The sequence below is a fragment of the Sciurus vulgaris genome (genome assembly GCF_902686455.1).
Source record: "Sciurus vulgaris genome assembly, chromosome: 19".
Taxonomy (NCBI): Eukaryota; Metazoa; Chordata; class Mammalia; order Rodentia; family Sciuridae; genus Sciurus; species Sciurus vulgaris.
Window position 1 is genome coordinate 22983186 of NC_136480.1, and position 140498 is coordinate 23123683.

Genomic DNA, 140498 nt, shown 5'->3' on the forward strand with positions numbered 1-140498 from the left:
CTGGGCAGCCCCATGGGAACCTACCAGACACTGCATACCCAGGACCTCTGCCCTGGGTGTCCTCAGCAGCCAGAAAGTGAGAAGGGTCAAGTCTCAACGTTGGACTGTGGGCTCAGCTCAGCCCAGGTCTACAGTACCCTGAGAGTGCTGGGCTCGCTGTCCGTGGTGCTGAAGTCTGGGCTGCGAGTTAAAGAGAAATGCGCAATGGCAGCCTGTCAGAGCGAGAGGCTCCCAGCTCACTGCCCCCAGAGGCTCCTCCAGCTGATGGGAAGGCAGAAGCCCAGAGAAGGCAAGGGTTTCGCTCAAGCCACACAGTGATCTTAGGAAGCGCCTGAAATCAGCCTCTGGACGCTTGCTCAGACACAGCTCATGCCCTGGAAATCCTGGGATGTGGGATCCCACAGAGCTGCAGGATGGCTCCCAGGCTGAACAGGCGACCCCCTCTCTGTGGCCCAGCCCCAGCTGCTCTCCTGCCCCCCAACCCCCTCAACAGTAGCCTTTCCAATCTTCTGCAGATGGCTGCACACGCTCCAGCCTGTGGAAGCCTGGCAGCTGGCAGGGGAGAGCCTGGGCACCCTCCCCTGAGTTTACCCCAGATGCACCATGTCCCTCCAAGACCTTGATCACACCGTGGGAGTGGCCTGACCCATCCCCTCGCCTCCCAGTATCCTGCTTGGCTTTGGGTGTACACAGCTGGGGGTGAACACCTCAACCCACCAGTCAGGCTAGCAGGGTGTGAGCAGCAGCGGCTTTGGGTGTCAACTTGGCTAAAGAGCCACTGGGGGCAGGGCTAACCACAACTGACATGCTCCTAGCCACCTTCCCAAGCTCAGCCTCCTGCTCTGACAAAGCTGACCGCGAACCAGAGCTGAGACACAAAAGAGGGCCTCCCTCTGTGCGGGCCTCCCGTCTGTGCAGACCTGGAGAAACAACGGAGGCAACTGCGGGAACTCAGTCCACCACGCCCTCCGCAGGACACCTCGGCTGGGGACCTGGGGTGCAGCTCGGATGCCCGCCCTGCCCAGCCCCCGGCGGCCTCGCAGTGGGGAGGGGGTCACGCAGCACCAGGCACCCTTCATCACCTCGCGGGTGCCAGCAGCGATGGCCCCAGGGCAGCAGAGCCTGCATTGGCCACGAGGTCCCTCCGCACCCAGTGCCCATGCAGTTCCTGCCCGGTGGCGCTGCAACCTCACCCACGTGTTGCTCTTCGCTGATCCACCAGAGCTCTGGGCGCAGGCAGGAGGCCACGGCCTCCTCGGGCAGCTCCTAGGGGTGCCCCCGGGCACGGCAGCCCAGGCTGGGAGGTCAGCAGGTCAGGAACAGAGGCGGCAGGGGCCGACCAGGGCTCCGGGCCGCGAGATCCTGGCCTTCTCAACTTCCACGCCGGTCCAGGCCTCTGCCACACCCGGAGCCGCTGCGTGGCGGGGGCGGGGCCGGCGAGAGGGGCGGGGCCAGGGTTTCTCACGTGCTGGGCCCCGAGGGCGCCGGCACAGGTGCACCTGAGACTGGGCGCCCGCCTCTCTGCACACGGCTCAGGTCCTCCGGCGGTCCCTGTAGGGACCAGGACATCAGGGTGAAGTTTCCGAACTGGATCCTGCAGTTTCCGCCGGCATTCCTCAGGTGGAGGAGAGCAGCTCCCTATTCCACATGGAGTTCTGCATGCAGAATGGACCTGGTGCGATGCAGGGGGTTGGACCGCAGAGGCTGGGGCACCCTGCTGTGCTACTAGGGAAGGGCCTGTGGCGCCATGTAGCTCAGTGCCTCAGTGCCCTGATACTGGAGGCGTGGGTTGTAGCGGGGGCACGACCCCATTGGCCCAAGAGGAAAGTTTTGGAGGTGGGGTGCTGGAATGGAGAGCCTTGCCTGGGGCCACCCAAGTACAGAGGTCCCACCACGGGACTGTGAGAAGCTGGTGGTCAAGCCTGAGCAGACCCAGGTTCCACAGCACCTGCAGGACAGGGACATATTCCACCTGCTCAGGGTGGAGGCTGGCAATTCTGATCCCAGGAGGACCCAACCTGACCTGCCATTTGGGCCAGCAAGAAAATGCTTTCCTGTCCGAGTCCCCTGACCCCCATGACAGGTGGCTTCTGTGTCCGCCCACACAAGGCAGGGGGCTCTTGTCCCATAGCAGGCAAGCCCAAGGTGAGGATGCACTGCAACCGAGAGCACCTGCAAGCATCCACCACCCACTAACCTCAACCTCCTGGGAAGCAGATTTTAGCAAGCAGTGAGAAAATGGAAGAACTGAAGGTCAGACTCAAGGGTTAACCACTAAAGTTAGTCCTTTTCCAAAACCTAGTCAGCATCAATTTTATCCCATAGTGTAGTACTTTCCCAAACGCTGATTACCATGAATTTTAACCAACAGCTTAATACTTTTCCAAATCCTGATTAGCATAAATTTGGACCAACAGCATTCATCCAAGTGCTACATAAACACACAAGTGGTAACTCTTGTGGGGTCCCCTCTTCCGCAGGGTTTCTGTTTCTGTTTGCACTGGAATAAATCCTACTCATACATTCACTCATTACGTTCCTCTGTGCATTTCCTTCTTCACGTTCATGAGACAAGAAGGGAAGAAGTCGGCGGTGGGCTGCTGGGGTCTGCTGAGGGCATGGCCTGTCATTAAGAGCCGCAGCACGTTCCTCAGATCGGAGACCTGCCCCACACCAGCAGCAGATGCGTATGATCCTGTAATCTCAGCTACTGGAGGGGATGAGTCAGGAAGATCTCAAGTTCAAGGCCAGCCCAGGTAACTTAGCAAGACCCTGCCTCAAAAGGGCTGGGGTGTAGCTCAGTGGTAAAGTGCCCTGGGTTCAATTCCAGTCCAAAAAACATGCAGACCCAGGCGCTCCCGGCTGCAGGAGGCTAGGAAGGGCCAGCACACTCCCACTGCAAACACTGAATCCCTCGCACTGCTGGCCAGAGGCCTCCTTTGAAGGGCACTAAGCCCCTGGGGCTGTGAATGCTGCCCGCTAATGGACCCAGTGGAGTTCCGTGCTCAGATGAAGGGAGGTGCCCTGCCTGAGGTCCCGGGGCTCTCTGAGAGGGCCTGGTCTGGGGCCTCTTGATGTGGGCCTCTTGGGGCCTTGGACAGATGCAGAGCCTCAGAATGCCCGGCAGGGGCTCACCTGGGCCTGCTCCACAGCTCATTCATTGCCCTGCCCAAGCCCAGCCTCTTACCTGCCCACAGGTGTTGATCATGAGCACCTCCCAGCACACCACCAGCAACACTTCCTGTTCCCGAGAAATCCGACCACTCCCTATGTCCATCCCACCAGGAGCTGTTGTCTTTTTTCTAGGTAAGCTGGGTCTTCACCCTTCGTCCAGATCCCTCCAAGGGGCCATCAGAACCGACCGAAGGGAGCCTCGGCCTCTGCACCCGATCCAGAGCTTGACCTCCCGCCTCAGCTGGCTGGGCAGATGCTGCTGGAGCACACTGCGCCTGCGCCTGCCCCTGCCCAGGGCCAAGGCACCTGCACGCTTCCTGAACACGCCTTGCCTGGTTTCTGCACTGCTCCCTTCCGCGCTTCCTCCCAGCCCTGCCGCATGGCATGTCTTCATCAGGACCTTGCCGACCCTGTTCTGTGGAGCACAGGGCCACACCTCAACCCAACCCCACAGTCCGACCCCACAGTCCGTATCAGGGCCGGGCAGCCTGTGTCTTTTACTTACTGCTGTTCAAGCCTGTGTCTCCCCCAGAACGTCAGCTCCGTGAGGGTGCTCGGCCATTCCTTTCATCGCTGTGTCCCAGAACCTCCAACAGGAGCTAGGACACAGCAGTGGCTCAATCGGTATTTACTGAAAGCATCAGATAAAAAACTACCGATGAACGTGAAGTATGATTTTCAATTAAACTGAATTCTTTGTCAGTGAGCACCTTAATTTTCATACTCTACAAACTACCAGGTTGAGGACGAAAGCAAGCAGATCACATTCAGACACAGGAAAACCCTGGAAATGAAAACAGTTCAGCTATTTAATTGAAATATAAGAAAATTTATTCCAAAGCCATACCCCAAATGTACAATGAAATGCACCCCCTTCAAATTCATAACAAAGAAAAAAAGTCAGGCTTGACATTTTAAATACTACAACAAATTGAAGACCTGCTTTTGTCCCACCTAAAAGTCTCGTGGAAGTTAATTTCATAATAAAAGTGTCAGAAGTACATTCTCGCTTATATAAAATGGATTCTAAATGCCAAATATCCAAAGAGTTTTATTGTGGAATTGTGCGGGGTTTCTGAAATGCTCGGTAGTCTGAGTCCTGTGTCCACCTGTTCTTAAAAGGCGGTAACAAGATAAATGCTGAAGCTTGGGTTCAGACTCGGGCACAGCAGGGCCTGGACAATCCCTCGCCTGGGGACTCGGTGCCCTCTGCAAGGAAGAGTGGCGATCCCTGTCACTTAAGAAGGCACAATGTTCTCCTTCCTTTTATACAATTTCAGAACCAAACAGGAGCTTTTGCACAGAGAGTCAGAATTTTCTCCACAGATATTTTAGTAACAATGACTACTCTAGAAGGCTGTCACAGTCCTTTAAAGGAAGCTTCAGCCAACTTCTGGGAAGGTTCAGATACAGATATTTTGTTTTGGGTATCACTCTTGTGTTGCATTTTTTTTTTTTAACAACTCTAAATTAAAAAACAATTTTTTTTCTTTAGTTTTGTTGCAATTTGCTAACCCCCACTTTAAAAAACAAAAGTAGCCGGGTACACCTGTAATCCCAGCAGCTTGGGAGGCTGAGGCAGGAGGATCACCAGTTGAAAGCCAGCCTCAGCAAGAGCAAGCAACTCAGTGAGACTCTGTCTCTAAATAAAAAATGCAAAATAGGGCTGGGGATGTGGCTCAGTGGTTGAGTGCCCCTGAGTTCAATCCCCAGCACCAACAAAAAAAAAAAAAAAAAAGAGAGAGAGAAGTAACTATTCTCCAATTAGATGACTCAAGTGTTAATAAATGTGAACCTCACATTCTATGGTACAAAAAAATCCATGGCTTCCGACAGCTAAACGCATAGTTCATGAACAGGAAGTCATTAGTCAATTCAAGGGGTAGAAATGCATTTTGGCATTCTTTTTAATTGATGGCACTTTTTATGGATTTCACTTGATTGGAAAATTCACATTTACCTTTTTCTTGTCTTACTTTGTTAGGGGAACATCTCTCTCTGGCCACTGAGATTTGTACAAAGACTGGAGCCCTTGCTGCTGATCCCGGTAGATGTGCACACTTACGCAGCCACAGACACCTGCACGGCAGAGACCACGCCCTGCAAATTCAACATGAGGCTCCACAGGAGTCAGTGCAAACCAGCCCCGAGGGACTGACTGGGTTTGTCACATGGAGTTGTCACACTTGGGGAAAACATGATCGGAATATGCAATGTCTGAGTCCGTGTTAACACAGAGGCACACTCGGGCTCTCGATGCCCACAGCCTGCAGCAGGCTAGACACTCATCTGCAAGACGGTCCTGTAGACTGGACTGGAAATCGCGACGTGTGTGTGTGTGTGTGTGTGTGTGTGTGTGTGTGTGTGTGTCCTTTCCTGACAGCGTTATTAAGAGATCACGGCCAGTAAAAGAGCCGTTCTTAATTTAATCAAATACCAACAGGTCGGAATAGTCTGCAGTTACAATCACAAGCCATTTTACAAAAACGTTTATAAATCTGTAAAGCTGAGAAAATTGAAAACTTTGGTATCCCTAAGAAGAAAGCTCAATTACCCAGTTTTAAACCATAAGAAGTTCATCTTTCAGTGCAAAAGTATTGCTACTGTAGCAATGACACAACCAACACATGAAACGAAGACTACAAAACACAACGTCCTGAAAGTACGTTTGGTCTGGAAGAGGTCGCGTGGCGCTGGGAAGAGACTGGCTGTTTTGCCAGCTGGCGCGTCGGGGGAGGGCCGTGTGTCCCTCTTCTCGCCGGCAGGCTCGCCACAATCACAGCTCATCGTGAGTCTTCTGAAACGGCCACTTGGGGTGGTGCAGTACGTGGTCTGCAGCCTGAAGGACAAGACGCAAGAATTCTTCTGCGTCGAAAGAGTAATTGTTAAACTTCTCGTGATCTGCCAGAGTCGGGTGGTCGCTCTGTGAAGACAACCAGAACACAGGCACAAACCACTGGGGCGTGCTTTCCTCGCACCAGGGTGGTCCTTTAACCTCAGCCACGGCAGCCGTTTCCACTGATGCTGCACGTCAGACGTCAGCAAGCTCTTTCTAGGAAGGGCCAGTGGCCACTCCCCACCTGCCGACCCTGCGAGCACATGCTCTCAGTCTGTCACCCGGCTCTCCTCCGAGCGCAGAAGCAGATGGAGGTGACACAGACACACAAGTGTGACCACTCCCCGTAAAACTTCATTTTCACAGACAAGCAGCGGGCCTGCTGTTGACTCCTGCTGTATTAATCCAATCTTTCTATGCCCAGGTTTCACAAAGCTGTCTAATGACATTGAAATTTTGTCCAATGTGCCAATATCCTCTATGCTAACTCACTATGTAGAGAGGAGCAGTTTCTCGTTGAAGTTCAGTGATCACAGTGTTTTAATAATTAGTGTTTAAAGTGACTCAACTTTACCTTCTCGGGACGAAAGATTTTGTCCATCTTTTGCCAAGTGATGTAGTGGATGCCCCTCAGCCGGGCCAGGTCTAAGTAACAGCGTTCATCTTCACAGTTGTATCTGGGGACACAAGGGTGTCAACACCGAGGGCTTCCCCAGTCCACGATTCTATGTGGCCAAGACACGCACCACCCAAGTATGTTCTTGCAACAGGGTTTGTAAACAGTTAGCAAGACTGAGAAAGATAATATTTAAAATATTCTGGGGCTGTAGCTCAGTGGTAGAGCATGCGTCTGGCATGCACAAGGCCTTGGGCTTGGTCTCCAGCACAGCAAGAATCTAAACAATAACTAACTGAATAAATTCTCAGAACCTTCCTTAACACCTTACAGAGAGTAAGATCAAGGAATGGAGGGGACTGACCTTATTCAGTGGGCCCTACTGCCTGTGAATCCGATACTATCTTGAAAGATGTTATTCTTTGCACAGACGGAGGCAGACGGGAGGGAGCAGCCCAGGGCATGCAGCTCCCTGGCTGACACAGGAAGCGGAGCCTGATGCCAGCTTAGGACTCAATGTCCACGTCTCCTCCATTACGTTCTGCTCCTTCCTCTGTCTTCCATCCATCCCTCCCTCTCTCTCCCGCTAGGAGAAGTGCAGGACACAGGCCCCACCATCATCTGGGGACATCGCCAACGCTCGCTGCTTTACAACGTTTACCAGAGCACTGGAGGGTTATGACGACGCTGTTCTTAAATAGTAGCCTCCTGTTTAAACACTGAGTCACTTGGTTTTTAAAATGGAACCATACAACCAAGATTTTCAGATATGAAGGGCAGAAATAAAATAACAGGGATTTCTGTTAGGCTGCTAAGAAGCAAAGACGGGGCCTGGTCCTGACCACAGTGCGGGAGGGAAGACCACATCCCAGAGCTGACCACAGAGGTACAGGGACGCCCTGACAAGCGTTTCCTCCACGGCCCGGACTTCCTGAGCACGGAGCCAGTGAGCACCGGACGAGGTGGCAGGCAGGGCTCTGGAGGTGTGCTGTGCTGTGCACGACGAGACACAGTGATTCTTTTTTTTAATTTTAAACATACTTGCAGGGCTGTGGGTCAAACCCAGGCCCTGCACGTGCTGAGTCAGTCCTCGACCACCTGCGGAGTGACATCCTCGGCCCCCAGGTCCTCTTGCGACACAGTCACTGCACGGACTGCCTGGAAGGCTCGTGGGGGTAGAGGCAGGCAGGACGGAACTCAGCAGGGAAACCCGGGGGCACCGCGGGGATCGTGGGGCGCCCTGCCAGGCTGCCTCCAGACCTCCCAGACTCCCCCAAGGCAGGACCCGCCTGGGAAGACCAAATGTGACGCCTCTGCCCTCAGAGTGACAGTCGGCCACCCCCAAGCCCCACACTCACAGTTCAAACACGACAGCCCAGTCTGGGAGGAAGAGCAGGTGGGTGAGGCCAGCGCCGTGCATCCCGATGAAGATGTCCGTGTTGTGCGTGAACCTCAGCTGGTCTAAAAACCTGAATTTTCTGTAACATGCAGAACACCAGAGGGTGAGGAGGAGGGAAAAGTCGGCTCGTGATTCCGGGGGCCTTCGCTGAGGTCACTGTCCACACCTATACTTCTTTTGCCCATTTCAAGCGTACTCTAGTGATTAGCAACTTAGTTTCTTTATGACTCAACAGTTTCTTCAGACGTGCATTTCTAAAGAGAACCTAAGAGCTCCCTTACGCAGAAAACCAGTGAGGCATGCCATCCACAAAGTCGTGAAAATAGATACGATCAAACCAAAGGGCACCCTTCACACCCGGAGAGCCCACCACAGGACAGCCCTGAACCCGACCCCGCTCCCTCTACCACAAAAAAGGATCAGCAAGGGCGAGCGATGTCACCACACGCCAGCGCCAAACTGAAGCTACTTCAGGATAAGGAAAGGGCTTCTTCAAAATGGAAATGAATGTCCCCACATGTGACGTGAGTTGCTCGATGCCATCTGAGCCCGTGGAATTGACCTGATTCCGCCAGCACCACTTCCTGCCTTTGCCGCAGACTGACCCACCACGCCACGCCCAGCAGGGAGCACCGTGTTCTTTAAACACAGACAGAGGTGCAAACTCTGAGCCCAACATCAGCCCAAAGCGGTTCACTCGAGGCTGGGCATGCTGGAGGGCAGTGACGTGAGTCGACAAGGTCCCAACCAACAGGTCCGGTCCCACTGTGCCCAGGGGAAGAAGAGCACCAGCAGACCACTCAGATGGAAGCGGCAAAGGCAAATTCCTCCTGAGCAACAGCAAAAAGGCCCCCAGAGCGAAAGGCAGGCAGCGGCTCCATGCGTGCCTCACACCAGGAGTGCGTGCCTCTGTGTCCCCAGGAGCGCGCGCTGCCAGCTGAGGGGTCCGCCCTCAGGCACCCCCATGCTGATGTGTGAGTGAGGTCCCTCACTCCCGGGCCGGCAGTGGAGAACTGACTGTCCTGTCCCTTCCTCTGAGAGGCCCTGTCTGTCCCCAGCGGCCGGGCAGCGGCGTGGCCCGAGTGCCCTCTCCAGTTCTCCAGCAGATGCCAGGGCTCTGTCCGTCGCAGCTCAGCCACTTCCTCCCCTGGCAACCAGAGAAGCCACCAGGTTGGAAGAAGCTGTAAAGGGGAGTCACCGTGCGACCTCCGAGGACCAAGGAAAGTGCCAGCTGAGAGGCCGCGGGGCCTCCGGCGCCTCTGGGCACGCTGAGCTGCTCCGCGCGGCCGCTGGTCTGCACTTGGGGCGCGGGGCTCTGGGGACCAGCGCCACTCCACGCCCGGCCCGGGTTCCCACGCCAGCCCGGTGGCCACCCTGGCCAAGCCAACGGCGCTGTGCTGCGACTCACGTGTGGCCCTGGGTGACCCCCGTGGCACCGCAGCCCCCGTCTACGCTGGGCACTTGTGCGGGACACGTAGACTTTTTTTGAACAGAAAAGACATCATAGTCATAAATTTGGAGAATGAGACTGTGACCGGGTGGCTGAGGGTGGAGACAAGAAATCTCACTTTTCCCTCCTTTCTCTTGAGCTGCTCTATCCTGGTTGGTCTTTCCGACCAGGAACGCCTGCTGCTTTACAGCTGGACAACTCCAAAGCCAGCAGGAATCACCTGGACCACAAACAACTCCGTACACCTCAGTCTCTTAGAGGTTTCAGAATGTTAAAAAAAGTGAAAATATTTTGGAAGATTCTTTAAACTTTCATATTATTCTCTGGCCCTCAAATTGTTCTCAGAGAAATAATTGTACGTCCGAAGTTGAAACCTGGTAGCTAGCAGGGTAAATCAGGCCCATGACATCATTTTAAAATTCAGAACTAGTTTTCAAGTCTTAAAAAAACATCAGAAATTTCACCCGTCAGTAGGTGGATGGATTAGGAAACTGTGGTATGTCTATGCAATGGAGTTCTACTCAGCCATAAAGAAGAATGAAATGATGATGTTGGCCACTAAATGGGTGGAAATGCAGACTATCATGGTAAGTGAAATAAGCCAGACTCAGAAAGTCAATGTTTTCTCTCATATGCAGAAGCTAGAGCAAAATAAAGGAACAGGGGAGGGAAGGATAGGATAGAATAGGATAAAGGACCAATCAAGTTAATACAAATTAATAGATGAGCAAAGGAAGTCTGATGGGGTAGAGGAAGGAGAAGGGGGCAGGGAGGACCAGAGGGCAAAGGGAGGTCAGGAAAGAATTTGATCTCCATGCATTTATGGGTGTGTCGGGATGAACCCGTCCTCTGTGTATGACCATTAACTCTAATAAGTAAGAGAGTAAGTAAGTAAGTAAACAAGGAAATAAAACCTGGACTCGTCCTCCTGATTAGCAACATGGTGTCCCAGGGCCAGTCCAGGAGGCTGCACAGATGTGCCGTGCCCGGGCCCTTGCCCACGCCACACCTTCATGGCTGGGGTCTATGGGCCTGTCCAGGCCTCCGGGAGTCAAGAGCTCCCCTGGAAGCTTCCCAGCACTGCAGCTCCGCGGGCCAAGGGACAGTGTGTGCGGGTGCAACCGTCACTCACCCGTACTTGTAATCCACGAGCCGGACTTCAAACATAGGCACTGTCCTCAGTTTACTCGCAAGCTGGAAAAAGGGGAGACATTTGGAATTTGTTCCCTCCTTCCCTTCGGATTTACTTTCCACCAATGGTCTTAAAATTCCTTGGCTTTGCACGTAGTATCGTTCAGGTGTTAAGCGACTCTCGGGCCACTGTTGTGAACTCACCTGAATTCACCCCGAACACGCTCGCCCCCCCCCCCTGCCCCGGCACAGAGCCTGTTTGAAGCTGAAAGAAGCCCACCCTGGGCGCAGGTGCCCAGCACAGGAGCTCGGGCACGGCCACACCCACCCAGTGGCATCAGCCGCCACCTGCAGCGTTCCAGACCGCCTGCAGCTTTCTTCCCACCACAGCCTGGCTGCGGACTCATGGAGGTGCTCTGCGGCCTGTGCCCTGGAATACTGATATCCCATGTCTCTGCACAGAACGACGCCCTCCCAGCAACAGGAAGCACGCAGCTCTACCGACTCATCATCCAACTCCCGGCCGGGGCTCTCTCCGTCCCTCACCAGCAGCCCAAGCAACCCAACGCTGTGGACCTTGCCGTCCAGCGGTTTCTGCACCTGGAACACATGGCCGCGGGGCAGCTCGACACTCCCGCAGCAGAGTCAGCTCCACGGGGTGCTGGCCGGCTGGCTGGCTCTGAGGGAGAGAGCTTGCCAGCGGGCAGGAGCCCCGGGTGCACCGCCCAGCCCACCATACTATAAAATGAGCTTTAAAAGTGCACTGATGTGCAGGCATTTGCTTTCGGTCTGTTTTGTGGTGCTGGACTTGAACCTAGGGGTGCTCTGCCACTCTGTTACATCCCCAGCCTCGTTTCAAAATTTTAAAACAGGGTCTCCCCAAGTCACTGAGGCTGGCCTTGACCTCACCATCCTCCTGCCTCAGCCTCCTGAGTCATTGGAACCATAGGCGTGGCCACCACACCCAGCTGTGCAGGCGTTTGTGCTTTAGGTTTATTTTACTTAATTCTCATAAAAATCACCTCCAAGCCCAGCACAGCGGCACACACTTGGAATCCCAGGGGTGTGAGAGGCTGAGGCAAAAGGATCTTGAGTTCAAGTTCAGTCTGAGTACTTAGTGAGGGCCTGTCTCAAATAAAAAGGGCTGGAGGTATAGCTCAGCGTAAAGAATCCCTGGCTTTCATCCTCAGCACCGAAAAAAAAAAAATCATATTCAGTAAATACTATGCCCATTTTTTAAAAAATAGTTTTTAGTTGTAGATGGACACAATATCTTTATTTACCTATTGATTTTTATATGGTGCTAAGGATCGAACCCAGTGCCTCCCCCGTGCAGGGCAAAGGCTCTACCACTGAGCTGCAGCCCCAGGACTGTGATACCCATTTAAATGAGAAGGCGCTCTCTCGGGACCTCCGAGCTGGCGAACAGGCCAACTGAAGTCCAGGCCTCTGCCCGGAACCTGTGTCTGGCCAAACCCCAACCAGCCCATCACACCCAGGGCCTCTCCCAACGGCCCCCAACTCCCAGGAATGTACTTCTGCATCAGAGTGGAAGGGCTGAGGACAGGTGGAAGACCATCCTCCCAAGGGGGCCTGGGCCAGTGGGCCTCATCTTTGGCCTTTTAGGGTGGTGCCCCCAGCAGAAATCATGTGCCTCTGAGAGCCCCCAGCAAGCGCTCGCTAGTTCAGGATTTCTAGCCACACCAGAGAAGTGTCTGTCCCTTCTGATGCGACTGCCCAAACCTGGCGGAAGTGGATGCCCCACCCTTTAGTCCAGCCGCAGGGTTCGACGCTCTGTTCACAAACCGAGTGTAGCCAAAGGCACTCTCTCCCTGGCCAGTTGGTGCCCATTCAAGCAACATCAGTCCCAGGGACAGAGCACCTGTTGGATGGCCTTGGCTTGGCACTGGGAGCCGATTCGCAGGGCTCCTCTCTGACAACACCAAGCCTGCTCTGAGGTGCTCCGGCCCCACCACAGCACTTCCTCCAGGGCTGACGCTGCTCCCCATGGGCCCCTTCCTGAAGGCCAGGGTCATGTCAGTTAGGACTCCCCTAAGATCCAGAGGCCTTTAGGCAGTAGAATAAGCAATCTCACAGCTGGTCCCTGTGGTCGGAGCCCAGGGTTCTCCTCAGCAGAGGGCAATCTCAGATGTGATCTAGCCCTGAGATTCACTGCCCTTGGCCCACAGCAGAGGACAGCAGGAGACACTGGCCACACATGTCTTCTGGGGCCCAGGAGGATAGAATGCACAAGAGCACAAGGTTTAGGCTGGACGTGCGAGCAGCACCCGGCATCTGTCATCCACAACCTGTTGCTGTTGAGCTTCCATCTGTCCAACCAACAAAGGCTCACTGACCTGCACTTGGCCCTCCAAACCCAGGATTCCCTGTCCCTAGACTCGACCAACCACAGACTGAAAATATTCAGGGGCTGGCAGGTGGCTCAGTAGCAGAGCACACACTTAGCATGTGAGGCCTGGGTTAAACCTCAGCTCCAATTTCCTTAAAAACTGCATCTGCAGGGGCCTGGGGGTGTGGTCAGAGGTAATGCTTGCCTAGCATGCACAGGCCCTGGTTTCAACCCCCAGCACCACACGCAGGCACACACACATGCTCACACACACACATTGAGTCTGTAATGGACAGGTTTTTTCTTGACATTATTCTCTAACGAATGTGGTACGATGACTTGCATATCATTTACGTTGTCTCAGGCATTATAATTAATCTAGAGGTGATTTTAAAGACACAGGGGCATGTATATGGGTTCAATGCAAATACCATGCTGTTTTGCACAGGGGCTTGAGCGTCCACAGATGTTGGTATCTGCGAGGGTCCTGGACCCAATGCCCCACAGAACTCGGGGGTGGACTTTATTTTCCTTCTGGGTCTTTAACATAGTCATGCACACACACACACACACACACACACACACACACACACACACACACAAATACACACACACTCAGTTCTCCCAACCACTGAGCTTCTGTAGTCTGCCACCTGCCCACGTCCTTCCCATAGGCATCCAAAGTGACCCATGCAGATATCTTATCCATCAAAGCCTGACCACACACCCCTTCCTAAATCCTTCCTGCTTCAAGTCCACTAGCAGCTCAGGCTAAGAGCCCGCGAGTCACGCTCGACTCTCAAGACCTTCCAGGCCCCCTCACTGCAATACGGCGCCTTCCGAGTCGGCACGCCGGGTCCAGCTCAAGAATCGCCCCGCAGCCCCCCGATGCTCATCTCCGCTGCCGCCACCATCGCCGCTCGCTCCCTCCCTGGGCCGCCCACCTCCCTGTGCGGCCAGTGATTTAAGGGTAAATAAGCCAGTCCCTGCCTCTCCTGGTGTTGACTTCCACTGTGGTGTGACAAGGTACCGCAAGTCCTGCGGCTTAGAGCAACACACCGCATCCTCCGGCTGCTCTGTAGGGTCCACGTCCCACAGGGGCTGGGTCCCGTGGGATCCCCTCCCCAGCTCCTGGAAGCTTCCACACCTGAGGCTCCGCCCTGCCTCCAGCTTCACAGCCAGCACTCGGCCTCCCTGTCCTCCCCACCTGGCCCGCCCTCCCCTCCCACTGACAAGGAAAGACAAGCTGAGGTCTGATCTATGAGAAGAATCCAGCCAAGAGACGAGCTCCCCAGGCGGGCAGAGGTTCTGGGCAGACGGTGGACAGAGCTCGGGGCCAGCCAGGATCCAGGCCAGCCTCCCTGTTCCAAGGCAGCTTAGGGACGCCCATTCCACCTGCTGCACAGCTTCCCTCGCCATGCAGCACCCCGGTCACAGATCCCAGGGCTGAGAACCAGGCAGAGGGACAAGGGACGCTGTTCTGCCACCACACCTGCTCAAGGCTTTCTGACTCACGCTGGAACAAAGCCCAGGTCCTGACCTTGGTCCACCACGAGGTCATGCCACACCCAGATCCTCTGAGCTCCTCTGACGTCCCCAGCTCTCTGGAGATGCCGCAGCCACCTTAGTGTTCTCCCCATTTCCAGGACAAGAGAAGCCTGTTCCACGGAGCACCTGCCTCCGCCCAGGAACCTCTCCCTGGCCAGACTCCACTCTGATGAAGGCTCCGCATGGGCGGCCCCTCTCCAGGCCCCCATCTCCCCCAGCACCTGGTGAACGCCCTGCACACACTTCTGCTCCTGAAGTCACCCCACTGGCCGACCTGCCTGTTTCTGTATGCCTCCGCCAGCTCCGCAGGCAGCAATGCTCCCTATCTTGCCTCTGCTCCAAAGCCTGGCTCCCGGCAGGTGCTCACCAGATTCCTGCGTGTGCTGGGACAGAATCCCGGGCCTGCGCTGAGCCACCTCCCGGCCCTCAAGGGGTTTTCGTGCCCACACTGCTGGCTGGAGGCCACCCTCGCGCCGGGCGTTGCAGCTCCACAGGCCCGACACGGCCTGAGGTGCAAAAGTTTTAGGAACTGGTGCTGTGGAAATGGGCTGGTGTGCCAAGAGGCGAGCGATACCCAAGACCGTCCCCGACGTGGACGGAGACTCTGCAACTTTACCTGCTGCCAGGGCCAGGGTCTCACCCCACGCCACCAACCATCTCTAAGAGACGCCTGCACAGTGCCGCTGGCTCACCTGGAGGCGAGCACACAGCGCACTGCTGCTGTGGGGAGGCAGCAGGATGCCAGCTGGGCCCCTTCCTGGCTCAACAGGGGCACCTGGACACTCCAGCAGAAGGTGGTGTGCGACTTCCACACGCCAGTCAAGTCTGGTAACTCAGCCGGCCACAGGCCGTCAAGCCTTGCAAACCCTGACCGCAGAGCTCCAAGCTGACGTTTCCCAAGCGACGCGAAAAAGCGAGGGGCGTGAGTCACGGGGTGAATTCAGCATGTGATGTCAGGAGAGCACGTGGAAGACTAACCTCCTCTTGGTTCAGTATCTTACGATAGCCCGTGCTCCGGGAAAGAATGGTGACTCGAAGCTTCCCATCCTGCAATCGAAATGGGAACGGAAAATAAGGCCACACGTGCCTAGACCCACGAGTAGACTTCTGAACCCAAAGTGTGGGTCTCACAGGGAGAAATGTGACCTGGACACCCCTGGGGAGCGGGGAGCATTTAGCTGGATCCCCACCTGCTCTCAGGAACACAGCATGCCCCCTTAGGAGTCCACACAGTGGACTGCAAAGAAGGACTCAACCCTGCATGGTGGCCCCTGGGTGAAAATGGAGAACAGCACATATAGGGAGCCAGCCAGGCACACACAGGTGCCCCGCGTGCCAAGGTACTCATCTCCCAGAAACAGGGGTGGAACGGGGACACCGAGGCAGGGAAGCGGGCGGGGCAGGAGGAACGAAGGGCTGGTCAGCAGTACGCAGCCGAGCTCAGGAGGACCACGATCCAGCACTCTGCGGCGATCCAGGAAACGCCTGCCCAGACTGTGCGCCCTGCGGGTCACTCTTTCTCTGCCAGGGTCCCGCTGCTTCCAACCGGGACGCTCACTCACCTGGGGGCCCTCTTGCCTGATGTGCAGCCGGTGCAGCAGGTGCTGGGAGAAGGCCCTGAAGAGCCCAGTGTGCTGGCAGCCTGAGATCTAGGGTGGGCACAGGTGGCCATGCGTGAGCGCCCTGCAGGCTGCCAGGCGCCCTTGCGTCCCCGCACGGGCGCACTTACCAGGGGTGTGTTGTAGAACAGCCCGTACTGCATGCGGGGTGGCAGCGAGAAGACCGCGTCTCTGAAGCAGACCTGAGGAGGAAGGGGAGGGAGTGGATGAGGGGCTGCGCTCTGCACCCTCCCCGAGGCAGCCCTGTCCTGTGGAAGACGCAGCTCCACTTTGCATGGAAACGCCATCTATGGCGCACTATTCCTTTTTCATATATATGTTTCTAGTTGTGGATGGACACAATGCCTTTACTCTATTTATTCACTTTTATGGGGTCCTGAGGATCAAGCCCAGTGCCTCACACCTGCTAGGCAAGCGCTCTGCCACTGAGCCACGTTTCAGAGGGAATAAAATGCACAGTCTTTGGAAAAGTGACAGAAGAAAGGCTTGAAAAAGTACACGGTCGACGGAAGCAAGCCTTCCAGTTATAACAGGACACCCAGACATGCAGAGCCAGTGGGGACAGCAACAAACGCGTGGACCTCCCCAGGCCGCAGCCATCCACAGCGAGCCTTCCAGTACCCTTCTGGAATCGTAGGTCTTCAAGTGTATGATGTCGTAGTCTGTGAAGGCCTTCCAGGTCTCGGAGAACAGGTCCCGGTACCCGGAGGAGCTCTGAAAGAGGGACAGGATGGGAGCCGAGGGTCAGGGAAGGGCACCGCCCGGCCGCTCAAGGCGGCTGCAAAACCCGACTTCGCCCGTTGGCACCGAGTCGCACGTGATCCCCGACAAGCCACCACCACAGGACAGGCAGAGCTGCGTGGGCCCCAGTCAGACCACACAGACGTCCTCACAGCCGCGCGGCAGCCACCAAGGGCTCTGCTGGACCCCCGCCCACATCTTACGTCTCTGAAACTATAGCTGCTATGGGTTTCTGTGCACCATCGTGTCACAGATGCTCTCACACAGACGGGCCGCCATCTGCATACATGCTCACATGCTCCTGAGCAAAGGCCGTCAGAGAGAGCGCTTCATGCTGGGACAGATAGAAGAGAGGAGGGCTCCAAAGCCCTACAGCTAAAAACACAGCGCATGTCACCACTAACTCCTCTCCACTGCAGAACAAGGCAGAATCCTGCAAGGGACTCACACACAGGCCAACGGTGGCCACCCTGGGGGTCCATGGAAGGGAGAAGGAAACTTTTCTGACACTCCGCACACCTCTGCGTTGCTGGAACTCGCTACAATCAGGTACGACTTTCACGATCACAGAGAAATAACAGGGCTCCAGATTCAGCACGGTACGCTGCGAGAAGCCAGCTCCCTCCCATCCATTCTAGCCCACCTGAGCGCCCACCTGCGCGCCCGGTGTGCCCACAGGTGTCTGGAGAACAGTGCCTCTAGGGGGCCGGGAGGGAGCAGCCAAAGCGCCGGGCTGGAGGAGCAGGAGAGAGAAGGCCCCACGGGCACCTGGGGGGCAGCGTGTAAAGCGTCACCAAGGTCTGATGGACAGCCACAGCCACCTCCCTGTCCAAGCACAGTGCCCCCGAGGCCCTCAGCACTGACTCTGGTGGTATTGTCCACCCTGGAGGATGCACATCACAGCCTGTGGGTAACGCAGCTGCCTGCCTAAGGCTTGGCCAGCACAGAGGAGCTCAGCACCCACGAGACCTATAGTGCTTACTGCCCCCCCAACCCCGGCCCTGAAGCTTCCATAGCCCAGACTCTGGAGTAACCCAAGCCACGAGCAAGTGCCCTTGACCAACAACACAGGGTCACAATGGATGCCAGGGGCAGTGGAGGAGAAAGGTGACAGCATGGCAGCCACCCAGCCCGGTGGCTTCATCTGCTCCGCCCATCCATGCCAGTCAAGGCCAGACTGCCCGACCTCACAGGTCCAGAAGACCAGGTGGCCTGTGATCTTCACATGGCCAGGTGCCCTGTCCCACCCCGGCAGGCACACAGAAGGCCAGGGTGCAGAGGCTGGCTCAGTCTCCCCTAGGCCACCCCGGAAGCCTGAGACATGCAAGGAGTCCCGTGGAAGCCTCTGGAAAGCATGTGGGAAGCCTGCTCTCAACCGCCCACATCCTCACAGACCACACAGGGAGGCGACGGGCACCCAGGTTTCCACACCAAGGTGGAATCCCACAGCGCTCCCTGCCAGCCAGGCCTCACTTCCTCTCTGAAGTCGCAGTGAAAACTCTCGCCCCAAACACAACCCACGGCAGAGTCCCTCATCCGCAGGGCACAAGGGCAGGCAGGGAGGCGAGGGCAGGTGGGTCCTGAAGGGCAAAGCAGCCTGCCGAGCCAGGAGGGCCTCGAGGGCCGGTACGACTGTGAGCATGGCCTGCAAGCTCCTGCCCTGGAAGAGGCGAGGAGGGCACCGTCTTCCCCTGTGCTCAGAGACCTTCCCAGGGCACCCGAACCCAGCGAAGGCCTGCGGGCAACGGCCACAACCTCCCTAGCCGCAGAGCAGCCCCACAAACAGCGCCCCTCCGTGTCCAGCGCCCTCTGGAAATGGCGATGGTCCATGTCAGCTATGCTTCTAGACAACGGTGCTCCTGATTCAAAGACGCTTGGTGGGTGAGCTGCACCAGGGCTGGGAAGCCGGGCGTGGGCTTCCCTGGCACCGTGACTCTTGGCACTGGGAGCATCTCTGGCAGGGGCCTGGGGGCCGTGCCAATGGAGCCGCTCCGGGAGGCATTGGCCCCAGCAGCTGCACCTGCCCCTGGTGGACCTGGCCTCCGTGCACCTGGGCCATGCTGTGCAGGCTGCTGCGACTCCCCTGGAAGAGATGCCAGGCGCTACCCTGCCAGCCAGCAGGCCGTCACCTCCCTGCAATGTCATCTGGGGGCATGACCCCGGGGGTCAGAATCAGGATGTCTGGCTGGACCACAGAGGACCCGCGCAGGTTCCGACTCCCGTGTGGGCAGCCTCCCTTGCAGGCGCCACCATCACTGTTAGTGTGCACACAGCTGCGCCTGTGTGCTGCACATGTACATCGGGACAGTTACGTGTGCAGGGAAGTTCTGCCCCGGTGACACACTGACCAGGCAGAAGGGCACGCACAGCTACTTACAGTGTCCCACATCACAATGTACACGTCGGTGCTGAAGGAGTTGTTCACATGCTGAGTGATGTAGAGATTGATAAAGTCGCAGAAGTGGTGATACATGTTGATACCTGGTGTCAGGAAAGACATCTGAGTCAACCAGCCCCCAGCACAAGCACGAAGCAACCTTCACCCCGTCACCCGCACTGGGCGGACTTTTAGTTGAAATAACTGGGGAAAACAAACAGGACATGCACTGGAACTAAGGAACATGAAGGCTAATCATTGTCCTTTGTGCTCGTGTCTTAAGAAATCAATTCAGCAAGACCCATTCACGATGTATTGGTGACAAGTGACATCGAGGTAGGTCCATTCTTGTATTCTTTCCTTGGAAGTGCATGTCGGAGATGTCCCTCCTTGGGACGTCGCCCCAGGTGGATCTGCACATTTCCGGTTGGGTGCTGGGTGCTGCAGCCCCACATCAGGAGCACCCGTGTCCCACTGGCTTTCAGTGACTGGCACTTTCAGCACTTCCAAGGAAGGAATACGTCGGCGGAGAGAAAAACAGGGAATCTCAAAAGCAGAAGCTGCACAACATCCTGAGTTCACGTCGCCGTGAACAACGTCTGCCAGAAAGAGAGAGCAAGAAGTACTCGGTTCTGGGCAACCTCGCGTCTTAGATGAGGCTTGGAAAGGCTGATTTTTTTTCACTCAGAAACATCTTGGTAAAGAACATATTTTCAAATTAACAAGAAAAATAAAGTTCTACAAGACGCCTGCCCCTCCCCCAGGTCATCCACATGGCCCCGTAGCTCCTGGACAGCACTCAGCGAGTTCTGGACATTTGTGGAGGAATGGGGCACGCACGGGCAGTGCCCAGTGCTACAAGGATTTATGGCCCAGGGCAGTCTCAGGCCACACCCTGGGGAAATGTGCCCAGTGTGGGCCTCTCCTGCTGCAGATCACTCCTCTGTCCTCCCTGTCGGCAGGGACAGAAGGGGCGCAGGCACGGCCTGCTCGGTGGTCACCCCGCCTCACACCCCTGCAGAGCTGCAAAGATCCCGGAGCTCACGCATCCCTCTCCTACAGCAGGCGCGGTGCATGGTTCTCAAAGTGAGCCAGACCTTCGAACGTGGCGTATTTACTTGCTCTTAGTTCAGAGACCTGAACTTGCCTGGGGGCAGAATCTAACACTTTGTGATGCACCGATCACCAGGAGGCTGGCAGACACGAAAGCGGATGGACAGGGTACGGTGCTTCTCAGCTCCTCTGATGGGCTCTTCACACCCCGCCTCTCCCGAGAGTCCACGTGATACAGACATGGACAGAGACAAGACTGTGGCCCGTGTCTCCCCTCTCCAGGGCAACCAGTCACCAAGCCAAAGTTACTCTTGGCAGCAAGACGCAAGCCCATGGGCATAAATGGGAAAAGAATTCTAGTGGTTCTTGTCGTTTTTCTTTTCCTCCCCAAGAATATACTGCAGCGGTTAACTTCCAAAAGAATTTTAAGGTCATTTTAGTCATGGAAATGGTATTAGGAAGTTTGACAGGGGTGGATTTATGGACATTTCTCTTTCACCCACAGTATACCATGGCCTCTACATTTAAAAAAGGTAGTAAAGCACAGTCCAGCTGGGCATGGTGGCACACGCCTGTAATCCCAGCAACTCAGGAGGCTGAGGCAGGAGGACCTCAAGTTCAAGGCCAGCCTCAGCAATGTAGGGAGTTCCTACACAACTTAGCAAAAACTTGTCTCAAAATAAGATGGGCTGGGAATGTGGCTCAGTGATTAAGCACCCCTGGGTTCAATCCCCAGTCCCCAAAATAAAAAGAACAAAACATCAGCAATGACAAAAATTTTAAAAATAAAAAAAAAACACAATCCAAGTCAGGATATTATGAGACCAGATGGGGTAAATTTAGTTACAGAGGTGAAAGCAGGCCTACTTCTTGTGATTTTTGAATGAGTCACTTGGTATAAATGTGAGGGTGTCTTCCAGAATACCAAAAGTGTAAAGTAACAGGAAGTTCAAACTAGTTCACTGACTTCAGAGTAGGAAACAAAAAGCAAATCCACCATTAGTCATATTGCTTTTTAAAAAATTCATAGAAAATGACTATATACAAATATCAAAAAAGATTAAAGCTGCATTAGCCAATATTTAAGCAACAGACAAATTTTCTTACCTGCATCTAGTTTCATGAAATAAGTTGGTTTTTCAATAACAATGTCACATTTACCATCCTCTATGGGTCTGAAGTTGAGCTGAGTATAGGTCTGTAGCTCTGCAAACCTGGAATTACGAATTGGGAGATAATTTCTAAGAGATTCTTCCAAATTTCCTATTGCAACATTGTGACTCAGGATCTAGTGTGTAGAAGCACTCTTACAGCACCAAGCTGCTTCTCAGACTTACTAACATTCATATAATTGACATCGACTTTAACACTGAGTCGGGAACAAAATGATTTTAAGATTCAGTCTAATGTACAAGAAAGTTAAACTGGGAATCTACCACACAAAGCACAGACCTACACGTCAGGCTGGCTACATTATCTACCAGTGAAGAGGGAAGGTTCAGCAGGATCTGCTGAACAATGGGCAGAGAATCCCTCAGGGCAGGCTTCTTGAATTCTGACAAAAATCAAATTCCAAAAGTCATCTAGTGCCCAGGAAGTTAGCAGACCCAGCTGAGCTTCCCTGAATGATGGAAAGTCTGTTTCTCAGAAGACATCTTGGCAGTGCAAACAAAAGACAGTCGCAAGCAGGAGGCAGATTCAGAGTGAGCAAAAAGAGCCTCCGAGCGTCCTGTCCTTAAGATCACCCCTCATGCAAAATAAACAGCAAACAGGTTCCTTAAAACACAATGCGGACAGAAACACCTCGAGGTTCCAAAAGTTAGGGCTGCACCCAGGCCCTCCCTGAAGGGGTGGAGTTCACTGTCCACCTAGAGAGTGGCATGGCTCAGAAGTCCGCCCACCAGCAGCAGGGCAGAGCAGAAATGAGGACACCTCCCTCCTGAGATCCGGTTAGACAAACACTGTGGCTTCCGTCCTAGGGGCACGAAGCCCCTTGGAGACACGGGAAGCTGCTGTTGCGCAGTGAGCAGCACTGGGGACAGGCCCACAGAGTAAGAACAATCTTCTGGCCAACAGCCAGAGAGCAGCTGAGGCTTGCAACAAGCGGAGAGCTCAGGAGCGGACCGTGCAGCCAGAGATGGCTACAGCCCTGCTGGAGCTGGACCACAGCCTCGTGGGACACCGCAAGCGGCTCCTAAATCCTGCCTCAGACACAGCCCTGTCTCGGGAGGAAGTGCTCATGGGGTCGAGTGGCTAGACTGGGGGGTCATTTGTTATAAAGCGTTAGATAATCTATAGAAACATGCCCTGGGGGCATTTTGGACTGATGTGCTGCACAGCAAGAGGTCACTAACACAGCGATACCCGAGGGAACCACAGTGTGGACTCAGGCACCAAAAGGTACCAGGAACGACGTGCTCAGCGGACACAGGAACCACCTACTGTGAAAACCCGCTAAGGCACAGGAGAAACTTCACCGCAGACTGCAGAGCGCGGGACAGGCCCACTGTTACGCTCAGGGGTGTGCCAGTGTGAATGTTGGACCTCGGAAGTTGACACTCCGTAAGAGCAGGCCCCCGGCCATGAGGTGGAGTCCGGGGTTCTAGGAAGGAGGAACACTGCATGTCCTGGCTGTGGTGGCCATGTGTACCTAGACATGGGACACACATTTTACAGTGCACACGTTTGCATAGCCTAGGGAATCCACATGTGTGCTCAGGGAGTGCACCGTAGCAATGCCCGGTTCCTGGCTCTGACCCTGGTGCTGTGCCACTTGAGATGTTATCACTATAGGAAGCTGGGGCAATAACACAATGGGGTCTCCCTGTTTAATTTTTAAATTTCCATGAGTCTAAAAGTGTTTCAAAATAAGGAACATTGGCCAGGTGCAGTGGCACATGCCTATAATCCCAGCGGCTCAGGAGGCTGAGGCAGGAGGATCGTGAGTTCAAAGCCAGCCTCAGTAACTTCTCGAGGCCCTAAGCAACTCAGTGAGACCCTGTCTCTAAATAAAAGATAAAAAGGGCTGGGGATGTGGCTCAGTGGTTAAGCGCCCCTAGGTTCCATCCTCAGTACCAAAATAAATAAATAAATAAAAATGAGAGTAGAGCTCAGGGCAGCTGTTACGCTTGCAGGGCGGGGTGGGGCGGGGCCTGGAGGAAAGGTTCTGAGGTGAGTCCCCTGTTTCAAACCACACTGTACCCCTCTTGCATGCTGTGATATATTTCAAGGTATGTGTATTTTTAAGAAAAAGTGTTCCCCAAAATACGTGCAGCAATTATGAGTGAATAAAATTCACTTCTGAGTGATTTTTCCTTTGGTTTGTGAACAGCAAGTACCATATACCACACTTGCTAATATTCTGTAAGCAGATATGCTCGATGCAGAAGCCACTGACGATTCGTCCGCAACTATCACCCCTCAGCCGCTCAGGCCTATGCAAATTAAGTAACACTACTTGAAACCATCTACAAACTAAACAACATTTTTAAAATCTGCAAGTTCCAAAAGTAAAGACAAATATCTTAGAGACGTGTTAAAAAAAAAAAAAATCACGTTACCAAGACTGCAGAGGGCTTTTGCGTTGACCTTCAGACATCAACAAGTGAATGTCAAGTTCACAGTGTCCTCCGATTTCACCTCTCCGGAAAAAATCCTCCCTGAATCTAGTACATAATAAAAAACTGAGTTTAGAAAACTTTTTCATGACTCAAGCCCATGAGTTGTGAGTAAGAGTGATGCTGATTTCCAAAATTGATTTCCCACGGGAATCCAACGATGCCACGCTGCTTATATGACATGCCCATCAGGAGCAACCACAGCCACGATGGGGCTCTTGGCGGCCCCTGGCTGTCATGTGGACACGCCACCGTGTCTGCACAGCTATAAAACTGTCTAGCAATATGTTTCTCAGAATGCATCCCCACCACTTGGTGAGATATGGCTGAACTTATGAAAGGAAATTTAAGACATCTGCAGAAGCAGGGCTGAGGGTGTCGCTCAGGGGCAGACACTCGCTTGGCTGCTCCAGCTCTGCAGAAAAGGGAGAAATACACCTTATGCAAAAGTAGCATGGCCACATGAGGCTCTCCAGGTGACCTAAGTTCACACTGTGACCAAATCGTGACCCGTCCGGGCATCCCTGCCTCGCCAGCTACCCAGTCCCTCAACCCTTTCCCAGCAAGCCCAAGACGGTCCCCACCCAGACCTGAGAACTCTCGTACCTTTCGTCATCCCTCTTGATGCTTCTGAAGTCAAGGTAGAGGTTGGTCGCTCTACAATACTGAAGGTAACGGGAACACATCAGACTCGAGTCGCTCTGAAACAAGGTTGTGAAAAAGAGAAAACAACTTTGACTTTTTTTTTTTTTTTTTTTTGCACTGGGGTGCTGACTCTACCACTGAGTTACGTTAACGCCCTTTTTATTTTTTCATTTTGCTAACCTTGGTATGACCCTCCTGCCTCAGCCTCCCCAGTAGCTGGATAACAGGTGTGGCCACTGTGTCTGGCCCTTAGCATGACCATTTTAAGGACTTGGGAAACTGGACGGTCGTGTTGATGGCAGGCGTACCCACAGGACACAGGGAGGAAGGCCGCGGTGCAGCATGTCCAAGGATCCCTCCGCCCAGCCTGGCCACAGGGAGCTCTGCCACCTTGGTGAGGTTGCTGTGGAGAACTCGCAGAGGCTCTCTTTGCATCGCCTCAGATTCCACAGCTGAGTTGTACATGTGGTTCGCTTTAGTGGTCCAAAAAGAAGCACTCAGAACCAGTGCTGCCCACGGCTATGAAGAAAAGCGTTTTCCCAGCCAGCCAAACCGAACGAGAAGGTCCACAACCAGGAGAAACCCAGCGCAGGAGATTTTAATAAGAGGCGCCTCCTGCAGAGTCTCCCACAGACCGCGGAGTCCACCTCAACAGCAGCAGGACTGGCCACGAGTCCCTCAAGCTGCCAATCTGGTCACGGGAACTTCAGGTTCCTCGTGCGAGTTTTTGTATATGTCTCACATTTGCCACTGTAAGTAGAAACCAGAGATTGTTTTCCCAACAGTGGAATGAAGGAGCTGAGCAGAAGCTGTCATAGCCCGTGTCTGCTCCAGCCACCTGGTCAGTGCTGAAAAGGAAGCACGTTGCAAGGGTTCTGCTCTGGGTTTTATGTGCAGATTTAAATGCTGATGTTATTGTTATTTCTCCTAAAACTTCTGATGAAAGTGGGGCCTTAATCATGACCTGCAGGGTGTTCTGGAATCTGCAGTGAGTAAAAGATCACAGTGGACTGATGTCAGGTTTGCATCTGCAAAACGCCATCTCCTGACATGCAGCGTGATGGAGCTAGGAGGTGGGGCCCCCGGGAGCATGGTTAGTGCCCTTCTGAAAAGGACCCTCGCCCTCTTCGCAGCAGGTGAGGCTACGAAGACAGGCAGCTTCCGCGAGCTGAAAGAGGACCCTCACAGGAGCCCGACTGTGCCAGGACCCTTGTCTTTGACTTCCTGCCTCTGAAACATGAGGAGGAAGTTCTGCTGCGATGGGCCACCAGGCTATGGCATTCCAGCACCTGAAACTCGGACAGGGATCAGACTCCAGCAGTACATGCACACGCAGGAAGAGTTGGCCAGGAAAGTGTTCCTCGGCGGCCCCAAAAGCTGTGCGAGGTGCGCTGGGCCCTGCTGGCCCTCTCCGCCTGGACAGCCAGCCCACCCACTGTGTGCAAGCCAGACGCTTGCCCGCACCAGCAGCAGTGCGGGTGAAGACCAGGCCTCCCCACTCGGCTGTGCTCTTTGCCTGCTTGCTAACAGCTCTATTAAATGACACCCGACAGCACTAGAGAGCATATGTTCAGTTTGTTAATTAATTTTCCTGTCTCCAGACTTCCTGGAGATGACAGAGGCCCCGAGCTGGGGTTCAGGACCGCTGGATTCTAGGGCATAGTGGACCTTAGGTGGTAAGCGCTTGTCATTGCACTGACTTTTAAAAATAACACCAAGCTCCTTGTGGGAGCCAGGCCCTGCACTGAGCAATTTTATAAGCAGAACCTCATTTCATCCTCCCTACATGCTACAAAACCGGCACGGCTTTAAGGCCGAGGAAACGGAAACTCAAAAGGCTGAGCACCTTGCCGGAGTCAGGATCTGAACTCTGGAGTCAGGAGCCGACTGTGCTTACCACTTAAGACCACCTCTGACCACATGTTTGTCTTCCCCAGGGGGGTGTGAAGTGGAACATGGAAAATACACTGAAAAACAACCTGCCTTTTAGTTATATAACCTGCAAAGCAGCTTGTGAGCTTAGAGAACTTGCTTAGCTTCTTTGAAGAGCCTGTTTTCTGCTCTAGAGTGGCTCAGTAGACCTGCTGTCTGCTGTAACACTTGTAAGACAAACAAGACAACATACAGGAAAACTTGCTGTGAACTGTGAAGTGCTCAGAGACAGAAGCATGGACGGGTCTGTCTGCTGCCCCAAGTGACCTGAGGAGGGGTTTTTGTGTTTTTTTGTATGTGTGTGTGCTGGGGATCTAATCCAGGAGCACTTTACCACTGATCCACATCCCCAGCCCTTTTTATTTATTTATTTTTATTTTGAGGCAGGGTCTTGCTAAGTTGCTGAGGTTGGCCTTGAACTTGCCATCTCCCTGCCACAGCCTCCTGAGTCACTGGGATTACAGGCGTGTAAGGGATTTGGAAAGACACCACGATGAGTTTCTCTCCTTTAGCATATTTGGTAGGGGGAGAGTCTAACCCTAAAAGTATTTTAACTGCCTCAAAAGATAACTCTCCGACATATGTGTGAAAGGAGAACCCGGCTTCTGAAGGACACAGAATCACCCACGTGGGGATGCTAAATAAAATTCTAAGCAATAAAGAGAGGAGGAGGCCTCTGGCAGTGGCACCTGTCCTCTGTGTACACGTTACAATCTACTCAATGATATTAACAACCAAGAGTAAAACTAGCGCGCTGGCGCTTGAGGACGCTGATGCCTACCGTGCTCTCCGGCCGGCACAGCACGCGCACCTCCTCCAGCCGCTCCCGGGCAAACCCGAAGTCAGCCTGCTTCCAGAACATGTCCTGGGCCGCCTCCAGCGAGTCCATCCTGTTGGCAGAGGAAAAGCCTGCTTTCCCTTGGCTTTTTCTGGGCCTGGAGCCTTCTTCCTATGCGTTAAGCTGTGGAAGACTGCCTTGCTTTGATTTTTGCATATGCTCTCTTTGTGTCCCCATAACTATCCCCCTGCAGGAGAAGCTCCCAGAAGAAGCTGTGCAGACACACAGGCTCAGGATGAGACAGCAGGCGCGTGAGAAGTCAGGGCCCAGGATCCGAAGACAACCAATGACTCATGGCTGCGTCTTCTTCACCCCATTGGCCCTGCCCCGACGGGAAGCTTCTGGGATCCTGAGGAAGCTCTCCATTGTCTCCTGAGCACACCATGGGAGACGCTGTCTACAGCCACACAGCCCCCCTCTGGCCGAGGAAATGATAGATATTCCCACCCAGTGTGAACACAGTCAAATGGAGTCCTTGCCTGGACAGGCAAAATAATGCTAGAGAATTACTATCTAGCCAACAAGTCCAGCTGGCAGGTAGGGTACTGCCAGGCCCTACCGAAAAAGCAGAGGTCTTAAAGGGAGCAGGGGATTCCCTGGGGAAACTTACCATCCCAGGCTGCAAACAGGGTAACCAAACCTGAACTCTGGCTGGCAGGTCTTCTCGTAACCCCAGCAGTAGTTCAGATTCTCCAAGTGTTCCTGCAACATAAGACCCGCACATGTAGTCAGGTCTCCATTCCGACGTTTGGAGTGAACGCTCAGATTTCTCCATTAAGAAAACAAACCTTTATACAACTGTCATATTTTACTTATGATTCACGTTCCCAGAGTAAATTCCAAGAATAGCAGTCTCAAGGTTCTCAGGGACTGTCTTAGTCACCCCTGTGTCTGTCCCCTAACCAAGAGTCCAAGCTTTACCTGGACCACCAAAGACGGCCTGATTTTGGAATTTCTTTAAATTCTGGCTTGGAAAACTGCCTTTCTCAGAGGGCAAACTGATTCTAAAATTAGTCCCTCAGAAGATAAGTAAATTGGAATTTCTGTTACTAAACAAGCACAGCTAAATGTCACGGATCAGGAACTTGGCTCATCAATCAAGATCAGCAGAAATGCCCACGGTCCCAAGGTCACACCCCTGAAGCCCTGGAGGACACGGAAGGCGCTGCAGGCCAGGTTCCTCTGCAAGGCGCCAGGAGCACGCTGGTTGGATTCCAAGATCTGCTTTTCCATGATTTCCTGCACCAGCGTGTGGGAAAGGAAGTGTCTCCTGGTGCCCAGCTTTGATCTCCGAGGCTGTCTCAGACGTCTTAATGGGCCCCTATTTGAGGCCTTTCCAACCTCACAGTCTTGCTTGGAGAAAGGCTGAGGTGTTATTACTGAAATTAACTGCCAAGAGACCTCTCACACGCCACGGAAAAAGGAAGAGGTGTGAATTCTTTACTCAGAACAAATGTTCTTTTCTGCCTAAAACCTGATTTGCTTCATTTACAGAGTGTGCAGATAGGACCGGCTGCCATTTTAGCAGTGGCTTAGACCCTACAGGTCACTCCTGTGCATGGACACGGTTGTCAGACAAGTTCAGTCACTCGTAAGTGTGGTGGGATGAACTAAAGCAGTGATTGACTCAGACACATCCAAGAATCGGAATTCTACCTTCAGTTTCACACGGTACGGCAGAACTAGGAAGCCAACCCAAACCTCATCCTTCAGAACGGGTGGGACAAAATGCCTACCTTATATGGACAGTGTGCGTCCTTCTCACAGATGGTGGCGATACGCCTGTTGTTGTGCAAGAAGCGGGGAATGTGCTCCTGGTGCAGGCGCAAACTGGCATAGTCAAACAGGGGTCCACCCGGAGCCCCGTGGGTCTCAGGGGCAGCCTCATCTGGACCACTCAGAGAGACTTCGTGCAGTAACGCTCCAAAGGCAAGCAGCGTTAACATAGCAGCCTCCAAACCTAGGCAGAAAATAAACACATTGTCATGAGAAAATTTCCTTTAAGAGCCGAAGAAAGGGTCCAGAGCTGAGTGAGCGTAACGACAGTGCCCTTTGCGACATCGCTGAGTGATGCTCCTTTATTCGTCAAATGCTCACTGAGCACCTGCCCCGCGCCCAGCTCCAGTTAGGAGCTCACTCTGCACATAAGGGAGGGGAGAAATCACACCTGAACACATTTCTTTGGCATATGTCAGGTTGGATATGCAGAGGAACCGCAGACCTCTGCAGACTGAAGAACGGTCCTTTCGTAAAGAGAAGTATGCACAGCCTCCTCAGCAGACTCAGAGGCAGGCCCGGGCTTTTCCACCCGCCACTCCCCCACTTTTGGTCCAAGAAAGCTCTTTCCACAGGAAGAAAGGGGGCGTTCCTGATGCCTGACCCCTGCAGGGATCCCCACAGGTGGCTGTGACCTGGGAGGGCCATCTGCACAGCAAGGCAACCCTTGCTAGCTGCTGCTGAGCTCCCTCCCAGCCCTATGGGCCCACATCCCCCATGGAAGCCCAGCCCCACATCGGCACCCTTAGCTCCACACAGGGTTCAGCCTTTCACTTTTCCTTGAGCTCAGATGCAGAGCTGATTAGCACCTAAGAAGATCTGTGTGTTCTTTTCCCTGTTGTCTATTGCCAGTTTATTTTAAGGACTGAAATTACCAAACCTTCAGTGGGAAAAGAGCACATTTAAAACTTCCTCAGACAGAGCTGACTGGACAAGAAAGAGCAGTGCCCTCGCAGCGCGTGACCTACTGCAAAAGACATAAACCACTGAATAAAGAAACATTCAGAGGACAGGCCTGCAGATCAGGCCAGAGGCCTCAGACTTCCTCTTAGAGGAAGAGAGCACACATTTCCGGCTCTGCTGTGTGCAGGATCTTCGAAGCAGCCTCAACAGTGCCTTTGTTGAGAAGGCAGCCACAGTATCATAAAGGACTGTGGCTGTGTTCCAATAAAACTTTATTGACAAAAATGACCAAGTTTACTGCTGAAATAAAGGAATACAGCAGCCAGCATGGTGCAAGAACTTGCACACTGACCTCGGTCATCTGGGTCTGGACCCCAGTCTGCAGCTTTTTGGTGAGCAAGTGGCTTAACCTCTCTGTGCCTCAACTTTCCCACCTGTAAGATGGAAATAACAGTGGGCATTCTTCACAAGGCTAGTGTGTGATGAGTGAATTATGGTAAAGTGTTCAGACATGCACCTGGAACAAACCAAGAGCTTTGTAAGCACTCAAGAGAACAGGGAGCGTTATGGAGCATTACAAAAGTGTGTCTGGGGACAAGAGCATGTGGCGGAGGCCAGGCCCACTTTGAGTCCTGTGGGAACAGCAAGAGCGGAGACATCCTGAGCACACCTTCCAACAGGGACATAGGTCACCTGTGGGAGTGGTTGTGCCCCAGGAACCGCAGTAGTGAAACCAAGGACCGACACTGGCCTTAGAAAGCCGTAACACTGGAACATGACGTGGTCACATGCCTTCCTGAATCACCCACCCAGGGAGGGACAAGTCTCAAACACCTCCTGCACAACCCAGGCATGATCACGTGACTCTCAGCTTGCTTCAGAGGCATCTTTGTCCCCTTGTTCTGGTTTCTGGGTTTTTTAAGGGGCCCTTCCACCAGACGATGGAGCCATAATACACACTGGCTGCTCCTCAGTAGTAGCATCCGCTGCTTGCGGGGTGTACAGGGCCACCCGGCTTCCAAATCAGCCTCCGCTGACACCAGGCCTTTAACAGACACTGCTGAGTTGAACACACCTGGAGTTTCAGTGGGACACCAGAAGACATCCCTCCTCCCCAAGGACAGTAAACCCAGGGGTCTTCATCTAGGCAGCCCTGAAAAACAGGTCCTTGCCTGTTGTAAACCTGATCTGAACTAACATTCGTTTTGGGGATTTTATGAAATTTAAGAAGATGTGGTGAAAGAAACAATGACTTTACTTATATTGGAGCTATTTACCTCTTTAATCCTCAGAACCACCCAGAAGCTATTGCCATTTCAGGTATCTAAAACCTGTTGGAAAAGAAACACATCACCTCAAAAGCACGCTAACGTAGACTTTGATATCTAGGAGATGATTTGATTTAAAGAAAATATTATGAGAGAAAATAATGAATGAAAAACGCTTTACCAGGAAGCCCAGTTCAGACACTCTGTCTTTTCCTCACTAAATACCACACCTCTCAAAGCAAATCTGAGGTCCAGCCTCAACACAGCAACCTGGCAGGCAGAGTGGACTGGTGAGCAGGAAGGCGGGGCTCACTCTGCACAGCCATGGATGGTAGAGGCCAAGAGAAAACATCGCCTGGCAGGGCAAACAAGACCCTGCTGTCTGCAGGGCTGTCAGTGAGCCTGGAGGGGCACCGGCAGGCCATGCTGGCCTTTGACTCCTCAGGGCTCTTGGGGTGATAAAGTCATCGTTGTGACCAAGTCCTGAACTTGGGTTTTGGAAAGTCCATTGTCTTGGAGGGAGCTCTGGCCTGACTTAACACCCATCCCGGGAGTGACACAGGAGGCATTTCGATTCTAGGGAAAATGCAAAGACGCTGATGGACTCCTGGCTTCAGCTGGGGCACCTACCCGCTTGCATAAACCGGATGGAGGAGGCTGCTGGTGCATCAAAGCACGACCTCCCAGCCTGGCAGAAAGTCTTTCTGATGTCGGTCCTCTTGCAAGGGCCTCGCAGCAGCCCAGGTCCAGCTGGGTCCAGCAGTTGGCAGCGTTGGCGGCTGTGCTGCTTTTCTCCAGCCAGAACAGCTGGCGCTCTCCACGCTCCAATCCCTTGATGGGATTTCCACAGGCCTAGCAACAGAGGAGGAAGACGGCAAACTCTGACAAATGACGAGATGAAACCTGGGGTCCACAGGGCCACAGCGGTGACATGCGCAACGCTGTGACAGAGCTCCGAGCCAAATGCATCTGAGACGCAAGGACTCCTCATCCGCCAGTCCCCACTGTGTCGCCCAGTTCCGCGGTGGATACAAGCAGGGCTGGGAAAGGGCTTGGCAGCCTGAGTCGCCAGGGCGGGGGTCCCCCAGCTGTCCGCCACAACATCAGTCCCCTCCCTACTCTGGCGGGGTCAGCGGCCAGCGCCCTGCCGCCGCGCAGACACTGCGCCCTGTTTGAGACCCCGGCCAGGCTCTCCCTGGGACGGCCTGGGCGCTGCGGCCCCGGCGTGCGCACCACCGTCCGGGGTGCACCTGGGAGAGGCCTGGGAAACACGGCGGATTGGGCGCAAGCCGGCGGCCCGCGTGATCCGGCGCCGTGCGCGCCACAGCAGGCGCCGGGGAGGCCAAGCGCGCGCGCCCGGGAGGGCCAGGACGGTGCCCGCCGCGGTCCCCGCTGCAGGGGATGCGGAGGAGGGCGGAGGCTGCAAGCCTCCGGGAGGCCGCGGCAGAGCAGCGCAGAGCGCGGGCGCAGCTCGGGGTCGCGGCGAGGCCCACCTGGAGCCGCGGAGACGGCGGACGGGGCCGCAGGGGAGGAGGGAGTCGCCACAGCCCGCCGCGCTCGCCGGAAACCTCCGTGCCGCAGCGCAGCGGGGCCAGGGGGCGCCCGGGAGCAGGCGGCGCCGGGCGGGGCGCGGGGAGGGGCGCGGCCACCTCGGGGCGGTGCGGCCGGTACTCCCCCGGGCGGAGCCGCTGCCGCGCCGCCTCCGCGGCTGCCCTCCCCGGCCCTCGGGCCGGGTGGCCCGTACCTGGGCTTTGCGGTCTTCGAGGTGCAGGCCGCTGAATCCTGCCCTTCTCAGGGAAGACGAGCTGCCCCGGCCACTTTCTGGTGGCCAGGATGCCTCGGGTCCTCGCGCGGTTTAGACGCGGTGCGCTTTCACCTGCCCGCGAACAGCAGGTCCGAAAGCTGCTCTGCGAAGTGGGGCTTCAGGTGTTGCCCTGACCTCCATCGCCGGCGCTTACTTCCATTACCTGGGGTGAAGGCCCGCCCTCGTCCTCTGCTCTGGGAAACGCGGACCATGAAGGACCGACTCGACTTGTCCTGACTGAATGAAGTCGAGGCCGTAAAAATAAACAAGCCCAGGCGTATAAAGTCCCTAGTGTTAAGTAACATGGTCATAAGGAAACCCGTTCTTCCCAAAGGCTTAAAACTTCCGTTAGTACTGGGCTAAGTTAGAAATTAAGTGTCCGAAGCACTTTCCTTTGTCTCTTCAAATAATAGCAAAAGCATATGCAGCATTTAACACACGCCAGGCATTATCCCAAAACGCTTTTCAGGTGGTGACCCGTGTCACGGAAGGAGAGTCTCTAAGAGATCTCCTGCTTCATTATTTTATACTCTGCCTCCCCGCATCGACAAGAACAGGGCTTTCCTTTCGTTTTGGTGCCACGGCCAGGTTTTTTGGTTTCCTTTTTGAGGCACACCCCCAGACCAGGACTGGAATTCTTTTAAAAAATGCTTCCTCAGCCAATTGGCTACCACCCTATTTTTGTCATTACAGGAAATGTAGTTTTCCTGTTAGCTCATTCTAAATAAATCATTGTAAACACACTCCTTTTACACTAGTGATGTACAATTAAAACATACAGATACCTGAGAAAGATTTCTAAAAATAGATCAGTCTAATTGCAAAGATATACAAACCAACTTGCTCTCACATCTACATGGTGCTGTTTTAAACAGCTGCATATTGAATGGTCATTCAGACTTAGAAGAAACATGAGGAGACTTTAAAAACATGAGATTGAACTCTGTGTTACTGTAACAGGCATTCTCAACTTTGCATTTTATTCCCAAAATCAATGCTAACATTTGATTTTTAACTTTCTGCAAATTCACATTTAACATAAATTCAAATGTCTACCAACAGACTTGCTGAAACTGTGGTGTCAGCTTTCTGTTACTCCAACATAACTAAGATAACCAACTTATAAAGACAAAAGGCTTCTTTGGGCTCAGTTTTGAAGGTGTCAGTTCATGGCCTACCTGCTTTTGGGCCTGTGGTGAGGCAGCATATCATGGTGGGGAGCACACGGAAGAGCAAAGTCACTCAGCTCGGGCTGGGGAGTGAGAAGAGGAGGGGAAGGACTGGGGTCCAACATCCCCTCCAAGGACATAGCCCCAGTGACTGAAGGCCTCCCACTGGGCCCCCCCTCTTAGTTTCCACTGCCTCTGAAAACACCATGCTGGCACCAAGCCTCTGGCACCTGGGCCTCTGGGGACACTCCAGATCCAAAGGACAGCCACTGGTCTTCATCAGCACAAGGCAGAGCTATGCAGGTCTGCAAAGGAATGGAGAGACGTCGCCGTGCACTACGGGATGTCACTGGGTGGACAAGGGATGTGTAACCTACAACTTATCCAGGAGGGAGGGGAATATGCACACGTATGTGCTCACACACACACACATCTGTACTTGATATCCCTTTAGAGATGGAAGAGTAATATTTAACGTGATCACCAGTAGGGACAGGAAGGGATATAGGACAGGGGGCATACAGACGACAACTTCACTGAACACCCCTTAGTTGCACGTGGCTTTGGGATCATGTGAATATGTGACATCATAAATCAATTTTAAATTTTAAAAAGCAATCTTGAAAACTGAGAAATGAATCAGCTGTATGTAAATGCTCTCAAGTTGTGACCTATCACACAGAGAACTACCCCAAGCAACTCTGAAACATAATTTCTACATCCTTAGTAGAGACTGGAGGAATTACAAAAAAAACCTATAGACACTTTTTAGTTATCAAACTGTTGGTGGCAATACTGGTATTGTGGAATAAACCAAGTAAGTGCATCAAGGTGGTTATCTTTGAAGCTGAAATTTTGGACCTGCAATACACAGGAAAGCCTGATGAAGTCATATAATCATCCTATATTTCTGAATTTCCCTTGGAAGTCTCTTACTCTTTCTACGAAAGTTTTTTATGAAAACAAGTATCTCACATAACTGTATTACAAAGGCCTAGGTATAACCTGCCCAGTAGCAAGAAGCACCTGTTATTCCCAGGCTGTGATCTCTACAAACCATTTCCCACTAAAAGAAATGCAAACTCCAAAGAAAAATGGATGATCTTGGGTCTGGGAAGGAAATACGGAGAACAGCTGGAAGCATCCCAATTCAGGGCACAGGGAAGTAACAAAAGCTGGTAGGCAAGACAGGAGCCATCTGCAAAGTCCAAAGACAGGACGCTATAAAGCATCTACAGAGGTAACTGTTGTGGACTGAAGCGCAAATATGTTTAAATAATTATATTTAAAAAGCCCAATCAACCAATCACATAGGCCAAAGACTTCACTGTCCATCTTTGATGGTATAAGGAAACCAATTCTTATTTTGAAACTGGTAAAGGAGAAGAATCTATCCTAATTATCCTACCCTTCCTATGAGAACTATAATGACAGTAATGACATGGTTGATGAGGTGAAGTGTCTTTTCACAGGGACATGCCAGCTACAAAGATGGAAAGGGAATGGCACAAGAGACCAGCACCCTACAAACTCTTAGGTAACTGATTTAGGGAATGATCATTCCCTAACATTCCCTTGGACATGCATCTGCTGTGGAATACCACACCTCTGCCTAATGAAGTACTTTAGTCAAGAAACAACTGCCTGTAGAACCAGGTAGAGGAGACCGAACACACCAAACACAGGCAACACGATCCAGATGCAGGGGAATTCCATGGACCAACAGTTCAGGTGCATCTACAAAGAGCTAGAATCACAGGGAGAGGGAGAGACAGTGGGTCAAGGGATCCAAGACACAGAGCAACAACCACAACAAGGAAGGCTTCTTTGCATCTTGATTAAAAAATGAACTTTAAAAAATAATTCAAGACAACTAGGGAAATATTAACATTGGGTATTCAATATACAGTTTTTCAAGTGTGATAATGGTATTGTGATATTTTTAAGTCCTTGGATTTTAGGGGACATATGTAAATAAATCCAATTACATGTTTGAAACTTGCTTCCAAGTAATGTGTAAAAGCCGGGTGCAGTGGGCGCACGCCCGTAATCCCAGCCGCTCGGGAGGCAGAGGCAGGAGAATCACAGGTTCAAAGGCAGCCTCAGCAAGGGCAAGGCACTTAGCAACTCAGTGAGACCCTGTCTCTACAGAAAATACAAACTAGGGCTGGGGGTGTGGCTCAGTGGTCGAGCGCCCTGAGTTCATTCCCAGTACCCTCCCCGCAAACACGTCAGGCTGTAACGGATGCCCACCAAGGTGTGAGTGAAACAGGATGGGCCACAGCTACTGGACACTTGGACATCACAACAGTGTTCTGCTTTTGCATGTTTGAAACTTTGTGTAATCAGAATTCTTACAACTGCACCAGAAGCCTGCTAAGAGGGCTAGGGTTCACTAACACCCGGACACATGGACAGGTCCAGCAGAACTAGCTTACTGGTTCCCTCGACAGCTAACTGCTTAAGTCACAATTTAAATCCATTGAAGATTGAAGTGAATAAAATTTGGCTGAAGCTGACCTTGTGCTATTGTTGATCAGAGAAGCAGCACACATGGTTACAGGACCATCAAAGCCCAACTTGGGATGGAGGCAAAGCACAAATTTGAATCCCATCTTTGTGACTTACTTGCCATATGACCTTGAGCAAGTTACCTGACCTTTTTCCACTGAAAACATGGGTGATAAAGGTACCAACTTTAAAATGTTGATTTAAAGATGAACAGCAGGCACATAGATCCTTTCCAAACATTCTTGGGACCATATGTATTCTTCACTTTTCTATGAATATGTCTGTATGCCATTTACTACACGCACACCCAATGAGCCCTGGGTCACAACCCCATGGCCTCACATGGCACTTCTGTAGCACATGCTACATACACACACTGACAGCATAAGAACTCAGTCCCAATCCCTGCAGGTCAGACCTTAATCACCAAAGTCAATCTGATGGCCGACAGAAAAAAATGGTTTTGTGGCTAAGGGGTCATGATCCTACCCAAGTGCATTTCTTACAGTGCTTGGGGAAACTCAAGACTGTTTCACCCACCCGAGCACAGATGTCTGAATGCTATGTGCTTTTTAAAATTAAGCTTATGATTTGGAAAGAGACAAACTGGGCATGGTGTTGTCTAAAACTGAAAGGAACACCTCATCCATGCTTGGCTCACCATAAACTATCAAAGCAAGAAGAGTCTTTAATATTACAGAAACGGAAAAACCTCTCAGTGCCTCTTGCTTAGTATTATTTGAGGTTAAAACATTAAAAATTTAGCTTACTTGGGAGGGGGAATATGTGGGGAATTCCAGAAAGCTCTAAGAGTAAATTCTTTGTATCACAACTACAGATTACTGAAGCATTTTGAGTTTTTTGAGGAAAATTATTTAAGTCCTAAGAAGAGAGAATTTAATTTCCACTCTGTCTTGTAAGACAATCTGGCTTTGCTAGAAGGTGCAATGCACACGTAGGGCAACAGCTATTAAAAGTGGTACAGCTAATCATGGAAGAGGATGGAGCATAGTAAAATATTTTTAAAAAATAGAGCTAGTGTATCATCAGCCATTACACTTCTCAGTACTTATCCAAAATAACAGAAAACAGGACCTGGAATAGAACAGAGATTAGCAATCTCACCAACTCTGCAGCACTAGTGATGATACCAAGAGAGGTCGACAATCAAATGTCCGTCGACTGTTGGTAGATAAAAGAAAGTGATATAGCACGCAACAATATATATTTCAAAAACTACTTTGAAGTCACAAAGCTTCATGATACAAGCAACATGAACTAAGGAATAGAGGACACATTTTATCTGCTATTCCTGAATACAGACACAGCAGAAAACCTTTAGGCATGTCTGAACACTGTTGTAACAGTTGGGCACAGTGGCACCCACATGCGAGTCCAGCTTACTGGGAGGCTGAGGCAGGAAGATCTTGAAATCAAGGACCGCCTGGGCAACATAGCCAGACTCTCTCAAAAAAAAAAAAAAAAAAAAAAAATTTAAAAAGAACAAATGGGGGGCTGGGGAGATAGTTCAATTGGTAGAGTGCCTGCCTCGCATGCACAAGGCCCTGGGTTCAATCCCTAGTACCGCCAAAAAAAAAAAAAAAAAAAAAAAAAAAAGAACAAATGACCCATCTAACAATCACCAACAGTCCAATAGTTAATGTAAATAAGTACTTAGAATTATGTTTTCTAAGAATCTACCTTCCTTAGAGAAAAGAGGCCTAACACTAATAATACTCTTAGTGTAACTCAAAAGAAAATTTGGCCTTATCCTTATTTTCTTAAAATATGAATTCCAAAGTAATATGATTTTTTAAAAACAATATCATCTTCACTCACTGGTATTCAGTACTGTTAACTATGCTAAAAATGAAATACATCATTACTATTTAAAATCTTAATCAAATCAGATCCATACACATTTACATTATCGCTCCTGAGATTTAAAATAACCTGTAGTTTAAATCATACTTTTAGGGGGGCTGGGATTGTGGCTCAGTGGAAGAGTGCTTGCCTGGCACATGTGAGGCACTGGGTTTGATCCTCAGCACTACATAAAAATAAATAGATAGATAAATATATAAATAAGTAAAGGTATTGTGTCCATCTACAACTAAAATAAATAAAATAAATCATACTTTTAATCCTCTACAAAACATGTGCCTGAAGTTCTTAGAGTTGAAAACTGACCTAGAATCCCTAGTAGTTCAACTTTTGTTTCTATGGAAATGAACTAGACCACAGATAAAACATCTGAAGTCAGCGGTCATTTTCTCTTCTCTTCTGCTGTTTTCTAAGTACCATAATCATGGGACTTTTAGTAAGCGTTCAAATACAACTTTTAGTTAATAAATCAAATGACAATTGAGACAAAACGAGGAAAAAACATTTCCTGACTATTCTTTGCATTTACTGAACTGCAAAAGTTCATGGCTCTCTAGGTCAGCAACTGTCCACACTTAGGAACAGCTGACTCGCAATGCAGACCTCTTGGTACATTCTACCTGCTGGCCACGTGCAACTGAAGTTGTCAGGAAGAGGCCTCCCAAGCTGGAAGGAGGCGACAGTCCACTTTCCTGTCCACACACCCGCAGTGACCCCGGCCCAGGCCTCTTTTACTCTGCTGTCGTACCTGCTTGCTTTCAAGAACAGAAACCTCTATTTGCAAACTGTTTGTATCAATTTAGATATGAATATCATTTTACTAGTACACAGATAGAGAAGTGTTCATGACAAATAAAATATGGCAACCAACATGTAATACACGTTCCACTGCCTCCTGGAGTTCTTAAGAAACAGATTCAGTACCCTTCTCAACTTAGAAATGTATCAAAGTGATCATCAAAATAAGATTCAGCATGAATATCAGCTATTAATTTGTAGATAAAATAACAGTAATATACAGCCAGAGACTTAAGTAGCTACTTGTCATTTTAAAGTTGAGTGAGTTGAGCTGGAAGGCACATGCCTGTAATCCCAGTAGCTCAGGAGGCTGAGGCAGAAGGATTGCAAATTCAAGACCAGCCTCAGCAACTTAGCAAGACCCTGTCTCAAATAAAAAGGGCTCAGGATGTGGCTCAGTGCTTAAGTCCTCTGGGTTCAATCCCGGGTACCAAAAATAAATAAATAAATAAATAAAAGTTGAAAAAGTTGACAACACTTCAAAACTTTAAGTGACCTGATTTTATTAATAAGGATTTAAAAATGTTAAATGCTATTATGTTAAAAGCAGAGGAGTTCTATTTTAATCTTTTCTCTGCAACAGGTTTATTTTTTAACTAATGAATATTCTTAAAGACCCTTTTGATGATTCCTGAACTCCTGGTTTCAAACACTCCACCAGAACTTTGTGACTTTTTTCCCTGTACTTTCTAATTCTGCACACCCCCTCTTGTTAGCAATCATGTCATTTTACCCCAGAATTTTAAAAATAGGCTCACAAAAAGCTATTAGACTGCTTTTTATCACCAAAATACAGAAAACTAGCCTTATGAATGTGGCTTTCACTGAAAGGATATTTATTAATGGTATAAATCACAGATTCAGTGACAGATATAAAAAACAAAACGGAGGTACCGAATTGCCCTGGAAAGCACTCCAAATTCTTCGCAATGGCTTACCTGTAGCTGTATTCTGAAGTGCTGATGTTTAAAATGTAGTTAAAAATGAGCGTTCATTTGCAGGTACAGCGACCCCACCTTGCGTGGGGAGGTGCTGAGGCCGGGTGGATCCTAACGCCAGACAGTCACAGAACCCACACATCCCCCGAGGGCCTCCTGCTCCCAGGGAGCACTCCCCGGCTTCTCCTGGACACACCCAAACTGTCAGTACCACTCCAGGACGTTGGGGCCTCTAAATACAGCAAGCCTCCCCGAACACAGGCACTACACGCCATGACAGCCAATCTGATAGCTGCGATGGTCACAGAGTGGCCACTAAGTGACCACTGGCAGATGTGGACACAGTGCACAAGGGATGAGTCACGTCCTGGCAGGAGGAGGACAAACAGCGAAGTCCATCACGCCACTCAGAAAAGCTCATCCTTTAAAACCAGTGAGCTGCTCCTCTCTGCAGTTTTCCATTTGCGACTTCTGGACTGTGGCTGACTGGGGGAACTGAACCCCCAGATAAGGAGGGACGACTGTCGAGGCAGCTCAGTGACCTTCAGTGGTAAAAGGCACTGAGTATTTTACAGGTCTGCAACACGACCTGCTGAACTTCTGAACAAAATGCCGTCTGAGACGGCACAGCCAGTTTCTAAAGCAAATCTGCACTATTTTTGTTTAAAGCTTTAAGCAAAAAAATAAAATGAAAAATTATATAAAATTATAAATGCCTTACTTAAGTCTTACAATTTTTCTATTTTGTTACAGGTATTTTATAATATCATTCATTTTCAATGTGCCAAAACTATAGCTTTACAAAATGTGGACCAGCAATTTTTGACGAGTAAGTTGTTAATTTTATTACTTTTGGTTCTTTTTATAGAGTAGTAAAATGACACCTCTCCAAAATCACTTAAGTGTTAGATGATGCCACCACAGACTGTTGTAAGTAAAATTTTCCACTATCCAATTATGCCTAGATAAATTTGAACATACACAGTTTTCTACGGCAAGATACCAAAAGGTGCCAAAATCTGTTCACACTTAATTGTGTAAGAGCTGGGTGAAGTAAATTTCCAATTAAAAAAACAAATTTTAAGCTGGGTATGGTGGCACATGCCTATAATCCCAGCTACTCAGGAGGCTGAGGCAGGAGGATCAAAAGTTAGAGGTCAGCTGGGGCAATCTAGAAAGATAGTATCTCAAAATAAAATACTAAAGGGGCTTGAGATATGGCTCAGTGGTAGAATGCCCCTGGGTTCAATACCCAATATCAAAAAAAAAAAGTTTTAAAATTTAAATCATTCACTATAAATTTCAGACAGTGTCAGTGTGACTTATACTTTCAAAGAAAAAAAATAGTTTAAAATTTAATAACCACAGGTTTAATAACTTTTTTCCTTGAACACTTAATTAAAATATTTTCACAAATAGTAATTAGATGTTGAATATTTAAGTGTGAAAGATTTCAAAGTTTCATTTTGTTAATATTACTCTTTAAATGTTCGCAATATATACAAACATATAAATTATAGATACAATTAGTTATATATCTACAGTAGTATATGAACACCACTCTCCTTCCCTGGCCATAGTGACATATAAATAAAATAGTAAATCCAGGCAAAAAAAGAAAAAGAAAAAGAAAAAGTCAGATGCCTTTTAAAAATAAATCTTTAAAGTATAGTTTCAAAAATAAAGTTCAAATATTGCATAAAATAATTTAACCGCAAATATTACTACATACTGTAAAACAGTTTTTAAAAAAGTTTTTGCACTCTACGTAAGTTCCATTTCCTAATTCTATAAAAGAATTTATTGGAAGCCTACATTTAGATAGTAAACGTCTACATTCAGTTTGATGGGAATTCAATTTTCAGAAGTTAACTGAGCCTTTGTCTTAAAAGTTCATCTATTTGAGTTTTGTACATATTTTTCACATCTTCAAGATCTAATCGAAGTTCTTCTGCTTCTTCTGCTTTTTCTCCATACATCTGCAGGATAGTGTTGTACCTTTGATCCAAATCCTGAAAAATATGTTTGTAATTTTAAAAATAGCTATACAGAACATCTTCAGTTATCACAGATAAATCAACCGTTGAATATGAATCTTAATCACCTCCCTCCGCCAAATCTAGAATTTCCCCCACACGTGACTTAGTCTCTCTTCTTCCCGTTAACTGCAGGGTGATCACTGTGGGTTAAGCATTACTTGGCATCTGGCTCACAGGACAGGCCCAAAGAAAACATGCTCTCGCTCATGGCTTGGCAGGGTCTCCTGACATGCAACGCCACAGCATGATGAAGGCGCACTGTGGAGGCGCAGGCACCCAGAGCACACCCAGCACATGCCTACTATAAGTGAGCCTTGGCCAGGCCAACCCGTCCATCCTGCACTGGGGGCTGGCCATTGTGAAAGCCACCCTGAATGATGTCGTGAGCAGGACAGCATCCTCTTGCAAGTTCTTTACTCGAACATTGAGACTCTTTTCATTTTCAAAAGACATGACACAGCACACACGCCCATTTTATGTGAAGTGACAGCAGGAGGTTCAACACACGGGTTAGAACGTCTCTGATCATCCTCAGGAGAGGACACTTACTCTGAGCTGAGCGCGAAGTCTGGGAATTTCCTTCACTTTCTCTTCCAGTTCGTCGTTCTGACTTGTCAATTTAACAAGCTCTTCAGCCATTACTGAGCGAGTCTTTTCTAGACTGCCGATTTCTAGCTAAGGAACATGACCAGAAAAAGTAAATCAAAACTTATCTTGTTTGATACGCTTACTAATATAGAAACATGCAATGAACTAGAGAGTCGATGCACAGCCCTGAGCGCGCTCCCTCTTCAGCAAAAGCAGCAGCAGCAGAACGAGAATACCCACCTTCCCCGAGGGTCAGATCTATGGGACTGACTAGGAGAGAGAGATGAAGAGCTCAAGAAAATCCAAACACTTGTTTGAAAAGTGCAGCCATGTATTTTTTCCTAATCTCAGAAGACAAACCCTTCAGTTATTCAGTTGCTGCAAGAAGAGGAATGGAAACACTGTCACGTAGCCCCTCCAACCACACAGGCCGTGGTGAAGGGAGCTCCAGTCACCGCCAAAGAATGAACGGGGTTCCCAGCACATGGCTACACCAACACACAGTGTGAGGATCATTCCAATCCAGTTTTTGCCGACTCAAGTTCTTCTTTAGTGAGTGGTACCACCATAGGACAACAGGCATAGGACGAGAATAGAAGAGTCCTACACACTCTGGGTATCACGTTGGACACTGAAAGCACACAGAAGGGCTCCACATTTCTTACTGCACAAAGTTCTCAGGAAGCACGAAGGGCGACGGAAGCTGCTTGCTGCTCATGCGTGCAGCCTCCTTCCCTGTGCAGGTGTGGGATTTCGCCCGCAATCCCTGCCTAATAGGGGGACACAGGTGGAAAGCCTGGGAGGACCGTCGGGGCATGCTCAGCTCAGCACCTCCCCGTCTGTGTGGAAAGGGCTGCTGAAGGAGCAGGCCCCTCGGCTCCTCCAGGTCCCAGGGCAGGGGAAGGCCTGCTGCAGCCGGCTCATCCTGTGACAGACAGAAGTCTGCCTGACGCTGGCAGTCAGTGGCCGGCTCATTTGTCCCTAGCATTTGTCATTATTGTATCTGATACCCTTCACTTGGGCTTCGCGTGGGCCATTTCATCTTGCCCGTCAGTTCACTTGGCCCTGTGCGTCCCTTCCTGCGACAGCACACCCAGCTTCTCCACACCTGCAAGTGCGCGATCTCCCCTTCCCGCAGCTTTAGCTGAGACTGCAGACTCTCCACGATGCTGGAGCCCGCCCCCATTCGCACGGCGTCGTAGAGCGTGCCTCCACCTGCCGATGCAGACATGGGTCCAAACGCATGATCGTGAGCCTCGTCCTGTTTCAGTGAAAGAAAGCACATGCTGTTCCCCTGTCACCACGGTGCCCCAGGTTCAAACAGAACGATCCTGCTGATTACTGCTTAAGAAGGTTTTTAGGACTAAAAACAAAAGAAGAAAACCCCAATTATCCAAATTTTTAAAAAGACAGAACCGTCTAGGACTTTCAGGGCCCTCATGACCTGCCTGCCCCTCCCCGCCCAGAAGCAAGGCCTGCGGAACACAGGCTGCGCACACAGGCAGACTGCCCTGCGAGCCTGAGAGCCCGGCGAGCGCAGGAAGTAAACACTACCTGAGACAGGAGAGAGGTCTGCAGCCCTGCCATGTCAACACCACTGATGGAACTGGATCGCGACACGGTGGGAGTGCTGGAAACGGAGAAGGGCTTCCGCTCCTTGGGGAGGAAGGAACACTGTCATGTGGAGGCCAGGAAGGCCCCTCTCCATCCATCTAACGAGAAGACAGCCTGAGACTAACGAGGCAGTCACACCCAAAGGTTCAGCTATCGGAGCACGGTATTCAGTCCTCACAGCGTGGACAGACTTGGCCAAGTCGTCACAGGACCTGCTTCTATTACAATAGGATATTTTAACAATGGAATGAGGATGTCTGTGTTGAAACAACGGGAGGAACTGTTCACATTAAGTAACATACCAACAATTAAACCTATTTCTTTAAAATAAAATTACCAGTGAGTTTTACAAACCATGAAGTCTGAGTTATGTATTTTATTTTACTGTATTTCTTTAAGAATTCCAAATACACTCAAAAGGTAATTCCACTTACATTTACTTATTATTAATATGTCACGCTAACTTCAAGTATACTATAACCCTTTAAACATAGGAGGCTTACTCTATGAATGACCTCACTAACCATGAAGAAAGAGAACAAGTCAGTTCTACTGCTAAGCTGCCTATAGATCAATTAGGTTCATTAGTTCCAGTGAGACACTACAAAATTCATTCTAAAACGAGCAAGAGATTCTGCAATTCAAAACCTAGAAATCACAAATGTCTTTGGATATACTCAAATTAGTTTTGATCCACTCTACTAAGACACTGATACCACTACTAAAATTCATGACTACATTGATTTTAGACATTAAAAAGGCACTACACATAGGCCAAATTACAAAACCGATTAATCACAACAGCTCCTAAATGGTAATAACACAACAAAATAAAACAAAACAAAAAAAATCAACAAAATTCAATACCTTCTCTCTTCCTGCTTCTGGAGTAAAAATGGCTTTCTTCCTTTCTTGTTCAAGTCTCATTTTTTCCATTTCTAACTGACTGTTCAACAGCGTCTAGAGGAGAGAGATGGTCAGAGCCTCTCTGTGGCTCTCACTGCTGGGCTCCAAGACGCCCACGGCAAGCTGGGGCCAAACAGAACCACCTGCTGGCCGTCCCAAACCTGCCCAGCCCCGTCAGCCCTGCTGTCACCAAGAGCACACCTTTTCTCTCCTGGTCTCTTCCAGCATTCTTGCGTATTCCTCCTTTAGATTTTCTAATTCCACCTGGTACCTGGGAAGGAAATGGAATTAAGCAAGACAGCAAAGGTGACAGATGGACCACAGGACTCACCACTGCTCGACTCCAGCTGTGCTCAGGCGTGACTTTACTGGCTTTCTGACAGTGGGCACCGCAGCCCGCCCGATGCTTCCCACCTCAGGCTCCTCTCTTGATCAGAAGGAGGAAGAGGCTTCTTCCTGTGCCCTTTATTCACTGCTGCCCACTTAAGATTTCCTTTAGAGGGAGAGTCTTTGAGTACCACCGTTCTGGAGTGCACTCAAATCTGTAGGAACGGGGTTCTATACAATGTTCAGCCAGGTGCCCTGGCCACACTTGTCATCCCAACCACTTGGGAGGCTGAGGCAGGAGTCCCAGTCTCTCTTTTTTTTTTAGTGTATTTTTTTGGTTGTAGATGGGCACAATACCTTATTATTATTTATTTATTTATCTATTTATTTATCTATTTATTTATTTCTGTGGTGCTGAGGATGGAACCCAGTGCCTCCCACATATGAGGCAAGCACTCCACCACTGAGTACAACCCCAGCCCGTCTCCCATGTCTGAGGCCAGCGTGAGCAGCCTGGTAAGACCTTGTCTCAAAAAAGTAAAAAGGAAGCCAGGCACTGAGGTGTGTGCCTGTAAACCCAGCAACTCAGGAGGCTGAGACAGGAGGATGGTAAGTTCAAGGTCAGCCTGGGTGACCTACCAAGACCCTGCCTCAAAGTAAAAAATAAAAAGGGCTGGGGATGTGGGTCACTGACAAAGAGCCCCTAGGCTCAATCCCCAGTACAATGAATGAATGAATAAGTAAACAGGGCTGGGGATATAGCTCAGTGGTAAAGTGACCCTGAGTTCAATCCCCAGTGCTGAATGAAAAAAAGATGATATTTATGGAAGTTAGGATATTTTACTTTCTAAATCATTTTTATTTGACTATATTTTTAAAGGCAGAACTTCCAAGAAGAGTTCAGGGGGAACACACTGATCACGACCTTAGCACGGCCTCAGGTGGACTGGCAGCTGTGGCTTCCCACACACAGGGAGACTGCAGTGCAACTAGAACCTCTGCAGTGTCCAGGTCACTCCAAGGAGTGGTCTCCACACTGCCTATAGTTTCACAGACACTTCAAAACACTGATGAACGGTATGAGTGCTTTCCCTGGAAAAATGCAAACAAACAACGGAGCACATTCTGAAAAGCTGGTGAAGTCCAGGCATCCCAGCACCGTCTTGCATGTTCTTACCAGTGACCCCAACTTCACACTGGGAATAGTTACTCTCAGTTCTGAATGTTATGACACTTCGGACACTTCTAACCACAGCTTCAAAATGCCAGGAAGCTCCCAACAATACCACCTATCACCACCACACAAGCTCACCGATTAGTTTCATCCTCCAGTTTTCGTAGCTTGCTCCTCTCCGACTCCAGCTGGGCCTGAAATCGACTGTTCTCCTGCCTCAGGAGAGAGTTCTGGGACTCCATGGCAGACATCTGGGTTTTGCTGGCCAGGAGCTCCTCTGTCGCTGCCCGCTCTCTTTCAACTGCTGCTGCCAACAAGGTCTGCGACTCAGCTGGTCATAGGAGAGGAAGAAAGGCCATGTGTGCATGTACCCGAGACCACCACAGCGAGCTGATTCCAACTTCAAACTCCTAATGAGGCCTGTGGCCAACACAACTGACAGTTATCTCCTATCTACGCCTGGGCTGCCCGCTGAGACAAACGAGCCAATCTGAATTTACACCTGCTTTACCACTCATTTCCCAAAGTGTTTTACTTTGAAAATGAACCTATGCATTAAGAGAACAGTAGGCTGGGATACAGCTTAATGACAGAGCACCTGACTAGCATGTGCAAAGTCCTGGCATCCATCCCCAGCACAGCAATGACAACAAAAGAGAAGTGATAACAAAGGGTCCTTAAGCAACTGGACATCCACAGGCAAGGTTTAAAAAACAAGTCTCAATGAAAACATCACATATGCAAGTTGACTCAAAGGCATTACTAACGTAAATGGACGACATGGAACCATAAAACTTAGGGAAACACTGGAGAAGATCTTCAGGATCGAGGGCCAAGCAAAGACCACTGAGACCTGACAGCGAAAATCTAAGTCTCAAGGAAAGAGACTTCTTCACAACATCACACTTCCATGAAAAGACGCTGCAGACCAGGAGGAAATGACTGCGAGCCACCCACACAGGGCCAGGGTCTAGAAGGTAGAAGACTCCCAAAACTCAAAACTGAACACACGAGCCATCCAGGTAGAACACAAAAGACACACAAAGCCGTGCTGGTGCAGAGGACGCACAAGTGGGAGACATGACGCCAGCAGCCTCAACATGGACCGCGGGGAAAGGCCAGCTGGAATCCTAACGAGCTGTGGCCACGTGCCTTCTGGAACACGGAGCAACAAGAGTGGCTTGGCAAAGGCTAGCAAGGACAGGCAGTACGGAGTCAGAGGACGCAACCCTGCGCTTCCTGTAGACACTCGACACACCGCTCACAGGGCCTGCTAGCCGCACGCAGGCGCAGTCATCCAGACGTGAAACTCAGAAGCACGCTAAGAACTAACAGCCACGGCTGAGCTGGCGCAGCCCAGTGTCCTCTCCCAGGGAGCAGCTGATCCCACTGCGGTACAGGCACTCCATGGACGAGCACTCAGCAACAGGAAGGCTGAACCAGGGACACAAACAGCTTCTAGGAACCACCAGACAATTACGCTGAATGAACAGGGCCAATTTCAACTGTCACATATCATACAATTTTATTAATACGATATTTTGAAATGACAAAATTTTAGAAATGAGGGACATATTAGCGCTTACCAGGTTCGTGGGACAAGGCAGGGAGGGCTCAGGGGTGGTGGTTATTTTTGTAACCAGGCAACCTGAGGGAGCCTGGCAGCGCAGGGCTGCTCAGCCCGGTGCCTGGAGGCTATGTGGACCCACGCAGGTGGTGGAGCTGAACAGAACCAGTACACCCAGTCCCAGCAGAACTGGGGACCTCTGAACAAAGCTGACTGTACCCATCAACACGTGGCTAGACTGCACAATGGTTTTCCAAACCGTGAGGAACCGGGGAAATGGCCAAGTTGTAAAGGACCTGTCCGTATTGTTCCTTGTAATTGTGACTGTTTTGTTGTCATTTTGCTTTTGGGATGTGAGTTCGAACCCAGAGGTGTTATGCCATTGAGCTACATCTCCAGGCCTTTTGATTTTGAGACAGGCCTTGTTAAGTTGCTGAGGCTGACCTTGAACTTACAGTCCCCTGCCTCAGCCTTCTGAGTCTCTGGGATTATAGGTGTGTGCTACCACATTATGGCTTATAATCATTTCCCAATCTATAATTATCTTGAAAAAAATTTCAATAACAAACAGAAGAGCAATGAAGAAGGTTCTGAGCCCTAACTAAGCAACAAGTCTCAGGTCCCCACCAACGCGGCTAACGGCACCTTTATTCTGCAGGCCACCTTCTGCTCCACTCGGTTCCTTTTAAAAGCATCTTACTGTATGTTTGTCTCGCAGTCTTGTCTCTGTTCCAACACAGAACCACACATTCCCAAGGACAGACTCCAGTCAAAAATCAGAAGTACCAGTTTCTAGCTTCTGTTGGTTGCTAGATACGTATCTACTCAGAAGGTGTCACTTTCAGACACACATTTCATACCACACCGTCTCAAAGACACTGTACGAACTTCAGACAGAAAGTTTCATGTACAAAATGCAGAAACACATGAAGGTTCGTCTAGTTCTGCTTGTGTTTTTAACAGATGAATCTTCTTCCAGATCAAACCTTACTAGGCTTTCCAATAAACAGCCCACAGAGGAGGCCCTGTTTTGGTGCAGCGCTACTTTCTGAGCTCCTCCTATGACGCCAGCGGCGCCCAGGCACCACGACAGAGAGCCAGGAACCTCGCTCACCCTCCCGACCACCAGGAGGAGAGTGGCGAGTCCGGAGCGAGGTGAGGGGCTGCCCAGCTGGCTGGATGGGACAAAGCAGGGTGTGCCCATTCTCCTAGCCCCACTCAGCTCAGGGTTTGTCACCAATCTCTCGAAGTATGGGCAGCTTAGGGTACAGAGGCACACGTGCGTTTCTCATGAACTTGCTGGCCTCTGGATATGCAGCACACACGTTTACCACCTGTCAGTGCTTGAAGAGAAACTTCCTGGAACAAGGCTTTTCTTTTTACTAACAGCACAAAAAGGCCACCTGGGCCATGTCTATAAAGAGCACAGAACCCTCAGACCCCGAGTATCGCTGGGCTGGGGCTCAACCTCCACTCTCCTCAGACCCGTCTCTGCCCTCCAAGCTGGCCACTGACTGGAATCATCTGACCCTGCCTCCTCCACTTCCAACAAGACAGAAAGGGACAAGGGGCAGCCAAGGACGCCCAACAGAAGAATCAACAGAACAGCAGCAGGTGCCACTGCAGCCAGCATCTGACACAGTGTGTAGAAGGGAGAATGGTTTCCAGGAGTCACAATGGAGGCATCACAAAGGAACAGGAAGAGGGACGAGGCCAAAACCCACACTCAGACACACAACAGAACCACCGATGAAAAGGGGTTCACAGCCCGCCCTACTCCCGACAGGATGCAAGGGCTACTGCAAGGGACAGAGACCAGGCAGTTACCAAGCCGGTCAGAAAGGCTCTTCTCCAGCTTCTCCCACGACGATGTCTGGGACCCTAGGGTTGCCTGCAAATTCTCTATTTGTCGAAGCAATGGCCTTGTTGTCGAGGAAACACTTTGACTCAGTTCTTGGTTTCGATTCTCTGCTTCCTGGAGTCTCTGAATCAAGAGAACAAGGCATTATAACTGGCAATAATAAAAAAAACAAAAACACTAGAAAACCTACACTTTACCAGGGGTGACTGGAAAAAAACCTATTTTTCCAAAAGAAAATTATTTATTTTATTAAACTATATTTTCTACTCAATCCTTCAGAGGGAAAAGCTGCACAGAGTATCCAAGTAGGTGCTTCCTTACAAAGCCCTGGGAAAGCAGCCTTCGGGTGACTCTGAAGGTAAAGATGCCCCAGACTCCTCAGGAGCTGCCTCTTCCCTCGGTGTTTCTAAGTGTCTAGAAAAACAGAACGTCAGTGTGAATTTTACTTCCTCTCCCTTCTCCTAAGTGTGTTCACTGATGAAAAGGTGAGCAGCAGCAGCCAGGCAATGCAATCAAAGACTGCTCATCACTAGGAGGACAGCCATTACGGATCAAAGGCAACTCCGGGGGTGGCACGCAGCTCAAAGTGAGGGCATGTGCCTGCACAGCCAGGCCTGGGGTTCGATCCCCGCACCGCAAGAGTAAAAATGAAAATCAAATCAAGTAAGAACAGGTTGAGTATCAACAGGTCTCTCATGATAAAATCATTTTCTTCAGAACAAAGGTGGGAGTTTTCCTGGATATGTTTTTGGGTGCCCACTCTCATCCACAGGAGCCACAACACAGCCATCGATGAGCACAGGAGGATGCATCTGACTCCACACCAGGCCAGAGGCCATGTTCACGGCCAGGAGGACACTTTCTGACTTGTGCCTGCGAGAGCTGCCACAGTACCTGCTGAAGTTCACTGATCTCGTGGCGTAAATAGTCCTCTTTCCTGGCAGCAGCCTGCTCTGCTCGTTGCAGCGCCAGCCTGAGGTCCCCAACCTGGGGAGGAAACACAAGTCACATCACAGTGTCACACATCACCGAGACTTCCTGCTGACTACTAAGTACACCATGGTAACTGCCTGACCACGCATGCTGCTAAGTGCTTCAGGCTGTCCAGCAAGCTCTCACGCGGGCCTGCCACACATCCAGCTTACCAAGCGGTTCCAGAGCTAGGAATATGCACACTCTAGGAGAATGGGTGTGCGCAAGGCTCAGTCCTGCCACAGTACTGGAGAGACAGTGCCTCTGCTGAGTCTGCCCCACAAAGCAGAGGCCCTAGGAACTCCATGAGCTATAAAAGCAGGTGCTCAGCGGGCGGGGTGGGTGGGGAGCTAGCTGGAAGCAGGAGCTGCCAGAATATATCTAATACAGCTCTCACTTTGGAATCACGTAAATGTAAAATTAAAGCAAAAGTATATGGGGCCAATGAGGAGAGAACAGTTTTTTTTAAATAAATGGTGCTGGGAAAAACTGACACTCTAAGCAAAAGACCTCCTGTGAGAGCCAGCAGTGAAACTCCTAGGAGTGGCTGCTGAAAGCCTGCGAGACCCGGGAGTGAGGACTGGCTTCTTAAACACGATGCTAAGAACCCAAGGAACAGCGGAGAAAACAGTCAAGCTGGACGTCATCAAAGTAAAACCCTGCGCATCGAAGGACGCACGCGATCAAGAAAATTGAGAAAACATTCACAAATCCTGTATCTATCAAGGGAACAGTATATAAATACGCCAAGCACTCTAGTAACTCAATAAAAAGCGGGCAGTCCAATTTAAGAAAGGAAAGGGGGCAAAGGATTAGAAGACAGCAATACACCTCTCCAAAGAAGATTCAGAAATGGCCAATCAGCACAGGAGAAGCAGCTGCACGTCACTAAGGGAATCCGAGTCAACACCACACAGAGAACCAACCCCACACCAGCTTCGAGTGCCACGAGAATAAACAGAGGCAATAACCAACGTGGGCCAGAGCAGATGACATGGAGCTCTGATTCACTGCTGGAGGAACGGCACAGTGCTGTGGAGAAGCTGACTGTGGCCTTACCACGCAACCTCGTAAGGCATGCATCCCTACAGATGGATATAGAAAATGCGGTAGACAGACACAATGGAATGTTACTCAGCCTTGAAGAATGAAATGGTGGCATTTGCAGGCAAATGGATGGAGCTAGAGAACATCCCAAAGAACCAAAGGCCAAATGTTTTCTCTGACGTGAAGATGCTAATTCACAACAGAGGGGGTGAGCTAGGGAAGAACAGAGTTACTTCGGATTAGGTAGAGGGGAGGGAAGGGAGGGGAGGAGGCATAGGGGTAGCAAGGATAGTAGGGTGAATCAGTCATTACTGCCTATGTGCACACATGACTACGTGACTGATATAATTCTACATCACGTGCAACTGGGAGAATGAGAAGTTACACTCCATTTACGTAGGCTGTGTCAAAGTGCATTGTACCATCATGTATCACTAAATAGAACAAATTTTTTAAAAAGAAAACATAATCATACAAAAGCTTGTACATGAATACATACAGCAGCATTCATAATAGCCAAAAGGCACACATAACTCAAAGTGTCCACCAACTGACAAGCTCACAAGTCTGGTTTCCCTCCTTCACCTAAGGTCCCTGGACTATCACAGCTGTTATGAATGAGCTGAAGAGTTACACATATTCTCTTGAAATTGTATATAAAAATTATGTGCGTATACCTTCTCTGGAAACAAGGTACTTAGATCCATAATGCTTTTTTTGATTTTTTGCAAAGCTGGGGTTTGAACCCAGGCCTCAGGCATGGTAAAAAAGTGCTCTACAATGAGCTACATTCCCAGCACCATAATGTTCTTAAACAGGTCTGAAACACACAGAGATTAAGCAACATGCACAACATGTACATATCTCGACAGCCTTAAACACACACACAGCCACATTTTGCCCAAGATCCCTGTAGTACCACATAAGGTCTGACTCAAGCCAGCGAGGAACTGTTTAGCTTGCAAAGCATAAACAGAAACACAGACAACCACACAAGATGTCAACCCTCCACTGCTCACCTGGATCGCCAGTGCTTCCTGCTGCTGACGGGCTTCCTCCTGGGCCTTCTCCAATGCTGCAGAAAGCTCTTCCTTGGCTTTCACTTCACGACTCAGAGCTGCTTCCTGGGCCTCACTGTCCTTTGCAGCATTGGCTTTGTGAAGATCAGTAAGTTCTCTTAAAAAATTAGATTAACAACTTTTATTTAAAATAATATTCAGTTAACTAGGTGCCCGCTGGTGAGATTTCTGTGTAGCACAGCAGGCTGCAGAGTGAGGGAGAGCCTCCCACAGCAAACCCAGCTCCCAGGAGATCTCTGGAGCCTGTGGACCCGTGACAGCTCCTCCCCAGAGTCAGCCCTCCAGGGCTGGGGCAGCAGGAGACGTGTGTTCTCAGCAGCCTCTCAGAGCTGGTCGCGCTGCCCGGGCTCCCCTCCTTACTTGTATGCACTGTCCAAGGCAGCCTGAATACTCCGGTTCTTTTCCTCAAGTTCACCCACTTCCACTTGACTTCGGCCAAGGTCCTTCTCTTGGCGCTCTACCACAGAGTTGAGCTTCTTGATACTTTCTCTATGCTGTTTCTCAACCTCTTCCTTGCCATCGAGGACCTATGTTATGAAAACACACAAAAGTATTTTTCTATAAATAACAACATGGTAAATAACTGTATCCCATGAATCTCAAGTGTTAAAATAATGGAGAAAAATCTTAACAACATCTACTAAATTCCTTGAAAAGTTCTTCTCCCATGACACAGATGATGGAATCACGCCCAGCACTCCAAAAACCACGGCCAACAGACCCTCCAGGAAGTAATGACAAAAGATATGTAGAGAATGGGGATCACTCACCTGTTTTAAATGCTGCAACTCCTCTTCCAGATCTTTAACTTTTTTGTTCAGCTTTGCAATAATATTTTCATTGTCTTTATCTTTAGATCTTAATTTCTTAATGATGTTAGAATTATGTAGTTGCTGCTTCGAAAGTTTTTCTCCTGGCAACAATAAAAAATTAGAAATCAAACTGGTGATTTTTTGAGGCTCTGGATAGCTTGTTGATCTCACTAGTGATGTAAAATATAAATTTTTTTTTTAAATCAAGAATTTGTAAACACAATGTTAAAACTGATTTGGACAGGAATAAAGACTAAATTTATTAGACGAAAAGATGTTGCAGGACAGGATTCTGACAGTTTTAAAGAATCACTCCCAAATATTATGAATTATAAGGAAAAGCACATGCTCTTCAGTGAGAACCCTGGTACCACCAACTGCTTGAGCAGAGTCTGAAGCTCCTTGGAGGCCAGTGCCTGTCATGGCTGCCTGGCATGGGAGTGGGAGGAGGAGGAGGACAAGGGGGAGGGGGAGGGGGAGGAGGGAGAGGAGAGGAGGCAGAGGAAGGGGGGCAGGAGGAGGAGGAGGAGCAGGAGGAGGAGGAGAAGCAGTGCTGACCAGGACACCCCACCTGGTGGGAGCTAAGGCTCTTGGGATGTGGGAGGAGGAGGAGGTGGGGTGCTGACCAGGGCATTTCTCACTGACATTCTCATTGGAAGCTTCTCTTAAAGAAAGGTAGCAAATTGGGAACATGGACATGCTATGGAAAACCATCCTGGACCCTGTGGTCTTCAAGTCAAAAAGAAGAGTAAACTTCCCCTATTTTGAGGACCAAAAGGATTTCACAGCCAGATGCAGCAACCTCACCTGGGTCCTGGGGCAGGACAATGCCCACGTATGAGGCCACCCTAATGATAGCTGTGAAAAGTGATGGCCTCTCTGGTGGACCTTCTTCAGAACCCAGACTGATCTTAGGATTAGACAGAGCACTTGTGAAGAAAAATGTATGTGTCCTTGGGAGCCGCAGGCCCCAGAACTGAAATGCAATGCAAGGCATGTACAGTGGCTCTTGAGTGGTCTGAAGAGCGCAGGGCCAGTGTGTGCAGGACAGGGAAGAAGCCACCACTGGACTCCTTCAGGTGACGAAGGAAGGGATACTCCCCGAGGTCGGCCTTGAGCGTCCAGGTCTGTCTTACGGGTACCTCTGGGGATGCAGCAGTATGTGAACACTCCCATGTGGAACCATTCTGATTGCTTTGTAAAGGAACTTAGCCAAAGAAAGCATCAGCCCCCAGACTAAATTACTAAATTCCCAAGTTGAGATGTTCATTAATAATATTTAAAGAATTTCTTTAAATTATAGAAACATGCATTTAGTCTTTGCTCTGGTCTCTAGTATTATAACACACACAGGACCTCACAATGCCGTGAGCGAGCATGCTGACGTGTTTTGGAACTCTCCTCGCTGAGGACATAGAATTCTGTTCTACAGCTATCTGCACGCCATACTTCCCCCCAACTACAGCAAGCCCTGATGGACAGGAAGAGTCATAACCAGTGTTGCATCAGAGAACACTGACATGCCAGCTGCACAAGAAATGTCAGCTCAATACATCAAAAGCTGAGTAAAGCTACATTATTCAAGGAAGTGACCACTTCCAATTGTTCTCCAACAATGTTTCTTCTAGAAATTCATTTAAATTCAATGATGTAAACCCAGATATGTTCAACCTATGACATATGGTACATTAACATTTTAAAAATAAAATGTCCAACATTGGACTGGGGATATAGCTCAGTTGGTAAAGTGCTTGCCTTGCAAGCATCAAAGCCTTTGCTTCAATTCTCAGCACCGCCGGGAAAAAAAAAAAAAAAAAAAAGTCTAACGTTAGGAAAACAGTGAAACAAATTACAGTATACCCAGGTAAAGGAGTTTAATGTAGCCACTAACAGTGAACAACAGGACGTTTAATGGACTGCGACAGACACAGGAGGAAGACTGCAGAATAAATTGTGATTGGACTGTCTAATGTGACCACAAGAAATTAATGCTTCCTTTTATAACCTCTATTTTCTTTCTACATATACTTTCCTATAATTTCAAACATTTTTGCAACTATTATTTCCTACATCTAGAAAAGCTTTAATTAAGAAAATAAAGAAAAACACAAATGGACTACTGGACCACTTCATCCAAAACCTCCCCTCTCCTAGGATATAGTACAAAGAAATCCTTTCAATGTCCCTTAAAAATGATCTATCTCATGATGGATCTTTCCTTTCTACGACACCATCAAATGTAATAATTTAAGGTTTCAAACATGAAAGCAATGAGAATGTCACGGTCACTATCAAATGGAACCACGACACTCTGTACCCAGCCAGGGATTCAGAAGCTAATGAACCCTGAGGTCAAACCTTGAAACAACTATCTTTCAGCAATGGGCCCTCAGACTTGTCACAGCTTTTAAGAAGGCAGTCTGAGTTTTGCCTATTTTTGAAAGTTTTGTTAACCTCCCCAGAAACAGAACCTACATACTCATACCTGTCCTGATGCCTCTTACTCTCCTTCATTCATAAACGTGCCTCTCCTGTCACTGAAGTCCAAACCCTCCTTGCTTTTATTTACTTCTTTTGTCTTTAGTATTTTGAGACAGGGTCTCGCTGTGTGGCCCAGGCTGGCCTCCATCTCCTGGGCACAAGTGAACCTCCCACCTCAGCCTCCTGAATGGCTGGACCAGCTCAGCAAATTTTACTAGGAAGCATCTTCCTGTCTAATGACAAGGACTTTTCCTGTTCTTACAGTATTTTTCATAATCAAAAGTTTATTTACGTACCTTCTTCCATTAACCCTTGAATCTGCTCATCTTTCTCTTTCAAAAGGTCTGCAGTTTCACTACTGTTCAATCTAGTTGCAAGTTCTTCTTTTATATTTTTGACTTCCTAATTCAAAAGAAAAATCTGTAAATACTATAAACAGTTACTTTTATTTAGGCATATTGTTCCATTTTCCCCATATCTAAAGACAGCATCGATAATCACATCTCTGTAATAAATTTCTAAGTTTTCTATTACCTTGGTTAACCAAGACTATGAGAACAACTTAGAACGTGACATACAGAATCTAAATTCAGATACACAAGTAGATTTTAATATGGAAACATAAATATAAATAAGTAAACCTTCCCTCTTTTGGTAGTGTTGCAGACCAACCCAGGGCCCAGGCATGCTAGGCAAGCGACCCACCACTGACCCCAGTTCTGAGTTAACCTGCAGTAGTACCCTTCCCCTCTCTACACACACACTACAGGCTGAACACTACATTTGAACAACACTATTAGGAGGCACAGAGGAGAGGGTGGTCAGGCAGCCTCAAGCTGTTGTCAGAACTTGGAATGAGCGAAGTAATCAAAGCAACCAAGTACACGAAGGCATCCTCCTACTTATAGGCGTACCTACAGAAAGACTGTGAATTCATACTACCATTGGTCAATGAGAGAGGGGAAAGCAACCGAACTGGGAAAGGCCAAATGCAGAGATGATGTCATGAGCAATGGTTGGATTCAAGCAGTAACTACTACCTCAGTTGTTACCAATCTCTGAAACAGGCAACTGTTCCAAATCAGAAGCATTACAATATGGTTCCAAACCAGAGTGACTACGCCCAAGAAGACATCTGGCACACCATCAGCAACAGGCAGGGGGCAGGGAAGCAGGAGGGCATGAGCACACTGGAATGTCCTGTGTGACCAGGGGTGCTGCTCAGCAGCCTATGGTGCTCAGAACTGTTTCCACAGCATGCAGCATCAAGAGCATGGAGGGTGAGAAATTCTGCTTTAGAATACATCAACATCATTCCCAAAAGGGAATCCCCAACCATTAGAAATTTATATTTTACATATGTATGACATGTCTGAAGTAGCCAGAAATAATGAGAGTAATGATAATTTTTTAAGACTGACAGTACCTTTTAGATTTAAGTATTATTTATTCTGATGGAATTTTCATTCATAAAAACTATTCTGATCTTCTTTGCAAATATTCACACATGAATTACAGAAAGTAACGTGTTTAGATCTTATACTATATTTAAAATTACAAATTTAAACATATAAAAACTTACAATCTACTTGTTGATATACTATACACATCCTAATCTTCTCTTTCTAGTACCAGAGTATAGTGCGTGTGCCTGCGGCTTCGGGGTCAGGACGGGGCCTCTCCTACCTTCTTGGCAGCGTCTCTCTCCTTGCAGGCCAGCTGAGCTCTCCTTTCTGCTTCTGCGATCCTCTGAGTGAACTCGCCCTTCAAGGAGGACACGCTGCTGCTCTCCTCCCTCACCCTGATCATCTCGCTGCATTCGAAACACAAGAATGGATACCCTGACTGCGCATTCAGACGCGACGAGACCAGCTGTTCTCTATCACACACCTGACTAAGATGGATCAGGTCCAGAATGACTGGGGGTGGGCCGTGGTGTGAGCCCCGGTGCTTCACGCTGAGCTGCCTCCCGACTCCTCCTTTCTTTCTCTTTTGAGACAGATCGCCCCGAGGTGCTGAGGCTGCCACCTGCCCCCCCACCCGTGTCTCCTGAGCTGCTGGGCAACAGGCATACACCACCATACCTGCTTAGTAAGGTTGGGCAACTTTTACAAAAAAAAATTTGCTTAATTTAGTTTAAAGCAGTTCAAATATAAGGTCTCAATTCTGAATCTTCTGTCACATTTCCCCAATCTCCTTAAAGCAAATCAACACTCAGTATTTTAACTACGCTATTACGATTTTCTTTAAATGTGTGTTTTACTAAAAGGTTAGTAATAAGGGGAAAAGAGGTAGGATTGGGTTTTGTTTGTTTTTGACGTACAATTGAACCGAGCCTCACAGAAGCGAGGGAAGGGTTCACAGGTGTAGACCCTGAATTATACTCCCAGCGCAAGAATTTTAATTTTTGTTTTGTTTTTGCAAAATCTCTCTCTTCTATATCAAAGGTAATATGGTAAAGAAAATCTGTAAAGAAATCCTTAAGGAAGGTTTTAACTAAAATACTATTCAATTTTCAGTAATTGTAAACAGGTTAAATGACAAGACATTTTGATTTCAAAAGCACTCCTAAGTAATAGCACTGCCCGTGTGGCCCTGTGGAACGCACAGCGCATTCACGTTTGCTGAGTACTTACTCCTTCAGGTTATCGTAAGCTTCTTCCAGAAGGGCTTTTTCTTTACTAAGAAATAATAACTGAGCCTCCCTTTTTTCCAATTTTTCATTCAGAAATTCAACTGTCTGAAAAAAGATAACACATAAAAGTCAAAACCCTGAATCTTTAAGAGTATCTGTACACATGCAGTCGATGAACCGTAAAGGCTAACCCGGTCAGCACGATTCACAGAACGTTGTCCCATAAAAACCACCACAGACAACTGGGCACTCATGGCAGCAGGAGCACAAGAACCCTGGCCGCCGCAGGCCGGCGGAGTGCGGACCCAGGTGCCGTGGGGGAGAGCAGGCAGACGGGCCCCCTCACGGGAGAACGCTCTCGTGACACGTGATGATATTCACAGCAGGCTGTATGCAACAGCAAAAATGTGCAGCAGACTGTATATCCACCAAAGAGGAAGACATGTAGATGCAGTGGAAGAGGCAGGGAGCATCTGTTTTCCTCACTGTTCTATAATCCAAATGCCATTTTTTTTAGTATGACACACTGCATTTAACAAACAGAAGTAATTTTACAAACTCATACGCATGTAATTTTAAGGTTTCCAGAATACACAGCATAAAGCAAAACAAGAAGTAGCTCTGAGGACATCTCACTCCATAGGTTGTGCTGAAGCACTGGTGAGCCTGCATATAAGGGAGAAAGAGTACCTTTTGGACCAAAGAATAGTCTTACCCAAGTGAGGGTTGGATTAACTGCCTTCTTAAATACACCATAAATGCCCAAAAAGTATCTTATTGATAGTAAGAGTGTTGGTTTCTAGGAATTCAAAGTACTATTATGAATTTTATAGTATATTGTTATTATTGAGTAATATATCCCATGCCATTCTATTTGTGAATAATGTTAAACCTGGTAACAAAATTTGGCACTTTTTAAACTATTAAATAACTCAATACATGGCAATTACAGGGCATTTCAAGACATCCTGTATCTCAGGAGTCTATCAAAGATTCCAGATTTAACTCAATTTCTATATCATCTAAAAATTGTAAGAAAAAAATGAAAAAATTATGACAATATTCCTTGGACCTTTCGTTTTCTCATTCACATAAAGTACCTACCAACTGGAGATTTCAAAAATAATTATAAGGAGGGGCTGGGAATATAGCTCAGTGTGGAATAGCTGCCTAGCAAGCATGAGCCCTGGGTTCCAGTAGTATCATGAAACCAAATAAATAAAATAAATATATACAGTCATACTACAAAGAGAAAATAGACTAAAGCATTATGAGGACTGTACTCTTATGCTTCAATGAAAATATTAATATTAGAATCATCTAAAAATTAAAGATTGATCTCAAAATTGGCTATAAATAATGTGAACATGCAAAAAACATTCTAAGAAAAACATATTTAGGTTCACTTTAGCATGTCTACCTGCAAAGGCACTGAAGACACGTGCCACAAGAAAATAGTTCTTTGCAAATTGGCACATGGAGAAGCACAGCATAAGAGGACTTCACAGTGATACAGGCTAAACCACAAAGATAAAAGATGGAACTTTTTATGCTTAGTTCTATTGAAATATCAACTTAGTCTACCATAGTTCTTTTGGAGCAATTTCAAATAATTCAATGTCTATCACTAATTTCTCGGTGTTTCGGGTCCTTAACTATACACCAAACGGCAGAGCGTCAGTAAGTCCTCAGCCCAGAGAAGACCTCTTTGGGAAGTACCGGGGATAGAGCACTTGGTGCTCCAGCACTCAAATGCACACCCGTCCTTTTTATTTTGAGACAGGGTCTGGCTAAATGCCCAGGCTGCCCTCGACCTGTGACCCTCCTGCCCCAGGCTCCTAAGTCACTGGGATCACAGGTGTGTGCCAAGGCGCCTGCTGTAATGAAAGCATTTTTTAAAAACGAATGATTTCCTCTTGGAAACGCACATCCCAAAGTCCTCTCCCACTTCCTACAGTACCTTGCCGACGTCTTCCTTCTCAGCAAGGGCCTCGGGCTGCACCTCCACGGCCTCCCCCTGGCCGGCCACCCTGTGCGGGACAGCATGTCCTTCGCCCACTGGCACAGGAGGAACCACTGTGTCTGGCTGCTCGCAGTCGACTGGAGTGGCGCTCCGGCCACTCTCCTCCATTTCGGCCTCCTCGGCCGGCGCGATTGGGGGCCCGTCGACTTCCCCTCCAGCTTTGCCCCCCAGAGCTTCCGCGGCTTGCGTCTTGGGAGGTGAAGTGCCAGCCACAGCGGGCCCCAGAGCACAGCCCTTGCCCGGCAGCTCGTCGTCGGAGTTGATCTCGCTCACGCTCCGGCTGTCCAGGGACTGCACGCTGAACGAGTCTAGCCTCTCGAAGGCGTCGGAGGAGCAGCAGCTCTCGTTGAGCTTGTGGAAATCGTCTAGGCGACTGTACTCGGCACAGGTAGACGTGGAGAGCAGCTGGAACGAGGTCTGCATCAGGTGGAGGCTGGACTTGGAGTCGGTTGCCTCCTGCCTGGAGCTGGCGGAGCTCTCGCTCATCACGCTCTCATGGTCTAAGACCTCGATGTCGCTGGTGGTGGACGTGCCCGAGGAGAAGGTGCTGACGGGAGGAGAAGGGGTATTGCTCTGCCTGTCTTCCTGCTTTTGCTCCTTGGGTTCCAAAGCCACGCCCTTCGTGTCTGCTGGGAGAGGCTGTGGACACACATGAGACACACTCTCAGACACTTTCAAACCTGCAGGTGGCACCTGCGGGGCACTTTCTTCACCAATGGTGTCTTCATGCTTGCCCTCGGGTTTAGGTGACGGGGTGCTTGCTGCCTGAGTTTCCCCTGACGCACACAAAGGAGGGTCCGTCACTTCTGATTCACTGGTCCCGGGTCTTGACTGCACAGCCTGCAAGGGTTCATGCAAGCCACTCTTCACCTCCTCTGGCCGCTGCGATTTAGCTGGGGGCTTAGATACCACTGGGCTCTTCTGAATGCTCTGGACTTCGGCTGGAGAGAGAAAGGCACTGAAAAAATTTTCAGATTCATCTACGACAGTCCTCCGAACTGGCTTTGTAATTGCTTTAGGAGAGGCTATGGGTGGACTCTGAGGTTCAGCGTTTGATTTCAACCCCCAGGTGGAAGTGTCCCATCCTCCACTGACAGCAGGACTTACTCCTTGGACAAAATACAAATATAAAAAATGCGTGTTACTTTAATATTTCAATCATCATTGTAAACCAGTACAAATGTAAATCTAGAGAGGAGAGAAGCTGTGGAACATGACTGTAACGCACACCTGCTACAATCCTGGCTCACTGCGTCATCAACCAGCTCTGCCTGCTGCAGAGGAAGCAGGAGCAGAGGAGATGACGGGACCTGCCTGCATCAGCAGAGGCAGGTGTATTACCTGCTCCACCACAAATTAACACAGTGCCATGTGTCTGCTGTGCTGGTGGTTGTTTTGAGGTGCTGGGGATGGAACCCAGGACCTTGTGCACGCTAGGTAAGTGCTCTGCCACTGAGCTACATCCCCAGACACCACGTGTTACAGCCCACGTAGAGTTCAAAACACAGCTGATTCATCTCACAAAATCCTTGCTTATGGGTCATATGCAGTCATAACAAAATGACCTAGCCCGTCAGTTTCATATTAATTTTAACCTCATGACAGCAACAGTAAAACAAAGTTATAAAGTACAAAGAGGGCAACATTCAAAAACGGAATCCAAGACACTGAGACAAATGTTCTTTTCCAAAGATCAAACTAAACTGATAGGAACATGAAGTTCAAGCAAACATTCATTTTCATCTACTTAATGACAAGCTGGTTCTCCAAGTTCTACTCTCCAAACCCATTCTATGAGAAAGTTTTGTTCTCTGAGAATGTGTTCCCAAGTTCCAAATTATGACATCAGTTAGTAAGGTAATTATGAATTCAAGAAATGTACCATTTTTAGAACTACTAGTTTTTGATCTAAAGAAGTAGTTAGCCCTAGGACCTTCTCTCTCTCTCTCTCTCTTTTTTTTTTTTTTTTTTTTTTTTGGATCAAGCATTAAATTCAGGCATGCTTAACCACATCCCCATTCCCAGACCTGTTTATTTTTTGTTTTCAGACAGGGTCTCAGTAAGTTGCTAAGGCTGGTCTCAAACTTGTGATCCTCCTGCTTCAGCCTCCAGAGTCTCTGGAATACAGGTGTGCACCACCATGTCAGCTAACCCTAGAATTTTTTAAAATATTCCACAGAAGATAACACTCCGAGGGGGAAAAAAGGGTTATTATCAGTCAAAGAAACAGTACACAATTAGAAGTTGATGGAGAGTACAAATAACTAACAGAAAATGATCAAGCCCTACAATAAAGTCTCTCCTTTAATATAACTTCAAAGTTGGACGGGATGAAAAGGATGCCAGAAACTTCAGTTTGGAGACAGTTTTAAATTCATTCCTTCAATATATGAAAATGATGAAAATCGGAAAACCAAAATTAAAGATGGGAATGAACAAGCAAGATTAGGTCAGCTGGTTAGTTTACAATCATCCTAATGGATGATGGGAATTAAATTTGTCTCTTGGGAATACTTTATATGATTACAGTTATCTGACATCCATTTAAACTACTCTGTTCTGCGGATAATGGTCGTTTTGATAACTTAAAACATGGTAAGTGATCAGTACACATTTATGGCACTTACTAAAACCTGAGTACATTCTGGATAAGCAATTTTTAAAAACAAATTATATAGCAAGATTCATGCCCCAGATTTAAAAATGTATCTTAATATTGGAAACTTACATTCTATCTCAAATTCAGTGATTCAAAATGTGAGATCCATGTGAAAAAAGTTGAGCTATTCCAGCAGTGTCAGACACCATCTGGTAACAAGTGGGAAGATCATGACACACTCGCAGTGCACCAAAACGCCTGGGCATGAAGCGCCTGGTAATTAGAGCCAGGACTTAAGTGTCCTCAAGAACAACATGCTCCTTCACCCAAAGGCTGACACTCCCAAAACCTGCCCATCTTTACTCCATCTATCAAAATGCTGACCTCCTGTTCCTAGACTTAGACAAAAGCAACTGAAGATGAAAAATCAGCGTCAGCAAATCTGACAGGCTTAAAGACAGTAGAATGAATTGAGGGAACATTCCCATGTTCACATGTGAATGCACAACAAGAGTGACTCCATATCATGCAAAAAGCACGAGAACGGGAAGTTAACTTCCACGTAAGTCTAGTCTGTCAAAACACATTCTACTAGCAGGTATATCTAAAACGAACAAATAAAAAAAACTTAAAAATAAATGAAATATAAAATCTCATTATGTCAGAAAAACCTGACAGACTTGGCACTGCAGAAATAAAATGTGATACAACCCAAAACCCTTGGCCACATTCCACTGATCCAAAGATTCCGCCCTCCATGTGGGAGTGGCCTGCAGCAAACTGTTGTTTTGTGTTTATCAACTACAGACTCCTTTCTCCTTGGACCACCCATGGTGTGACCCCTGGCCAGGGGTCTTGGGGTGCTGGCCTTAGAGCACCTCAGAGGTGGTGAGTCCCTCTGGGCCCCTGCCCCCATGGCTCCGATCCTGACAGATCCTGGAGAGTTGTTGGGAAGATGACAAAACTATTAAAAAGCTGAAGTGCTGGGCAGGAAGCTCTCAAAGATGCCGGCGGTGCACTGCCTGAGCCTGTGACACCGGGGCGCCAAGAGCAGAGGTCGCCAGTGCACCGCGGGGGCACGGGGTGGGAGCCTGTGCGTTCCCACACTTCACATCTGGTACGCGGATGGCCCGAACTCGCCCTGCAGGACACGGAAGTGGCCTGGGGACGCCGCCGGCAGAGTCCCTGCCACCAGAGCGCTCGGGACCCGCGCCTGGGTCAGGGGAGGGAGGGTTTGGGTAGGAACAGGGGGACCACGAGAGGATAAGGCACACTCTGGCAGGACCCCGTCCACACCGCCGGCAGCACCCTCTCCAGTCTACCCTGGAGGCAGGACCCTCTCCGTCCACACCGCCGAAAGACCCTCTCCTGCCCCCCACAAGTGGCACCCACTCCCGTCTACACCGCCGGCAGCACCCGCTCCCGTCCGCCGGCGCGAAGCCTACCCGGCTCTCCGTAGGGCGCCGCCTCGGCCCAGGCGCGCGGCTCCTCCTGGATGTCCAGCACCCTGTCGATGGACTTCTGGGCCTGGGACAGGGCCTGCTTGGCGAAGCTGGACAGCTGCGCGGCGTTGAACCAGCTCATCGCCCCTCTGGCCGGCGGGACGGCGGCGCGGAGTGGGGCGGAAGCTGCGGCCGCCTTAGGCCGCCAGATCGAGTGGTCAGCCTCGCCCTCTGCGCTCGGGGCCGGTCAGCGGGCGGCCGTGGCCCAGCGGCCCGGGCGGGACGCGACCCTCCCTCCCGCAGGCCGAAACGCGGCCCGTGCGCATGCGCCGGCCCCCTCCACGTCCACAACGCCGGCTCCGGTTCTACGACGCGGAAGCGCAGCCTGGCGCGACGTCACGTCCGGGGTCGCGTTGCCGGGTGACCGAGTCGCGCCGGAAGCGCCTCCCTGGCACATCCGGCACGGGTGTTCCTCCCGGAAGTCGGTCCGCTGGTGAGCCCGCGGAGGGGCGCTCACGACTCGTCTCTCTCGCGGCCTTCTCTCGGGCATCTGGCCGGCTACCACCCGGACCCAGGGCGAGCCTTGGACTGCCCACCGCGCACGGGGCGTGGGCGGCCCTCGGCACCGGACACCAAGCCTCGCGAGAGAGCTGTGGGCCCCAGGCCCGCCAGGCACCCGGCCCCGCCTCCTGCTGCGGGGCGGCCCGGGCTCGGCGGCCCGAGAGGTCGGTCAGGGTTGCCTCTGAGCCGCCCCGTTGGTGGCACTTGGCGAGTCCAGAAGCGCGCAGCCCACGGTCCCACGACTGCACTCGGGCGGCCGTGGCAGGGGCAGCGCTTCCCAGCAGGATCCTGGCTCAACAAACGAGAGCCGTCGGGGTGGGCGGGGGCGCAGCTCAGGGGTAGACCGCTTCCCCCAAGACCCAGGCACCCATCCAGGGAAGCACTGGGCCCAGGGACGTAGCCTTTCCGGGAAAGCTGCCAATCTGGTCCTTGTTCCTGTCTGGGTACAGCTTCTTTCAGCAGTTCATTCCCAAATTGCCGGGAATTTTTGCAGGTCTGTTCTTGGAACCGCCCAAGTCCAGAAAAATATAAGAAACTGACCTGATCAATACAAGTAATTGCATGCAAATAAGCAGGAAGCGGGAAAGAGGAAGTAAGGAAAAGGGGCACAAGTTGAAAAACAAAAAAAAAACAAAAAAAACAAAAAACGGAAAACCAGAAAATGAGAATGAACCAAACCTGAGGAAGACCCACAGTGTGAGGAAAAGCCAGAGGTAAAAGCAGAAAACTCCTTTTTACAGAAAGATTCAATCTCTCCAGTAATTTAAGGATGACACACGACAAGCATTTGGGCAATGAAGTTATGTTTAGGGAAGTGGGTGAAATATACAAGGGGAGTAAGAAACGAACTTAGGAGTGATGCACTGGATGGAAGGTTAGAAATCACCCTTACCCCTATTAACCTTGATTTCCGTTTTATCAGATATTAACGTTGCTGTATAGCATTCTTTTATTAGCATTTTCCTAATATAGTTTTCCTAAGATATATTTTTATCAGTATTTCATGAGAAAATATGCAAGTGTGTCCATCTTTCTACTTTTAACCAGCTGCTGTTAGTAGTTTTATATTGTATCTTACCTGCATCTCACTGTTGACTATTCTGAGCCTACCTACAAGTCTTCTAATAGGATTTACTCGTTGTAAGAGAAGTTCCTAATAAAAAATGGGGGAAAAGTTACTATGTAATGTATTAATGAATTTTTGAAAGGTAAGAATAAATTTGCATCAATCACATATAAGCATATTAAAAATTTGTGAAGGACGATAGACTATAAGTTCAGTCTCAGTTGTTACACACACACACACACCTTTCCTGTAAGCACTATCTTCAACAATTGGCAACAACAAGAAATTTTAAGTTGAGAGCCTAGTTCCTCATCCAGTCAGCAGCTATATTTGGTTTGGCCCCACTAATGTTAAAAACAAAATTCCACCAATACTTAAAAGGCAGATTTCATACAAAAATCCAGTTTTCCAGATGCTTTGAAAAGTGAGTGCCAGGGAGTCAGCTGGAAATGGCCACCCTTTTGATACATAATCATCACTTACTCCAGTGTCCCAGATACCCACCACTCAAGTTCACTTTATTGCCTTGTCCCTGCTGTGGTTATTTCCTTTACCGGCTTGCCCCTCATACTGGAGTATTTACCCCATTGCAAGGAACTATGTCATAAATTTTTCTTTTTAAAAAAATCCTGAAACCCTGCCCTTTAAAAGTTATGATCTAGCTGGGTGTAGTGACCACAAATTCAAGACCAGTCTCGCAAAATTCATAATAAAAAATGGAAAGGGTTGGGGATGTAGCTCAGTGGTAGAACACCCCTGGGTTCAGTCTCGGTACCCCACACGTGAGAAAAAGAAAAAAAAAAAAAAAAAAAAAGTTTTGATCTTCCAATAATTTTACCTAACTACATTAAATTTTTTAGTTTTTAATTTCAAGAAGATGCCTTGGGCAAACCAGCAAGCAGGGAGAACTTCTATGAGACTGAGGAAGTATAGGCCTGTCCTAGGTCCTCCCAGATCTCTGAGGCCTGAAAAGGAGCAACCTGCCCAGAATCCCTGCAGAACAGGAGACAGGGGATCAAGCAGGGCCTGAGATGAAGGCAAGTCAGGCAAGGAAGGAAAGCTGAATGTGGAAAGGAAGCCAGCATAACTAGGGAAAGCTATAGGATGAGAAGCCAGATGAAAAGGGACTACTGGAAGACAAGGGGGAGCTAGAAAAGCAAGGAATGTGGGTGCTGAGGGCAAAGCAACAAGGTGAGGTCAAGCCATAAAGCACCATCAAAGGGTCACGTGCCCTGTCGCAAGAGGAAAATGGATGGGACACACTGATTGCCCAGAAACTCTCAGTAGGACTAGAGGAAAGGCATTTGAGCAGCAGATGAGAGAATGTACAGGGGTGTAGAGCACCCAGGAAGAGCTGAGGAGAAAGCAAATGGGTGGCTATCACTAGAGACCTGCAGGGTGAGTCTGCCCCAAACCCAAGGGGGTGTGCACAGAGTAAGTGTGGAGGCAGGGGCCATGAGGACTAATAGGGCAGCCTCTACCTGAGGCCTTTTGCCCTGGAGTCCAGCTTCTTTGATGATCAGGTGCCAGGCCTGAGTTTCCTTGTCAGTATTTTTCCAGGTCCTGTGCTTTCAGCTTGAGCTGGCACTTAGCATTGGGTGACGCCATCCTTACCCAGCTACAGCACTGTGGGTACAGGATTTGTACCTGTGTCTGCTACGGGATAAGTCAACACGGTCTTCAAACCCACATTGTGTAGAAGACCCAAACCTTCCTAAACTGCTTCTTCAGGAGTGAGATGGAGACAGAATTACCTTTTCGGAAGGCTACTTTGAGAAGTGTAACACCTGAATAAAGGAGGTACAAAATGTTAGTTTCTTCACCTTCAGAAACTGAGGCTGTGTGGGGGGACAGCCAGTGGCTAAGTGCTAGCCCAGTGGTATGCAAGGTCCTGGGTTCCTTCCCTGGCACCCCAAACAAACAAAAATTCAGGCTGGATCTGTGACTTTTTAGGTATAGAATGTAAATTTATCCCCTTTGGTTTTAAAATCAAACTTAATTTGTCAACATGGAACCAGGAAGCATAAATGAAAACTACTGACACGTAACTACAAAGCTTCTGAGCACAAACCTGCCATCTAACCAAAAATCAAGAGACAAAACTGCCATCCAAATCAAAAACAAGGACTACATGTTCCCACATTAGAATACTACAACCCAGGTTTTTAGTACATGTGCTTAATTTTGGTTTGTGTTTTTGAAAAAACAAAAATATACTTAATTCAATTTCATTACATTATGTTAGAAGCAAATCAAATTAAACCATTTCACAATATAGTAGATCTATATTGTGAAAATCACTATAGCAAAAGTATTAATTCAGGTGCAATAAAAATCTGGTGATAGCAATTCTTCTAAACATTTAAAAATTATTCCTACATTACTTTGGAACTACTTACTATTCTTAATCTACTTTTAAAAATTTCAGTGAAAAAGGAAGGCAATGTATGATTTTATTAATAAATAGTGCAAAAGCATCAGCAATAACTGTTTAAACATTAAATTTTTTAAACAGCCATGTCCTGGCTTAAATCTGTGCATATTGGCCTCTGTGGCACTGCAAATAAATACATGAAAATAGTTCCTATTTTCATGCACAAGTATTCAGTTATAACACTGTTTACAAATTATTATGGACAAGATAAAATGCAATAATTAAATATTCATTTGGATAGCCACAGTGAGATAAGCATTAAATCAAGAAATAGGCTATGTTCAGGATACTCTAGATGTCAGGCTGTAATGTTACTTAAAACTGAATTCCTTATTTCCTTGAAGGTTGTCCTCAATATGTGGCGCTCAAGTGAAAGCCAAGGAGTGTTTTCTTCAAGCAAAATAACTACTCACAGGATGGCATCTGCCGCCTCCTCCAAAAGAAGCAACTCCTTTAGTTCAGGTAACCTCTCCCTCCAGGCATCACTTCCCATATTACGAAGTCACTTATAAGCACCAACCCCAAAATTCTGTCTTCAATGTAAGTTACCAAGTTAAAAAAGAGTAGTTCATTATATTAAAAAAAAAAAAAAAAAAAAAAAAAATCAATTTCCAGCAACACTAATGCTAAAAATGACATCAATAAAATTTCTTAGCATCCATGAAGTATCTTATTTCCCTAAGTGTTCTATTATGTGCAGATTTACTCTCCTTAAGAAGTAAAATGAAGTTTGAATAGTACAGTCTGTGGTGTTGTGACGTCAGCAACTGCCAATTCTTGTCCATCAACGAGTCCTAATTCTTAAAATAAAAGAAGCATATAATTAGCTCCAGCAAAAAAGGGGGAGGGAAAAACCCTCAAAAAAAGAAAAGAGAAAGATAACAAAATACACACAAACTATAGAGTTTTATGGGGTATTAAGCACAGGAATTCAGTTCTTTTTAAGCAAGGTATTTAATTTTTTGGAGATTTTTATTATTATTCTTTTAAAAGAGCAATTAATTCTAGTATTTCCAAAGATATGAGTAATTATGGTCTGACCATGTATACAGGCATTAAGTGCAAATCTAGAATAAGCATTTGCTTTTTTTACCAAAAAGAAAACTGTTAAATATATATTTAAAATACCTTTCAATGTCTTGGAAAGATTTGGTCTTGTTCGTTCTTCAATAGAGGTTACTGACTAGAAAACAAAAATTATATTAATGTAAAACACATTAAAGTGAAATTTAACTGTTACTATAATTTTCTGAAAAAAAAAAAAAAATTAAAAATGAACACTGATCACCTGTAAGTAAAGTGTTCTGTTTTTTCCCTCTAACGTGGCTGTAATAGCTGGAGATTTCATCTGCCTAAATATAATCATGAGAAAAATATACTAAATATCATTTTCTTAAAAAACGATTCTTGTTTTCAAAGTTTTAAAATACCAAAAAAAAAAAAAAAAAAAAAAAAATCTTCACAATATAACAAAAGTCCAGAACACTTACAGAGAAGCACTATTAGTTAGATAATCCAAAACCTCCTGCAGTTTTGCTGATGGAGAAAACTGAATGTTCTGAGGAAGCTGGCTACAAGCGGGGCAGTTTTCCTATGTACAGAAAACACAACAAATTTCATGGTACATGAACCAGTACTAGTCTCCTTGTAAACAGGAAATGGAAATCAAGCTAAACAATCATGTGTATTTCCTATGAAAACTGTATGCTTTAAAGGCTGTTTCTCAAACAGACCATTTCTTCTAAATTATTTTGCTATACAGTATTTATTTGAGGCTATCCATCAAAATATGCATAATAAGTAGAACTGATAGTTGGCAAGTAAAATATTTAGGGTATGGGCCATTCTGTTCAAATTGCTAACCAAAAATTAATATGTAAAAATCAAAGCATGCATGATCAAAAACGTTCCCATTAGTTGAACAGTACCGACCTTTCTCTCTGCTTCAAATGTGTAAGTGTACAGCCCGTCTACGTCATTGAATACCAAGTAATTATTAAGGGGAATGTATGCACTGCAATGAAAAGAGGTTCATCTTCATAGTCAAGCCATGTCAAAACACAGATTTACATATGTATTAAAAATGAAACTAATTACCTTGTAGCTATTTTAAAAACCTCAGTGGCACACACAGCTGAAAGGGAAGAAAATAAAGATGCTTTAACTCAACAATGATGACTATTGATTTATAAAAATATGCTCTTAACTTTTAAAAAGTAACATTTCAATTTGCTTTGTGTGATCCAAGAAACAGAGTAACATTTTTATTCCTCTTGATCAGATTAATGAACAGCCTGCTACACTGATTAAAAAGACATGGTATTAAAAGGCCCCTCCACTGAAGAGCACATCAAGACATATCACAGACAAAAATATGTGGTAGCCAACAGCTTGTTCTTCTTTGGTAACTTAATTACACAATTCACCCAAGATATTGAAATTCTGGGACACAAGTAGCTGCAGGAACATCAAATTACACACAGAATCAAAAACCAAAGGAAAGAAAATAAAACTAAGAGGTAACCTTTCTTCCTTACCTGCAATGACTGCATTTGTGGAAGCAACAGCAGGAATGATTCGTTTTACCACCCCTGAAAAAATATATCAAAAATGTGGTCATTTCTCTTAAACAGTTAAACAATGATTATTAATGCCATTTTCTGGCTTTCAAATCAGGGAGTAAAGTTTAATCATGAAACAAAATTTCACACTCTCATTTTGCAGTGTGCTCAGAATCTTAATCTATAGGAGCAAAGAGAAGAGATTTTTCTGGTATACAGAAAGCAAGGAGAACAAGCAGAGCAGGACAGGGCTGTGGCCTGTTCTCCCTACTGAGGCTCCATCATGAAGCTGCAAGTGCACACCATGTTCTGGGGAAGGTGTGGCAGGACAAAGGAAAGCCAGCCTGGAGCACACCTGGAATCCCAGTAGCTCAGAAGGCTGAGGCAGGAGGATCACTCAAGTTCAAGGCCAGTCTCAGCAACCTTAGCAAGGCCCTGAGCAACTTAGAGAGACCTGGTCTAAAAAAAAAAAAAAAAAAAAAAAAGCATTAAAAGGGCTAAGGATGTGGCTCAGTGGTAAGGGGTTCAATCCCTGGACCCCCCCAAAAAAAAAAGTGTTGATGAAGGAAACCACATCCTGAAAAGAGTTTACAGTTCTTGATCGAGACAAAGCACATCTACTTGTTGATCCTAACAATTGCCCAGCATATGCTGTATGCTAGACACTGTGCTAGGTGGTGTGCCCAGGGGCATGAAGGAAGTGTCTGATGGAACTTTCATTGTGAGGGAGGCCTTAACAGTCTAGTAAATGTACCAGGAGAAAATGAAATGGTATGTGTTAGGACAACAGTGGTGGGGGCAGTCCCTTAGTTAAGACAGCTGGAAGGCCTCCTGGAAGGGGTGTCAGAACTGAAATGTAAAGCATGGGAAGGACCCAGTCATGCACTGATTTCTCTAAACAGTAATGGCCACGATCCCAGAGCAGGACGCATAACAGTGACGCATAACAGTGTAAGTGTGAAAGAGTCTTTGCAAAAAAAAAAAATGAGGCTGTCAGTAAGTAGTGCTGTACAGTAAAAACAAGTAAAGTAATGAATGGTTTAGACATCAGTTGAGGCTGAACGAAGAGAGAATCTGGTTAAACAGCTACCTGAGGGGAGGAGCCAGCCTTGAGGGGATCAAGGAAAAGAATATCCCAGGCACAGGCTTCAGGGAATATTAAACTGCTAAGGGGTGAATGAGCTTGGTGTGTTCAAGGAACACCAAGCTGATCAGCACAGGGGAGGGTATGGGGTAAAGAGGATGGGGTATGAATGGAAGTTTCAAGTAACATTACTAGCACAGTGAATATAAGGAAATAGTCAAAAAGGGAAATGTGCAATTTGCAAAAAGAAGCACCTCTTCCTGGTCAACCTATGAGACTCTGGGGCAAAACTCTAGGAAGGATGGACTGTACTGGGCCAGGAGCCCTGCTGACTGTGACTGAGCTCTGTGACTGTTCAGAGGCAAGTCTTACGGGACCAGTCCCATCTAGCCACTGTGACTCCTCGGGCAACTCGGGGACACAGCGAAGACAGTGTATCCAGGCTTGTCTTGCTGAAGGACCAGAAAGGTCCAAAGAAATGTGAAATACTCTCAAAGGTCTAGTTAAGAGAGTGCGATATCCTGAAGGGCCTGCCCAGAGGCTGATTAGCATGTCTAGTCTCAGGCAGCTGAGCCCTGGGGTTTTTATTTTTTTGGCTGGGACTGAACCCAGGGCCTTGAGCATGGTAGGCAGTGCTCCACCACTGAGCTATATAGGTCTGGGAAGGACCAGTCCCAACTGCCCCACATCATGTCCCTGCTCGCTCACAGCCAAGGACCAGGAACCACGGGCTGGAGGTGATGTAGCGTTAGCCTCTCCATCCCTTTTTATTTTCTTGCCCAGTTGCCTAGGCTAGTCTAGAACTTTTGACTCTCCTGCCTCAGCCTCCTGAGTAGCTAGGATTGCAGGCATGCACCACCATGCTGGGCTAAAAATTTCAATTATTTGGAGGAGAAATAAAGAATATGTTTTTCAAAACAAAAGGTCAACAAAAGTTGGCAGAAGAATATATACAGAGAGAAACAGGAGGCTGAATTTTAAGAATAAATTTCTAAGAACCTATACTCAGATAAAACAAAACACCCCAAACTGCCAAGTCTATAATAGGGAGATGTGGTTTAGCAATTACATAGTGGAATAAGCAGTACACAGGAACGTGAAAGAATCCAAAGTGCAGCATCCGTGCAAAAGGAACAAAAGGCAGTAACAAAAACCCTTCTCCTGTGCGACTGCAGCAGCTGTCCAAGTCTGGCTGGAACAAGACCAAGACCCATCCCAGAATGCTGCCCTCTGGCTAGACAGTCAAGCAGCATGCACAACTGGAACACAGCCCTAGCAAGCACTGCCACGCGGCTCGAAGGAGGTCTGCAGCAGTGGGGACCGTGTCCTCAGTGCCTGCAGAGCATTGAGGAGAACTAGCCTGGGCTGAAACCCAGACCACAGGTGGAGACTTCTCTTCTTCCACAGAGACTACACAAAATAATCGTCCAACAGTCTCATCCAAATGTGAAAGGCACTGTCCACAGGAAGTAACGAACATGTCTTCAGTGAGAGGAAGCAGATACTCAGGGCCGTCACTCACTAAATCCCCCTAGCTAAGAAGTAGCGTGAACTCTGCTGGACTTGTTCCCCTCCTCCCATGGGGATCTGGAAACTATCATTTCCATGGTACCTTTACTGAATCTCAAATGGATGATATTGTCTAAATTCACTTATCAATTATTTCCCCAAAGAATTCCCAGTCCTTAAAAAGGGATCACCTCAAGATCATAACTCCTGACAATTCACTAACTTACCTTGGGTGAGTCTATATGTAACACCCCTAATATTATATTGTGATGCTCTCTCTAGAGATTTTTGGAAAATCCATTGAATATGTTCAGGATCATCTCCATCTAATAGAACCCCTTCTGTTTAAAAAAATAAAAAAGAGAGAAAGAAAAACAAATATGTAATCGCAAGCAATTTATTTTTTGATGAAATTATCCAAATGAATAATATAGAAAATACATATTTTACATAATTCTGGATTATTAAATTAGGTTCATTACCTCCAAAAGGTTGCTCTTTAGGCCACTGCAACATCCTTACATACTCAATACAATGTTCTGGTAGCCTGGGCATAGATGCAATGGTGCACATGGGAAAATTAACCTAAAACCACAGTTTGTCTTTTTTAGTGAATTTTAAGTGATGAATTATTTTAAAAAGCAACTTCCAATTACGATTTAGCTTGTAACAGTTTTTATAATTCACCTCAGAATCCACTTATATAAGGAAAACACTGTATGCCATTAATGCTTCTAAAACTAATGGAGCATCTTAGTCTCTTTAGGTTCATCTTCCTATAAAGACGGGTTGCCCTACACTTTTATGGTATGTAAATTTAAGCTCTGTTAGACCATGAGAAGTGCTGAATCAGATTCTCAAATATGAGTCACTTATGTTTATCTGATATTTAAACATATAGGTATGAAACAAAAAAAGCAAATTCAGAGAAACCAATTTTACGCGAAGTCATATAAAAATATAAAATCCAAACTATCCTTTAAATTGGGCATGTAGACTAAAGAGCCCCATCTTTGGAAACATCATTCTATTGCTGGTATTTTTATTTCCTTGATTAAGGACAGCTGTCCCCGCTTCATCTGTGGGGGATACGTTCCAAAGCCCTCAATAGAAGCCTGAAGCTGCAGATTCATACCAAACCCTACATATGCTGTTCTTCCCTATACATATATGCTTCAGCCTATGAAAAAGTTATAAATTAAATCTTATATATTAAATACAGGAATAACAATAAAACAATTAAAACACAGTATAATAAGAGTGATGTGAATGTGACCTCAAAGTGTCACTGTACTACAGATCTTAGAAAGCACAATTTACTGGTTTTGTTGATGTTCTGGCACCAGGGGTTAAACCCAGGGGCACTTAACCAGAGCCATATCCCCAGCCCTTTTTGTTTTGAGACAGGGTCTGGCCAAGTTGCTTGGGGCCTTGCTAAGTTGCTGAGGCTGGCTTTGAACCTGTGATCCTCCTGTCCCAACCACCACATGGGCCATCTCTTTTTCCACTGTATTGACCTTTTCACTGAAGGGAAGCACCTGCTGTTTCTGGCATGTATCAATTGCTCCTGTGCTCGGGAACCATTGTTACGTGAGACAGGAGCACCTCCCACACTTCCAGTGACACAGGACACTCATGGACACTCATGGAGCTGGGCAGGCAGGCCAGAATGGGATGACCTACGATTTCATCACACACTGAGTGCACAATTTAAAACTTACAAACTATCTATTTCCAGAATTTACCATTTAATGTTTTTGCAGCATAGGTGACTAAAACCAGGGAAAGCAAAAACATGGATGAGGGAGGACTACTGTGTAAGTGAAAACCAAATAAACTACAGCTTTATCTCAACATACAAGCTGTATTTCCCCTGATCCCTACCTCCCAAACAACTGATGCAAGTGAAGTATAAAACAAAACAGTTCAGAACTATGATATTCAGTCTATTTCTCTTTTCAAATAGACAAGAACCTCAGATTTTATTCTTTCTTCTTAAAATAATATTTTTCTAAATAAACTTATTTATTTATTTTGTGCTGGGGATTGAAGCCAGCCTCATGCATGCTAAATAGGTGCTTTACCACTGCACTACACCCCCAAGCCCTTAGCACAATTAAAAACGTTTCACCCCTAATTAAAAATCCTGACTAGACACGAGACTTCAGCCCCAATGTCTGCAGAAGATGCTATAGAAGTGCAGGTGCGTCTGGTTACCTGTGGAGGATAGAGCTCCAGCGTGCACTCAATGCAAGCAGTCATCCCAGGCAGGATCACCCGAGCGTTGCCTTTGAAACCTTCTGTGCCCCCATCTATCAGAGGGACGATGGAGCTCGGATCCAATACACCATCTTCATAGTTTAGGAGAGATATCTAGGGAAGCGTTTTGAATGTTGAAGAGGAGAAGGGGTTAAAACTGAACACCAGCAGCACGCTTCCAGGTAACTCTGGGAGGGTCATGCTGCTAATGTCTACACTCAAGGGTGACGGTGTTAACAATCTGTGCTCTCCCCTGAACCGGTGACTGGCAATTAACAGTAGTACATCTACTTAATCCAGAATAACATAAATTCTGATTTTCAAAAACAGGATATGCAATTCTGGTCCTTGGTATGTCAAAAATAGCAACAAACACCAGAGAACTATAACACGAGTCTTTACCAGCATTCCATTAATCCATCTTCTGGCTATGATGGAGTCCAGTCCACACACGATAATATGAAATTCTGAGAGAGACAAATGCAGGTTTATTTATTAGAAACGCAGTTCCACATGCTGTAACAACGTGCCACTCGGGTGCGGGGAGCCGACAGCAGGGAAAGCTGTGGGTCAGAGGGGACAGGAAATGACCTCCCACCCAAATGTGCTGAGAACCTGAAACTGCTCTAAAAAATGATTTATTAATTTAAATAAGGCAGTTTTACAAAATAATTCGCTTTTTTAGAAACAAATAATAAAGAGCATTTTATTTTGATCTCTCTTTCAAAGTCCCTGATCCTTGAGTAATTCTGACGCAAGTCCTCACAGAACAATGTAGCAAGTGGTGCTGACTGAGACCAAGACCTTGGTGCCCTCTTCTCAGGTGACTGGTTGAGAATCTGACTGAAAAAGCCAGTGCTGGGAAAATCAGTCAAAGAGAGTCTTCAACAGCCAGCAATCTTTGGAAAGGAGAGCAACTAAAAAGCTAAGAACTGAGGGAATTTAGTTTCAAGCCAACAACTTACGTCGATAGAAAGTGTCATTGAAATCTTGAATCTTGTTGAAGTGTCTGAACATAATAGGTAAAGGAACTTAAGCTGCTAAAATTTTAATTTCTAAAACGAACTTAAAAATGCCAACAGAACAAACGATAAGTGTATCTTTAAACAAGAAACAGTGTTCAAGCATTGGGATTCAAGAAATCTGACAAAACAGGAGCCTATTTTCTGACATAGCCTTTCCTCCTACCCTAGCCACTGGTTTCCTCCCTGTGAGCACCTATCGGAGCAATGCCCCTGCTGGGAAGTCCCCAGGCTACTTGTCCCTTGTTGGTTTTTTGTTTTGTTTTGGTACTGTAGATTGAACCCAGGGCCTCACACACACTAGGCAAGCCCTCTACTAGTAGGCAACATCTCCAGCACAGCCCTCCATTTAAAGAGCAAGATTTTAAATTTGTGCCTACAAATAAAGTCATGAAAAATAAATTTGATTCGCTCACCCATTCAGACCTCCATTCCTTTTGCCATTCAAGATGGTACATAAGGGGAGCCACCCAGAATCTGACCTTCCCTTTTCCTAAGTTACTTTTACTGCTCAGTGGTATTTGTGACATAGATATATTACAGTTGGCCATGAACACTGGCGCATGGGCTCTTCTGTGAACGTGTGTTCATTCCACTGGGCTATGTCCAGAAATGACACTACTGGGTGCTATGCAAGTTTATGCTTAGAATTTCAAGAACAGCCAAATTATTTTTGCAGATGGCTACCCTATTTTACATTTCCATGACATGTCAGTGATCTTGTTTTTCTATAATTTCATTAGCATTGGATACTATATTTTTTTAAGCTAGTCTAATAGGTGTGTCATAGTATCTCATTGTGGTTTTGATTCAATGCTGAACATCTTTTTAGGGGCTTTTTGCCATTTCTTTAGTAAAATATCCCTTTATATCTTTTATCCATTTTTAAATTGGGTTAACTGTTTGGTGATACTGGAGATTTAACCCAAGGTTTTACATATGCTAGGCAAGCACTATACCACTGAGCTATATCCCCAGCCATTTTTATTTTTATTTCGAGGCAGAGTCTCCCTTAAGTTGCCCAGATTGGCCTCAAAATTGCAATATCCTGCCACAGCCTCCACAGCAGCTAGGATTACAGAGTGCACCAGTGACCTGGGCTTACTAAGGAGTTTTCAGAATTCTTTATATATAGTTGGTCCTCTGTCTCCATAGGTTCTACAGGCATGGGTTCAACACTTTTGGATAGCATTTTTAAAAAAAGATTAGTGCCTGTACTAAACAAAGCTTTTACTTTGTCACTGTTCCCCACACATAGTTTAGCAACTTTCATAGCATTTAAATTGCATTAGGTATTATAAGTAATCTAGAAATGATTCGCCTTAGTAGTTATATGCAAATACCATGCCATTTTACACAAAGGATTTCAGCATCCTTTGGATCTTTGAGAGTTCCTGGATTAATCTGCATGGACACTAAAGGACAACCATATTCAAAACTTGAGTCCCTGGCCAGCTGCTCTATCACTTCCTCTAGTCTGATAGTCTGTCTATCCATCCCTGTAGGAGGATCTTTCACAGTTTTCAATTTAGTGAAGCCCATCTTTTTCTTCTATGGATGACGCTTCTGATATCATCTAAGGCTCGTCAACAAGTCCTAGGTCCCAGAGACACTGCGTCACCTTCTGGTTTCATACTTCACACTTATCCTACGACCCACTCTGCTGATCGTAGTGTGAGGAGGAGGTGCAGGTCAAGATGGCCTCCTTCACTTCAGCACCCCAGCTCCCCAGCACCACCTGTGGCAAGACAGCCTTCTTCCACCGAGCAGTTCTTGTGCCTCTCCAAGGAACGACTGCTGTCCCTGCTCTGGGTTCCTCTGGCCCTGCCGTTCTGGTCACTGATCTGTCTGGACTGTACAATACCATGCAGTTTTGATTAAATTACCCACAGAAGCTGGAATTGGACAATGATTGGTTCCACTTTATTCCCCCCCCTCCACCCCACCCCCACCCCCGCCAGAATTGTTTTAGTCTTTTCCTTTCTATACAAATTCTGGAATAATTTTGTATCAAAAAATGTTTTTGGGATAGTGATAGGAACTGTCACACAGAAGTGTCATTACCAAATTGAGTTTTTCAATCCTTTTATTTAGATATTCTTTGATTCTTTCATCAACATTTTATAGTTTTCAGTATACAGGTCTTGTTCTTGTATTATCTTGTTAAGATTTACACTTATATTTTATTGTTTTTACATGGTTCCATATGGCACTATACTTTAAATTTCAGTTTCCAGGTGCTCGCTATAGGGCATGGAAACACAGCTGTTGATTTTGATTTCTATAGGATCTCACATCTACATTCAATCTCCTGATTTCCTGTAAAATATCAAAAGTTGCCCAGATCTAAATTCATACCACAGTAGGAATACTCCTTTTGAAAACTGATTCTCATAAAAGTTAATTTTTTCTGACATAACACAACTTCCATTTGCCTGGTAACATACCAACTGTCTACTCTGTCAGTTACTAGAAGACACTACTGGCCTAGGAACTCAGTCTAGTAGAGGATGCGTGTGGCCGAGACTGAGACTAAGGACAACCATGCAAAATGAAAGCAGATGACGACACAGGCCACGTGAGCTTAACTGGAAAACTCAGGCACAGCTGGGCGACAGCCGCGCCCATCACCCCAGCTCCTAGGGAGGCTGCGGGAGAAGGAACCAAGCCCTAGGCCAGCCTGGGAAACTTACCTAGACCGCCCCAAATAAAACAGAAAGCGGTAGCTCAGTAGTAGAGTGCCCAGGGTTAATTCCAATAATGCAAAAAAATAAAAATAATAAAAATCTGGGCAAAAACACATTTATATAACCATAAAGAAAAGATGGAAAGACTATAAAACAAAAGGTTACTAGCCATTACCTCAGTAGTAAGATCTTGCCGCCTTTTTCCCTTATCCATACTCTTTGTTAAATATGTTATAATAAAATTTGCTTTCAAAAAGCAAGCTATGTTTTTGACAAAAGGATACGGAACCACATTGCAATTAGGAATCCTGTCATTTAGAAATTCTGCAGCAACTTCAGCCTTAGGTCTTCCAACATCTTTAGGCCTAAGGAAAAATTATATTTAAATCATCATTCATAATATAAATCTAGATGATCCATATAATTAACTTTTAAACATAAATATAAATCCTCCATGAGTTTACTTATAGAATATAATTTTTTTTAATTAAGCATTTTTACACCAATAACTTCCAACCATAAATATCAATTTTTCTGATGGTCCAAATTACCATGACATCTAATTATGTATTTAAGTGAAAACATGAATAGTGCTTTTTTTCCCCAGATAAAGCACAAAAATGCCGTTTCCTGGTCAGTTCTCACTATGACATTATTCACTGTAAAAATCCTGTTCCAGAACCAAGCATTCTAAGTACTGAGCCTGAACCCAGAACCTCAAGAGGTTCCTTACCTACTATGCAGGCATTGACTAAGATACAGAGGTTCATTCTGGGATATGAAAACTCTCTATCATCACCTTCCAGTGTGTGCTAAGTAGTAAATTCTGGGTCCCTTAAGCAGCTTTATTCATGTTTTTAATGAAGGAGTAATTTTCAAAGGCATTACCTAAAAACTGCAAATAATAACCACGTATGTAAACAGGAGAGGACTCCATTCCCTCTGCCAACAGTACCAAGGGCATCTCTCTTCCTAATACTCCTCATCCTCCTCATCTAAGGATTGCTCCTTCATGCACTCAGGAAGGGCCTCAAGACTACTAACTTCGTGACACATTTTATCATATGCACACCTATCAGACCCACCAGATTTAAACACCTGGAAGAAAGCAAGCATGTATTCCTTCATGTCTAACATGAACACTTTAAAACAAAGGAAAATAACACATCACATTGGCTTATTAGATTATATTTTATTTAAAATTGGAATTTTGAAGAAAAATAGCAGGTTGGAATTTCAAAGAAAAACACTTTAGTAGGTTAATTTTTCTCTTCTCCACAGAGCAATATTCTTTTTAGATTCAATATTCTTTTTAGAGTGTTATTGTCAGTTTGTTCTGATTTGCATCAGAAGAGAGGGCTATAAACCAGAGCACTTGATTTCAGTATTGGTTCAACTACTGTGCACACAGGAAGCTCCTTGAGTGTATAGTAGGGATCATGCCATGCATCCTGAAATCTGCAGCAGATACCAAGCAGAAGAACCCCACATGGTTTCTGGGAAGACAGTAGGTTTACATTCTAAGTGGGATCTGACTGCTCCACCAAGACTGTCTTATGTAAGGCCTTACATAAAATGGCCTTTTGCACACATCCTTACGGACATCTTGACTGAATTACTTAACTTTGAAAGCAAGTATCTACATTGAAGACGCTCTGAGATTATATAAAGTAACACATATAGATTTTAGAAAGTGGTTAGCACTTCATAAACACTCAATAAATGTCAACTATCATTATTATCTTCAGCCAGTAGCCACAAATTAAAGGACATGGTCTGTTACCAATAACCAATCATTCAGTGGTCTTTTAGAGCATTTATATAATCAAACTTTGTCAGACTAGAAATGGCCCACATACAAAAAATGGATATATGTGCTTACAGAACTATTTTCCACTCAAATACTCAAAATTATCATGCAAAACTTTAAAACTGAGTGCAAGTTCTTTTTTTCCTAAATGAACATTATATTCTCAATTAGTTTTAAAAAAATCTATTAAGCTACAATGTACTCAAGTTCAAATGTTTTTCAGGGTTAAGAAAACAAACTATGATATGAAAACTTACCTAAATAAAAACTGCCTATTTAGATTGGAAACATCTATCGTGTCCATGTCTATAACATGAATCTGCCTAAAACCAGACAGAGCCTGTGGGAACAAAAGCAATCCAATTAAGCATAAGTGCCCTGACAGTTGTGGAAATTTAAGATTTGTTTTCAGTGCAGCCCACACCCAAAACTCTTGGTAACAAGTTCTACACAACTGCATTCCATGATTTTACTAAAAGAAGTCTACATGCACATAAAATGTGTGAAGGGCAAAATGCAACAGCCTGTAACCAAAGGACAGAGCTCGAGTTTCTGTGGCTCCTGAGTCTGCCGTTCCCTGCCTAGAGGGGTGTCCCCCAGGCTCCTGCGTGGCGCTCTGCCCAGCGCCCGCCCTGCTCCAAGACAGCCCGTGCAGCCACACCAGGCTGCCTCTCCTGCCTCCTCCCTTTCTTCACAGCATGGTCGCCACCTACAGATTCTGCTGGTCTTCCCTCAGCTAAAATGTGAGGGCACGCACACCTGTCTGTTGCTCAATACTGCATCTTTCCCATCTAAAGTGGTGCTTGACACATGCGGAGGAGGCTCAAGAAATATTTGCTCAATCAGTGAGGTAATGCCAGATTCTTTGTTTAGAACGAATCATTAGAGGCCATCCAGTCACTAAATAAAAAACAAAACAAGAAAACCATGGATCTCTTATGTGCTATGGCTAAATAAAACAAAGTAACAAGGGAGAAAACTGAAATCCTAAGTTTTTGTGTGTGTATAAGAAGTTATTATGATGTAACAAATAAATAACAGCCACTCCTTAAAGCTGTCTGATGACTAATCCTCAGAACTAATCTTTAATTACTTTACATTTAAAATTAGTACACACCACATCAGAAACAATGGCTTCAAAATGGAAGTAAAGCTTCAGGAAATTTGTATATCCACAATGCTTAACAAAACCACTGCCTGAGCTCCATGAGAAGTTCCCTTCCAGAAGTCTGTGGCCTCGCACCGTAGGAGCAGCTAAATCTAATCAAGTGCCATCCCTCTGGCATGCCAACAGAGACTGTCACACACACTGCTATCTACTTGTCTCCCCAGTAAAAATGTACATTCACTGCAGAGACCATGAAGAGCTTCAATTCCCACAGAAGCCAGCCTAATACTATGTACAATGAACATTTAAATTTCTGCAACTTCAGTAGGAGTGACATTAGTGTTTTCTCACACAATTATTGCAGCTTTGTTTATACAAAACTTTTTTTTTTTTTTTTTTGGTATTGGAGATTTAACCCAGGAGTACTTAACTCCTGAGCCCCAGCCCCAGCCTTTTTTATTTTTAATTTTGAGACAGGTTCTCATTAAATTGCTTAGGGACTCTCTAAGTTGCTGAGGCTGGTCTTAAATTGCCCCAAGTCGCTGAGATTATAGGTATGTGCCACTGTGCCCAGCTTTTATACCAAAACTTCAACTGCCTTGGGCAACCATTCAGATCTCCCATTTGTCTCTGGCCTGCTTCATCTTCTCAAGCATTTCCACTGTTCTGCACAGCAATGAGAAGCCCACCATGTAACAGCTTTAAATCAATTCTCCCCTTACCTAATTTTGTTAAATAAACTGATAAAAGACTTAGAAAAAGCCATTGTGTTTTTATAAGAAGTTAATGAAACCAATTAATTATACAGCAAATTATGAATTTTCATACAGTATATAGAAATAGCTTCACTACAGGTTTAGCTGTCCCAAATTTAGGGGTCTACCATTGGTCATCAAAAATTACCATTTTATTAGGTCATATAATGCTTACTGCTTCAGTGAAAAAGAACACTAGTCTAACAGTTGATTCTAGGTCATTCACTATAATCCAGAAAATTCTGGGAAAGTCATGTAACTTCCCTGACTTCAATGTTTCATTCTATATAAAATGATACAATGTTCACTCATCTAGTTGGCTTATTTGGAGAAACAAAAGAAACAATAAATTATTTGAAACTACATATTAAAACACCAGTTACCTGTTTTGTTATTTATTTCAGGGTCAGTGAAATAAAGTGGGCACTTTGCAAAAGAATATACCAAAATTTGGTCAAGAGCAGAGAAGAAAATGGAAGTAAGAAATTCTATCCATGACTTCATAGTTGAGAACTTTATAGAGTTCAAAAAGTTCCAAAGTGATGTCCTTGATCTAATTTACTGTCTAGAATTTGACCTGCTAAATTCATCTAACAAGGACTCAAGAAAAAGTTGACACACAGAGAAATTTCCTAAGGATTTACTCATCACCAAAGACAATAATATTTTATATCTTTATATATATATATATATATATATACACACATATATATTACCAGATTTTTCAGGAGCTCACATCCTAAGCCACCAGCTCCAATGATTAGAACTTTACATGTATCTAACAAAAACTGGAGAGACTGTAAAGAATGGAAAGGCATATTAAAATCTCAATGATTACCATTAATAAACCAACAAACCACAAGACAGCTTCTGTGTACCCATGAAAAATACAATTAAAGAGCACAGTTTTCATTTGATCAGTTACTTCAAATTTATGAATCAGATTGGAGCAGAAATTCTAAAATACTAATGATTTCACAGTTTTGATGTTTTTAAATTGACTTTTACTATGTAAAATTAAAAGGCTATTTCTAATATGAAAAGCTATCCTAATTATTTTTCCTTAAATTCTTGAAAGGGTAGGGAAAACATCAAATTCACTTACTTAACTGATTTCCTAGAAATAGAAAAGTTTAAAAATCTTAAAAAGAGATGATGGAGCATTGCATGAGGTGTTTAAAGCTTTAAGAAATAAGGTAAGAACAATAACAGCTGTTTTTGAACATAGTAAGAGAAACAAAACATGAGATGACAGGAGAAAAAACAGATGAAACTCAGAAAATTCCTTATCAGCAAAAATACAATTTCAAACAATAATTTAACAGAGGAGATAATCTTAAATCATCAAGCAAAAACAAACAAAAACTTTAAAAGTACAAGAAAGTATGGTATATTATCCAAAGAAAGCAGAAGTAAACCTGTCAATTCTGTTCAACTACACAAGGATGAGACCATGGGCCAAACTCAAAACTCTGCACACTAAATTTTGGGAGCTGCACAATATTTCTATTTCAAAATAATACCTCTTCATGAATACAAAAGAACATAAAAATTTACTGCAAAGAACCCTTTTTTCCACCTTATAATGAAAAGCAAATTGTACCTAATTGACCATTCGCTTCAAGTCAGACATTATCAGTTCAAAATTCTATCATATAGTACACAGATTTTTAACATGTAATTCATTATAGTCAATGCTAAGTAAAGATGCTCATTCCAGCTCAATTTCAAAACTTAAACATATCTATATTCCTGTCAAAAGTTAATTTCTCATAGCAAAGTTACAAAAGGAAATGTGTCTAAGAAATCACTTTAAATTGGAATTTAAAGTGAAACAATTTGAATAAAGTTATGAAGTGAAAATTTTCAACTTACATAATATGAAAGTGGCTCAAATATTAGTCATTCAAATAAAATCACTTGCCAATATTCAACTTAATACTTCAAGATAACTTTGTTTCACCAGTTAGTATTTGCATTATAAGAGCAAATTAAAAAGGAAGCATTTTATTATTTTCAAAATGTAAACTACTAGAGCAATTATTTAAAAATAAATGTTTCTCACTTCAGTGCTTGGTTCGAAATCAGGGTGTGTGAAGGGTCCAGATCGCTCGAGGAACTTCTTTACATGGTTCCAGCGACCTTCCCAGTCTCCAGTGTCCCCACACCCACCATCAACAGCCATTCTGCACAGAACACAGTAAATTCAACTGCAAAGATCAGTATGAAAAAGTCACACCTATAACTATTATGGTTTTCCTGAATGAAAAGGTAACCATACCACACCTGCTCAAATAGAATAGGAAATGTTCAATGTGGTTATGTTTAGGCTTTCCAATTTGTCTTGCCTATTATATTGGTTAATCTAAAATTAAGAACTCTGTGTTTGACTCTATTTTTAATTTCATCCATTTGATGAAATAAATCAGCGTGTTTACGGGTTCCTAGAGCAACCCAGGATCAAACTTGGAATATCGATCTATCCATGAGAAATGGACTTCTCTGCATTTTGCATTTACAAAAGATCACTGCAAACTTTTAGTCCGTGCCTTCAAAACACTGGATCAGGAGGTATCAGATAAGTAGGGCACTTTCACAACTGTGCTGTTTCCACTATACGACTGTCTATTTTCCTTTCTGAGTCAGATTGGTGTGAGTTAAAGATCATTTTTTTAAAAATATTTTGTTTTAGTTGTAGGTGGACACAATACCTTTCTGTTATTTTTATGTGGTCCTGAGGATCGAACCCAGGCCCTCACGCAGGCTAGGTGAGTGCTCTACTACTGAGCCACAACCCCAGCCCTAAAGATCATTTTTGATGAAAGGAACTTTCAGGCTTTTCTCTCAGAAAGAAACGGAGGTCCCAACTTAAGAAAATACAGAATCGTACGGTGAGGCGGTGGTTGTCACTAAACATACACCAAAAAAAAGGTGTTTCAGAGGCAGTATCAGCTAGAATCCTTCCGGACACAGCTGCGGGCTCGGGGCTCCACCGACAATAAGCACATTATTTCCTGGTCAGTGCAGGATTCTTGGCTGGTTGTGCCTCTTTTTCACAATCTCCATAAACCCACAATCTCGCTCTTCAAACATCAGTGACATCAAATTTTTTAAAACGGACCAAGAAATGCTGTTATCAAGAAGGACCTCGGTTTCCCGCAGGGCTGGGCCGGGCTGCACAACTAGCAACGCTGTCCTCTGAGCAGGCCAGTGACGGCCACAGCCTCACCCACCGGGGCCTCGCTACCCGAGGGGCTCGGCCGCGCTGGGCACTCGGGGCGCCCGGCCTGCAACTGTCACTCGGCGCACACGTGTGGGCTCGGCGGCGGGCGGGCTGAGGCCGGCGTGCCACTCGGCCGTCAGAGCCGCGCCGCCGGAGCCCCTCCCCCGCGCACCGAGGCCGGGCCGGCGCGGCCAGACCCGGGCCCGCGACCCCGCCCGGCTGGCGCGCAGCGCGGGGCGCCGGCCGCGGGCCCCCGGCGCTCCCCGGGCTGCGGCGCAGGCCGCGGTCCCCGCGCGGCGGCAGGGCCCCGGCCCGCCCCGGCCCCCCGGCCGCTGCGGCTGTCCCCGCGCCGGGGCGGGAGGCGGGGGTCCCCGGAGAGGCCCCGGCCTCCCGGCAGCACTAACTTCTCAGCCAGCAGCTCCTCTACTCTCCTTCTTTTCTTCTCCCTAAAAGAAAGAGAGAATAAAAGAAGGGTCAGCATCACGCCGCACACTGGCGCCGCGAAGGGATGGGGCGAGGGGACGGGGCGGGGGAGGGGACCCCGGCGGCGGCGGCAACCGCCCACCGCCGCGCTCTCACAGCCAGCCCAGCCCGGCGCGCAGGCCGGCCAACCCCGGTACTTACGGCTCCTCGCCATCCGCCATATTGCTCCCGCCGCTTCCCAGGCGCCCTCGCGGCGGCGAAGGGTGGAGCCCCAGGGAGGGGCGGGGCAGGAGGAGGGGCGGGGCGACAGGAAGGAGAGGAGGGCGGGTCTGGGGAGGGGGCGGAGACTAGGAGGCTAGGAAGGGCGGGGCCTGAGAGAGGAGCAGGGCCAATAGAAGAGAAGGGAGGGCGATGCGGGAGGAAGAGATGGGGCCTATGGGAGGAGAGGGAGGACTGAGAATGAGGAAGGGGCGTGGCGTGGACTACAGGAAGGAAAGGGACAATCGAGAGGAAGGAAGGGGAGGAGCCTACGGGGAGAAAAGGGAGGGCGAGGCCGGAGAAAGGGCGTGGCCGGGGGGGGAGGAGAAAGAGGAAGGACTCTGAGGAAGGGGCGTGGCCTACAGGAAAGAAAAAGAGGATAGGGTCGTAAGAAGAGGGCGAGGGGAAGGCGGGGTCTGGGGCATGGGCGTGGCCTACGGGAAGGTGAGGGACGGTGGAGAGGCAGGGAGGGCGGGGTCCGCAGGAGGCGGGCAGAGCAGGGTTCTGCCGTCTGTACTGTTGTAATGCCGCGTGGAAATGTGTTTGTGCATTATTGCGTTCATAACCAGTTATCTAAAATGTTGGTATAGTCTATGAAGAAATTGCCTGAAGAACCAATCTGCCAAAGCTTTCCCCTGGGACCAAATGTTAGGGGAATGTCACGCTCCGCCTTTATAGGTATGCACTTTAAAACACCTACAGAGGCAGGGTTGTTTTTTTGTGTGCGTGTGAAAATCAATATTCAGCGTTGCATCATTCAGTCCAGTAACAGAATTCTGGGATAAGTATACTAAATATATTTTAGATAGTTACATACTACATGAAAAGTGTCAAGCAAAAAACACAAGAATTTAAAAAATAATTTAGAACACTCATAATCCTATTACTTAAGGATGATGATCAATGGAGACAAAAACTTTCAACCATTTTCTTCCAGAATCAGAAATGCTGTGTACAACTGAGTGAGTCAGGATGACCAAAGAAAAACAATTATGTTCATATATACCAAATACCACACACACACACACACACACACACACACACACACCCAGACTTCCTTTCTTGGATGGGGCAAGAATGGGATTTGGAGCTAGAAAAAAAAAACTGAACTTAAATTCAATGAAATCTTGGGCACTTATGTTCCTTTATTTGTGAATTGGGCATAACAATATATGCCTTAGGAGACTGAGAACTGAATGAATTTCATACTGGTTTTCAAAATATGTTCCCTGATAAGCATCACTTGGAAATATGTCACAAATGTAAATTTGCAGGCCTTGCCCAGTCTCCTACAAAGCGTGGGATGATTCTACAGATATAAAATCAGAAAGCCATGGGTGTATGTAAAGCAAAGCCTATTGGTAAAGGTAGCTATTGTAATGGTTACGATATTTAATTTCCTCTTTGTCTTATTCCTCATCACACCTTAAGGACACTTGTCCTTTATGATCCACCAATTACGTTCACCAAGAGCATTCGCTGAGCTGAAATGAGTCCACGCCAGGCAGGGACACCAGGAGACGCCAGCCCCTCCTGGATCATGTGTTTCAACCTCTTCTCAGAAACCTCTTTAACCTGCCCAGACAATTCCACAGAAGGAAACCACTGAGATTAAACCACTTGTTTGTTAAAATAAGCTCCTGTGGGCTGGGCCTCTAATAAAGCTGGTTTTTGGTTACCCTCTGATGAGTGGCAGTGAGCGTCACAGCCACCTCAGATGGGCTGGAGCCTCAGGAACTCCCTAGTCGTCTCATACACATTTTACAGAAGAACAGGCCTAGGTATTGTATGGAGCTGGGCCACCATGATGCAAAGGCTTCTGCCCCACATCTTCCTGCCCTGGACTGACACCCTGACTCACAGTGGTGGCATTTTGATAGATGACACCAGGCACACACTGGCTCAAGCTGACTGATTAAAACCAGCCACCTGCCCTTGCCAGCAACAGAAGTATGAACACACAATAAACTTTTAGACTATACACTAGGCTTGGAGACAGACAGGGTGGTCCTATCTAGAAGCACAAGGCCCCACATACAAGCTCCAGGAAGATCTCTATGGTGAATCTGAGCACTTCTACCTCCCCCACCTCCAAAGAAGACTGACAAAAAGCGGGGACTTCTGATTACTTCCAAACAGTGACTCAAGTAAACGGTATGTGCTTAGTTTTTATTTCATAGGATTCTAAGCTGAACACAATGGCGCATACCCGGAACCCCAGAGTCTGCGGAAGCTGAGCCCGGAGAATGAAACGCTCAAAGCCAGCCTCATAACTTAGGAGACACTGTCTCAAAATACAAAAGGGCTGGGGATGTGGCTCAGGTCTTAGGCGCCTCTGGGTTCAATCCCCAGTACCCAAAAAACAAAGATTCTCTAGCAAAAGCAAAAGTAGAATTGTGTAGAGGAAAAAGAAAAATCCCATATTCAAACCAGAGAGAGAAGAAGCAAGGTCAACACTGGGAGAGCGGCAGAAGGTGCAGACACTTTCTCAGTCTTCTCTGATGCTTACTTTGAAACCTCTTGGGAGGTGTAAGCAGATCAGTGCAAACACGCTGAACAAATGTTTGTTGGCTACCGAGAGCCTGGGGTGAGTGGGCAGTCACACTGTTGGGAATAACTACGCGCTCCATGGCTTCTGGTCAGCAGTTCCGAGCAGTCAGGGGTGAAAGCTCTTCTCACCACCAGCAGGAGTGGGGCTAGTGAGATAGTGAGCTCCAGCTCCGGGCTCCTGCCCTTGTCTTGACCAAGATGGCTCACTCAGCTTGCCCACACTGCGGCATCTTGAGATTCCTGGCTCCTCCCCGCCCTCGGACTTCCTGTAACTGAGAGAAGGCCTGGCACATCTCTATTTAGCGCTCCTCCTCACCGCCCCACACAAAGCAGAGTTTCCCCACATCGCAGGGTCCCCAGCAGAGCAGGGTGGCATCTTTCTCCTTGCTGTCCCCCACAGGGCTTTCACAGAGCCTTGAAGATGCAGAGAACCTGTTGACATTGTATTGAACATTTTCAGCCTTTTCTCTCTGTACACCCAGATGCAACCACAATAAAATGACAATGTGAATGTTTATTAAAAAGGGCAGAAAACAGGTCAGGTAAAGCACTAGTAATACCACCCAGATGAGTCACGGACCCCGCAGTCATTAACGGCAGTGGCATCTAACTCTGAGCATCTATTATACACTAAGTACTCCCCAAACGTTCCCTCATTCATCCTCAGCTGAGTGACAGATGTTCTCCCGAAGTTTATATGTGAAAATCTGAGGCTGGGGAAACTGAGTAATGTCCCTAAGATCACCTGTCAGGGAGCAAGGGTCTGGGATGCTAATCTTGCTTCTTCTGACTTAAACCCTCCCATTTTCTCATATCCAAGAAAATATGAGAGCTCAGGAAAATGGTCACGTTTTAAACACTGTTAAAAAGCAGCACCAAGTATGTCTCTCAGCCCTGATTTGATTCAGTTGCCAAACTCCTGAACATCAGTAGCATTAGTGATTTGTCAGAGACACCCTAAGTTCCTGAGCTGCCTTCCGAAAGCCAAAGACAATGAAATGTCTTCTAGACTTTGTATTAAGTATGTTTTGTTGCTTTTCAATTTTTTTGAAAGTTGGGGATCTGAGTGAATTTAGTATGTTAAAACAGTCCCACTGACAGGTTTAAAGACTATGGTATTGGGCACTATCATCTTAGAATTCTGTCTACCACACTATGAAACTAATTGAAATACAGACCTCCCCACCCCCACAGTCCCCATCCGTTGATTCAGCCAACCACAGATGGAAAACACATTTTAAAATGTTGTCTGTCATGAAAATGAATGGACATTTCTTTGTGTCATTATTCCCTAAACAATGTAGCATAACAACTCCTTATGTAATGCATTGCATTAATGTAATGTAAAGCCTTTACATTGTTTTGGTTAGGGTAGCTGGCGCAAATATCCAAGAGAGACACATCTCTGTGTTCAAGCAAAGGTTTTTTGACAGCGAAAGTCTGCCAGGCTGCCTCTCTGCAAGGAGCAGCAGCCTGCAGGAAAAACTTCTAAACTATATAGTCATGTACAATGGAGTAGTTAAAAAATAACCGGTCTGGTCCTGTGACTGTTACTTGACGTCTTTGCTGTGGTTTCAGGACTTAGGGACTCTCCCAGGGTCGGCCTGCCAGGAAGATCATGCCTGGGTGTGCAGGTGCTGATTTTCAAAATGGAGTTACTTTGGCCTAAAGACCTAACAGTTTTATTTTTTTATTTTATTCTATGTTTGGTACTGCATATTGAATCCAGAGGGACTTGTACCACTGAGCCACACCCCCAGTCCTTTTTATTCTTATTTTTTTATTTTGAGACAGGGTTTCAAGTTGCTTATGGCCTCACTGAGTTGCTGAGGCTGGCCTTGAACTTGGGATGCTCCTGCCTCAGTCTCCCAAGTTGCTGGGATTACAGGTTTGTGCCACAGCTCCCAGTTTGATTGTTTTCAGTATTATAAGTAATCTAGAAATTATCTAAAGCATGTGGGAGTGTGTGTAAATATCATGCCATTTTAAATACAAAAATTTAAGCAGTTATCAAGTTAAGTATGGGGGGAGTCTAGAAACTAATTTCCCATGGATACCGAGGGATGATTGTACTTTTATTTCATGTACTTGATGTAAGAGGTTTACTGAGCCAGGCGCAGTGGTGCACATCTGTAATCCCAGAGATACAGAAGGCTGAGGGAGGAGGATCGCAGAGGAAGAGAGGCTGGGCAATTTAGCATGACCCTGTCTCAAAAAAATAAAAAGGCCTGGGGATGTGGCTTAGTGGTAAACACCCCTTGGTGGTTAAAATCCCCAGTAGCAAAAAAGAAAGAAAAGAAAAAAATATATTTATTGTAGTATTTAGCACCTTAACTGAAAAGAGACCACCCTTTGGAACCTGGGAAGAGAATTTGCGGTGAATACAGCTCTTGCCAGTTCTTCGGGCTGGGATACAAAACATCACCTTAGCTGTTAAAATACTGTGCTCCCTTAGTGCAAGTTGTCACTAAATATCGGAAGAAAACTAAGAAAGCTTTCTTGGAGTGGGATCCAGGTTCCTGCCCAGGAAGCACAAAGCGCAGAACTGCGGTTTCCCAGCCACCAACTGTTTACTTTCAGGATGTAAACAACAATCTCAGAGAGTGGTCTATCACTTTATTAAGACGGCACAGCAGTTCAATAATTCTGCCAGCAGTGAACAGAAATGCAGAATAAAGAAGCTGAAGACAGGCCAGTCTTCTATCGTCCAGGTCCTCTTTTCCCGTTGGGCCCAGTTGATTTCGTGCGGTGACGCACAGTGGGGCAGAGAAAGCATGGGGATTGCACTCAGATGCGCCGAGATTGGTGATATTTAATTGAGACCCAGCTCGCCCTCCAGTGCCGCCACCGCCGTCCTGCCTTCCACTCCGCCCGGACCGGCTTCCGAACACGGCCAAGTGGGTGTTGGGTTTTTGGGTTTTTTTGTTTTGTTTTGTTTTTGTTTTTTCCTCCTGCAAGGCCGAGAGCAATCGCACTCGCCCGCTGGACACTTAAAGCTGGAGGAGAGGCTGCGCTGGACCTGCGGGAGGGGAGGGCAGGGCCGCCTCCCTGCGGGGACTTCCGCCGGCCGCGGGGCTGGGCGCTGGCCCTACCTCGCTGGCAGCCGCGCTCGGAGCCAATCAGGAGGCGAGGGCGAACACGCCCGCCCGCGCCGGGTTTCCGCGGCCCAGCCGCGCGCCAACCGCAGAGCCGACCTTGCCGGCCCGCTGTCCCCTCTGCGTCCCGGCGGCCGCGCGGCAGGCGAGGAGCGGCCGCGAGCATGGACGTGAGCATCGCCCCGCTGCGCGCCTGGGACGACTTCTTCCCCGGCTCCGACCGCTTCGCGCGCCCGGACTTCAGGGACATTTCCAAATGGAACAACCGCGTGGTCAGCAACCTGCTCTACTACCAGACCAACTACCTGGTGGTGGCTGCCATGATGATCTCCGTCGTGGGGTGAGTGGCCGGCCCAGGCGGGCCCTGGGCCGCCCTGGGCTCCGGCGCACCCCGCCCGCGGGCCTCCCGCCGTGCCGCCCTGCAGGCCGTCGGAGGGGCTGGAGGCCAGGCCCGGGCACCTAGGGGCACCGCCCGCAGCCACCGCTGTGCCCTCCCTGCGGCCGAGGGGCTGGGTCAGGGCGCCGGACAGTCCTCAGCTCCAAGGGACACCGCCCGCAGCCACCGGTGTGCCCTCCCTGCAGCCGAGCGGCTGGGGTCAGGGCGCAGGGCTGAAAGGTGTGCCCTCCCTGTGGGCCAGCAGAGAGGCTGGAGGCCAGGCTGGGCAATTCCGAACAGACGCTGGCCCTCTGGAGGCCCCACCACCTGCCATGGGCCTGGGCTCCTTCTGGAGGGCTGGGCCTGGACGGGGAGAGGGCCCCACCCTGGGCAGGGAAATTTCTTCTCCCTCTGTGCTGGGATCAGGCTCTTGCTGGGGAGATATTTGTACAGCCCACCATCTTTTGAAAATGAGAATAAAGTGATGTACCGTGTCCTGGGGCTGCCTGGGCACCACCCAGAGAGGACCAGAGTGTGTCCCCAAAGGCCACCCAATGCCTGCCAGACTGGACAGAACGTAGAACCCAGGAGCAGAGGGTACCTGTCTGGGAGCAGGGTCTCTGGCAGTTCCCCCTCGCCAGCCTGCTCACTTTCTCCTCCCTCCTGAGCCTGGCATCTTAGTATATCTGATACTTTAAACTACCCTGGTTAATTAAGATGCCGCACACATGTATACACACACACACACACCTCTAGAAACCACGCTTCCTGGCCATGGACCCTCTAAAAAATGCTTCTTCACCTTTGCCAGCTGGGTGACAAGGTTCTCCATCCAATTATCTCCTACATATCTTTAAAGAAAAAGCCACCCTAAGGCTTAAAATGCGAGGACTCACTTGCCCTAAAAGAAGTGTCTGACATCTCTACTTCTGAGCAAACAGGGAAGAGCAAGCTGACTTGGGAAGAAAATGAGCAATTCGCACTGGAGGGTGTGGGAGAAGGTGGGTGGGATGGGGCGCTAAGTCGGCGCGCTGTGAGTTGCCTTATTTATTGAGCCCCCTCCCTGCTTCAGGCCCTGTACAAAGCTCAGAGCACAGCAGGATGAATCAGACTTGGATTCTGTTCCAGGGACACATGGCATTTTCTGAGAAGCTGAAGGAGCCAACGCACAGCACAGGGGAGGGGAGAGTTGAGTTTCCGGGTGTGGCTCAGAGCGGTCACCCCTGCAGAAGCAGAAGCCCCATGTGTGGGATCCTCCCTGGGCATGGCTTGTGCCCAGAGGGCAGAGGCTCCCCGGCCCTGACTGGACTAGCAGCCAGGAAGCTGCTGGACAGGGCAGGGCAGGCCTGAGGCCTGCTGCAACCAGGGCCAACCTCCCCCAGCTCCGTGCTTCTTTTCTGAAACTGCTTTGAAAACAAAAAAGTAGTGAACAGGTTTGCCTCTGCTGTTTTCACTTTCCTTTTCTTTGTAAAGAAGCCAAGGGCATCTTATCTGGTGATCTAGTTATGTGGGTATTTTCTTTTGGCAACTCCCAAAACAGATACAAGGCAAAGTTTGACACGGACCAATCACATGTACAAAAACAAGAAGCGTTTTTGTTATCTTTTTTCTAAAAAGGCTGCTGACTAAATCAGACACAAGCTTGGGCAGCCTGCAGCTTGATGGGAGCTATTCTCACTGTGCAGGCCAGAGCCAGCCCCTGACTAAATATAGCTCCCTCCTTGTGGTGCCTAAGCCACTGACTGTCGGTTTGGGGGTGTTGGCTCTTCTCATTCCCCTTCCAAATTCACCCCTTGATTGCTGGTGGCAGTTTCGAAGGAAAAAGTGAGAAGTACTTTATTATTATTATTCTTATTTTTTAAAGTTCTTTTGAGGATTACATTCATGTAAAATGTGAAATGCCCTTCACAACCCAGCAAAAGTTTGATATATAACCTTCAACTGTTTTCTATGCACCTAAAAATACATACTTTATATAGTCCCCCCAACACAAATCATTCTTTTATTTCATTGCACTTAATAACAACAACAACGACGACAAAAAACATATGTTGAGGGCTTCGTCTACTGATTACTCAATGATCTGCGTTCTGTGATAGAACCTAATAAGTAAAGGATTACTATTGTTAAACCTGAGGCTCAGAGAAGTTAAATGAGTTACTCAAAGTCGCAGACCCAGGCATGTGCTCTTAACTACCATGACATCTCTCTTGCAGTCATGAGGTTTGGCATTCCAGTTGCTCAAAGCTGGAAGAAACCCAATACCTTCAGGGCCAGGTTGCTCAGCTGATCTGGGCCTGTCCCTTCCTGAAGAGAACTCTCCTGTTCCGTGAGGCAGCAGCTGGGCAGGTCAGCGCTGCTGGAGGCCGATAGTCTTGCTCCTGAACTAGCCCTTGATAGTTCCCATGACTCTGGAAACGTGGCCCAGTGGTTGCCCAGGGCGAGGACTGTTTGAAGTTGCTCACCAGTGGTTCCCGAGGTGCCGCAGGAACTGCTTTGGAGGCCTCTGGCCTTGGTGACAATCTCATGCTGGAAAGGAGTCAGGAGAAGATGGAGGGGCCCCCAGTTGAGATTACAGGAAGGGAGAGGCAGCCCCATGACCAGACCCAGAAACATGGGGAGGACTTTGCCCCAAGGTAGAGGTTGAGCGGGGTTGTGGGGCATAGTGCGTTCGAGGTCCTGATGGGCAGGGCTTGGAGAGCCTGGGCTTCCTCCTAGGAGGGAGGCTGGGCAGGTGCATGAGCCGCAGCAGCAGCCGTGTGTCAGAGATGGATTCCAGCCTGGATGGATTCCAGTCTTAGAGCTTTCACTCTTCTGCTCCCTGAGCCGGTAGAAACCAGATTGAGTTTGAGTGCCAGCTGCAGGTTGCTAGCTACGCGACCTTGTCCTGAGCCTGGGCCTCTGCTAATGGCACTGCCCACCCACTGGCCTGTTTGAGGACCAGCTGTTCACGCAGGCCATGCTCTCAGAACAGTGCCAGCCGCCCCGTTTCTTCTCCACAAAATGTCATTCACTACTGTTGTCTCTTTGGGTGTTACCAAGATGGGGCTGAGAAATGCAGACAGTGTCTTTTTTTTGTTTTATTTTTGGTACCAGGGATTGAACCCAGGAACGCCTACCCACAAAGCCATATCCCCAGCCCTTTTGAGATTTTATTTAGAGACAAGGTCTCACTGAATTGCTTAGAGCTTCACTAAGTTGCTGAGGCTGGCTTTGAACTTTTGATCCTCCTGCTTCAACCTCTCGAGCTGCTGGGATTACAGGAGGATTACCTCTGTGCCCTGCTCCAGACAGAATTTTTATAGTAGTGACTCCATCCACCCCAAACCCCGTCTCTGTTTCCTCACCCACCTGAAGACCAGCGCCTCGGGGTCACCCCTGGAGGCCACGCCCCCTTTCTCCCTCACATGCTGTGCTTAGAGCTTCCTGCTACCCCATGGGCTTTCACATTTTTCTTTGCTCCAGACTCTGGACTCCTTGAGGCCAGGTTGTAGGCTTTGGTTGTGACGACTTTTTCTTTGCCTTGTGTTTTACGGTTGTGATCCTGGTCCTCTGCCTCCTGAGGCCTGCAGTGTTGCACATACCAGCCTGGTGAGTGCAGAGCAGGTGTGGAGGCCAGACCTCAGCAGGCCACGGAGCAGTGCCCAGGAGCGTGCCAACACACAGCGGCAGCATGATGCTCCCAGGGTGATTGGATTGGTCAGTGCCCAGGCACCCTGCTGTGCATGGGTCAGCATTACGGCAGCTGTGTCAAGATTAACTTAAGGAGATTATGTCAGACTGCAGTGCTTTGTTCTGAGGTCCTGGTGAGGTGTTCTGCCTTCGGCTTCTCCATCTCAGCACTGTTGACATTTTGCATTGGGTAGATCTTTGTTAGGGGACTGTGCTGAGCACTGGGGTGCTTGGCCGCCTCCCTGCCCTCTGCCCCCCGGAACCCCAGCAGCACACCCTCCAGTCACCACAGTGGAAATGCCTGCAGATGTTTCAGGTGATTGAGAAATGCCACCAACCACCTGGAAAATCGGGGCGATTCCTTCTGTCCACTAAACTCCAGTTTCTTCCCAAGAAACTGCAAAAGCAGCTCTCATAATTATCTCACAGAGCTGCTCTGGGGTCCTGACCTCTCGCACAGGAGAGCGAGTGGATGTGAAGCTTTACGCAGCTCTGATCATCGTCCTGTGTTTACTAAACTGCCCTGTCGTCGCTTTTCCTTGGTCTTCCTGGAAGTCCCTACTGGTTCTGCAGACTCCGTCTGTCTGTCTTCTGTGGAATGCTGACATTTACTGCTCGGAAGTTCCACTGCTGTAAAACCAGAGTGGAAGGACTTCATTGATACAGAGCGACCGACGGCAGCCCCTGTCCAGCTGATAGTCACTGTGTCCTCCTAGGCAGGGGTGCAGGGGGATGCGTGCACTTTGGTGCTTCTTATACAACTTCCTTCCTGTCAAGGGCTCTGATTTCCATTTGAGATGCAGCCATCACTGCAGAAGAGACTGAGTGACTTAAAAGCAACAGCCAGAATAACAAGCTAGCGAATGCTCTTTGCTGAAAACAGCCAGGACCCCTTCTGATGAAGGAGGAGAATGTGACTGCCTTCTCCATCCTGGACATGGAACATCTTGACAGCAGCATACCCTTTGCACATGGCGCGCAGCCGTCAGAGCCGCTGCCTCTTTTTGTAAAGTGGAAATCAGGGCGACAGTCGGTTGTACTTGCCGTGTCATTCAGGAGCATGTGCCGCACCGTGGGAGCTTGTGTGTGCTTAGTCGAAAGCCAAGGGATCTTGACTGGAAAAATCCATCCAGAGTGGGCCAGGGACCAGCTGCATCCGCCTTGTCTGCTTGTCAGAAATGAAGATTCCCTGGCCCCATTCAGACCTATTGGGTCAGCCTCCACGTTTTAAGACGAGTCATAGGAACATTAAAACTTCAGAAGCACTGATCTGGTCTGGATGAAAAGAAAGACCAGCAGAATTTAAACAGACACACCTGTGTGTCCAGGTGCCACCCTCAGAGATTCTAAATGTATACCTCTGGCCAGGGATCTGCTGGTCTCCTCCCTTAACTCCCCGCACGACGGAGATTCCGCCAAGTTGAATTGAGAACTGTTGGTCCTACTGGGGTCCCTGACTGAGGAAATAGGAGAGCTTGGGGTCACGTGGCTAATCGGAATCAAAGATGCTAACAGTAGCTTGGTTTGTTGCTAGGGAGTGAAATGATTTTTCATTTAAACCATATTGCAAATTTTCTGAAGCCGTCGATGAACTAAACCCAACAGAATACCCGACTCTTCACATTCGCACGGTTGTCCTTACCTTACTCTCAGAGACCCCTCTCTGCCCTCAGAACCCGTATTTGCTGGTGTGGCTCCAGAATCATCAACCACACCCAGGAATTGCAACAATAAATGCGTCTGCTGCCTTTCCAGCCAGACAGGCACAGCGGTCCTCGAGTGCGCATCTGGGCCTCCCCTGAGGTAGAGCAGGGTAGCTGCCCAGGGAGTGAGCCAAAGTAACTGCCTCGAGGTGGTTGGCCATTCGGGCCAGCAGGAAGGTAGGCTCCATACTGCCACTTGCCCTGTCACCCGAGCGGCAGGCGTTTCTGGAGGGCTGGTCATCCTGGTTTGAAAAACACATCCCTGTGATTTTTTTCAAAGTGAGCGTGGTTCCGAAACACGCAGGAGCCTGTGGTTGTCAACGCTGGGTGTCGAGAGGGCTCCATGGTCTGCACCTTCAGACGCTGCCGTGAAGGGCCAGGTTCCAGGTGGTCGGACAGGAAAGGGCAAGGCAGCTCTGGGGTGCTCTGGAGCGGCCTGCGGGCAGCATTGCGGTCTATCCGGGCTAAAGCTAGAGGAAACCCTCTTTAGATCCCTCGGCTTCAACAGCAGTTTTACTCTCTTACTCTCACATGCGTTGCTTCATTCATTCACTCATTCATTCATGCAGCAGAGGGTAGGAAGCACTACCCAGCTTCCCGACCCTGTGCCAGGAGTCCTGGGAGAGAATAAGACTGTGATCCCAGCTTCCTTCTGTTTAGAGGCTAGACAGGCAGTCAGACAGCCCCGGAAACAGTAGAATTAATTTTCATGGCAATACAGCAAGCCCACAAAAATATGCACCCCCCACACACATCCTTTCCCTCCTGACCTACCCTGTGTGATTCCAACTTCCGACACTCCCGGGTGTTGGGATTAGAGGGGGCACTGAGTATGTGGACCCCCTAAAGGGCTATTCAAGTTTACTTTTCTCACCCACAGCTCAGATGGCTTCTCCTGGACTGAACAAACATTTGAACACCTGTCCGGGCCCAATCCGGAGGCGTGGAGGGCGGCCAGGAGAGCAGCTCCGCCCCCGCCCCGGCCTCTCCAGTCACACTAGATAGGTGGCAGGCAGTGCGTCCAGTTCCTTCAGATGGCCCTGCATTGCTTCTGAGTGTAGGGCTTTAAGAGGTTTGTTAACACTCGACTATTTAAAAATTCTTCATCTAGTAGGAACTGGCTTTCCTTAAATCATCTTCGGATGCTTGATAAGCCACGCTTCTTGGCTTCTCCGCAGCCGCACTCTGATTGGCTGTTCCTGTTTCCGTTTGTAGGGAAGTGTTTATGGTTTTTCTAGGTTAAGTATGTACATGAATGAGACATCTTCTGGATCCCCAAAGCCCTCTCTTAGAAGGCAGAAGCTGCCAGTCAACTTAGGGGTACAGAACACTCTACAGGAATCCAGGTCTAAAATCAAGATCCAGTTCTTGACCTATCTACTTAAAACCAAACTCAGTGGCAGTATTAGAGACTCATGAACCTTTTAGGTTTTGTGCTTTGTCTCTTACCTTCAGAAGGTTCACCTGACCCCTCCTCTGTCTTTTGCATAAGTCTTGCTTTCTAGTCAGGGAATGCTTTCAAGGCCTGTGATTTCAGACAAAACCTGCAGGCTGACGTCCCTTCTGCAAGCATTACCTAAGTAGGTAGGATTTCCTGCTTTCCCTTCCATTATGCAGTGGCTAATGAAGGCACTTGGCGGGCAGAAGCCCATGTAAAGCAGAAAACCAGAACGTGGTTCCTACTTCTGCTGATCTGCTTTGCAGCCTATGGCTGAGCATCTTGTCTTAGAAGGAGAAAGGGGACAGCTGAACAGGACCGCTTGTGGGAAAGGGTCTGGGAAAGGGCCACGTGTCACCAAGCCCATTGGCATTCGTCCAACCCCGGCTTTCTCTGGGGCTCTGTAGGAGCCTGCTATGCAGTAATCATTCTCAGGAACCTTCCTTTTTAAACTTCGCTCTGCTCAGAGCATCCAGGAAGAACAGTTTGTAAACAAATAAATATCTCCCTACACTAGTTCTAAAAAACTCTGGGTTGAAAAAGCCAAAGGACGAATGATATCGCTAATAAGTGGAGGATGACACATAATGGCGGGGAGGGAAGGGTTAGTGTTAGGGTTAGAGTTAGGGTTAGGGAGGGGGGCAAGTATGGAGGAAGAAAGTACTGTATAGAGGGTAAAGAGGGGTGGGAGGGGTGGGGGGAAGGGAAAAAATAACAGAATGAATCAAACAACATTACTCTATGTAAATTTATGATTACACAAATGGTATGCCTTTACGCCATGTACAAACAGAGAAACAACATGTATCCCATTTGTTTACAATAAAAAACAAAAACAAAACAAAAAAAAAAAAAACAACTCTGGGTTGTGCGTATCCATGAGCCCAGGCAGGACACACAGAGGGAACCCTCTGGAGGGTTCGGTGTGCTCGCCTCCTTCGCGTGTGTTCACAGATGTGAGGTTTAAGGAGTACTTTGTGCAGCCACTCAGAGCCTTGTGTTATTCCCTGATGCCCCACTGCGGGGCAAGTGTCGGATTTAGGGCTTCTTCCAACTCATATCCAACCTGTCGTTCATTATAAATAAAACAAGCAGTAAGTGCAGAACAAAGCTTGCAGGTTCATAAGGTATGTCTCGTATGAGTGCCTTTAGGTGCCTGCAGCTGCTGGTGGTGGGTCACTGGATGTGAGTGTTGAATTGGGCAGCACCACGGACACAGGATGCCATATACATATATATCTGCCCTTATCGAGCACACAATTATTACTCTGGGCCTCCCTAATGCAGCTGTGACAAAAGAGACTGGCTCTGGTCCCACCTTAGCTTCTCCAAAGTCTTCTTCACCCCATGACCCTTGCCAGTCACTCAGACTAATTTGCATCCAGAGCCACTTTTGTCCTTCATGGTCAGAGGTCATTCTTGCCAAGGCACTGCCCTGGGAAACCGGGACAACCACAGGAGGCTGTTGGGGTCCATGGAGGATCAAGAAGCAAGAGGGGCCTGCAGAGGGGTGGGTCTGCCGGGCAGGAGTCTCCCTGCACCCCCAGTGCCCCTTCCAGCCTCCCACCCCCTCCCTGCATGCTGATCACCCGTTACACCTGCGGGAGGTTCAGGTGACTTCCCACTGTGGCTTTCTCATCGTTTCCTTGATCACAGCTCTGTGAAGAGACCAGCCAGGGACTTTCCCTAGGACTACCTAGTGGAGAGTGAGAATCATAGCGTTTGTCCAAGGCGCACTGTGTGTCACTCAGCTCACGGCTGGAGACATTAGCCAAGGGAAGTACTTTTGTGGGGGTACTGGGGCAATACTCTACCACTGAGCTACACTCCTGCCCGTTTTATGTTTTATTTTGAGACAGGTTCTCGTTAAGTTGCCAAGGCCAGCCTCCAATGTGCGATCCTCGGGCTTCAGCCTCCTGAGTACCTGGGACACAGGCCTGGCCACGCTGCTGGCTGGATGACCGTATTTACTTGTATGCGAACGTGCTGGCTCCTGAAGCTTCTTTCCTCCAGCACACGCTTACTGAATACCTGCTCTGTGTCAGGCAGGGTGCTGGGGCCAAATATGTCATGGTCCCCGTCCTAATGGAGCTTGTGTCTAGGAGGGCCAGAGACATCTGCCCAATACACACAAATAAATGTGTGCCGGGCCCACTGGGAGACTTGAAGGGGTTGGAGGGAGTGGGGGTGACGCTTGGGCACAGGCAGGCGAGTCCTGGGGCGCCATGGGCCCTGGAGCCGGCTGGAGGGGGAGGCGTGGCCCTTCATTGGTGACTCAGGATTCCTCAGGAACCACAGTGCAGAAGTAGATGTTTGGGTAGGAAACTGAACTCCACGCGGAGCGGCTCGGGCTTAGGAAACACGCCCTGGTGCAGGCTCGATGGCACTGTGGCCAAATGCACACCTCGGTCCATCTGAGGGTTGCTGCTGGGCTACATGTGCTAGATTTTCCGCCCTGGTTGGTGGCCTTGGGCACGTGCGTTAACTTGGGACTCCTTAGTTACTTATGTGTAAAATGAGGAGAGTGTTCAAGATCCCCCCAGCTGCCCAGAGCCACTGATGCGGAAACTGTCGATAAGGCCCGCTGAATCACACGCAGGCCAGTTGAGGACGTGCGTCCACACCCTCTCCCAGACACTTTCCCTCAGGAAGGAGCCTGCCAGCCGAGGGACTTCCCAGCACTGTCCTGGCTGCTGCCCCCAGCTGCAGGGACCGGGAACAGGGAGGGCCCAAAGCTGATGACAGGATGGGTCATGCTGTGAGCTGCTGTCACGGCGGGCAACCCGTTCTTTCTCCCGGATCCCTTTGACCAGTTTCTTCACCTCTCTGGGTCTCAGTTCATTCATCTACACGAAAGGACTGATCATCCTGTAAGACTCAGTTAAAGAAAAATTGTGATGGAATTCTGAACACGTTTGCAGCCATAAAGGATTCCACCAGAATTTCAAACTGTCGCAGAAAGAGATTTATCAGTGGTTTGTTGGAATGGGCCGATTTCTACGTGTGTCTTCTTGTCCCGCAATAGAGAACACATTTAAGGGTTTGACTTGCGTAACGAGGGCCTGCGTCCACCAAGGACAGGAGGACCAGTGGCCTGTCTTCCTCCTCCCTCTCTTCCACCCCCTTATCCATGGACTACCAGTAATGAGACTCCACAGAGCCCAGTGGCGGCTGTCCACAGGAAAGACAACCAGCACCCTGTCCTAGACACGCTGGAGGTCTGTCCCGACGGGGGAGACTCACAGCACAACTGTTGGCTCAAAGCACTGCAGACAAGAGCTGCTTCCCAGACACATGCACTGGAAGATGGAATCTGTGTGTGTGTGTGTGTGTGTGTGTGTGGTGTGGGGTATGTGGTGGTGGGGTGTTTGTGTGTGTGGTATGTGTGTGGTGTGGTGTGTGTGTGTGTCTGTGTGTGATGGGTGTGTGTGTGGTGTGGTATGGTATGTGTGTGGTGTGGTATGTGTTTGTGTGTGTGGTGTGTGTATGTGTGGTGTGTGTGTGGTGTGGTGGGGGGTGTTTGTGTGTGTGGTGCATGTGCAGTGTGGTATGGTATGTGTGTGGCGTGTGTGGGGGTGTTTGTGTGTGTGGTGTGTGTGTGTGTCTGTGTGTGATGGGTGTGTGTGTGGTGTGGTATGGTATGTGTGTGGTGTGGTATGTGTGGTGTGTGTGTGGTGTGGTGGGGGGTGTTTGTGTGTGTGGTGCATGTGCAGTGTGGTATGGTATGTGTGTGGCGTGTGTGGGGGTGTTTGTGTGTGTGGTGTGTGTGTGTGTCTGTGTGTGATGGGTGTGTGTGTGGTGTGGTATGGTATGTGTGTGGTATGGTATGTGTTTGTGTGTGTGGTATGGTGGGGGTGTTTGTGTGTGTGGGGGTGTTTGTGTGTGTGGTGCATGTGCGGTGTGGTATGGTATGTGTGTGGTGTGTGGGGGTGTGGTATGTGTGTGGCGGGTGTGGGGGTGTTTGTGTGTGTGGTGTGTGTGTGGTGTGGTGTGTGTCTGTGTGTGGTGGGTGTGTGTGTGGTGTGGTATGGTATGTGTGTGGTGTGGTATGTGTGTGTGTGGTGTGTGTATGTGTGGTGTGTGTGTGGTGTGGTGGGGGTGTTTGTGTGGGGGGTGTTTGTGTGTGTGGTGCATGTGCAGTGTGGTATGGTATGTGTGTGGTGTGTGTGTGGTGTGGTGTGTGTGTCTGTGTGATGGATGTGTGTGTGGTGTGGGTGTGGTATGGTATGTGTGTGGTGTGGTATGTGTTTGCGTGTGTGGTGTGTGTATGTGTGGTGTATATGTGGTGTGGTGTGGTATGTGTGTGGTGTGGGGGGTGTGGTATGTGTGTGGGGGGTGTGTCGTGTGTGTGGTGTGTCTGTGTGTGTGGTGTGGTATGTGTGTGTGTGTGGTGTGGTGGGGGGGGTGTTTGTGTGTGGGGGGTGTTTGTGTGTGTGGTGTGTGTGTGGTGTGGTATGGTATGTGTGTGGGGTGGTGTTTGTGTGTGTGGTGTGTGTATGTGTGGTGTGTGTGTGATGTGGTGGGGGGTGTTCGTGTGTGGGGGGGTGTTTGTGTGTGTGGTGTATGTGCGGTGTGGTATGGTATGTGTGTGGTGTGGGGGGGTGTGGTATGTGTGTTGGGGGTGTGTCATGTGTGTGGTGTGTCTATGTGTCTGTGTGTGGTGTGGGGTGTGGTATGTGTTTGTGTCTGTGTGTTATTTTGCTCTAAGAACAAATGGGTCCCAGGGCATGGCGCGGCATGTCTCAGTGAAACTGCGTGTAATCAGAACGGGGAAGAAAATCAAGTCACTTTGTCAGTTTTTTCCATCCTGGAAACTCTGCTACTTTCTAATTATAGATTGCGCCTGGGGTGTGGTAAGCTGAAACCAGTTCCATGCGAGTCCTTGCTCCTTCTTTCCCCTGAACTTGAGCTGCGGGAACAGGTGGAAGCCAATCTGGAATTGCCTGAGGCAGGCCTGGCTTTTCCTGGTTCTTTGTCCAGCAGACATTCGGCCTGGATGTCCGCTCCACCTGTGCAGAGGGACCAGGAGAAGCTTGCTGGCATGGTGGCACAGCCTGTCAGCCCAGTGACTCGGCAGGCTCAGGCAGGAGGATCTCAAGTTGAAGGCCAGCCTTAGGACTTAGCAAGGTCCTAAGCAACTTAGGGAGACCCCTTTTAAAAACAAAGCAACAACACAAAAATAAAGGACTGGGGATGTGGCCCAGTGGTTGGGTTCAATCCCTAGGACCACCCTCTCCCACCAAGAAAGAAAGAAAGGAAATAGGAAAAGCTTGACATGAATTTCTTCACATCATCTTGAGTGACTGTTTCAGGGAATGTTCTGGAAAGACGCAGAAGTTGGTGCCCTCTGTAGTCAGCCCCTACTTGCAGTTCACACAAAGCCTTTTCCTTAAACTTTGAGCCCCACTCTCTTTCTCTGTGTTAATTTTGATCTTGCTTCACAGTGCAGCTGAGAAACATTTCTAGGCCAAAGTCGAGGCTTTCGTAAAGGGGTGTGTTTGAGTTTCATCTGTGTTTTTAAAGATCAGGCATTTTTAGTCATTCAAGTAACACACGGCCATTGCTGAACTATGAAATAGAAAAAGGAAATGGGAGTAACCCCGGCCCTGCTGGTGCTGCCGCTCGGTGCCCGGCGCAGCGATTGGGTCTCACCTCTCTGGCCCTCCTCCTTCCCCAGGAGCAGAGGGGTGGACCTGGGTGCTGACCCGCTTCTACTCAGCTTTCCAGCACCTGCTAAAGAGGGTATCAGTTTTGCCCTATTTTCAGGCCTGTTAGGAAATTTTTGTCTTTCTCAAATCAATTTGAGTTATATCAGAGACCAGGTATAAAACAGGTTAAAATAAAACAAAATAAAAATAGAAGTGCAGAGAGGCCAGTAGCCTGGGGCACTGCAGGGCTGGGAGGCAGCAGACAGTGAGCTGGGCGTGGGTCGGTGGCAGGAGGGAGGCGAGGTGCTGTGGGCTGGCCCGGGAGGGTCTGCAGGTTGCTTTTTGATTTACATATTTTCTTTTACTTAAGTGTTCATTTGATCTCTGATTCCAAAGTGCAATATAAAATTATAGCAGTTCCTACTTGCGGGCTGCCTCACCTGTGTGGCGATTCCCCTCCCGGAGATGTCTTGCTGTGGTCTCGTCGTTTTCACTCAGTACATCATCCGTGTCTTCCCACGTTGTGAAGTGTTGCTCACTTGCACCGGAGCTGGGATGTAGCTCAGTGGTGGCACACGGCCCTGCGGGGCGGGATGCCGGCCTCCATCTCCAGCCCTGCAGGTGAACAGGCGAATCAGTCGGTCAGTAACAACCATGGCCGCTTCACGACTCTTGAGCCCGACTCAAGTGCTCCCAGGATGGGCAGGGTGTGGCCAAGAGCGGCTCATAGAGAAACGCTGGCTGAGGCCGCTGGCCACGGGCCTCTGCGACAAGCTCTGCACAAGCCGAGGGTGCAGGGTGCTCCTGCCCGCTGTTGGAGGAGGGAAAGTGGGCCCGGGGGTTAGAGTTTCTTGTTCCAGGAGAAGCAAGGGCTTCAAGTAAAAGTTTTAAAATGCTGTACCTGGGAGGACAAGAATGCGACTGCAGATGGCGGGGCTGCCTGACATTCAGCCACCCGGCAAGCCCTGGAGGACGGGAAGGAGCCCTGGCAGCTGGGAACAGCCTCCCGCGTGCTGCACAGCAGTACCACAGCGAGCACACCGAGCACACCACCTCCCGAGAGGCCTCAGGCGCCCCTGTGGTCCTCCAGGAAGGCGGAGGCCCCGGTGGGAGCCAGAGGCCCGCTCGGAGCCAGGCGCCACATTCTGACCTTCAGCCCCAGCTGCTTACTAGGGAACAGCCCTGAAGGCAGCTGCCCCACAGGCGGGAGGTTCACGTCTGATTTAGGTGAAGGGCTCGGGCGTGCTCGGAATCGTTCTGCCCTCCTCCCTGCTCCGCTGCCCCTGGTGCTGGGCTCTGAGCTCACCCCTGCCCCCCGTCTTGCAGGTTCCTGAGCCCCTTCAACATGATCCTGGGAGGCCTGGTGGTGGTGCTGGTGTTCACGGGCTTCGTCTGGGCGGCGCACAATAAGGACATCCTGCGGCGGATGAAGAAGCAGTACCCCACGGCCTTCGTGATGGTGGTCATGCTGGCCAGCTACTTCCTCATCTCCATGTTCGGGGGAGTCATGGTCTTCGTGTTCGGCATCACGTTTCCTCTGCTGTGTAAGTCAACCCGAGTTTTCTTTTCTCGTAAGAAAAACGCAGCGCAGGTGTCCCGTGGGGTCACAGAACCCGCCTCTGCTCTGGAGTTCCTGACCTGGGAGACCAGGGCCCAGTGGCTCACTGATCCCACAAACGTTGTCTGCACGCGCTGGAGACGGGGGTCAGCCAAACGCACAGGAGCCTGTCTCAGCCAGCTTTTCCACTGCTGTGGCTGGAAGACCCCACCAGAGCAACCGCAGGGGGGCAAGGTTCACTGAGGGGCTCAGGGCCTCAGAGGTCTCAGCAGGCTCCACTCCTCGGGCTCCAGGCGAGGCCAGGGCGTGGCACGCACCAGATACAAATGTAGGGCCCACAGCCACGCCCCAGTGCCACCTCCCCCAGCCACACCCTGCTGCTTCCGGTACCACTCAGCTAATCCCCTTCAGGGGTTAATCACTGACTGGGTTGAGACTCCCACCACCCAGTGGTTTCTCCTCTGAACCTTCCAGCATTGTCTCACAGGTGAGCTTTTGGGGACACCTCACACCTACACCATAACAGCCCCGAGTCAGACAGCAGGACCTGGCACGGTGGGGCCAGCCTCGCTGGCTGCAGGTGTGTCTATACTACCTGCCCTTCACAGCGGCCTGACGCAGGGGTGAGCATGTTTGTCGTTTGGAAGTAGATCACTTCCTCTTACTCAGATCATTATTAGTGCCATGAGAACATTGGACCCAAGCACTCTGATTCTGGTGAAGAGAAACTAGCCATTTTCTCAACTGCACATGCATCATGTACAAGGATCCCAAACACTGGCGGCCTCAACTAGAGGAGGGAGAAATTCCCCATCTCCTCAGCAGAAATCCAATTGAAGTTCCAGTGCATTAAGTGGCAGGAACGTCCCTTTGACTTAAAACAGCATCTTACCTGTACAAAATCATCTGCCGATCTGGGGTTTTGTGAAGTTAAGCTCAGAGCATCCACAGGTGGACCCTCTGCCTGGTGGACAGAATATTCGAATCAGAGTTTTTTAAATTGTCTTCAGGTTTTTCTTATGTGGTAGAGGCTCATGTTTCAGTGATCTGTTTGAACCAAGCTGCTGACTTTACCACCCTTCCACATACAAGCCTGAGGCTGTGAGAGTAGCCCTGGGCTGAGGTGCTGCTCAGTGGTTAGCGCTTGCCTACAGGTGCCAGGTCCTGGGTTCCATTCCCAGCAGCATGAAAATCAAACAAAAGATATGAGAATATGTGGCTAGATTGATTCTGGAGTCCCACCCCATTCTTAGTTGGAACTTGGGGTGCAGAGAGTGGGGTCTGTCTGTCAGCAGGCTCTGCAGCGCTTGGACGTGCCCCTGGTGTAGGTCACATGGACGTCTGCTTGAGGTACAGATTCCCTTCACTCCGAGGTTCCTGCTCAGGAGGTCCAGGAGAGGGCCCAGGAATCTGACCATAAACGGGGGGCGGGCAGTTCCTAATGCTCGCCACACTGGAAAACTGACTCCAGGAGACAGCTCCAGGGTGGGCTTGCCCGCGTGCCTCCCGCAGGGAGCATGCAGAGTCTCCCAGCAGGCAGAAGTCCTTGTCCCCACCTCGGCCAAGTGGGTTTCTGTTTGGGTTGGATTCCTGTCGAACGTCATGGTACTTAAGCAGCATCTGCAAGCCGAGGGTGTCAGGGCGAAGGAAGCTGTGCGGCCGTCAGGTGGGAGACCTCTGGACTAAACTCCAGAGAAATCGTGTGCGCCTGGAGCAGCCGCAGGGAGGCCGGGCCTCCACGGGGGGCTTGGCCAGGGAGGCCTTGGCGCCCAGTGCGGCGGGGGGCGGGAGCGGCAGGGGAGAGCCCTGGCTCTGCTCACCGTGCTCCCTCTCTGCAGTGATGTTCATCCACGCCTCGCTGCGGCTGCGGAACCTCAAGAACAAGCTGGAGAACAAAATGGAGGGGATCGGCTTGAAGAGGACGCCCATGGGCATCGTCCTGGACGCCTTGGAACAGCAGGAGGAGAACATCAGCAAGTTCACCGACTATATCAGCAAAGTGAAGGAGTAGCGGGCGGCCGTCCGGCTGGCAGCCCCGGGCTGCCCGTGCCTGTCCACGCCACCTTCCTTTTGTCTGAACAGGAAGTGCCGGTCCACCACCCAGCTCTCCACAGCAGCATGCTCCCACAGGCCACCCTCCTCATGCCCTGAGAGGACCCGGGAGGGTCTCAGAAACCAGGAGAAAACCACCCTCCTGCTGGGTCGCAGGTGCCGCGTGTCTGTGACAGAGCACCAGCCCTGCTGTGTCCCAGCGGGCCAGCCCCGTGCGCCCTCCAGACAGCCAGCAGACCCCGTCTCGCCTTAGCCTGTTTGCAGCCCCCTCCCGCCCCGAGAGCCCTTAGGACGGTCAAGTGCGGGGAATAGACTAGCTTAGTTTTCATTGTTATTCTTTTAAAGTTGAAGACGATCTCTCTCACTTTGCCACCTGTCTGACGTGCAGTGAACACTGGATAAGCCAGTTCTTTATACTTTGTTTACGGATATAAAGATAGCTGTTTAGAATATTTTGTTAAATTTTTGTAAATTTTTTGAGATGCTAGTCCTGTTTTTTCACCAGCAGGTGGTTGCTGCGGACTTAATGTCATCTTCCTTAAGGTGGTTACACTGTGTAGCCTGTATCACCCTTGACAGACTTGTTAAAAAACAAACAAAATAAAACTGAACTTGGGTTCTGTTGATGTTGCACATTTTTTTGTTGCTATAGTAGGGGGAAAAGAAAGATGTCCAAGATAATGTTTCTTGTATGTTTTCCAAGGTTTAGTTTTTAACAGGGGCATTTAAAAAAACAAGAATGCATTTTGTCATTTCCTTGGGGGCACAAAGAAGACAATAATAACTCATCTTTGGAAGTTTGAAAAGCATCTTTAGATGCCCAAGCGAAAGACTTTTAACAGCAGGAATGGTCACTGGTTTCTGCACTCTGTAAAAATTTGGGATAGCAATTGTGACAACCGTGTGCTTTTACAGACATCTGGGTTAAGACAGCGTGAGTCCTGTGGCCTGTTACTTTGCCCCTTTGCTTCCCACGCAGTTACAAGTAGATTATTAGAGATGCATGCCTGCCGACCGAACCGGTCCGAGGTGAAGTGAAAACACGAGGCTTTCCTGGCGCCGGAGTGTGAAGACAGTGGGGAGGTACTTGCTGGGGAAACTCTTCGTGTCCCAGAATAATAAAAAGAAAAAGGCAGCAGCATTTTCTGCTCCGGATTCTTCTTGCATTTTAATTTCTCAGCCAACCCGAAGTTTTCAGTTTAGCTCAGGAACCCCACCATGATCTCAGATGCAGCCTAGAGTCTGCGTCTCGACCCAAATATAAAGTATGAAGAGTGAAGCCATCGAAGGTTTTTTTTTTTTGGGGGGGGGGTGAGACTTTATTTAATGCACATGTATGTTATGTAACTGAGAAACTCGGTGACCACCCTTGAAACCGTGAGGACGTTCTATACAGCAAACACGCCCACCCTGTGTGCCCAACACCGTTTAGCAAAAACTTCATACTTGATTAATTTGCAGCCAGAATTGAGTTTGGAGGGGCTCTGCTTTTAAACCTGACATGGATTTCTTCCTAGATCCTTCCATTTTGTACAGGGTGAGTTAGTTCTGCTGTGTGGCTTCCTTTTGGAGAAAGTGACAATCTGAATTAAAAAGGATACTCATTGCCAGGGACTGGGGCTGGGGCCCAGTGATAGAGCACTTGCCTCCATGTGAGGTACTGGGTTCGATTCTCAGCACCACGTATGAATAAATTAATTAAATAAAGCTCCATCAACAACCCCCCCTCCCCCCCAAAAAAAAGGATGCTTGTAACTTCTAATGGCCAGAGGTTAATTCTGGAAGAATAGAACACCAGAACACACAAATGGTGTCAGTGAGCATCACATTTTAAAGGTAAGTTAAATTCTTCAACTCAGCTCTTCAGCTGGGAATGGAAAGCAGAAGAGCCTTCGGGTGAACTGCTGCCACTCTCTTGTCAAAACCTGGGTGCCACCGAGGCAGGGAATCAGGAAACCGGGTCGTCTTTTCTTTGAGCAGCCTGGGGTTAAAATCCTCTTTCAGGGGCTGGGGTCGTGACTCAGGGGTAGCGTACTCACCTAGCACGTGTGAGACCCTGGGTTCGACCCTCAGCACCACATAAAAATAAAATAAAGGTTTAAAAAAAAATCCTCTTTCAGTACCAAGAGCACTTCGGAAACTCGACCTTGCTGTGGTGAGCAGGCCCTGGCACAGGGTTCCCGGAACCTGGCCTCTGATGCTCAGGCTGCCTTTCACGGTGTTGGAGGGTTGGTCCTCGGGGCTTGACTTGGTGCAGAGGTGCGGACACTTAGGAAGTCTTATTTATTGCAGCCCTTTCTTCACCATCCTGCTGTTCTGCGAGGATGTTTACTGAAACTGTTAAAGGAGAGAGAAGGAAGCCACGGGCTGTCGGCTATTTTAAGTTACTTACTGGATTGGAAACTGTAACTGTTGGAGTTTGGCTACTTTTGCATTTTTGCATTGGCTAAATAATCCTCCAACAGACCAGACCACATTTCCTTCTGGTGGTTTGCCCCCTTCAGAGCCCTCCTCCCAGGCTCTGCCCCTAGGCATCAGCTGGGACCCCACGGGGGAGGGAGGCGGTGCCGGGAGTCCACCAGGTAAAGAGCAGCTAACTCCCAGCTCAGGTCCACTCCTGTTACAGTAGAGCCCTAGATGCTACGCACCTCCTGCCCAGAAGGACAGGTGAGGCTCTGGAAATGGAGCTGGATCTGCCGGGGATGTCCTTGTGGAGGAGATGGGACTGGACACCGGCTCTGGAGACTGGATGAGACTTTCATATGTGGGGACAGAGAGAAGCCTTCTGCGGACCACCCTGTGCCAGGGTCCTGGAGCACACAGGAGGATGTCCTTACCAAGAGGAATATAAAGGGTCTGTGGGGCATGAGACTGTTAGCCCGGTCAAGGGAGCCCTCAAAGACAGGCTAGGGAGTTCAATCCTGTAAGCTTCCTTCAGGTTTAGAGGAGAACAAGATCAAATCAGACTCAGAGATTAAGGTTAAAATACCCAAGATGTCCTTATACCTATAATAGCTAAAACCCAGCTTGCCAATACCTCTATTATTTACACCCACCCCCAGTTGAATTTTTCCTACAAAGCTGCAGGTTGCCTCCACTGTCCATGTATAGAAAGGCGGTCACCAGCTTTATCACAAACGCAGAGTTTACTTTTCTTATTACTCTTTTGGTGACACTCTGTCACATCCTCTGGCTTCAGGGTCATGTTCCTGAGATATCCTCCCCAAAGAATACCCCAGAACATCAGAGGAGTCCCTGAGGGAGAGAGCCAGGGAGGGTTGGGCATGAAATCGACCTGGATTGTCCAGAGGTGAGCAATGAACCATCCTTCCATTTCAAAACCCGGGTGGGCCAGGAGCACAGTGTGCCCCTCACATGCCAGTGAGACTCAGCCTCGTCCCTGTGTGGCGTGTGAAGGGCCCCAGAGAAGCCGGCAGGAGGAAGCCTGGAGGCACAAAGTCAACACTGCCGTCGTATTTATTGTTATTTACCAGAAGAAAGCAAATGTTTGCACAAATGTTTCAAACTGCTGCTTCTGGAAGCATGACTCGCAAATCTCACCCAAATCACTCAGCTTGATTGGCAGTAGAAAACGTGGCCTATGGGTATTAGACGTTATCTCAGTCCACCTTCCTCTTCTGCCCTTGTCTGACCTTTCTGCCTCTTAGACGGACCCCAGGTGTTTGGAGGACCCGCTCCCAGCAGTGCTGCCGAAATAGCCCGCAGCTTGAGCCCAACAGTCATTGCTTCATTCTCTGGTTCTTCTAGATCATTCTGTTGCCACTTATGCCAGTTCTTTTGGCAGTTGCACCTGTGATTTAAGAATTTGAAGAAAAGGGGAAAATTAATCCTGGAAATTCAAGAGCCTTACAGCAAAACCCACAAATCCATGCCTCAATGGACACGGAAAGGATAAGGAATTCTGGCAGAGAGCCCTCCAAAATCATAAGACAGCAGCAGCCTCGGCCACCACGCACTGGGCACTTTCTAACGCCTGGGAGTGTGTCCGGGTGTTTGAGCGCGTGGAAAACATCATCACAGAAACAAGGGGCGGGGGTGGTCTGGGGCTCAGTTCAAAGTTGGCACTGCATTCACTGCTTGGGGGGTGCTGGGCATCAGTTTCCTTGACTGTAAAGTGACAATAAGGATCCACTTCACAAGGGTAAACACTAAGTTACAAATACAAGAGAGTAGTCAATATCAACACTTAAATTTAAGAACATCTCCCTATGTCCTACAGTGGCCTCGTACAGAGGGAAATGGCTCAGAGAGGAGAATCCCTTCCTAAGGACACACAGCTAGGAAGAAGGGCAGGATTCGAACCAAATCTGCCTTTGAAAATACCACCCGCAAGATGAACAGATATATCATTTGTCCTCTTTGAAAGGCATTCCTAATTTGTTGCTCAGTAAAATTAAAAAACATTATCTGACAAACTCCCTGAAGACAAAAAATTTAAAAATCACAAAAGAGTAACATAAGTTCAACTTTGCAAACCCGCTTCCTACTTCTGTTTCATAGGGAAGATCAGTAGAGCCAAGGAAAGGGCCCCAGGGAGGGACAGGGGAATACTGGGGAATGATATTGACCGAATATTGTCATATCATCCACATGTGCAGATATGTCACAACGAATCCCACCATTATGCACAATTAAAATGAACCAATAAAAACATGGGGGTTAAAAAGCACTCACCCTTCTCAATTCCAGTCCCCGGGGACAATCATTGTCAGAAAGGGACAATCATTGTCAGAAATAGACAAACCGACCCGGGCAAGTCCTTCTGGGTTTCAAGAGGGTGACTCATTCGTACCTTCCAGAAGATGCTCGGGAAGTTAAGGGACGCTCTGTTTGTATGGCTAAGGCTGTTTCCCCCTGATAGCCCATCTCCACCCGCCAGGGCAGCCTCCGGCTCTGGTTCCTCTCCCAGCAGGTTCTGCTCAGGACCATGGCTAGGGAAGGTCCCCAGCATCCTGCCCACCAGAGAGGATGGTGCATGTGCGGCCACCTGCCCAGGCTTTGAACCAAGGGTCCTCTGTGTACTGCGGCCCTGTGCCTGGGAAAGGGTGGGGCTGGCTGTACCTTGGCAGGGCTCGCCCACAGAAAACACTGATAATTAAGAGCGATGAGCAGCACGTGGGCCAGGTACTGAACCATGAAGTTGCAATAAACGGCTAGAAGAGAGCAGCCTTTGCCAGGCGTGGTGGCCACGCCTATCATCCCAGCAACTTGGGAGGCTGAGGCAGGAAGATTCCAAGTTCAAAGCCAGCCTCAGCAAAAGTGAGGCACTAAGCAACTCAGTGAGGCCCTGTCTCTAAGTAAAATACAAAATAGGGCCTGGGGTGTGGCTCAGTGGTCAAGTGCCCCTGAGTTCAATCCCCAGTACAAAAAAAAAAATAACTGCAACCTTTGAACTACGGATCTTCATATATGTTTATATGCATCAAAGGCTTTCAGAGTAATATTTTAAAAAGTGAAACGTGACACCAACCCAACAAAACAAACTAAAAGGCCTAATAACATCTTTCTTTTTTGGATCTGGGAATTGAACTCAGAGTGACTTCGCCACTGAGCCACATCCCCAGACTTTTATTTATTTATTTATTTATTTATTTATTTATTTATTTATCTATTTATTTTTGAGCAAGGGTCTCACTATGTTGCTTAGAGCCTCACTAACTTGCTGAGGCTGCTTTGAACTTGTAATCCTCCTACCTCAGCCTCCCAGGTTGCTGGGATCTTAGGCGAGTGCCTCTGCACCGGGCTACAACATGTTGCCAGCGTGGCCAACCTGGCAGCTCACTGGGTGAAGAGGACCAAGTCAGTAAACGACGGTTGACTATGTGGACCTTACTTCTAGACAGTACCCTTTAATTCATCGGTACTATCAAATATTTTTTAAGAACTAGGAGCTATAGAAGTTGTAAGACGAGTAGGTATTTTCGTAGTGCTCGGAGACGTGTCTAAGCGGGACGAGAAGACGGAAGCCACGATGGAGAGAGCTGGAGCTGATGCCGCAGCATCGAACCTGAGAAACAGGTGCCAACTAGCAAGGTCGGCGGGGAGCCTGCTCCCCCTGCACGCACCAGGTGGGCAGGATCGGCGTTTTGAGGGAGCGTGGTGTGCGCGTGTGTAGTGCATGCGTAGGTGCCACGGGTCGGGGCCAGGCGGGCTGGGACCCTCTGCTTCGTGGAGGGTTACTCAACTCCGGCGTCTCTACCCAGTTCTGCTCTGGGCCAGCTCCTCAGTGGGCATCCAGGACAGAGATGAGCAAGACCTGCTGAGGGGCATGGAATCCTGCAGGAGATGGCCGCTGTGTCCCCGGGCCCTCACCTGGAGCAGAGCGCGGGAGGTGCCGTAAGGCAGGTCCTGCAGAAGGCGGAAGCACCTGGCAGGGCGCTGTCACGTTCTGATTTTGCGTGTAAGAAGCAGCATTTGAGGCAGACCTTGGGAATCGGGCAGGTTTCAATAGATGGAACAAATGATAATCTGAGGCACAGGGTGGTTATGAGGTCGGAAAGCAAGGCCCTCATGGGAAAATGTCAGAGAGGTCATTTGCCACAGTGTCCTAAGGTCGTGGTCATCAAAATGTGGTCCCGGGAAAGGCTGCATCAGCATCACTAGAGAACTGGCTAAAACTGGAAATCCCCAGGCCCCCTCTAAGGCCGACTGAGCCAGAGACTCTGGAGTGGGCCCAGTGACCTATCAAATTTTGAGAATTATGGCATAGACTTTAGAAAATTGTATATCAAAAACCTTTCCCGCCTGGAATTATGGGAAGGGACTTCTGGTTCGGAGTTCCTGGACTGCGTGCTCTTTTGAGATGAGCCTGAAATGCCACACCCTTTCCTCTGCACGGCCTCCCTTTTTAAGGATCAGCATTTCCACAGTTACCGTTGCCATTTGGTTTTGGCCCTCGTAGATGCTCCCGATTTCTGTTGTGGAGGCAGGAAATCGAGTTTGAAGATGACGCTAAGGTTTTAGATCTGAATGCGTGAGAGAATGCCTACACCAAATGTGTCAGGCTTTTTGTCACTGCGTCCAATCACCTGACACGACCAACTTAGAGGAAGAAAGACTTATTTTGGCTCACTGCCTCAGAGGTTTCAGCTCCCGCTCAATTGGCTGCGTCGCTCTGGGCTGAGGTGAGGCAGAATGTCATGGCGGAAGGCTGTGGTGAAGGAGCTGCTCAACTCACAGCAGGCAGGAAGCAGCGCGAGGAAGGGGCCAGGGACGGGACACAGTGGTCCACACACACAGTAGTCCACACCTGGATTGAGCCTCTGATGAGGGTACAGCCCTCAGGGGCCCATCACCCATTCAGAGCCCCGCCTTAGAGCCTTGTGCACTGGGGACCACGCTCTCAACCCTTGAGCCTTTGGCAGCAAAGTCCAGACTCAAAGCCTAACACCAAGGAAAGTCGGGAACCTGGTACAATAGCCAGGCCCACACAGAAAAGCTTAGCTTGGGGACACATTGACCAAGGATGCTAAGAAAGCCTCAGGGGATCTGCAGGGAAAGGAAATGGAGGACTGTTCCAGAGGATGTGACACAGACACAAAAGGAGAAGATGGGGAACAAAACAGCAGGAGGATAGGATCTCAGGGCCTGGCAGGAGGGAAGGAAGAGCTGACAAGTGAAGCAGAGAAGGATGGCCAGAGGCAGAGTGAAGGTTCGCATCCAGAATCTCAACGGTCACAGCCAGTGCTGGCCCACCCAGGAGCCTTCGGGTGAAGAAGGCTGCTGGGATGTTACCGAACACAGAGTTGCCGGCCAGGGGCTGGGGACAGTTCAGACCTGAACTAGACACGTGAGGCCAGAGGGAGACGGAGCGAATGTTCCCAGCCCCTTGCCTGGCACGGAACCTGGGGTCTGCTCGAGATGCGAGCTGGCCTCGGAATCAAGCAGGCCCCGCGGTGGGATCTGTGTCTCAGTGAAAGGTGCGAACACTCCTCTGGGTGGTGAACCGCAGCGTGTGTGACGACGAGGGCCTCACCCCCTGTTCCGGGAGGAGCCCAGGCAAGCCTAATGCTGGTGCCACAGTGACCCAGGGCTGCTGCCTCGCAGAGAGACCCCATCTCAAAATAAAAAATAAAAAGGACTGGGGATATAGCTTAGTGGTAGAGCATCCCTGGCTTAATATCTTCAATGTTAAAAAAAAGAATAAAATGATCTTTAGGTGTGTTATTCAACCATCGATGTTATAGTTAGGAACATCAGTTAAGGGAAACCACAAGATTTCAAAAAGTGCACTAGTTTTAACCTCATTCTTGCAGATCTGGGTGTTGGAGGGCCTCTGGGCCCCAGCCTATAAAACCTGTGACCTCATCTCTATGAAGTGAACGCCGTCATGTCCCTTCTGACCGACCCAAATTCCCTCTTTTGCTGGGATGCTGTGACGCCCACTCCCTGTGTCTAACCTATTTCACGGAGTCCGACGAGATGCACGTTTGCAATATTTCCAGGGCTCTGAAACCAGATGCATCTCAGGCCAGGTGGCGGTTCGCTGAGGCTGGCCCTAGGTGTGCAGGGTGCCCGCCTCAGACCTCTTCCAGCTGTGACCACCTGCAGTGAGCCGTGTGCCCTGCTGCACCCCAACAGCATTCAAAGGATGATAAAGCCACATGGTAAAAGGTGACATGTACATAAGAATTCTATTATTTTTACACTGCTCGCTGTCTAAAATGATTTCAAAATAAAAAGGTTAAAAAATTAAACTGTCTTTTAACGGATTATACCTTAACGCAGGTATTTGAGGCGTAAAACCAGACCATCAGGGAGTGAATTGGTATTGGGGTGAAGTGGATTTTTGTTAGTGGAATGATGAATTTTCACGATTTTTTTTCCTCACAGAGTTTCACAGGACCAAATAGATGATGGTATGTATGTGACATTTGTAACTGAGATACAAGGGGCTGGGACTGTGGCTCAGTGGTAGAGCGCTTGCCTAGCATGTGTGAAGCACTGGGTTTGATCCTCAGCACCACATAAAAAAAAATAAACAAACAAATAAAATAAGGGTATTGTGTAACTAAGATACATGCAAAAAGAGGGCTGTTGCCAGCCAAGCCAGGCAATCAAAGGAAGGAGAAATCGCCAGTTTCTCGATTAGTTAAGAGCCATTTCAATGCAGAGGCTGATGGGCAAGTCTGTCCTTCAAAAAGGTTTTCATGGTTGACTCTGCAGCACTTTTATCTTAGTTTATTTATTTATTTTGCTGTGCTGGGGATTGAACCCAGGGCCTTGTGCTTGCAAGGCAAGCACTCTACCAACTGAGCTATATCCCCAGCCCTACCTTAGTTTATTTTATAAAAAGAAAGCACATTGAACTCGGGAGAGTGTTAGAATTAAAGTTAGCGCTTAGTAAGGTGTTCCTGCAATCAGCCCGTGAATTTATTTTAATGTCTTTTGCACTAGGATTTAGACCCAAAGCTGAAGTGTTCTCAGTTGGGGGTCAGAGGTGAAGAGATTTGACCCTGAAGACTGAAAATCCACATTGTAAACACCATGAGGTCAAGACTGCCCCTGGCCTGTCCTCTGGGGCTCCCTTCCCCTCCACAGGGCCGACATGAGTGTGTGTTGGGTTGATGGACAGTGCAGGGTGGCCACAAGTCAGGCAGCTGGTTCTGAAGACCATTCAGACTTCATTCCCTCTCCTAATCTGAAGTCACATGCTGCCTTTAATATTTAAAAAAAGAGCAGGGAGGGCTGGGGAGGTAGCTCAGTTGGTAGAGTGCTTGCCTTGCAAGCACTAAGGCCCTGGGTTCAATCCCCAGCACTGCCAAAAATAAATAAATAAATAAATAATAAAGAGGGGGGAGCTCATTCTTTAGACTGCTATTTTCTGACCCCATAACCACCACGGTGGCTTGGATATTCCTTGCCAATGGCTGGTTATAAAAGAAGTGGCAGAGCTGGTTTTATCAAGCAACACCCCATCCCCCAGAAAGGCAGTGTGGGCAGTCCTGACGTGTGCCCAAGGTCAGGTAAAGAACCCGCCTGACCCCATGTGACCTCCACTGTTCTCCCCTGGCGCCCGCCCCAGGAGGATTCAGCCTCCCTCCAAGTCTCAGAGGGAATTCAAGTCTGATTTAGAAAATGGAGTCCTGTCACAGTGTTTCTAAGAGATGGAAATAAGAAATACATGTGTGCGCGCATGTGGATAAGCAGCATTTCTCTCTTGAATGCAGAGCTAGGGAAGTAAGAACTACCTTATTTTAAAACAGTTCTTTAAAGCAGAAAAACACAAGATTGTATGGGCATGTATTTAACATAGCTTTAAAAAATGTGACCTTCTATGATGGAATAATATATCTGATCTCTTGGCTAAATCACATGCAAGATTTTGAAATAATACAGCCCTGTATCCATCTGTGTGATCTACAGAATGTTCTTCAGCATCTGTAGATGCCAGCATAATGACAAAAGAGCTTTCCTTTCTGCAACCTCAGCTGCAAGGAGTAGAACTTCTTCTCTTAGACGAAGAGTGAGTCAACAAACCAAGTGCTGCTAGATATCCTAAACCTCTGCTGATTCACAGAGACGCTAGGCTGAAGTTCACCCCTCTGCCCCTAACACGTGAGAGGTAAATGCAGCTCAAGTGGTCTCTCTTCATCTGAAAAGAGCGCCAACTCTGTGGTGTTTCCCCGGCTACCTACAAGTCTGGTCTCTTGGTTTGTGCCTCCTGGCAGGTTCCTGGAGATCTCTGTCAGCTCTGTGTGGCTCACATGGTGTCATTTTGTGTTTGTACCGGGGGGGTTCAGAGTAGCAGAGTGCATAAAAGCTTGACCCTGAACTCAGAACGGGGTGATTCAAGATCAGCTCTGCCACTTCTTAGCTGAATCTCCGAGACAGCCAATTAACATCTCTGAGCCTCAGTCTCCTATTTACAAAGTGAGGAGAATAACAGGGCCCACCTTACAGAATTAAGGTGACTATGGGTCAACTCCGGCTCATGGTAAGTGCTCTGTAGACCCTAGCTGCTAAGATTTGTGTCCCAGAACTCATAAGCCCATAGTCCTTAGGACTGCCGGTACTTTAGACCCGCTGGGCAGCTGCCTGGCTTCCCCAGCGAGCCGCCACTGGTGCCTGCAAGTGTTGACATGCCAGGGGCTGGAGCGGGGGCACAGGTCATGTGGTCCTGGTTTACCGTCCCCCCAGCCCCTACTTACGGGTTTAAGGTAAGCAACGTTGCTGTGGCGGATGTCATTCAAGAGCTGGTCTCTGGGCGTGATCTCCACCAGGGGAGGTGGCCTGTTTCTCGGCACGGGTTTGAGGGTCTTGATCACATCTTTGAGGTTGGTTTTCTCGGGCGGCTCCCGGGCCTCGGGCATGCGGGATTTGCGTTGGATCCTCTTCAGCTTCACCACACGGAAGGAGTCGGGGTCCGTCCTGTACTGCGGAGGCTGGGATGGCTTTTTGGCCGACTCGTTTCTGTGGCCGAAGGGGACGGCGTGGGGGCCGTGGGGGCCGGGAGGCCCCGGAGGGGGCTGGAGGAACCCCTGCATTCTGGGGTCGGGCATGGGCCCTCCCAGCATCTCCCACATCCCTGGGGGAAGCCCCAGGCCGTTCTCCAGCATGGCGATGAGCTTCCTCTGCTCTTTGAGCTGCTGCTGCTTCTGTTCTTCCTGCCTTTTCTGCCTCTGTTTGTCCTGATTCCTGGTGAGCAGATTCGTGACCACCATTCTGGGACCCGGGAGCTCAAAGTGGTAGCCCAGCTTGAGCAGTGTGTGGTTGGCCTTGAGGAGCCGGGCGATCTCCATCTCCGCGTGGTGGCCCAGCATGTGGCGCTGGTTGTGGAAGCGCAGCTCGGTGAGCGTCTCGTTGAACTGCAGGCACCGCATGATGGCCACGATGCCCTTCCCGGTGATGAAGTTGGACTCGATGTTGAGCGTGCGGACGCTCCTGTTCTCCCGCAGCATGTTGGCCAGCGCGAAGCCCACGCTCTCGTCGGCGCCCACGTTGGCCAGGCTGAGCGTCCTCACGTGCTTGTTCTTCTTCATGGCATTGACGAAGTCCAGCAGCATCTCCTTGGGGATGTTCTCGATGTTGTTGAGGTTCAGCTCCTTGACCTCAGGGTCGTTCTGTCGCACGCGCCTCAGGCTCCCGTCCAGGTCCGTCTGGTTCCCCGAGGGCCTCGCGCTGACCTTCAGGAAACTGGTGTCCAGGGCCAGCTTCTTGGGATCCAGCTTTGACACTTTCTTCTCACTTTTTTCCTGGGCTGCGGGTTGTCCTCGCTGTTCCTCAGGAGACTTGGCAGCCCTCTGGGGGCCGCTGGCCTCTCCATTTCTAACTGGCTGCTGAGCTTCTCTTGTGCCTCTTGCCGATGGTTCTTCTCTCTGTTCACCATTGTTTTCCTCCTCCTCTTCCTCCTCGTCTTCCTCCTCCTCATCTTCCTCCTCCTCATCTTCCTCTTCCTCATCTTCCTCTTCTTCATCATCAGCTTCTTGCACATTGCTGCGGCCATCTGATACTCTTTTATTCGCAGATATTTCACTATTGAGCTTTTCTTTTAGGAAGTGGGCCACATTTTTATTTCCTTGGTTTCTTTCTTCCTGCTGTCCTTGAGTGTTTTCCTGAAAGAGAGTTTATGTGGGTTAGAGTGCATAGCAACGAGGAAAGACAGGAGAGCAAAATCTGCTGGAGATAAAAATAGCTAAGTGGAAAACCATCCAGTGAAAGAAACCAGACAATAGACCACACCCGCGGTGCCCTCCTGCCTGTGTGCAGAGGCTTCTGATGGCACCAGCAGTCTGTGGGATGCTTGCCCAGGGCATGGCTATTTCTAGGGAAGGGAGACGAGCACTTGAGAAAACTCCAAGGAGAGGAAGCATTTGGAGGATATTCACTTTTTGTCTTATATAATTCTGGAGTGTTTGAATTTCTATATAAATAAACCACACATTCTGAACACATACAACCAAAAACAAAGACACATGTTCAATGACGCCTACGAACAATCTTAGCTGTGTTTGCCTCATCTCATGCACAGCGGTCCCTCGGTGTCCTGAGTGGACTGGTGCCAGGACCAGCATTCCAGAAGTCGTGGTGCTCAGTCCCTTACAGAATGTATAGCGCTTGACCTAACTGTGCAGATCTTCCGAGTGCAGGTTCCTTAAGGCCTCTCCAGGTTACTTATAATCCCTGACACCATAGGAACGCTTTGTGAATAGTCACTATACTGCATTGCTTAGGGAATAACGCCCCAAAGAAACCTGTACTTACTCAGTTCATTGGCAAAACTGTCTTGCTGTGGGGCTGGAGACGGAACTCAGGGCCGGGCACATGCTCTACCCCTGGAGGACGGAGCTCTCTCCAGCCCTTTTTAGTATTTATCTTCAGGCAGGATCACATTAAGTTATCCAGGCTGGCCTTGAACTTGTGATCCTCCTGCCTCCACCTCTCAAGTAGCTAGGACTACAAGCCTGTGTGGCTGCATTTGGCTTCAATTCAAAAGCTTTTTTTTTTTTTTTTGATCCATGGTTGGTGAGTCCACGTATGTGAAACCCCAAGGACGGTGAGGGCCAACAGTCTTAAAATAAAAATAAAACCTAGCTCATTTTTTTATCCAGATTTTTAAAAATTATTTTTCCTGTTTTTTTTCTGAATGTGTGGTGCTGGAGGCCCATACCAGGTCCTGGTGCATGCTAAGCAAGTGTTCTACCACTGAGCTACAACCCCAGCCTTGTTTTATTCTTAAAGTGATGCTCAGTTCCAGATGTAAAGTTATTTGTTTTGAAAACTTTATACAGTTTTTTTTTTTTTTTTTTTTTTTTTTTTTTTGGTTATCCACACATTGAAGTCTTTGTTTCATACATAGCTGAATAGGATCTTTGTGCTCAATAACCCTGGGTTACACAGTAGTGTCCTTATTGCTCTAAAACTCGCATGCTAGTGTCTGCAAATCTTGCGTAGCACTCCCCTGAGACCACAACATAATGCGGGGTACACGAGAGCAGTTTGGCAATTTGCAAGAGGTATTTTTCAGTGATTTGGATTTCGTCTGCTCAGTTCTGTGGAAATGGCCCTGACTGCTCTGGGCACAGTCTCACGTCCCGTTTGTTTTGAAGAACAGTGCCTAGAAGGAAGAGCCAGCTATAAAAGGAAGAGTGTTAGGCAGAGGTCTGGAAGTCACCCGTTTGGGAAGGGAAGTAGCAGGCCCTTGTCGATGTTTTTAGAGTCGTGTGCATTATTACACTTTCATGTACAAGATGTGTACCTCACGGGTGTCCTTTGGACATCGAGTGCGGCAGTTAAGAGACACAGGCTCACCGTGATATGTGGCAGGTCAGGATGGACAGTTGACCGGAGCCCTTAACCGCCTAGGGCCTCCCCCTGCACTTCTCAGGTGTCCCAGCAGGGGGAGCCACCGCCCAGCTATTTAAATCACGCCATGGGAGCAGGGGTGCAGAAGCTCTCCTGTTCCCCTAAAACTGGTGTTCACACAGAACCTCCCCCGACATGAGAGCCCTGTGAAGTCTACCTCCAGCTCTGACCTGATCACGTATTTGTGTGAGCTGAGTACATGTTCAAGTCCTTCTGAAGGATGGTCAGAGTGACCGTAACGTGACCAGACACATGTCTGTCATACCTGAGAGAGGCTTCGCCTGGATGGCCACTGTCTTCTTTCTGCCAAGTTATTTTGAAGTGGAACCATTTTTTAAGAAATCATGCTGATGTACAGTGAGTTTTAGAGTCAGGGACAGTGTCATTTTGTTAATCTATAAAAAAAAACCTGAGAAAGAACTAGAACGGCTAACCATGACCAGTTTCTAAACGTTGCCATGGATACCGGGACTTGGTGGGGGTGTTACACGTTTTTGGTTGTTTCGCTTGGTTCCACGGCAGGGTGAGTGGCTAGACTTCCGGGGGACTGTGAGGTCCTCTACATGGTGTGTGGAATATTGCTTATGTGAGGACAGAGGGGACACAGAGCTTCTGTGAGCGCCTCAAGGGGGCCTGACGGGCAAAGAAACTAACAGTAAAGTAGGTGCTGAGAACACCTGCGTCTGGTCCGGAGTCAGGGCCCCGAGCCCGGCCCATCCCCCAGCCTTCCAACCCCCCCCCCCCTCGCAGCTGGGCCAGGGGGGTCAGAAAGGTCCAGTCTGCAGTCGGGTTAGATCTTACAGCACACTCTAGAACCGAGTGCTGGCCCCTGGGCCTCGCAGGGCCACGCGGGCAGCAGCCGGCCGAGGGACAGGCGCTGGTTACCTCGGATCGCACGAAGGTGAGGGGCACGCGCTCGTCTTCCAGCATGCGCCTGGACGCCTTCTGCCAGTACATGTAGTCCACCAGGGACCGGTGGTCGAAGGTCCCTGTGGGCGGCTTGTCCGTTTGGTCCTTCTGGATCATTCCCACGGGGAGGTGGGGGTCCGGGGCCATGGCTTCCATCTCCGACTGCAGTTCCCTCAGCTCTTCGGGGGACAGGTTGGCCAAGAGCTCATCCTCGTCCAGCTGGCCCAGCTCTTCTTGATCTGAATTCCTGCTGCGCTCCGACATTGCTGTTGTGTTTTTTTCCCTCTGTTTTTATTTTTTGCTGGAAAAGAAGAAATAATCGAAGCTGATTTCAAAAAGAAGAGGGAGAGAAAAGCACCCCAAGAAGCTCTCCTGGGGAACGGGTGCTCAGGTCAACCCTCCCTCATGATCTCGCCCCCAGAACCTCAGCGGGGTTCGCCCAGCGCCGTCTGCAGCTCAGCCCCGGCAGATCTATATTAAGCAGGGCTGGGCTGCACAGGGTCAGTTGACGGGGCTACTACGCTGCGCCCTCTTGGGCAACTCGAGTCAGCTGGGCAAATCTGTCTGACATTTCAGCACAGCTGCTTACGTTCCCAGCGAGCAACTGGCCCTTGTCCTCTCCCTAGGAGCCCTGACCGCCACAGCAGGTCCCCGCTGCTTTAGCTGCACACCCCAGGTCTCCAGGGGAGCCCACTCTTCTGTATTTACAAGCCGAAAACAACTTACGAGCTGTCAAAAGGGAAACCCAGCCACCAACCTTAATTCTCTTGGAGTGAAAAATTCACGGGAGGGTGGGAATGGGGGCCTCGGCTTGGGCTCTGCTTCTGCCTGACTCTGGAAGCCAGGAGCCCGGGCGAGTGGAGCAGAGGGCTTGCTGCTCTCCACCCTGTGTAAGCTGAACCCTCGCGAGGTGTCCTTGTGGCACCGAGATCCTGTGATCCAACAGATGCGGATAACCAGCGCTTGGGTTTCCACTACGAGCCAGGAGTTTCATGTCCTAAATTATTTGTTGTCCTTATGCAGTATTCATGAAGCCTGTATAAATTGAAATGGATTGAAAAAAAATCTCAATTAAAGCAGTAAAACAAATCATGAGAAGAGTTTTTTGTTTGTTTTGTTTTGTTTTTCTGGTAACATCAGGGGGCAAAATTCATCAGAATTACAAATGTGCATTTGCTTCAACCCAGCAATTCTGCCTTTAGAAATGCAGGCTTCCTATGGGCCCAGCAGATGAAACTACAAGGGTAGAAGTTGACACAATGTGGCAGGGCACAAAGGCTTGTGAGCTACATGGTATTTCTGACCCAGGGTGAAAAGAATATATGAAATACAGAAATGATAATAACAACACATGTTGAGGAGACACAAAAAACAACCCTTTTTTTTTTTTTTTTTTTTTGGTGGTGCTGAGGACCGAACCCAGGGCCTTGTGCATACCAGGCAAGCACTCTACCACTGAGTCACGTCCCTAGCCCTATGTCTTAAAACTGTAAACTTTGTGAATAAAATCTTGTTCAGAAATATGCATTCATTGTTCAGCAGCTAGGAAAGGTCGGTACAGAGAAAATGGAAGTTTCTCCTGGTCTCACTGCGGAGTGCCACTACTATTCATTCACATTTCCGTTTATCATTCCAGTTGTTTGAGGCCCACCAGCTCTTGATCTGCTGTCCGCTGAGGTGCTGGGCACCGAACCTGGGGCCTCCTGCTTGCTTGGCAGTTGCTCCCACTGGGCTCACTCCAGCTCTGTCACCTGTTTTTTGATGGACAAAATCAGGAATTGGTTTTCTAGGCCAGTATATTTTCTGCTAGTAGTTTTGAAGAGCTCCCTGTTTAAGAGTTTGGAGCTATAGTTTATAAACTGCATAGTTTATATGACCAATCCTTCCTTGTTGGATAGTTAGACTATTTTCATTACTCACAAGCATGGGTCTTCAAAAAATATCCTTGCAGTCAATATTTTGAAACATGCAAATTTGTTTCCTTAGGGTAAATTGGATAAATGCCAAAAGGTGAAATTGCTGGGTCAAAGGATAAGAAAGCAAACACTTCAGACGTGTATGGCTCAGACACCCCTCTCTGTTACTGCAAGCCATCCCCAGATGTGCCAATCATTTTTGTACACTATACACACGCTATTCCGATATTATATATGGACAGCCCTCCACACTAGAGGGGTCTGCATCCACAAAGCCAACCAAGCAGTGAAAAATCATTTGGGAAGAACACCGCACATGTAGACTGCTTTTCCGTGTCATCTTCCCTGAACCATACAGCATGACCACTATCTACAGGACACCCACACTGAGGCATGGGAAGTGACCTATGCGTGGTTTAAAGCAGAAGGGAAGGCATGCACAGGTGATGTGCAAATGCTGCGCTGTCTTATGAGAGGGACTCAAGATCTGCAGACCTTGGTATTGGCAGGGGGTCCTGGCCCAGTCCTGGTGGATACTCAGGAACAACTGCATTCACATAATCTCAAAACTTGCAAGAAAGAAAAAGAACGTAAGCAGTTGTAAGTGGATGTTCTAATACTTCCGCTGGCCCTGGTGGTCTCTAGAGTGCCCAAGGGCAACAGGTCTTCACAGGCATGGCTAAATGAACCCCCGGAGAGATGTGCCATGCATTCGCATGATGATTCTAGAAACAGAGAATGCAGGTGCCTTCTGGTGACTCACTGCCAGGGCTCCTCACCCATCAGCTTTTCCCTGGGTCCCCGTAAAAGGTGAGTGAGGGCTTGGCCTCAGTGGGTGGGAAGGCACCCCAGTTTGTGGTCTGCAGACCTGTAGACCATTATTCACAGAAGAGTGGTTTAGAGAGATCCCGCCAGGGGCTGGGGCCGCAGCTTATGGTTCAGAGCACATATTTAGCATACTTAAGGCCCTGGACTCCATTGCCAGCCCCGCAAACAAACAGACTCAGCCAAAAAGAGATCAGTGTTCAAGGAGGCCTGGGAAACGTTCTACTCGGCTTTTGCATTTTAGACATTTGTAAAGCACATTTGCATTTAGAGACTCCAAGAAACCTTACACTAAAGAAACCCATTTGTTTAGCTGATACTCCCCAACCTTTGAAAATCATCTACTAACATCCGTGTCATTAACTTTTCAAAATGCCATACTTTGGGAAATACTAATTCAAATAAATGAGGAGGATCTAGAGTGAGACCTCCTGGAGACAGGTCCCAGCTCCACCTCTTAATAACTAACTTCCTGCTACTGAGCAACCTACTGGCCCATAGCTAATAATAATGTACACAGTATGCAGTTATGGAGAGAATTAAATGGGACAACATATACATATGCAATTAAGTAGGAAAGTGCATAGCACAGAGTAAGCCCTCAATAAACGTTAAATGTTATCATTCTCATATTTCAGGGATAACCACAGCAACATTTAAAGAAACACAAAAGCAATTATAATGTGGAGTCCATTAAAAAAACATTTCCATGACAGAAACCATTTTACTAACAGCAATAAGCAGAAGACTATTTTAAAATCTTGTTGCTTTTTACAGAAAACAACTGAGAGACATTTAGATGCAATAGTATATAAAGAAAATAGAAACCCACAATTTGCATATAAATATGAAGCTTTCCCAAGAATAGCTTCTCAGTTTTTGCTGTGTCCTTTCAGAGTCCAGTTCTGTTCTGACGAATCGCACTTCTCTGAACGTGACCCGTGCTCCTGCTGATCCAGCTGACTTAGGCACTTCTGGGAGGGGACCGGCTTCGCGGGGCTTGCCTCCTGCTGAAGGTCCCCACATGTCACTCCAGGCAGCCAGGAGGGGGTCTTTCCCTGCTGCTCGCCCTGTGCATCTTGCCGGGATGCTGGCAGGGAGGTTCCGCGGGTGTGATCAGCCTCTGGGGCAGAGATGATTCGTTGTGCTTCTCTTAGTGATGTTCTGCTGCTGCCGCCTCAGCAGCTTCTCACCTCAGAATCCGGCCATGACAGCAGAAGGAAGTGGTGGCCTGGAGGACAATTGATGGCAGGAGGGAGGCAGGGTCGTCTGGCTTCGTGCCACGGTCTCTGGAGGAAGTCATAGTGTGTGGACCCCTGGACCCACCCAGAACCGTGGTCCTCAAGTCTGGGTCTCAGACTGTCTACACGGAAAGCTGTCAGGCGTAAGTCCACGTGGGCGTTGGGGCTCTGCCAGACCCTCGTCAGGGGTCGGGATTAGACAGCTAAAGCACTTGGCAAGGGTCCCTTTGTCCATCCCCCAGCGTGTTCGCTGAGTGGCCATGGTGCCCTGCGCTGTGCCAGGAAGGGCTAGGAGCAACTGAAAGCATCCATCCCGCGAGGCGACAACCAGGGAAGTCCAGCGGGCTCGGAGGCGGAGAGGAGCACAGCACTGGGGAGGGGAGGCCTGCAGGTCCTGCCTGGAGCCAGGGAAGCCTCCCCCTCAGCAGCGCTCAGCCACCGAGGCTCAGGGACGGCAGTGCTGTCGTCCAGGCCGGCGAAGCCTTGGCGTGTTCCAGGAGGTGACCTCGAACCGGCCAGGCTGCGCTGTGCCAGCGGGAGGCGGGCAGGGAGGCAGGCAGGGCCAGGCCAGGAGGGCCTCTTCTGAGCGACTGGGGCCCCGCCTCTGCTGCCCCAGCCTTCTAGGTGAGCAAGCAGGAGTGACCTTCCTGCAACTTGACTTGGCTGCTGGTTAAGAGGTGCTGGGGAGAGTTGGGGGAAGAGGAGGCTTCTGTGACGACCAAGTCATGTCAGTGGGACCTCAGAGGTCCCCACACGTCCTCTGCAAGCCACCAATCAAGCTTAAAAATAGGCCAATAGATTCCTGCTATTTCCCTGAGAGCTCCCATCTTCGTCGATTGCAAGACTTACCACATTCCACCTTCTACACCCTTCCAGCAAGGAGTTCACCAGACTCCAGGGAGAGGGGGAGAGGGGGAGAGGAGGAGAGGGGGAGGGGGAGGGGGAGAGGGGGGGAAGCTGGGGGAGGGGAAGAGGGGAGGGGGAGGGGGAGAGGGGGAGGGAGAGAGAGAGGAGGGGGAGAGAGAGGAGGGGGAGAGGGGGAGGGGGAGGGAGGGGAGGGAGAGAAGCTGGGGGAGGGGGAGCATTCCAGTGGCAGGTGTCTGCAATCCCAGCGACTCTTGAGGCTGGGGCACCAGGCTCACAAGGCCTCGCAACTTAGCAGGACCTTGTTTGAAAATAAAACACAGAAAGGACCAGGATGGGTCTCACTGGTAGAGCACTCCTGGGTTCAATGCCCAGGACTGGAGAAAAAAGGTTTTTTTTAATTTTGGGGGGAGGGGGGGGAGAAGGGGGAGTGAGAAGGGGAGAAAAGGAGGAAAAGGGAGAGGGAAGGAAGGGGGAGGAGGAGGAGGAGGAGGAGGAGGAGGAGGAGGAGGCGGGGAGAGGAATGGTGGGGGGACTGACTCTCCGAGACTGATTTCCCTTGTATTCTGACCGAGAGGGAACCCCCTTGCATTTTGAAGCACGGCTGTCTCTCCTGCACTGCGGGCCCATGCCTCCCTGGCTGTCACTCAGTGTGCACTGGCAGCCTGAAGGGGTCCTGATCCTGACTGCCCTTGGATGAGCTCCCACAGCCCCAGGGGAGAGCTGCGGTTCCTGCCTGGTCCTTCGGTTCCTCATCCATCCATGTCACTGTCCATCCACAGCCGACTGGAGGACGCCTAGGAGTGAAGCCCACGTTCCATGCACCTTGTCCCCTCTGGGGGGACCAGCCCATGGTCCCCCACGTTCACCTGGCTCTGGAGTCGCCTCCTCTCAGAAGCCCTCCTTGATCTTGAAAACTGGGCTTGCTGTTCTTCTGATGTCCTTGCTGAGAACTGGGCCCTTCCCATGGCCCGTCACTGCCACTTCACTGGCCAGTCTTCCCTCTAAAGACAAGAATGGCCTCGTTGGTCACTGCCTCCCTGGGACCTCACATAGTACTCAGTGATAATAGAACTTTTTCAGCTGATTTCTAAATTTTTCACATTGGGAATATCCACATTTTGCACAAAATGGTAGGTATTGTAAGGTACCGCCTTTGTTTGGTCTTGCCCTCTGAACCCCTGAAACACGGAACAGCTGCGTCACTCGGTCTTGTCTTGAAAGCCTGGGCTAAGTCGACAAGGCCTGGGAGTCAGACTATCTGGACGTAAATCCTGGTGGCGTCCCAGATGGGAAAACTGGAAGTTCCTCCTCCCTCTGACGCGCTTTCTCCGCGTGTCTGGTGCAGGGCAGCCTAGTCGGCGGTCCACAGCATGCTCAGGATTGGGGGGCCTGGCTTCCGACACCAGCTCGGCCCCGTGCTTGCAGGGGAATTGGTGTATCAAGCTCTCTCTCAGTTTCTACCCTGTAAAAATGAGGTCAGAAGTGTGTCTGCTTCAAAGGGTGTTTGAAAAAAATGAATGAAACGATCAATGGGAAACACTTAGTAGACATCAGGCATTATTATGCTTTCTAAGCCTCATTCTCTTCTGCCTAGAAAACGCCCAACCCCAAGCGATATTCCAGACTGAGCATGAGGGCTCTTCTCTTCTAAGGCATCCCATAAGACACGTGCACAGAACGGGTTTGAAGCTGCTCCGTCAGGAAAGTCTTGGTGGTGGAAGCGGCTCTTCTTCCTGGGGCCTTTGGGTTTTCTACCCTGCATTCATTCCGGTGTGAAGGGGAGCCAGGAGCGGCTCCATCTCTGTCTTCAGCTCCATCCACTGGCTATAAATGGACATGACGAGAATGTTTCCAAATGGCACTAAATAAATCAGCTCTGTCCTGTTTGTGGCCTGCTACTCTCTTGTGCAATCCGGATCACACAGCTCTGCCTACCGGTGCAGATGGCCCGGAGGCTCCATGAGTGTGTGTAAACGCCCGGCTTCCTCCTCAAATTTCCCTGACCCGTGGCTGCAGTGCCCCGGGATGGGCCTTTAATCTGCGACCCGAGAGCTTCTTCAAAGCCTAGGCAGCCAGCCTGCCTTGCTTCCACCAGATCCCAGGGTGGCTTTAGTTACAAGAGCATATTTATTATTTTACCTTATGATTTTGTAAGTCATCTCAAAGTCCTTAAATGGATTTGATTGCTTTAACGTCAAATGCATTAATTTCAAAGGCTTCCGAAGGGCGTGAGGATGTAGATACAGTGCTACTGAGATGGCATGATATCAGACGCGGCGGCGTTGCGGCTGCCCCACCAGCACCATCTGCTACGGTGGCTGCTAAGGCTGCACCTGCACTGCTCCAGCCGGTTCTGCTGAGCACGTGATGACTAGTCAAATGGATGTCGGTGTCTTCACACAAACTCAAAAACGCTCACTGTTGTTAGCGTCCTTGGACAGGAACCAGAAGCGGGCCCCAGGCGCTTGGACCACTGCCTCGAAGGCCAGTGCTCTTCATCCGCACCCCCCAGATGCCTGGCCAGTAGACGCGGCTTTCACCTACTGTGTTAGTCAGGGTTCTCCAGAGGAGCAGAACCCACAGAAAGCGTGCTTATAAAAGGGGATTTATTAGATGGGCTTCCACGACCAGAGGCTGGATGGTTCACAGAGGCCTCTGCAGCTGGAGAGCTGGAAGAACCAGCAGCTGCGCAGCCCAAGAGGAGGAAGCCCCAGAACAAGAGGGACCAACAGTGCTACCTAGTCCAAAACCAAGGCTTCTGGAAACTCCCTGGAGAATCAGTGCAGAGTCCACTTTGGAAGAGTGAAGAAGCGAGAGTCTGATATCCTCAGAGGATGGAAGCAGCGATCAAGAACCTGTTCAAGGAACCACCATTTGACCCAGCTATCCCACTCCTTGGTCTATACCCAAAGGACTTAAAATCAGCATACTACAGAGATATAGCCACATCAATGTTCATAGCGGCTCAATTCACAATAGCCAGACTGTGTAACCAACCTAGATGCCCTTCAATTGATGAATGGATAAAGAAACTGGTATATATATACAATGGAATATTACTCAGCTATAAAGAATAATAAAATTATGGCATTTGCAGGCAAATGGATGAAATTGGAGAATATCATGCTAAGTGTGATAAGCCAATCTCAAAAAACCAAAGGACGAATGATCTCGCTGATAAGTGGATGATGACACATAATGGGGGGACAAGAATGGAGGAAGGAAGGACTGTATAGAGGGAAAAGAGGGATGGGAGGGGTGGGGTGAAGGGAAAAAATAACAGAATGAATCAAACAACATTGTCCTATGTAAATTTATGATTACACAAATGGTACGCCTTTACTCCATGTGCAAACAGAGAAACAACATGGATCCCATTTGTTTACAATAAAAAAAAAAAAAAAGAACCCGTTCAAGAGGAGCAGACCTGCATCTGCATCTGCTTCCTTGTTCTTCCAGCTTTTATTCCATCAAGCCACTATCCTATTGGGTGGTGCTGCCCACACTTAGGGAGGGGCTTCACTCCAGTTCGCTGTCCCACATGCCAATCATTCCTAGACATGCCCAGACGCCTCTTGATCATGGGCATCTCTTAATCTGATCAAGCTGACAACTCACATTAACCATCACACCTACCTAAAACGCTGGGACACGAAGCACCTAACGTGGCTGCTCTGCATGTGGGTGCGGATAAGAAGGGGCATGGAAAATAAGTACACACTACTTATATAGCAAGAGTAAATGGTGGGAAATGGGGAAAAAAAAAGCAGCGGCAGCATCGCAGGTTGGTGGAATGGGAGTGATACAATCGTGGACAGCCATGCCCCACCATCAAGACCTGCCGAGAGCGTCAGGACGCCAGCTGCAAAAGAAATGGTTCTTGGATCCGATCAGTCTGGAGAACGTTGAGGGAAAGGAAGCCGGAGATTTCTCAACCACAAAGGCTTGCTCATCCGAATGGCAAGTGTCATCTTCCAAAGCAAGAAGATCATTTTTAGGTTGATGGGTACCGAGAACTTTTTTCCACAGGACACATTATAAGACCAACAGTCCTTAGAAAACATTTTGTGAAATGCCAGTGCAAGTACATAACATGAGGAAAACGTCTATATTGTGTACTCATAGAAAACAGGACTGGCTGGGTGTGGGTCACACACCTGTGATCCCAGCGACTCGGGAGGCTGAGGCAGGAGGATCACAACTTCAAAGTCAGCCTCAGCAACTTAGTAAAACCCTGTCTCAAAAAAGAAAATAGGACTGGTAGGAAATCTTATAAGATTTAAAACCCCATGTAAGGGTATTACCAATAGTTTGTATTTCATTCATTTTGTTGATCCAGTCTTTTTTTATATTCCAGATAATTAATTAAATGTTGTTTACATTTTAATACACAGAAAGTAACCCCAAATCATCTTTAAGTCAATTTCAGAATGATTACCTTAATTTTCTTACCAAATCAGACTTAGAGCATCCTAAGAAGGCAAGAGAAAAATCAATGCAGACCCGATCGGATTTGCAGATTAAAATGCCTTAGCCCTTAAAGTTTTAGTATCCTTTAAGACAACCCATGATATTTTTCTCTGACATTTGTAAACACAGCAGGTAAACATTCAGCCTTCTTTTTTTGAGTACCTCAAGGATATGATAAACAAGGATTTCCCAAATACTTGCATGTCAGTTCACTTTCTCAGAGGCAGAGATACTAAAATAGTTGCAACCGATATTTAAATGTTTAGCAGCCTTTGATTTCTTGAGCACATTTTACCACAAACAAGCTGCTTCGATGGAGCTGGGAGACGAGTGGGAATTCACACTGGCTGCAAGCAGGTGGCCGTACCGCTATGTAAACGTACTTGGTGACGCTGAATGACATCAGAAGCAACCTGTGAGCTTTATGCTGTGTGTCTTTCCACCTTGAAGACCAAGGTGAGCAAACGCACTTGGAGGCAGGCTTCATTCTGAAAGAGCTCACACCGATGGGCGTTCCAGTGTGCAGCAGGTTCATAGCAATGAGCCTGAATGAGGGAGGATGGTGGAAAAAAAACTCATCCTGGTTCCTCACCTAAGGCTGTGAGGCCAACTAGAAACACTGATACCAAGCTGTCCTTATGAGACGGTGCCTCTAATTTAAATAAAAATCACCTGTCATAAAATGGAATATTTTGTCATAAAAATAAAAACCCATATAAACATAGTCTATACATGTACATTTATGTTACACAAAAGCACAGTAAAGGGCCCGACAAGTTCCATGTTCATATGAAGCAGTGATCTTTGATTTCCTCTTAAGCCTTCTAGGTAATTTGAATATTTTGCTTGTGTAGATATGGTTTGAAGATGAGGAAGACTTTAAAGCATATTTTAAGTGTGTGTGTTAGCATACAGGTGATATTACTGCAGGGTTTGTTTGATGCTGTTAAAATGCAGGCCATTCTGGCATTATCGAGGAGGAGCTAGCGAGTTCTTCTGTTTGCCATCTTTAAATGAAATCAAGAATGGAGACTTTTTTTTTTTTTCAGTCCTGAGGATTGAGCCCAGTGTGCTCGGCCACAGAGCTACATACCCTGCCCTTTTAATTTTTTTGAGCCTGGGCCTCACTAGGTTGCGCAGGCTGGCCTTGCACCTGTGGTCCTCCTGGGCTGTGGGCATGTGCCACCCGCCTGGCTGTGTTCGGTCCTTTTGTGGCACCACCATCCTGCCGTGCACAGCAGCCACACCCCTTCTCGTTCCTGCCTGGGGTGTGCCAGTTCCCAGTTCTCTACCTGCTTCCAGTACTTGCTATTTTTTGGTAACAGTTATTGGAACTAGGTTTTAAAGGAGAATGTAATAAGTAAGTGGGTTAGGAGGTCAAATTCTATGGTTACAAAAATTCATAATCAACAAAAACAGGATTTTTTTTGGGGGGGTGCTGGGGATCAAACCCAGGGCCTTGTGCTTACAAGGCAAGCACTCTACCGACTTAGCTATCCCCCCCCCAGCCCCTCCAAAAAACAGGATTTTTAATATTTGTGTATGTTATGGGTCGGGATATCTGGGCGATGACCAATGGACGCCATTTTACCCCAAGACTCCACGCGACAAGGGAACGCTTCTCTGTGGGAAGTGCCCGCCGCTGTACCCACCAACAGCTGCTTAGCATAGCACGTTTGTCAACACAAAGTGGCAATTCTTTTTTTTTTTTTTTTCCAGTGCTGGGAATTGAACCCAGGGCCCTGTGCTTATAAGACAAGCATTTTACCAACTGAGCTATCTCCCCAGCCCCACAAAGTGGCAATTCTTATACCATGTAAAATCATTCCCTTTTTGGTTCCCATTTTTCTTGGACAAGGTACCCTGTCAGAGAATGATTGTCCAGATGTTAGTAACCAATCCTTAACTTGTACCCGACTAAAGTCGCTTTGACCCACTTCCCCTTCTGCTTTTGATTCTAGATCTCATCATGTCTCTTTGTAGTTTTGAATCATAGCAACAGCCACTTATGATCAACGTGCTGACATGCATTATTTACGGCATAAAGGTGCGCTCTCACCCCTCGAGGGCACTGAAGGGTGTAGACTAGCAGCCTGCCCCTGCGGCCCGCCCACTAGTGAATCCAAAGATGGTTCCGTCTCCAGCTTTAAGATCGACTCGGTGATTTATTGCCATCTCGCGGCAACATTTACTCCAGATAAAACTAATTTGTAGATTGTGACAATTTTAAAACACCTGCCCCTGGTGATCCTCAGACAACTTACAGTAAAACTGCAGGACTTCAAAGACAGCGCCAAAGAGAAAAGATTTCCACAATAACAAAATCCTGAGTGACAGCAGCGTTTCCCTGACATGAGAGATCACAGGTCGGCAGAGAAGCCTGCTGGACGCGGCTCCGTCTGGGCAGAGGAAGAAGCGGGGAGGCGAGGCAGCCAGAGTCTCCACCCTAACTGCGGTTTCTACCCTTCGGAAGGCAGCTGAGGGCTGTTGGTGGGAGCGCAGAGGGCGCAGGCCCGTGGGAAACAGCACAGTCAGTCATTTCACGAGAGAATGAAGCCTGAAGGTCCCACGGGCTCCAGCAACCCCACTCTGGACATGCATCCCAAAGAGCTAAAGGCAGGTCCCCAACACACACACCACGTTCCCATCCAGTTATTCACAACAGCAAGAGGGGAGCGGCCAGAGGTCACCAACAGATGAACAGATGAGCAAAATGTGTCACGTAAAGATGATGGAATGTGGTTCTGTCTCAGGGAGAATGAAATACTGGCATTTGCAGGTCAATGGATGGAGCTGGAGAAGATCATGCTGAGCGAAATAAGCCAGTGCAAAGACCAAAGGCCAAATGTTTTCTGACATGCAGATGCTAATTCACAGTAAGGTGGGGCTAGGGGAGAATAGAGGTACTTTGGACTAGACAGAGGGGAGTGAAAGGAGGGGAGGGGGTGAGGGGGCAGGAAGGACAGGAGGGTGAATCTGATGTTGTTGCCCCATGTGCACACATGATCATGTGACTGGTGTAACTCCACACCACGGACAACCAGAAGAATGGGAAGTTACACTCCATTTATGTATGATGTGTCAAAGTGCACTCTACTGTATGTATCACTAATCAGAGCAAATAATTATTTGAAAAGTGGAATACGATAAAATCAAAAGAAAGTAAAGGTGATCTTGTGGACAATAGGTGAGAAAGACCAGTTGAAGAGAGACAAATGCCCGGTGATTCCACGGACACGAGGTCCCTGGAGCAGTCAGTCACACAGAGAGACAGTGGCATGGGGGTAGCAGGAGGGGCCGTGGAACTGGGGGTTGTTTCCTGGGTGTGCAGTTCCTGTTTTGCAGAAAATTTCGGAGATCCAAGAACAACAGTGTGAATGTCGACCCCAACACAACTGAACTGCACACTTCAGAGGGTTAAGATAGGACCAGGGGTGCAGCTCAGCGGTGGAACACAGGCCAAGCTCCCGCGGGGCCTGGGTTCCACACCAGGCCTGGGAGGAAGAAAAAGAAAAGGATTAAATAGTACATGTTTTGTTATGTGTCTTTTACTGCAATTAAAAAATATCAGAAAACAATGTTGAACAAAAGTTTTTGAAGCAAACAGACCGGCAAACCTGGATCATTGGTCTGCTCATATTTATTACATGAAATTCCATTCATTTTTTTCTGGACTACTTTGCAATATAGAAAGTCATATGAAAATTTCATACTCTTAAGTCCATCCACAGAGGAATGGATTAACCAATTGTGTTTGGGCATCAAAGGAAAGACTGCTCAGCCATCAAAACCAACCCAGGGGCTGGGGAGATAGCTCAGCTGGTAGACTGCTTGCCTCACAAGCAAAAGGCCCTGAGTTCGATCCCCAGTACCACAAAACAAAAACAAAAACAAAAAAAAACCCAGGTTCGCAGCATGGTGACGAAGTTCCAAGAAGAGCCCATGAAGGAACAGAGCCAGAGGTGGAAGAGCCAGCGGCAAGGTACGGCTCAGGTGAAGCTCAGAGCGGGCAAGCGGGACCTGGAGGTGGAGCTCAACAGAGCAGCTGCCCCAGGGCTGGGGTTGGCTGGAAAGTTGGCGCCTGCTTGGGGACATTCTGGGTTGACAGCTATGTCCCGACTCGGGTGTGGGCTGCACCAGTGAGCTCATTTGTCCAACCGATCTGTTTGCACACTTGTGACGTGGGCACTTCAATCAGGGCAAAGGCACAATAACAGAAGGGGGAGTTTTAGAAAAGTAGGCTACTCACAGGTGCAAAGAAGAACCACAATGCAATGCTGTTCCCAGGGCACTTCAGTTGACTGAAACGCAAGGAGGGGCTGAGGCCACATGATTCTGTTACTCAAGAAGCACTCAGGACATCGGAGAAAAGGCCGAAGCTTCTGGAAACCTCAGAAGAGTAACCTGACCTTGGCTGCAGCGTCTGGGGAATTTTATCAGATCTTACCAAGGTGCCAACAAGCCTCCTCTGGTCCCTTTCCAGAGACGTGGCTGAAAGATGAGGTCGCCAGAGGCAAACTTCTTCCGTCTTTCAAATAACCTGATTTCAAGTATTTGTCACATATGTTCATTACGAAAAGAAAATATGGAAATAAGCAAAAAGGAAAAACTTAACATCACAAGAGAAGACCACTTTCGACATGTTAGGGTGATTTCCGCCACGCTCTTCATCAGTCATTTCTTTCTTTGAAGGCTGTTTCCAGTTTTGTCCCGCATGCGGTCGGCTCCCACTTTGGGGAAACCGTGCCACCCTTGCTGGGCGAGCCAGCGTTTCAACTGTGGTTAGTCGTGTTTGCACACAGACCCCAGACCTCAGCCTCAAGCTCTTCTCAGACTCTCTTTGCAAAGATCAGGTGTCGGACAGGGGAGCCGGCCTTCTGGATTCTCACTGGAGACACGCGCATCTTCTGTGAGCTCCAGGGCACAGTGTTTCTCTGGGAATGAGTTTTCCTGCAGAAGCAAGGACAGTGTGGCTATGCCTGTGAGTGAAGCGTGACCCTGGATCCCTGTGGAACGAGTCTGAACGCTCAGGTGCCGCACTGCACAAACCCGGCTGAGCACTCCCTGCTTTCGGTCATGAGGCCTGAGAGCTGCGCTCGGCCTGGGCTGCATCCTGTTAAAGACTCTCCATTAGATCACAAGTAGGGAAGACCAGAGACTGTGGCTGCCCCTTGTCACTGCTGTCCCCAGGGCCCAGGCGGGAGGAACAGGCTCACGGCCGACCTGGTGAAGGAATGAGTGGAGTGAGTCTCCACTTCCTGAGGACCGTGATGCTGAGTAATCTGTTGTTTTCCAGCGCCACTGTTCTGTGCCTCCCTCCCACGTCCCTCTCTCCGGTCAGAGAGGGGCTCCCAAGTGAGGGTGACTGATAGGAGGCAAATTTGGGGAGGTGAGAAGGGGCCAGATAATGAAAACCTCGTGGGATGTGGTGAGGAATTCATAATTTATGCTAAGTGCCACTGGAAGCCACTGTAAGAAAACAAAATGATTTGCGTTTTTAAAAGATCCCCAGGGTGCCTGTATTTCTATCACCTCAGGAGGCTGAGGTGA

The 140498-nt window shown here is 48.6% G+C and overlaps 5 protein-coding genes across 17 annotated transcripts; 1 reads left to right on the forward strand and 4 right to left on the reverse strand.

Annotated features, from left to right (window-relative positions):
• Positions 1–3965: 3965 nt before the first annotated feature.
• On the reverse strand, positions 3966–32897 carry EOGT (EGF domain specific O-linked N-acetylglucosamine transferase). Of its 4 annotated transcripts, XM_079122516.1 has the most exons (19): positions 32767–32897; positions 31904–32125; positions 31283–31336; positions 30358–30439; positions 29063–29286; positions 27937–28028; positions 27270–27378; positions 24518–24612; positions 23855–23959; positions 21402–21508; positions 19242–19345; positions 16745–16837; positions 16234–16305; positions 16067–16153; positions 15483–15551; positions 10608–10669; positions 7985–8104; positions 6585–6687; positions 3966–6097 (listed from the first exon to the last, which is right to left on the reverse strand). In XM_079122516.1, exons 5-19 carry the CDS (start codon positions 29270–29272, stop codon positions 5951–5953), a joined length of 1575 nt encoding a protein of 524 aa, XP_078978642.1. In that variant the 5' UTR covers positions 29273–29286; positions 30358–30439; positions 31283–31336; positions 31904–32125; positions 32767–32897; the 3' UTR covers positions 3966–5950. The 4 variants fall into 4 exon arrangements, with proteins under 4 accessions (XP_078978642.1, XP_078978641.1, XP_078978640.1 ...); XM_079122515.1 differs by lacking the exon at positions 30358–30439; XM_079122514.1 differs by lacking the exons at positions 30358–30439; positions 31283–31336.
• A 7425-nt stretch (positions 32898–40322) lies between these two features.
• TMF1 (TATA element modulatory factor 1) lies at positions 40323–65904 on the reverse strand. 4 transcript variants are annotated; one of them, XM_079122417.1, is made up of 17 exons: positions 65547–65904; positions 61440–62611; positions 59481–59584; positions 58531–58657; positions 57141–57246; positions 54322–54464; positions 53912–54078; positions 53492–53648; positions 51348–51440; positions 50420–50576; positions 47164–47356; positions 45726–45795; positions 45486–45578; positions 44559–44660; positions 44113–44265; positions 42966–43091; positions 40323–42389 (listed from the first exon to the last, which is right to left on the reverse strand). In XM_079122417.1, the coding sequence occupies exons 1-17, from the start codon at positions 65683–65685 to the stop codon at positions 42246–42248; spliced, it is 3246 nt and encodes a 1081-aa protein (XP_078978543.1). In that variant the 5' UTR covers positions 65686–65904; the 3' UTR covers positions 40323–42245. The 4 variants fall into 4 exon arrangements, 2 of the variants coding, with proteins under 2 accessions (XP_078978543.1, XP_078978544.1); XR_013760911.1 differs by lacking the exon at positions 40323–42389 and adding an exon at positions 43245–43382 and having other exon boundaries at positions 42965–43091; positions 65547–65903; XR_013760910.1 differs by lacking the exon at positions 40323–42389 and having other exon boundaries at positions 42965–43091; positions 43245–44265.
• Positions 65905–69606: 3702 nt separating this feature from the next.
• Positions 69607–88355, reverse strand: UBA3 (ubiquitin like modifier activating enzyme 3). Of its 6 annotated transcripts, XM_079122446.1 has the most exons (18): positions 88247–88295; positions 88027–88068; positions 86465–86585; positions 85116–85196; positions 82794–82876; positions 81011–81091; positions 77983–78026; positions 77420–77484; positions 76976–77131; positions 75241–75343; positions 74986–75099; positions 72142–72195; positions 71702–71738; positions 71537–71618; positions 71095–71195; positions 70893–70956; positions 70733–70787; positions 69607–70404 (listed from the first exon to the last, which is right to left on the reverse strand). In XM_079122446.1, the coding sequence occupies exons 1-18, from the start codon at positions 88264–88266 to the stop codon at positions 70316–70318; spliced, it is 1392 nt and encodes a 463-aa protein (XP_078978572.1). In that variant the 5' UTR covers positions 88267–88295; the 3' UTR covers positions 69607–70315. The 6 variants fall into 6 exon arrangements, with proteins under 6 accessions (XP_078978572.1, XP_078978569.1, XP_078978567.1 ...); XM_079122443.1 differs by lacking the exon at positions 85116–85196 and having other exon boundaries at positions 88247–88355; XM_079122441.1 differs by lacking the exon at positions 88027–88068 and having other exon boundaries at positions 88247–88324.
• A 5557-nt stretch (positions 88356–93912) lies between these two features.
• Positions 93913–111019, forward strand: ARL6IP5 (ARF like GTPase 6 interacting protein 5). The gene is made up of 3 exons (XM_079122447.1): positions 93913–94288; positions 108112–108329; positions 110182–111019. The coding sequence occupies exons 1-3, from the start codon at positions 94113–94115 to the stop codon at positions 110352–110354; spliced, it is 567 nt and encodes a 188-aa protein (XP_078978573.1). The 5' UTR covers positions 93913–94112; the 3' UTR covers positions 110355–111019.
• Positions 111020–113854: 2835 nt separating this feature from the next.
• Positions 113855–126684, reverse strand: LMOD3 (leiomodin 3). Of its 2 annotated transcripts, XM_079122395.1 has the most exons (4): positions 126356–126684; positions 125606–125930; positions 121567–122970; positions 113855–114206 (listed from the first exon to the last, which is right to left on the reverse strand). In XM_079122395.1, the coding sequence occupies exons 2-4, from the start codon at positions 125891–125893 to the stop codon at positions 114180–114182; spliced, it is 1719 nt and encodes a 572-aa protein (XP_078978521.1). In that variant the 5' UTR covers positions 125894–125930; positions 126356–126684; the 3' UTR covers positions 113855–114179. The 2 variants fall into 2 exon arrangements, with proteins under 2 accessions (XP_078978521.1, XP_078978520.1); XM_079122394.1 differs by lacking the exon at positions 126356–126684 and having other exon boundaries at positions 125606–126104.
• Positions 126685–140498: the final 13814 nt, after the last annotated feature.

Excerpts from the sequence above, each read along its gene's own strand:
- LMOD3 (XM_079122395.1), bottom strand. The coding sequence starts at position 125,893 with ATGTCGGAGCGCAGCAGGAATTCAGATCAAGAAGAGCTGGGCCAGCTG. Across the intron at positions 122,971-125,605 it reads TCACCTTCGTGCGATCCGAG|GAAAACACTCAAGGACAGCA; the intron begins GTAACCAGCGCC and ends ACTCTCTTTCAG. Across the intron at positions 114,207-121,566 it reads ACGTTGCTTACCTTAAACCC|GTGCAACTGCCAAAAGAACT; the intron begins GTAAGTAGGGGC and ends CTTAAATCACAG.
- EOGT (XM_079122513.1), bottom strand. The coding sequence starts at position 32,264 with ATGAGGAGTCCTTGCGTCTCAGATGCATTTGGCTCGGAGCTCTGTCAC. Across the intron at positions 27,379-27,936 it reads CCTGTTTGCAGCCTGGGATG|GATGGACTCGCTGGAGGCGG; the intron begins GTAAGTTTCCCC and ends CTCTGCCAACAG. Across the intron at positions 16,154-16,233 it reads TGTTCTACAACACACCCCTG|ATCTCAGGCTGCCAGCACAC; the intron begins GTAAGTGCGCCC and ends TGCCCACCCTAG.
- UBA3 (XM_079122446.1), bottom strand. The coding sequence starts at position 88,266 with ATGGCGGATGGCGAGGAGCC. Across the intron at positions 75,100-75,240 it reads TAAAGAGCAACCTTTTGGAG|AAGGGGTTCTATTAGATGGA; the intron begins GTAATGAACCTA and ends TTTTTTAAACAG. Across the intron at positions 70,788-70,892 it reads ACAGAACACTTTACTTACAG|TCAGTAACCTCTATTGAAGA; the intron begins GTGATCAGTGTT and ends TTTGTTTTCTAG.
- TMF1 (XM_079122417.1), bottom strand. The coding sequence starts at position 65,685 with ATGAGCTGGTTCAACGCCGCGCAGCTGTCCAGCTTCGCCAAGCAGGCC. Across the intron at positions 44,661-45,485 it reads CAGAAGCAGGAAGAGAGAAG|GAGCGGAAGCCCTTCTCCGT; the intron begins GTATTGAATTTT and ends TTCCTCCCCAAG. Across the intron at positions 43,092-44,112 it reads GGGAGATCGCGCACTTGCAG|CTAGAAATCGGCAGTCTAGA; the intron begins GTGTGGAGAAGC and ends CATGTTCCTTAG.
- ARL6IP5 (XM_079122447.1), top strand. The coding sequence starts at position 94,113 with ATGGACGTGAGCATCGCCCCGCTGCGCGCCTGGGACGACTTCTTCCCC. Across the intron at positions 94,289-108,111 it reads ATGATGATCTCCGTCGTGGG|GTTCCTGAGCCCCTTCAACA; the intron begins GTGAGTGGCCGG and ends CCCGTCTTGCAG. Across the intron at positions 108,330-110,181 it reads CATCACGTTTCCTCTGCTGT|TGATGTTCATCCACGCCTCG; the intron begins GTAAGTCAACCC and ends CCCTCTCTGCAG.